Source organism: Oncorhynchus keta, chromosome 22, assembly GCF_023373465.1.
Source record: "Oncorhynchus keta strain PuntledgeMale-10-30-2019 chromosome 22, Oket_V2, whole genome shotgun sequence".
Taxonomy (NCBI): domain Eukaryota; kingdom Metazoa; phylum Chordata; class Actinopteri; order Salmoniformes; family Salmonidae; genus Oncorhynchus; species Oncorhynchus keta.
This window is the reverse complement of record NC_068442.1, coordinates 21957311-22101489: the sequence shown is the minus strand read 5'-3', so window position 1 is coordinate 22101489 and position 144179 is coordinate 21957311. Positions and strand designations below refer to the sequence as shown.

The 144179-nt window shown below is 42.4% G+C and overlaps 1 protein-coding gene and 1 long non-coding RNA gene across 2 annotated transcripts; both read left to right on the top strand.

Moving 5' to 3' along the window:
• The first annotated feature begins 12651 nt into the window (after positions 1 to 12651).
• LOC118401179 (uncharacterized) lies at positions 12652 to 31422 on the top strand. The gene is made up of 3 exons (XR_008075442.1): positions 12652 to 13351; positions 26317 to 26398; positions 26522 to 31422. It is a non-coding gene; the product is annotated as an uncharacterized LOC118401179 (long non-coding RNA).
• Positions 31423 to 43705: 12283 nt separating this feature from the next.
• LOC118401180 (voltage-dependent calcium channel subunit alpha-2/delta-1) lies at positions 43706 to 124462 on the top strand. Its single transcript, XM_035798476.2, is given in 31 exon segments — positions 43706 to 43717; positions 44290 to 44419; positions 62488 to 62646; positions 63224 to 63328; positions 63993 to 64071; positions 64189 to 64238; positions 64356 to 64445; positions 64564 to 64623; positions 64924 to 64998; positions 65207 to 65281; positions 70298 to 70369; positions 70792 to 70863; positions 71070 to 71131; positions 71448 to 71524; positions 75924 to 75984; positions 76223 to 76317; positions 77352 to 77433; positions 79625 to 79687; positions 82807 to 82910; positions 85071 to 85157; positions 85329 to 85396; positions 85506 to 85538; positions 85644 to 85715; positions 105806 to 105976; positions 106140 to 106192; positions 106268 to 106323; positions 108065 to 108197; positions 119741 to 119853; positions 120777 to 120859; positions 121790 to 121828; positions 121830 to 124462. Coding segments are annotated over 30 exon segments (2367 nt in total). The 5' UTR covers positions 43706 to 43717; positions 44290 to 44413; the 3' UTR covers positions 121902 to 124462.
• The last annotated feature ends 19717 nt before the right edge of the window (positions 124463 to 144179 follow it).

Genomic DNA, 144179 nt, shown 5'->3' with positions numbered 1-144179 from the left:
AGTGTGAAACGTAGGGAATTACCTCGGGAAACTGACAGATCATTAAAGTTATATTGCTTTACTGACTTTAATATAAACTCACATTGCGCTGTAAAAAAAAATCAGATGATCGGTTTCACCTTTTGGCCACTTGTTTCATCGTTTGATTCAGGTCTAGTGTGATTGAGGCAAAAATAAAAGCTACAGTTAGTGAGCTAGCTAGTTAGTGAGCTAGCTACAGTGAGTGAGCTAGCTACAGTGAGTGAGCTCCCTAGCTAGCTTTAATGGTAGCTACATAAACTGGCAAAAACTTAATTGTTTAATTTACTTCTGTTGAAATGGGACCAAAAAAAAGGCTACAAAACATTTCCATACACACAATAGCTGTTAAATAGTGCTACCTGACAGATAGCTAGAGGCTAGAGCTGAACTGGCTGTGGTAGCTGATGTTACATGTCAGCTACACTACTAGCTCAGCACTGGAAATAATTTTTTCTCTGTTAAGTAAAACAGCAGTTTCCTTGCCAGCTACATCAGTCGTATAAAGACTAACCAGTTTCTGCTCTGCTTCTTTTAACGACTTGGACAAAAAGCACAACACACAGAGACAACAACTGCCTATTCACATGCTCTGTGGTGTCCATGCGGTCCTAAATCCAGCCAGTTGAAACCGCCAAACAGTCTACCCGACCGCTCTGAGGTGTCCACATGGCCTAAATCCAGCTGGTTGAAATCGCGAAACAGCCTACCTGACCGCTCTGAGGTGTCCACATGGCCTAAATCCAGCTGGTTGAAACCGCCAAACAGCCTACCCAACCGCTCTGAGGTGTCCACATGGCCTAAATCCAGTGTGGTTGAAACCGCCAAACAGCCTACCCGACCTCTCTGAGGTGTCCACATGGCCTAAATCCAGCTGGTTGAAATCGCCAAACAGCCTACCCGACCACTCTGAGGTGTTCGCATGGCCCTGAAGTACACCGTTGACGTTTTTCAGATCACAGTGCAATGATAAAAATGTTGGGGGGGATTTTAGAATGTGGGAAGGTCATGTCCCCAGTGAAAGTTGCGCCCCTGTTTAGGTCCAGTTTTGATGGGCCGGAAGTGCAGGCTAACTGGCATCGTCTTTTTTCTCGCTCATTCACTTGGATAGAGTCAATGATATGTTTTTCACCTACTACAACACAGCATGTTTTCGTTTCCCTTACAATAAATCAAATCAAATCAAATGTATTTATATAGCCCTTCGTACATCAGCTGATATCTCAAAGTGCTGTACAGAAACCCAGCCTAAAACCCCAAACAGCAAGCAATGCAGGTGTAGAAGCACGGTGGCTAGGAAAAACTCCCTAGAAAGGCCAAAACCTAGGAAGAAACCTAGAGAGGAACCAGGCTATGTGGGGTGGCCAGTCCTCTTCTGGCTGTGCCGGGTGGAGATTATAACAGAACATGGCCAAGATGTTCAAATGTTCATAAATGACCAGCATGGTCGAATAATAATAAGGCAGAACAGTTGAAACTGGAGCAGCAGCACGGTCAGGTGGACTGGGGACAGCAAAGAGTCATCATGTAAGGTAGTCCTGGGGCATGGACCTAGGGCTCAGGTCCTCCGAGAGAGAGAGAAAGAAAGAGAGAAGGGGAGAATTAGAGAACGCACACTTAGATTCACACAGGACACCAAATAGGACAGGAGAAGTACTCCAGATATAACAAACTGACCCTAGCCCCCCGACACATAAACTACTGCAGCATAAATACTGGAGGCTGAGACAGGAGGGGTCAGGAGACACTGTGGCCCCATCCGAGGACACCCCCGGACAGGGCCAAACAGGAAGGATATAACCCCACCCACTTTGCCAAAGCACAGCCCCCACACCACTAGAGGGATATCTTCAACCACCAACTTACCATCCTGAGGTAAGGCTGAGTATAGCCCACAAAGATCTCTGCCGCGGCACAACCCAAGGGGGGGTCGCCAACCCAGACAGGATGACCACATCAGTGAATCAACCCACTCAGGTGATGCACCCCTTCCAGGGACAGCATGAGAGAGCCCCAGTAAGCCAGTGACTCAGCCCCTGTAATAGGGTTAGAGGCAGAGAATCCCAGTGGAAAGAGGGGAACCGGCCAGGCAGAGACAGCAAGGGCGGTTGTTGCTCCAGAGCCTTTCCGTTCACCTTCCCGCTCCTGGGCCAGACTACACTCAATCATATGACCCACTGAAGAGATGAGTCTTCAGTAAAAACTTAAAGGTTGAGACCGAGTTTGCGTCTCTGACATGGGTAGGCAGAAAGTTCCATAAAAATGGAGCTCTATAGGAGAAAGCCCTGCCTCCAGCTGTTTGCTTAGAAATTCTAGGGACAATTAGGAGGCCTGAGTCTTGTGACCGTAGCGTATGTGTAGGTATGTACGGCAGGACCAAATCAGAGAGATAGGTAGGAGCAAGCCCATGTAATGCTTTGTAGGTTAGCAGTAAAACCTTGAAATCAGCCCTTGCATTGACAGGAAGCCAGTGTAGAGAGGCTAGCACTGGAGTAATATGATCAATTTTTTTGGTTCTAGTCAGGATTCTAGCAGCTGTATTTAGCACTAACTGAAGTTTATTTAGTGCTTTATCCGGGTTGCCGGAGCATTGCAGTAGTCTAACCTAGAAGTGACAAAAGCATGTATTAATTTTTCTGCATCATTTTTTAACAGAAAGTTTCTGATTTTTGCAATGTTACGTAGATGGAAAAAAGCTGTCCTTGAAATGGTCTTGATATGTTCTTCAAAAGAGAGATCAGGGTCCAGAGTAACGCCAAGGTCCTTCACAGTTTTATTTGAGACGACTGTACAACCATTAAGATTAATTGTCAGATTCAACAGAAGATCTCTTTGTTTCTTGGGACCTAGAACAAGCATCTCTGTTTTGTCCGAGTTTAAAAGTAGAAAGTTTGCAGCCATCCACTTCCTTATGTCTGAAACACATGCTTCTAGCAAGGGCAATTTTGGGGCTTCACCATGTTTCATTGAAATATACAGCTGTGTGTCATCCGCATAGCAGTGAAAGTTAACATTGTGTTTTCGAATAACATCCCCAAGAGGTAAAATATATAGTGAAAACAATAGTGGTCCTAAAACGGAACCTTGAGGAACACCGAAATTTACAGTTGATTTGTCAGAGGACAAACCATTCACAGAGACAAACGGATATCTTTCAGACAGATAAGATCTAAACCAGGCCAGAACTTGTCCGTGTAGACCAATTTGGGTTTCCAATCTCTCCAAAAAAATGTGGTGATCGATGGTATCAAAAGCAGCACTAAGGTCTAGGAGCACGAGGACAGATGCAGAGCCTCGTTCCGATGCCATTAAAATGTCATGATTATTACACTTGAGCGTCTCTCTTGATCCTAGGTCCTGGCAGAGTTGTGCAGACTCAGGACAACTGAGCTTTGAAGGAACACGCAGATTTAAAGAGGAGTCCGTAATTTGCTTTCTAATAATCATAATATTTTCCTCAAAGAAGTTCATGAATTTATCACTGCTAAAGTAAAAGTCATCCTCTCTTGGGGAATGCTGCTTTTTAGTTAGCTTTGCGACAGTATCAAAAAGGAATTTCGGATTGTTCTTATTTTCCTCAATTAAGTTAGAAAAATAGGATGATCAAGCAGCAGTAAGGGCTCTTCGGTACTGCACGGTACTGTCTTTCCAAGCTAGTCGCCATTTCCGTTCCAATTTTCTGGAAGCTTGCTTCAGAGCTCGGGTATTTTCTGTGTACCAGGGAGCTAGTTTCTTATGAGAAATGTTTTTAGTTTTTAGGGGTGCAACTGCATCTAGGGTATTGCACAAGGTTAAATTGAGTTCCTCAGTTAGGTGGTTAACTGATTTTTTTGTCCTCTGGCGTCCTTGGGTAGACAGAGGGAATCTGGAAGGACATCAAGGAATCTTTGTGTTGTCTGTGAATTTATAGCACGACTTTTGATGTTCCTTGGTTGGGGTCTGAGCAGATTATTTGTTGCAATTGCAAACGTAATAAAATGGTGATCCGATAGTCCAGGATTATGAGGAAAAACATTAAGATCCACAACATTTATTCCATGGGACAAAACTAGGTCCAGCGTATGACTGTGACAGTGAGTGGGTCCAGAGACACGTTGGACAAAACCCACTGAGTCGATGATGGCTCCGAAAGGCTTTTGGAGTGGGTCTGTGGACTTTTCCATGTGAATATTAAAGTCACCAAAGATTAGAATATTATCTGCTATGACTACAAGGTCCGATAGGAATTCTGGGAACTCAGTGAGAAACGCTGTATATGGCCCAGGAGGCCTGTAAACAGTAGCTATAAAAAGTGATTGAGTAGGCTGCATAGATTTCATGACTAGAAGCACAAAAGACGAAAACGTCATTTTTTTTTTGTAAATTGAAATTTGCTATCGTAAATGTTAGCAACACCTCCGCCTTTGCGGGATGCACGGGGGATATGGTCACTAGTGTAGCCAGGAGTTGAGGCCTCATTTAACACAGTAAATTCATCAGGCTTAAGCCATGTTTCAGTCAGGCCAATCACATCAAGATTATGATCAGTGATTAGTTCATTGACTATAATTGCCTTTCAAGTAAGGGATCTAACATTAAGTAGCCCTATTTTGAGATGTGAGGTATCATGATCTCTTTCAATAATGACAGGAATGGAGGTTGTCTTTATCCTAGTGAGATTGCTAAGGCGAACACTGCCATGTTTAGTTTTGCCCAACCTAGGTCGAGGCACAGACATGGTCTCAATGGTGATAGCTGAGCTGACTACACCTGACTGTGCTAGTGGCAGACTCCACTATGCTGGCAGGCTGGCTAACAGCCTGCTGCCTGGCCTGCACCCTATTTCATTGTGGAGCTAGAGGAGTTAGAGCCCTGTCTATGTTGGTAGATAAGATGAGAGCACCCCTCCAGCTAGGATGGAGTCCGTCACTCCTCAGCAGGTCAGGCTTAGTCCTGTTTGTGGGTGAGTCCCAGAAAGAGGGCCAATTATCAACAAATTCTATCTTTTGGGAGGGGCAGAAAACAGTTTTCAATCAGCGATTGAGTTGTGAGACTCTGCTGTAGAGCTATTCACTCCCCCTAAGGGGGCCAGAGACAATTACTCGATGACGACACATCTTTCTAGCTGATTTACACGCAGAAGCTATGTTGCGCTTGGTGATCTCTGACTGTTTCATCCTAACATCGTTGGTGCCGACGTGGATAACAATACATTTGATTAGTAATAGAGTTACAGTAAATGAAACAGTCCTTTTACAAAGTAAATCGTTAAAGAGAATGGTATTAATGCGCAAGGCACACAGTCAAATTGTTAACATGAAGGACAACACTGACAAATAGGCATAACACAAACTCATCATTACACTATTGTTGTAAATGAAATCAACCTCTTCATCCTCATCATTCAGTTAGGCCTAATTTAAATTTGATTGTGAAGTAACTTGCACAATTATCGCCCATTACCTGCATTTGTTATTCATTCAGTGGGCTGGCATCGTTTGCTTCGCTGGATAGAGTCAATGATTTGTTTTGCATTATTCTAAAGTGAAATGTAAAAGGAGAATGGTATAAACCCCCAAGGCGTGAGGTCAAATTATTTGCTGCTTACTTAATTTAAAAAAATGTAACCTTTATTTAACTAGGCAAGTCAATTAAGAACAAATTCTTATTTACAACGACAGCCTACCCCGGCCAAACCCTAACCCGGATGACGCTGGGCCAATTGTGCGCCGCCCTATGGGACTCCCAATCATGGCCAGTTGTGATACAGCCTGATAAATAAGCATAACACAAACTCATTACACTATTTTCTTTCTAAATTAAATCAACATCTTCACCCTCTTTATCATTTTTGTTGGGAACAATTTAAATTCAATTGTGAAATAAGGTGCACAATTATCGCCTATTCATCCATTTGTCATTCAGTGAGGAGAGGGATGCATTAATGCCTGACTGGGTACCGCCCGACTGGGTACCGCCCGACTGGGTACCGCCCGACAGGGTACCGCCCGACTGGGTACCACCGTCCTACAGAACATTGTCTTGGTTGGATAAAATGGGAATAGGTGTGAAAACAAAACAGGTAAAATGCTATAAATACTTTTGTAATTTAAAAATTCTGACAAATGAGCAGTGTAAAATATAAACATTGAGGAAAGGTCAGGGAAAAAGCAAGACAGGTTTTTTGGGGGGCTGATTTTTTTTAAATGGACAAAAAAAGTCAGTGGTTGTTGGCCTATGGCGGTTCTAGTGTTAGCTAGATAAACAGCTGATCTTAGCGAACATGTGTTCAGTGTTACTGTTCTAACTAATATGTGACTGACCAGCTCAAATCAGTCTTATGTAGCAAAATCTGAAAATAGCTAGTTTTTACATGGGATAAAAGTAGAGACTCAGAGCTACAAAATGGTACATCATACACTGCAATTGAGGAACAATGGGAAAGTAATTCTGCTACGAAAGTTGATCAACTCACTTTTGAGAAAACTTTGAAAGTTTTGGTACCTACTGGAATGCTTGCCTTTGTCTACACCCATTCAGCATTGTTCATACCCTCTTAAACCAGCCCCATCCAAAACTCTTGAACGTGCCGTCCTTGGCCAGCTCTCCCGCTATCTCTCTCTGAATGACCTTCTTGATCCAAATCAGTCAGGTTTCAAGACTAGTCATTCAACTGAGACTGCTCTTCTCTGTATCACGGAGGCGCTCCGCACCGCTAAAGCTAACTCTCTCTCCTCTGCTCTCATCCTTCTAGACCTATCGGCTGCCTTCGATACTGTGAACCATCAGATCCTCCTCTCCACCCTCTCCGAGTTGGGCATCTCCGGCGCGGCCCACGCTTGGATTGTGTCCTACCTGACAGGTCGCTCCTACCAGGTGGCGTGGCGAGAATCTGTCTCCTCACCACGCGCTCTCACCACTGGTGTCCCCCAGGGCTCTGTTCTAGGCCCTCTCCTATTCTCGCTATACACCAAGTCACTTGGCTCTGTCATAACCTCACATGGTCTCTCCTATCATTGCTATGCAGACGACACACAATTAATCTTCTCCTTTCCCCCTTCTGATGACCAGGTGGCGAATCGCATCTCTGCATGTCTGACAGACATATCAGTGTGGATGACGGATCACCACCTCAAGCTGAACCTCGGCAAGACGGAGCTGCTCTTCCTCCCGGGGAAGGACTGCCCGTTCCATGATCTCGCCATCACGGTTGACAACTCCATTGTGTCCTCCTCCCAGAGCGCTAAGAACCTTGGCGTGATCCTGGACAACACCCTGTCCTTCTCAACTAACATCAAGGCGGTGGCCCGTTCCTGTAGGTTCATGCTCTACAACATCCGCAGAGTACGACCCTGCCTCACACAGGAAGCGGTCCTAATCCAGGCACTTGTCATCTCCCGTCTGGACTACTGCAACTCGCTGTTGGCTGGGCTCCCTGCCTGTGCCATTAAACCCCTACAACTCATCCAGAACGCCGCAGCCCGTCTGGTGTTCAACCTTCCCAAGTTCTCTCACGTCACCCCGCTCCTCCGCTCTCTCCACTGGCTTCCAGTTGAAGCTCGCATCTGCTACAAGACCATGGTGCTTGCCTACGGAGCTGTGAGGGGAACGGCACCTCAGTACCTCCAGGCTCTGATCAGGCCCTACACCCAAACAAGGGCACTGCGTTCATCCACCTCTGGCCTGCTCGCCTCCCTACCACTGAGGAAGTACAGTTCCCGCTCAGCCCAGTCAAAACTGTTCGCTGCTCTGGCCCCCCAATGGTGGAACAAACTCCCTCACGACGCCAGGACAGCGGAGTCAATCACCACCTTCCGGAGACACCTGAAACCCCACCTCTTTAAGGAATACCTAGGATAGGATAAGTAATCCTTCTCACCCCCCACCCCCTTTAAGATTTAGATGCACTATTGTAAAGTGACTATTCTACTGGATGTCATAAGGTGAATGCACCAATTTGTAAGTCGCTCTGGATAAGAGCGTCTGCTAAATGACTTAAATGTAAATGTAATGGTCATGTGCTAAACAGTGAGTAGTGTAGTAAAGATTAAGACTAAAGGTGGTAGTAGCCTACAATAACAATTCCAGGTAAAGTGTCCAGATATTTAAAAAATCTAGAGTAAAAACGTACATTATTTTCTTTACGAATGTAGTGAAGTAAAAGTAGCTAAAAATATAAAATAGTAAAGTAATGTACAGATACCACAAAAAAACTACTTAAGTAGTATTTTTACACCACTGCCCAAATGCCTTCACACTAGTACATTAGCATACTTTATATACTGTCACACATGCCCTTATCACAGTATTCCATACATAAGTTAAGGCCATGCAACCTGAGTGAGGTGCACATGTACAGCGTTTGTAAGTGTCCATGATAATTTATATCAGAACACGAGAAAATACAAAATAACAAAGTGAAGGAAAGAAATGAAAATCAAAACAGTTCTATATGGTGAAAACACAGACACAGAAAACAACTACCCACAAACACCAGGTGGGAACAGGCTACATAAGTATAGTTCTCAATCAGAGACAACGATTGACAGCTGCCTCTGATTGGGAACCATACCAGGCCATAGAATGCCCACCAACTCACGCCCTGACCAAACTAAAATAGAGACATAAAAAAGTAACTAAGGTCAGGACGTGACAATATTTTGCTAAGTGGATGGTCTCTTTAGAATGTGTAAACGATACAGCCAAATGGTTACTTGCATATTAGCAAAAGCAGAAATAAATAGTGTCAATATTAATATTGACGATATCAGTGATGTGCGAGGTCGGTATATGTATACAATCATGGGTAAAGTGGCTGAGTAGCAGGATAACAAAAATAGTATCAGCAACGTATGGCGTGTGTGTTAGGAGAGAGTCATGTGAATAGATGCACTGCAGATAGTGCTGATGACTGGTCCGTCCAAACCATTCGTGAGCAAGGGTATCTATATATTCGGAGAGCCTGTTTCTGTCCTGCCCTTGACTTTGGTACAATGGATGTGATGTCCATAGCCTCTTCGTCACAAAACTCCCTGATCTTGTCAAAAAGATACGTTTGTCTAGCTGTGTCCAGTCCAGGTGGTGCTTTTACAGGCAGACCATCTATGGGAGGAAGGATGCGCAGCAGCTGAAACCTGGTCCCGACAGTCCGAACGCTCCTTGGCGACAACACCAGGCTCCAGATCATCGAAGCTGTAAAACCGGGAATAACAAAATAAATAATCAGAAGACATTACAACCCCGCACAACATCAATTCACCTCCAAAGATTAGATAAGAATAATATATATTTTTTATATTTTTTTTACCTGAAGTGCTGGTACTGCTTGATCTGTAGAAGTGCCCTGAAGTACAGAGTCAGGTGTTGTTGCCAGCCATAGCTTTCCACCAGCACCGTACCATCCTCCAGTCCAACCAGCTGTGGGATGTTGACCCCTGTCACAGTGCTGTCCTTCACAATACCAGCAATCTCAGACAAAGTGTTCACTCTGGTCTCTCTGAAGCGCTGCTTGATGAGGCCAAAGCACCAGTCAGGGGCAAACTTGGTGTGGCCTGTGATCAGGAAGTGAAGGTCCAGATTGTGGTGGAGCTTGTGCATGGTCCACTAGGCACAATACCAGAGCACAAACTTGTTTTTGTTTTGGCCACTACAGTTATCACAATTGCAGGTCCACAGGTGTTTTCCCAACTCTGTAGCTGGTGAAGAAATGGTGCATGTAGTTGATGACTGTGCTGCTACCTTTGCTTGCTTTGGCCAACTCTCTTTTTGATGGTGGATTGGAGTTAGGCAAGGCATGTTCTACTGATTGATGCTGAAAGACAAATTGCAGATACACATACATTTTGGCATTATTATACAATAGATGCAAAATGGCATTCTAACACTACACACAGTTCATACAGGGAATGTTAGCTGCTTGAGCTAGCCTGCCATCTAATGTCAGCTGGTTAGCTAACAGCAAGCTTTAACTAGCGATACAAACCAATTGTCATAGCTAGCTAAAGTTAACCAATAGGTTCAATGTTAGATGGCTAGCTAACATTAGGTTATAACTAGCAATGCGAAATAGCATTCTGAGACAACTACACTAACGTTACACACACATAATTTAATGTTAGCTAGCAAGCCAGCCACCTAACCTCCGCTAACGTTAGCTAGCTAACAGCAAGTTTTAATTTAGGGTCTTTGGTTTGAACATGCCACGTTAACTAGCAAAAATATGAAATATAATCCCAATCCACAGAGTAACATTACTAGCACCACAAACTGATGGTCATAGCAAGCTAAATAACATTAGATTAATTGTTAGTTAGCAAGCCAGCCACCGAATTGCAGCTGGATGGCTAACAGCAAGCTTTAGCTTGCAGTGAAAATAACTTTCTGACCAAATTATAAACATATAATATCTGAATCAGTAGTTAGATTCTTACCTGTATACATGGATGAAGGCTTCAGGCAGACTGCAACCCCTTTTATAAGACATCCTGAGTTGGTTAGGAGATCTACTTTGTGCATGACACAAGTACATTTTTCCATTGTTTACAGACAGATAATTCACTGTATCACAATTCCAGTGGGTCAGAGGCTTACATACACTAAATTGACTGTGCATTTAAACAGCTTGGAAAATTCCATTAAATTATATCATGGCTTTAGAAGCTTCTGATAGGCTAATTGACATAATTTCAGTCAATTGGAGGTGTACCTGTGTATGTATTTCAAGGCCTACCTTCAAACTCAGTGCCTCTTTACTTGACATCATGGGAAATCGAAAGAAATCAGCCAAGACCTCAGAATTTTTTTTGTAGACCTCCACAAGTCTGGTTCATCCTTGGGAGCAATTTCCAAACGCCTGAAGGTACCACGTTCAGCTGTACAAACAATAGTATGCATGTATAACACCATGGGACCACGCAGCCGTCAAACCGCTCAGGAAGGAGATGCGTTCTGTCTCCTAGAGATGAACGTACTTTGGTGTGAAAAGTGCAAATCAATCCCAGAACAACAGCAAAGGACCTTGTGAAGATGCTGGTGGAAACAGATACAAAATTATCTATATCCACAGTAAAAACAAGTCCTATATCGACATAACCTGAAAGGCCACTCAGCAAGGAAGAAGCCACTGCTCCAAAACAGTCAGAAAAAAGCCAGACTATGGTTTGGAACTGCACATGGGGACAAAGCTCAAACCATTTTGAGAAATGTCCTCTGGTCTGATGAAACAAAAATAGAATTCTTTGGCCATAATGACTATCGTTACGTTTGGAAGAAAAAGGATGAGGCTTGCAAGCCGAAGAACACCATCCCAACCGTGAAGCACGGGGGTGGCAGCATCATGTTGTGGGGGTGCTTTGATGCAGGAGGGACTGGTGCACTTCACAAAATAGATGGCATCATGAAGAGGGAACATTTTGTGAATATATTGAAGCAACATCAAGACATCAGTCAGGAAGTTCAAGATTGGTCGCAAATGGGTCTTCCGAATGGACAAAGCCATCACCAAGCATACTTCCAAAGTTGGGCAAAATGTTTTAAGGACAACACAGCCAATGTATTGGAGTGGCCATCACAAAGCCCTAACCTCATCCTATAAAAATGTGTGGGCAGAACTGAAAAAGCATGTGTGAGCAAGGAGGCCTACAAACCTGACTCTGTTACACCAGCTCTGTCAGGAGGAATGAGCCAAAATTCACCCAACGTATTGTGGGAAGCTTGTGGAAGGATACCTGAAACGTTTGACCAAAGTTAAACAATTTAAAGGCAATGCTATCAAATACTAATTGAGTGTATGTCAACTTCTTACCCATTGGGAATGTGATGAAAGAAATAAAAGCTGAAATAAATCATTCTCAACTATTATTCTGACATTTCACATTCTTAAAATAAAGTTGTGATCCTAACTGACCAAGGATAGAACATTTTTACAAGGATAAAATGTCAGGAATTGTGAAAAACTGTTTTTGGCTGAGGTGTATGTGGCTAAAGTGTATGTAAACTTCCGACTTCAGCTGTATATCTTTAGAAAAAACTGCAGTAGAAAGGACTATCTACACATTACAAGCAGCTCATTTTAAACACTGCAGACCAATCCAAACTCATCTCTCGGTATGTCCAGCCCACTCGTTGTCTCAATACAATCAGGACTAGCGGGAAGGTTGCTGTATTTTTCTGTGGCTAAACGAACTAGGCTCGTAATTTAACAATTTTATTCGTATTTACAGATGACATACACATTTGATATTAAGGCACATGAAATTTCACATGTTCGAGAAGGAATTTCTGCCAAACAATGTATTTAGATTTTTAAAAAAGGTTTAAGTTCAAAGGCTCTCTTGTGAAGTCGTGACATACGCCTAGTTTCCTGAATCGGGTTACATATGTTAGAGTTTGCATTTCCTCTTCCAATCATAATGTGGGGAGATCGAAAAACGGAAAAACTATCTACCAAATCTATTAATTTTAAAATGTTGATTCTCCTTTATATTATCAGTCACCTGATGATAAGACAAGAAAGTGTTTTGCTAATGTATGATGGGGGTTCCTTGGTCGGCGGTTTTTCTGGGAGTGGGTCCCTGTGCAAGAAAAGGTTGAAGACCAATGCTATAAATCACTATATCTAAAAGTCTGTTCAATTGCGCGCTCAAATAGCTATCAGTCCACTGGCCTGGCTCCCCAGACTCCCTGTTTCAGCCAAACGCCACGCCCAAGGATGTTTTTTTCTCCGCCATGAGTCTAGAATTAAGTACCCCCATGTCCATTCACCAAACACATTCGGGGCCATCTAATTGGTCCAGAAACCAATGGGTTGAGCCAGAGCCAGAACACATGTGGATAAAGCCGCGGTTTGAAAATCCGTCATTGGTTTTGATACTCTGATTGGTTAGATACGATGCAATTAACTGATGAATTTGTTTTGTACACAAACAACTTCAATTATGGCAGTCTCAGACTAAAGTATGTAGCGAACGACAGAGCAGTGGAATAATTTAGTGTGAGTCATCAGGCTATCAGTCCACTGCTACTTGTCACTCACACTGTCTCTGTCTGTCTGGGTGATTGATGTAGCTTTGAGGTTAGAGGGCTGGGCCGTAAGAAGCCCCCAAATGATTATATTAAAGACTCCCAGATAAATTATTTTACATGAAAACGAGTAAAATCTGGTGTGGTTGAGAAAGAGCGAGCGAGAGAGACGACATAAATAACCAATCCGGTACCTGTTAGAGCGTTGTTGACAGTTGAGTCGATTATTTGTGGCGGGGCTGGGTTATTATTTCCGAGTGTGTGACACAAACTGCTCGGTTGGCGTGGACCATTCTACACAGCTGGAAAGGGAGACGGAGCGGGGGCGCAGCGTGTGAGTGTGCATGTGTGTTTGGTCGGGGAGTTGACGCCTTGGGAATGGACACCTACAGACCACACGCCGTGTTGATTTTACTGTTGTTATCTTCGGATAGTTGTCTGCTGTCGCAGTTTCCAACACAACTCATGTAAGTAGGCTTGCTACAATTCAAATTCCCGCCTAGCTTGTCAAATCCCACTTGTTGGTTGTGTAACTGTTGTAAGTAAAACTGATTAATTATTTGTGTTTGTGTGGCGTGTGTGATTCCTAATGGTGAAGAACTAAAACAATGGTATGTGAAGAAATACTGTAATCTAAGGGGGGTTGGCCAACTAGCAATTCTGGCTAATGCCATATGGGCTGGACTTTAAAAAAACAACAACATTTAATTGTTTTATTTTTATAAGGCAAGCTGCCAATGGGATTGTTAAAATGTATTTTTCCCCCACAATTTCTCTGTTATACTAATCTATAATGAGCATTTGGCTGATCAATAGGCAACGGCCGCCCCTCTATCAAGATGGGCCAGCCAGATTTGCTGAAAGGCTGAGTTTAGGTCACGCACACTCAAAGTTAAATGTGGCATCAGCAAGATCTGCTCCCACTGTCTTCATTTAGAAGATCTTGGATAGTAAAAAACGGAAAGGGTGCATGTAAATGTAGAAAAAACACATTTTACATTGTCACCATAAGGTCAAAAAGTTAATTGCATTGTCCTCATGATTACAGTAATGACATTGTCTGTCCTGTGCCTGCGCCCTAGCTGGGGCCTGCTTTAGTGATCGAGCGAGCAACTCTCCCCTCCCCTCATCTTTTAATTTATTTTATTTTACCTTTATTTAACCAGGCAAGTCAGTTAAGAACAAATTCTTATTTTCATCTCATGCGCTCAAGAGAAAAAGGTGTTCTAGTAAACCGGCGACGTCAACCACGGGAGCAGACATGAAACTATCATGTTTAATCTTGCATTCTCAACACCTATGTTTAAGATGAGAACACTTATTGGCAAATCTAAATGCCTAATGATTAAGTTTTAAGAACTGAAGTTTAGGTTATAAATGTGTTAAGGATGGGCATTTGACCTTTTTTGACTGTTCGAGTACTCATGATTTTTACTAGAAAGTGCTAAGTACTAAGACAAGGTTACTTAAGGCAAAAATGAAAGTAGGGTGGGTGGGTATATAATGCAAACTTTTAGCAGCATAAATAGCAACCCAAAGGTTGTGAGTTTGAATCTCATCATGGACAACTTAAGCATTTTAGCTAATATGCAACTTTTCAACTACTTACTACTTTGTAGCTACTTAGCATGTTCACTAACCCTTCCCCTAACTTTAACCAACCCTTTTAGCTAACCTTAACCCTTTAACCTAACTCCTAAACTTAACCCTAACCTTACACGTAACCCTTAGCCGAGCTTACAACAGGCCTACAAGCCCTCAGTCCAGCCTCTCTCAGCCTATTGCGGACAGTCTGAGCACTGATAGAGGGATTGTGCGTTCGTGGTGTAACTCGGGCAGTTGTTGCTGCCATCCTATGTTGCGAACCTGTGCAGGTGTTGTTACACATGGTCTGCCACTGCGAGGACGTTCTGTCTCCCTGTAGCGCTGTCTTAGGCGTCTCACAGTACGGACATTGCAATTTATTGCCCTGGCCACATCTGCAGTCTTCCTCGCAGCATGCCTGCGGCACGTTCACACAGATGAGCAGGGACCCTGGGCATCTTTCTTTTGGTGTTTTCAGAGTCAGTAGAAAGGCCTATTTAGTGTCCTAAATTTTCATAACTGTGACTTTAATTGCCTACTGTCTGTAAGCTGTTAGTGTCTTAACGACCTTCTACAGGTGCATGTTCATTAATTGTTTATGGTTCATTGAACAAGCATGGGAAACGTAGGGGCGGCAGCGTAGCCTAGTGGTTAGTGTTGGACTAGTAACCGGAAGGTAGCAAGTTCAAACCCCCGAGCTGACAAGGTACAAATCTGTCGTTCTGCCCCTGAACAGGCAGTTCCACTGCAGAACCCACTGTTCCTAGGCCGTCATTGAAAATAAGAATTTGTTCTTAACTGACTTGCCTAGTTAAATAAAGGTAAAATAAAAAAACAGTGTTTAAACACTTTACGATGAAGATCTGTGAAGTTATTTTGATTTTTGCTAATTATATTAACTGTTCCTAGGCCGTCATTGAAAATAAGAATTTGTTCTTAACTGACTTGCCTAGTTAAATAAAGGTAAAATAAAAAATAAAAAAACAGTGTTTAAACACTTTACGATGAAGATCTGAAGTTATTTTGATTTTTGCTAATTATATTTGAAAGACAGGGCCCCGAAAAAAGGACGTTTCTTTTTTTGCTGAGTTTATATCCTAAATAGGTGCCCCACTAGCACCATCTCTGGGTTGGCATTATCCATTATCTTAACTACTTCCTTTTCATATAGAATTAGCTTAAGCACTTCATACCATTTTAATACCACAGTTAAAATACCTATTTAGATTATCAACACCACCTTTTTCTTAAAGATAAAAAAAATATTGTCCATCTCTTAAGGGACATAGTCCCCATACCGCAGGGGTGGTCTTATGTTAACCCTTGTCCTAGTGTGTCGCATTGGTAGCATATTGGACACCTCTGGGACGTTGGGCTCCTCTGGGAGCTTCAGTGCCTCTTCTTCCTCTTCCACAGCCTCCTGAAATTGTGGAGGCAATGTTGGCAGTGATAACTGCACTGGTAGGGGATATTCCAAGTCTTCCCATGTGTCCCTCCTGTGCCCTATGCTCTCCTGAACTAGGAGTATGTCCTTCCGGTTCCTTCAATACTTTCGGATCTTTACTTCTACTTCATATGACATTGCACTGATGTGCCCTATGCATGTGCCAAGACTCCGTGTGGCATCCCTGGCGTGAGGAATGCTCTGACAGCTTGGCCTTGTTTCATTACAGGCAGATTTTTTGGCATGCTGGTCATAGTAATGTTTTGACTTGTCCTGATGTGCACGCTTGTGTGCCTGGACATCCCTAATGTCCTTTGGTGCGAGGAGCTTGGGAGTTGTTGGCAACAGAGAATGGGTGCATCGAGACATTAAGCTCTGTACAGGACTGCTGCCGAAACCCTCTGGGAGTATTTCTCCTTAACAAAATGGCTTGCCACACATCTGTGCCTTCCTGCATTGCCTTTGTGATGAGAGTCTTTGCTATTTTCACTGCTGACTTCGCCTTACCATTACTTTGACTGTGGTACGGTGAAGTGGTCACATAATGGAATTCCCAGGCTTTTGCAAACAGACTCGTGAACTGGGGCCCATTATCCGTAACTACACCACTGTCAGGTATGCCATATCTGCTAAACTGCTGCTTACAATAGGTAGATTAGCATTACATATGCTGTACACAGCCACAAAATGTATTTATTTATTGTTTGGCCAGAATACTGAGTCTCTGGCTTTCCTGAGACTGGCTTCGACCCCTGAGTGCCCATGGATATGAGAGAGAGAGACATTGGGCATAGAGTTTAGATCACTGTTTAGATCACCTCGTCCTCCATTATGAGTTCGTCTCTGTATGTCCAATTGTCCCTCACCAGGATGGTGTCCGGCCAGCCTCTTAGGATTAAAGACTGAAGCATTTGAGAAGTCTTGTCCTCTGCTGAAGGAGCTTTAATAGCATCCCATGTCTGCGAGGAGTTGTTTTGATCAGTAGCATGGTTCACATCTTCAACCTCAGCCTGTAGAGCATATACAGTCGCATTTGTCCGATATTGCGGGTGACTTGTTGTTGGTAGTGTTGCTCTAGTAAGGAAATCTGCAATGTGAAGCTCTCTTCCTTTCTTGTATACTACCTGTAGTTGATAACACTGACGCTTTAACGTCATCCTTTGAAGTTTCTTCGTGGCAGACCAAATAGTTTGTTTTCAGATAACCTCAAGCGGCTTGTGATCAGTGTGCACTGTGATAAAGTCCCTACCATGAAGCTATTGATCAAAACGGTCACAGGCGAACACTATGGCTAGGCACTCCTTTTCAATTTGGGTTTATCCTTGCTCCATGGGTGTCAATGTCCTTGAAGCAAATGCAATGGGCTGCCCCTTCTGCAAGAGCGCTGCCCCTAGGCCTTTGTCACTTGCATCACATCTTCAGAGAGGTCATCATAGTACCTCAGTATTGGTTGGTTGCTTACCAATTTCTTGATTTGCTTCAATACATCATGTTGAGGATGCCCATAGGACATCTTTATCGGTCAGCCGACGCAATGGCTCACAAGGGCAGGCAGAGGTCAGTAATCCAGTGTGGGGTGACAAGGTACAGAATGGCAGGCATGCTCAGGGCAGGCAGAAAGGTCAAAACTAGGAAAACTAGAAACAGACAGGAGCAAGGGGAAAACCGCTTATAGGCTTGACAAACAAAACGAACTGGCAGCAGACAGAGAACACAGGTATAAATACACTGGGGATAATGGGTAAGATGGTGACACCTGAAGGGGGGTGGAGAGAAGCACAAAGACAGGTGAAACAGATCAGGGTGTGACAATGGCTTGTGTATCACTTTAGATATGTTTTTATAGGCATTTATTTCTGTAGGCACAGACATTACGCCTGTGTAGCAGTCGGAACACATTTGAGTGAGTGAGAGACAGAGGGGAAAGGAATTTAGGGAGCAAAACTGTGATACTTGATTTGGTTTATTATTTTGTTGTGTCCTGCAAATTCACACAAATGGAACGTTAGTTAAAGCAAGAAACAATTTCGACCAAATAAGTTTTACAGTATGTGATTGTTCTCTGGTTAAAGATAGAGTTTTCACAGCGGTTTGAGTACTGGAGTATTTGATTACTCATGCCTATCCCTAAAACATGTCACAACTTTCATGGTTTTACAGTGTATAGCCTGTTTATGTAAGTGCGAATGTTAATGAACATGTCTTACTTTTTACTAGCAGATTCCCACGTGCTGGTCGCCTTCATTAGGGTCAGCTATGTGGTCAATGAAGACGTGCGCATGCCAAGGCATGTCGTGTCAACTTGTTGACAAAACTAGTCAGCGCTAAACTAACGCTGATTCTAGAATATATTAAATGATGCTTTTATACTGTCGGCTAATGCAATTCTGTGACTACCAATCCTACAAATTCATACAGTGAAACACAGAATATGTTTCATGGGTTTATTTCAGAGACCAAATATGGTGTATTACTATGCAATACCAGATTATATGACCTAGTCTAGACTTGTAACACACCAAGCGTAGTTTTGGGAAACTAGGAAAAAGAGAGTGATGCTCTGTTCCTTAATGGTCTTCCAGGGTCAAAGGGCTGATAACTGAAGGTAACAGCCAGATATTAAGGTGTGTGATCTGTTAGTTTCCCCCCACACTCAAGGAACCATGCTTCAGCTGTTCCTTTGATTACTCTGGGGGTGTAATAGGATGCGACACAGAGAGAAGTATCTGTGGCAGGTTGGGTAAATGGCAGTCCCAAACATTAAACTGCAATCTGTCTGTTTGGCCTTTTGATCTGGTGACAAAATTGGTATAGTTGTATCTAGAGGTTGTGTTGTTTAAATTGTTGAACTGTCCCCACTGTATTGAATCCCTATCTGTTGTATAAAAGTTAGACTGTGTCTGCCCCTATAGTGATGTGTAATTAGTCCATAGTTCAACACAGCATTCCGCTGAGATACTCATTACACTCCCTCTTTCTCTCTTTCTCGCTCTCTCTCTCTCGCTAACCCAGACTTTAAAAGCCACAGTAGTTCTATCTCTATGAGCAGAGCAGAGCATCCCTGCCAACTCAGACAAACTTCGCTGACTAAACATGAATGGAGCAGAGGTGTGTCTGGATTGGTCAGTTTGACATATCCACTTGTAAATCAAAGGGTCGATTTGTAGATGCGTTGGAGATTACTAACAAATTGTTTTAAAACAAATGCACAATGAGTTTTCAAAGTATCACTTTTTTTGTGTGTTTAAATGTTGAGGTTTTTGGCCACAGAACTGACATATTGGAGGAGTGTGAATGTGGTCTGAATGGAGATGTGTGCCAAACTGGGTGGTTGCCGGCTAGAACAGTGACTAAGCTGCAGGGCAGAGTACTGGGTGGAGGCTGGCTAGTGATGACTGTTTAAAGGTCTGATGGACTGGAGATAGAAGTTGTTTTTCAGTCTCTCGGTCCCAGCTTTGATGCACCTGTACTGTCTCCGCCTTCTAGATGGTAGCGGGGTGAACAGGCCATGGCTTGGGTGGATGAGATCCTTGATGATCTTCTTGGCCTTCCTGTGACACTGGGTAGTGTAGATATCCTTAAGGGCTGACAGTGCGCACCCCCAGTTATGCGTTGGGCTGACCGCACCACCTCCTGGAGAGCTTTGCTGCTGTATACGTTGTAATTCGCTCTGGATAAGAGCGTCTGCTAAATGACTTAAATGTAAATGTAAAATGTAATTGCCATTCCAGGCAGTGATAAAGCCCAATAGGATGCTCTCAATGGTGCATCTGTAGAAGTTTGTGAGGGTCTTAAACCTCTTAAAGATTTTTTTCAACATTTTGTTAAAAACCGCGCAAAATTTCAACGTCCTGCTACTCATGCCAGGAATATAGTATATGCATATGATTAGTATGTGTGCATAGAAAACCCTCTGAAGTTTCTAAAACTGGTTAAATCATGTCTATGACTATAACAGAAAATGTGTAACAGGCAAAACCCCAAGGAAAAAAAGAAATATCCATCTGCCAGTTGGCTGTATTGTCTATGGCAAGGGAAAATAGATAGCTCCCAGTTTACAAGTCCTACACCTTCCACACGATGTCGCCAGTCTTGGCAATTGGGTTGAAGTTGTTCCTTGGTGAAATGAAGAAGAGGCACTTCATGTCATCCGGTACACGAGAGGAAGTTTTGAAAGAGAGAATATCGACCATCGTTTCAAGACCTGCAGCTATTGAATACACATCGCCCCGTGTTCAATTTGATCGATTATTAACGTTTACTAATACCTAAAGTTGGATTAAAAAAGTAGTTTGAAGTGTTTTGTCAAAGTTTATAGGCAACTTTTTTAATAAAAAAAAAATGACCTTGCTGTTGGGAAAGCTGTTTTTTCCTGGATCAGACGGGCTTCATAAATGGACATTTTGGGTATACATGGACGGATTTAATCGAAAAAAATACCCAATTGTGATGTTTATGGGACATATAGGAGTGCCAACAAAGAAGCTCGTCAAAGGTAATGAATGTTTTATATTTTATTTCTGCGTTTTGTGTAGCGCCGGCTACGCTAATTATTTTGTTTACGTCCCCTTCAGGTATTTCAGGGTGTTGCATGCTATCAGATAATAGCTTCTCATGTTTTCACCGAAACCATTTAAAAAATCTGACTTGTTGGCTAGATTCACAACGAGTGTAGCTTTAATTTAGTACCCTGCATGTGTGTTTTAATGAAAGTTTGAGTTTTAGCGAGTACTATTAGCATTTGGCGTTGCGCATTTGCATTCCCTGTTGGCTAAGTGAGACGCAGACGTCTCACTTAGCCTTAAGAGGTTTTAAGGGGCCAAGCCAAATTTCTTAAGTATATTTCAGGTTGTCTTGTCCACAACGAAGAACTTGAAGCTTTTGACCCTCTCCACTGCACCCCTGTAGGGCCTCTGTGTTGAAGATCTATGTGGCAGAGGTGTTGTTGCCTACCTTCACCACTTGGGGTTATCCTGTCAGGAAGTCCAGGACACAGCTGCACAGGAAGGGTTACAGATCCAGGGACCTGAGCTTAGTAATGAGCTCGGAGGGTCTACGGTGTTGAAAGCTGAGCTGTGGTTGACGAACAGCATTCTTACGTATTTACTTTGTCTAGGTGAGATAGGGCAATGTGCAGTGCAATGGCAATTGCGTCGTCCGTGGATCTGTTGGGGCTGTATTCAAATTCTTGAAGCGGGTGAAGAAGGTGTTTAACTCATCTGGGAGTGAGGTGTTTGTGTTTGCGACGTGGCTGGCTTTCCCTTTATAATCCATGATTGTCTGGAGTCCCTGATACATACGTCTGGGTCGTTGAGTCGCAACTCCATTTTGTCCTTGTACTGTCGTTTTGCCTCTTTAATTGCCTTACGGAGGTCGTAGCTGGTCTGTTTGTACACATCGATGTTCCTAATCACCTTTGCCATGGCTGAATGTTGTGTTTTTGCACTTTCAGTTTTGCACGAATGCTGTCATTTGACAGAGGTTTTTGGTTTGGATCAATTCTAATTGTCACAGTGGGAATAACGTCCTCTATGCAATTCCTGATGAACCCAGTCCCTGTATACGTCAATACTGTTCTCAGAGTTGACCCGGAGCATTTCTAGGCTGAGGTATCCAACAACCTTGAACCATAGATTCCTTTTAGTCAGACCAAAGTTAAACTGTCCTTACCATGGGAGCTTCCTATTTAAGTTTCTGCCTATAGGTGGGGAGGAGCAGAATGGAGGCATGATCTGATTTGCCGAAGGGAGGGTGGGGAAGGGCCTTGTAGCCATCCCGGAAGGGATATTAGCAATGATCCATGGTCCGTTTTGCGAGTTGATATTATTTTGGTAATGCTTTCCTCAGATTTCCTTTATTAAAGTCCACCGTTACAGTAAATCTGACTTCAGGATATGGGGTTTCCAGTTTGCACAAAGTCCAGTGTAGTTCCTTGAGAGCTGTCGCGTGTCGGCTTGGGGGTAAATATACACGGCAGTGACTGACCGAGTACATTTTTCTTGGGAGGTCATGCGGTCTTCATTTGATAGCGAGGTATTCTAGATCGGGAGAACAAAGGAATTGAGTTCCTTTACCAATCACACTGTTGTTAGGCATGAAACAAACCCCTCCATCTTTCTATTTCTCTGAGTTCTTTCTTCCTGGACGAAGAAACTGCTGACTTGAATGCACAGGAACAATATACCTGGAAAGAGAGCCATGATTCAGTAAAACAGAGTATGTTACAGTCCCTGATGTCTTTCTGGAAGGAGATCCTCACCCTGAGCTTGTCTACTTTATTGTCCAGGGACTGAACGTCTGAATCTAGGGTCTCACTCATTCCACCTTTAATCTGGCGTCAGTGTTTTGGTGCAGCCCCTGTGATGAATAGAGCTGCCTCGGGAAGTTCAAACAAAGGATCCAGGACAGGGAAGTCTAATTTCAGCTAAAATGTCTGAGCAAGTAAGGAAAAACACTAAACATTTTAAAATACTCCAATGTTGGCTAGGAGAAAAAGGAAGACCGTGTCTGTTTAGTGTTCCAGTAGGGAATATTTACACACACATCTATGCATGGATGGAGGCACGCACACACACAAACACAGACACACTGTCTGCTCAGATCTCGGGGCTTTAAATCTCAGACACTATGGAGAGGAGAGAAGAACCGGATTAGGGACACAATTATTCCTTATACCTAACCTCCTCTCACCCCTCCCCCTATCATTCCCTCTCCCCAGTCACAATCCTCGGGACACATTCAAGTAACCAGCTTTACACTCATTACTCTCAGGGACTGCGTGAATAGCTGCAAATGACACACGGATGTGTGTGTTTGAGTGTGTGTCATGGTCTGTGAGTGACAATGATATCATCTACATCCCACTCCTACCCCCAGCCAACTGCATGCAATATTCCCTCTTCCTGTCTCTATCCCAGTGTGTGTGTGTATGTGTGTGTGTGTGTGTGTGCAATGTTTCTAAAGGTTACAGAATAAATCAAATCAAATCAAATCAAATTTATTTATATAGCCCTTCGTACATCAGCTGATATCTCAAAGTGCTGTACAGAAACCCAGCCTAAAACCCCAAACAGCAAACAATGCAGGTGTAAAAGCACGGTGGCTAGGAAAAACTCCCTACAAAAGGCCAAAACCTAGGAAGAAACCTAGAGAGGAACCGGGCTATGTGGGGTGGCCAGTCCTCTTCTGGCTGTGCCGGGTAGAGATTATAACAGAACATGACCAAGATGTTCAAATGTTCATAAATGACCAGCATGGTCGAATAATAATAAGGCAGAACAGTTGAAACTGGAGCAGCAGCACAGTCAGGTGGACTGGGGACAGCAAGGAGCCTTCATGTCAGGTAGTCCTGGGGCACGGTCCTAGGGCTCAGGTCAGTTGAAACTGGAGCAGGAGCATGGCCAGGTGGACTGGGGACAGCAAGGAGTCCTCATGTCAGGTAGTCCTGGGACATGGTCCTAGGGCTCAGGTCCTCCGAGAGAGAGAAAGAAAGAGAGAAGGAGAGAATTAGAGAACGCACACTTAGATTCACACAGGACACCGAATAGGACAGGAGAAGTACTCCAGATATAACAAACTGACCCTAGCCCCCCGACACATAAACTACTGCAGCATAAATACTGGAGGCTGAGACAGGAGGGGTCAGGAGACACTGTGGCCCCATCCGAGGACACCCCCGGACAGGGCCAAACAGGAAGGATATAACCCCACCCACTTTGCCAAAGCACATCCCCCACACCACTAGAGGGATATCTTCAACCACCAACTTACCATCCTGAGACAAGGCCGAGTATAGCCCACAAAGATCTCCGCCACGGTACAACCCAAGGGGGGGGGGGGGCAACCCAGACAGGCCGACCACAACAGTGAATCAACCCACCCAGGTGACGCACCCCCCAGGGACGGCACGAGAGAGCCCCAGCAAGCCAGTGACTCAGCCCCGTAACAGGGTTAGAGGCAGAGAATCCCAGTGGAAAGAGGGGAACCGGCCAGGCAGAGACAGCAAGGGCGGTTCGTTGCTCCAGAGCCTTTCCGTTCACCTTCCCACTCCTGGGCCAGACTACACTCAATCATATGACCCACTGAAGAGATGAGTCTTCAGTAAAGACTTAAAGGTTGAGACCGAGTTTGCGTCTCTGACATGGGTAGGCAGACCGTTCCATAAAAATGGAGCTCTATAGGAGAAAGCCCTGCCTCCAGCTGTTTGCTTAGAAATTCTAGGGACAATTAGGAGGCCTGCGTCTTGTGACCGTAGCGTACGTGTAGGTATGTACGGCAGGACCAAATCAGAGAGGTAGGTAGGAGCAAGCCCATGTAATGCTTTGTAGGTTAGCAGTAAAACCTTGAAATCAGCCCTTGCTTTGACAGGAAGCCAGTGTAGAGAGGCTAGCACTGGAGTAATATGATCAAATTTTTTGGTTCTAGTCAGGATTCTAGCAGCCGTATTTAGCACTAACTGAAGTTTATTTAGTGCTTTATCCGGTAGCCGGAAAATAGAGCATTGCAGTAGTCTAACCTAGAAGTGACAAAAGCATGGATTAATTTTTTCTGCATCATTTTTGGACAGAAAGTTTCTGATTTTTGCAATGTTACGTAGATGGAAAAAGCTGTCCTCGAAATGGTCTTGATATGTTCTTCAAAAGAGAGATCAGGGTCCAGAGTAACGCCGAGGTCCTTCACAGTTTTATTTGAGACGACTGTACAACCATTAAGATTAATTGTCAGATTCAACAGAAGATCTCTTTGTTTCTTGGGACCTAGAACAAGCATCTCTGTTTTGTCCGAGTTTAATAGTAGAAAGTTTGCAGCCATCCACTTCCTTATGTCTGAAACACATGCTTCTAGCGAGGGCAATTTTGGGGCTTCACCATGTTTCATTGAAATGTACAGCTGTGTGTCATCCGCATAGCAGTGAAAGTTTACATTATGTTTTCGAATAACATCCCCAAGAGGTAAAATATATAGTGAAAACAATAGTGGTCCTAAAACAGAACCTTGAGGAACACCGAAATGTACAGTTGATTTGTCAGAGGACAAACCATTCACAGAGACAAACTGATATCTTTCCGACAGATAAGATCTAAACCAGGCCAGAACTTGTCCGTGTAGACCAATTTGGGTTTCCAATCTCTCCAAAAGAATGTGGTGATCGATGGTATCAAAAGCAGCACTAAGGTCTAGGAGCACGAGGACAGATGCAGAGCCTCGGTCCGATGCCATTAAAATGTCATTTACCACCTTCACAAGTGCCGTCTCAGTGCTATGATGGGGTCTAAAACCAGACTGAAGCATTTCGTATACATTGTTTGTCTTCAGGAAGGCAGTGAGTTGCTGCGCAACAGCCTTCTCTAAAATCTTTGAGAGGAATGGAAGATTCGATATAGGCCGATAGTTTTTTATATTTTCTGGGTCAAGGTTTGGCTTTTTCAAGAGAGGCTTTATTACTGCCACACAATAATAACAATTCTTAGTAGGCAGACCCTGATGTTTTCATCGGAGCTCTTTGTTACTCTAAGCAACACCACAGTGGCTCAGCCCAGGATGTCAGGAGGTATGCCATCAATGTGATCCTGGTGAAATAGAGAGAGCGAGAGGGGGAGGGAGAGAGGCCGTGAGATATAGAGAGAGGCAGAGCTGGAGAGAAAGAGACAGAGACAGACAAAGGTGCTGTATGTCAGTAGTGATATTATCAAGAGCTCAGTGAGTTAACTTTAGGCTCCATTGCACTTGGATATGAAGTGGACCCATTTGGTTATGGTTGCTCTAACAAGGACGCACACATGCACACACACACAGGTAGATTTCTGCAGAGGCCTGTCCACACACATCACTGTCTGAATCTCATTGGTTTGACCCAGCTTGAGACAGCTACCTGTTGACATTGTGTGTGAACCTAGTAATACGTATTTGAATGTTTGACTTTTCCTTTGACCCTGAGAGTATGATCTGATTGGCTCTGGCAGTGTTGATGGCTAGGCCAGTGATCTTATTGGGTGACATTGTATTAGAGTGATTGTTGAGTGATTTGACTGGACAGGTGATGCCATGTTCCATTCTTGTGAGAGTCTTCTGATGTGGTTATATTGGCTTTGAAACCATCTAAAGTTATCTGATTGACAGGGATGTTGGCAGATGATAGGCTGCTACTAGTAATATAAACGCTGGCTAATTTAGGTGAGGAGGGAGTTATTTATATGAAGTACTGGTATGGGATGTTTGATGTCTGTTGTTGTGATCTGATTGGTTGTTTGTGCCTCTCTCTTGTCCTATAGGATAAAGGAATGGGTGGATCAGATACAGATAGAGCTGGTGACACTGGCAGACACCGCCAGTGCCAGGAAGAGCCTCACACAGGTGACCTAACCCTTCATAACATGTTATAACGCATAGTAAGCACTATATAACATAAAACATGGATATTTATCAGGAGACACTATGACAGTATGTGTAACCAGTGTGTATGCTCACTCTCTCTAGATCTTCCTGGACAACCAGAATCTGTACACAGTAGAGTGTAACGATGCAGAGGAACTAGTGGCTAGGGCAGCCAGGAACATAGAACAGCTGTTACTTAAGAGGGCTGGCGCTCTGGAAGTAAGACACAGGGTTTCTATGCTCCTCATATACCTCCAACAGCAAAGGCACAATGACTATTTGAGCTTTTGAAACAAGTATGCTTGAGCGTTGAGGATGCCACTGCTACTATAATGCACCACAATGAAGTGGAGAGGGATTGAAATTAATGACACATTGACTCTTGGGTGTACGTATCTTATGGGGGTAATCACATGAATGTTAGGTTCCACTTGTAGAAAACTGAGGTGATATGTGACAGTACAGGCCAGGACCAGGGGATGGTTAGAAGACCATGGTAATGTGAGGTAGGTGCAGGTTGGTAACAGAGAGGAGTGCTATACTGTATGGCTGTACATGTATTTCTTTGAGCAGAAGTAGATCAGAGACACAACTCTCATCTTCCGCTGGAATATGAAGTATGAATATCTTTTCTATTCGAACCCTTTCTAATATACAGTGGGGTCCGAAATTGACACCCTTGATAAAGGCAAGCAATAACAACAGTATAAAATATAAAATTCAAACACAAAATTCAAAAGCTATATTGTATGCAAAAAAGGTAAATTATATAATTTTATACTAATAGATGTGTTCAGATTAAGAGATTTTAACAAGAAATACCCCAAAAATCTATTTATAAGAAGTAAGGGGAACTAATTATTTTTTATAAATAAAGTAGTCAAAAGTTTAATATTTGGTCCCATATTCGACCCTCTAACTTTCTCACTCATCATTATTCACGATTCGTTCAAGATGAATACGGAATGATTACAGATCATGCAGTCTCATTCAAGGTGAGAAATGCAGCATGTCCTATTGGCAATATATTTGTTCTATGTACTGAGCTGTGACGCAGCTACTCTCTCGTATCTTAGCAGCCAGCTACACAGATTTTTAGCTAGCTAGCTAACGTTATATCCCAACAACATTGACGCTCAATATATTTTTGTTCTCAGCCATATTCAAAATGTAATTATTGAAATTGTATCTGTTTCGTTAGTTGACATTGTAACATCAACCTCTCCACCTGTAATGGTTTTCTTCTGGGGAAAGAGAGGCGGACCAAAATGCAGCGTGGTTAGTTTTGTGCGTCTTTAATAAAGATGAAAGTACAACAATCTACAAAACAAGAAATGTGAAAAAACCAAAACAGTCCTATCTGGTGCAACAAAGACAGGAACAATCACCCACAAAACTCAACACAAAACAGGCTACCTAAATATGGTTCCCAATCAGAGACAATGACTAACACCTGCCTCTGATTGAGAACCATATCAGGCCAAACATAGAAATAGACAAACCAGACACACAACATGGAATGCCCACCCAGCTCACGTCCTGACCAACACTAAAACAAGGAAAACGCACACGAACGATGGTCAGAACGTGACACCACCATAGCTATTCTAGTTACCTACATTGGCTAATCAAACCAATGCTCAAATTACATACAATAGCATAATGGCGTGACAATTTCATCAAACAGAAGTAGTAATATATAGCTATGTCTTACCTTGATCATTGGTATTAGATACTCCTTGGCCATATCTCCAATATAATTTGGAGTCTCATCACAAAGCGTCCAATGTTGTTGCAGCATTTTAGCCTGATTTATTCTCACTTTCTGACAATTGTGTAATTCATAAACAACTTAGCTATTGAAATGGAAACAGCAGGTGATGAGACCAATTACAGAAAATATTACAATACCAAAGCATAAAAAAACGTAACAATGTTTCACTCAAGTCAACCTTACCAACATAATTATAATACATTCATCAGTACTATTCATATCAACCTTAGCTGAAACAAAGATCATTCACTTTTTTAAAGTGATGATGTAATGGTGAATGAATCACACATTGTTAAATGTGGTCGCTGCAAGCTGTCTGTGTTTCCATCCCTCTCAGTCCAATCACCAAAGACAGCTATAGCAGAGGGAGAGAGGTTAAAAACTTCTTCGGGATCGGTGTCCCTTCCACGGGACGGTTGAGCTAATGTAGGCTAATGCGATTAGCATGAGGTTGTAAGTAACAAGAACATTTCCCAGGACATAGACATCTGATCTTAGCAGACAGCTTAAATTCTTGTTAATCTAACTGCACTGTCCAATTTACAGTAGCTATTGCAGTGAAAAAATACCATGCTATTGTTTCAGAAGAGTGCACAGTTTTGAACATGAAAAGTTATTAATAAACAAATTAGGCACATTTGGGCAGTATTTTGAACAAAAATGCAATAGTTCATTTGATCAGTCTAAAACTTTGCACATACACTGCTGCATCCTCCTTCATGCGATACCCTTCCTGCAGGCTCACCCTGACATGACCCTCCAGCATGACAATGCCACCTCCTCATTCTGTGTGTGATTTCCTGCAAGATAGGAATGTCACTGTTCTGCCATGGTCAGCGAAGAGCCCGGATCTCAATCCCATTGAGCATGTCTGGGACTTGTTGGATCGGAGGGTGAGGGCTAGGGCCATTCCCCCCAGAAATGTCTGGGAACTTGCTACCTTGGTGGAATAGTGGGGTAACATCTCACAACAAGAACGGGCAAATCTGGTGGAGTCCATGAGGAGGAGATTCACTGCAGTACTTAATGCAGCTGGTGGCCACACCAGATACTGACTCTACTTTTGATTTTGAACCCCCCTTTGTACAGGGACACATTATTTCATTTCTGTTAGTCACATGTCTGTGGAACTTATTCAGTTTATGTCTCAGTTGTTGAATCTTGTTATGTTCATACAAATATTTACACGTTAAGTTTGCTGAAAATAAATGCAGGTGACGGTTAGAGGATGTTGTTGAGTTTACATATGAGATGAGTAATGCAAGATGTGTAAACATTATTAAAGTGGCATTAAAGTGGCAACCAATCACAAGGGGCAAACTATTTGCCCTCCAGGACACCTACAGCACCCAATGTCATAGGAAGGCCAAAAAGATCATCAAGGACAACAACTACCCAAGCCACTGCCTGTTCACCCCACTACCATCCAGAAGGCGAGGTCAGTACAGGTGCATCAAAGCTGGGACCAAGAGACTGAGAAACAGCTTCTGTCTCAAGGCCATCAGACTGTTAAACAGCCTCTAACACAGAGAGGCTGCTGCCTACATGCGGACTTGAAATCATTGGCCATTTTAATAATGGATCACTAGTCACTTTAATAATGCCACTTTAATGTTTACATATCTTGCATTACTCATCTCATATGTATATACTGTATTCTATACCATCTATTGCATCTTGCCTATGCCGCTCGGCCATCGCTCATCCATATATTTATATGTACATATTATTATTCCATCCCTTAGATTTGTGTGTTTTAGGTAGTTGTTGTGGATTTGTTAGATTACTTGTTAGATATTGCTGCACTGTCGGAACTAGAAGCACAAGCATTTCACTTCACTCGCATCTGCTTTACATGTGTATGTGACCAACACAATTTGATTTGATGCAATGTTAAGCTAGTGGGTTTGATTCCCGGTGGTACTTATATGTAAAATGTATGCATGCATGACTGTATGCCTCCTTGGATAAAAACATCTGCTAAATGACATATGTTTTCTTGTACAGCTCCTATCGCAATTTTGTCCACAGCTCAAGATGCAGCGTGTGTGTAATCTCAGTCCCCACAGTAGGGTGAAAGGTCCTTGCCAATGACTAATGGCCCAGTCCAAAACCTCACCCAGAGTAATACCTCATACACAGACGCAGTGTGTGTGTGTGCTTATGTTCCTCTCTCTGTCATAGAGAAGCTGGACCTCTGAGGTGTGTAGTATATTTTGTACTTTGGTGGCCTGATGTCTGTGTAACGTTGGTTGGTCTGTGCCTGTCTAACTGACTTGGGTTTGTCACAAGAGTATTTTGGGCTGCTGAGTTAAAGGCTTGGCTTCAGTCTCATGGGAGTGAACCACCTGTCTAATCAAATTGTATTTGTCACATGCTTCGTAAACAGCGGGTGTAGACTAACAACAGTGAAATGCTTATCTGCGGGCCCTTCCCAAAATTGCAGAGAGAAAAAAAGAGAAATAATAGAAAAATAACACAAGGAATAAGTCAACAATGAGTACGATAACTTGGCTATATACACAGGGTACCAGTATCAAGTCGATGTGCAGGGTTACGAGGTAATTCAGGCACAGAAGGTTGGTAGCACCTTAATTGCGGAGGACGGGCACGTGGTAATGGCTGGAGCGGATAGGTGGAAAGATACCCAGACATTATTATGAGCCATCTGCCCCGCAGCAACCTCCACTGAGTTGAGGTAAATACAGTGCATTCAGGAAGTATTCAGACCCTTTGACTTTTTCCACATTTTGTTAAGTTAAAATTGATTAAATTGTTTTTCCCCTCATCAATGTACACACAAATACCATAACCTGCAAAAACAGGTTTAGGCATTTTTGTAGATTTATAAAAAATAAATTAAAAAAAGGTAAATATCACATTTACAGTTGAGGTCGTACGTTTACATACACAGTAATACTTGTCTTTCAACCACTCCACACATTTCTTGTTAATTAACAAATTATCCTTTTGGCAAGACGGTTAGGACATCTACTTTGTGCATGACAATTTTTCCAACAATTGTTTACAGACAGATTATTTCACTTATAATTCACTGTATCACAATTCCAGTGAGTCAGAAGTTTACATACACTAAGTTGACTAAGTTAAACAGTTTGGAAAATTATGTCAATTAGCCTGAGTCAATTGGAGGTGTATCTGTGGATGTATTTCAAGTCTTACCTTCAAACTCAGTGCCTCTTTGCTTGACATCATGGGAAAATCAAACGAAATCAGACAAGACTTCAGAAAAACAAAATGGAGACCTCCACAAGTCTAGTTCATCCTTGGGAGCAATTTCCAAAAGCCTGAAGGTACCATTTTCATCTGTACAAACAATAGTATGCAAGTATAAACACCACAGGACCACGCAGCCACCATACCGCTCAGGAAGGAGATGCGTTCTGTCTCCTAGAGATGAACATACTTTGGTGCGAGAAAAGCCTCCATCACACGCCCCATTAGCCAAGAGTTCCTTGGGGCGGTGTCATCGACGATGACCACAAGGTCACCAGGACTGAAGTTTCTCTTAGTTTTGTTCCGCTCCTGCATAAGTGATACTCCCTGATCCATCTCTTCCAGAAGAGGTCGGTGATATATTGTACTTGCTTCCATCTCCTTCGTGAGTATAGGTCGCTTCTCTGGAATAGTCCTGGTGGCAGACTGGCTTAGCTTTCAGATGAAGCAGATGGTTCGGAGTCAGGGGTTCTAGATCATTAGGGTCATTTGTTACAGTAGTGATTGATCTGTCATTTATAATCGCCTCAACTTCACACAAGGCTGTCTGCAAAGCCTCATCATCCAGTACTTTCTCTGTAAGGACTGAATAGAGGATCTTTTTCACTAGTCAGACCAACCTCTCCCATACCCCCCCATGGTGGGCTCCAGAGGGAGGGTTGAATGACCATGTCACTCCTTCCTTCAGTAATAGATTTTGAGTCTTGTTGTGATCCAGCTCTTTCAGAGCTTATCCTAGCTCTCTTGTGTGTTCCAACAAAGTTGGTGCCATTGTCTGTTCTGATACTTGTTACTGGGCCCCTTCGACAGATGAACCTGCGCAGGGCATTGATGCAGGAATCAGTATCCAGATAACTAGCAACTTCTAGATGGACAGCTCGACTCACAAGGCAAGTAAAGATCACACCATACCGCTTCACATGAACTCGGCCTCGCTTCACCTCTATGGGCCGAAGTAATCTATGCCCACATGGGTGAGAAGGCGGGAAATCAGGTGACACCCGATCTTGTGGAAGGTCGGCCATCATCTGTTCTCCAGCTCTAGCTTGCATCCGCCTGCAGAAGACACTGCTCTTAAGGATCTTCCTTGCTAAGGAGTTGGCACAGGGTATCCAATATTGCTGGCGAAGTCTAGAAAGCATGTGACCTCTCTCAGAGTGGCCAACCTGCTCATGGATGTGGAGTAAGATCAGTTTGGAGATGTGGGAGTCTTTGGGGAGGATCACAGGATTCTTTAGTTCCGTAGGCATAGCAGATTTGCTTAACTTTCCTCCCACTCTCAGAATGTCATTGTCAACAATTGGATCAAGCTTACAGATTGATCCAATTGCCTTCTCTTGGCACATTGTTTTCCTTTTAAAACTAGTGCAATTTCTTGTTTAAAGTGCTGTCGTTGCTCAAATCGAATGATGATCTTTTCTGCTTCATCTAGGTCATCCACATACAGACTTTGTTTTCCAAATGTCAGTTTGAACTTGTCAATTTGTTCCTTCGGTGAGTTTGTTAGACTCTGATTTGATCCTGGATCAGTTTGTGTGAGAACTTTCCTTTTCTGGCTTAACTAGAATAAGTCTCTTCAGTTTCAGCATCCAGGCAACTGCTTTCTTCAAGCTGTTCCATGTTGAATAGTACTCAATCAGTTTGCTGGTTGGACTCTTTTCTTCCACACTTGTACTTTTTACAATTACGTCTTTTCTCACCTCTGGATCATCCAGAGGGATGGAGCCAAGCTCCTTGGGGACTTTCAGCCATTGAGTTTCTGTTTTTCCAGGAATTCTGGTCCTTTGCGCCATCGCTTTGAGGTCAGGAAAATTTCAACATGTAATCCAACCTCTTGAGGCATCATCGGCTGGGTTGTGTTTGGACTTCAAATACCTCCACTGTTTTGCTTTCGATAGGTCACGGATCATAGCAACCCTATTAGCCACAAAGGTATGGAATCTCTTGGTATCGTTGCGGATGTATTTTAGCACAGACTGGCTGTCTGTCCAGAAAGTTGACTCCTCAAGTTCAATCTGGAGCTCCAGTCTTAACATCCTGTCCACTCACACTACCAATGTTGCTGCAGCAAGTTCCAGTCTGGGGATTGTCATCTGCTTGAGTGGAGTCAACCTTGATTTCCCCAGTGAACCTACGGTAGTTTGCCGTGCCATAACCTTGTTCACTTGCATCACCGAAGTGATGCAGCTGTGCGGTCTTGACTTGACCAAAGTTCTCAGGCATCATACACCTGTCTATCTGGAATCTGGAGAGCTGGTCCAGCTCTGAGAGCCATCTCTTCTATGAAATAGAGTGTTCTTCAGGGGTGACTTTGTCCCATCCACACTTTAGCTTGCAGAGCACTTTGCCTTTAATACGAATGGGGCGAGGAAACCTAATGGATCATAAATAGAGCTGACAGTTGAGAGAATACCTCTTTGTGTAAGGGGTCTGTTCTTGACAGTGACTCGGAAGGTAAAGGCATCACTTTCAATGTTCCATCGGATTCCAAGTGCTCTTTCAACAGGCAGCTTTTCTCTGTCCAGGTTCTTTTATCTGCTTGACTTTGTTCATCAGGGATAGAAGCCAGCACAGTGAGGCTGTTGCTGACCCACTTGGTCAATTTGACCCCACCCTGAGAGCACACATCCCTGAGGTTTTTTGTGAGAGCTATGGCTTGTTCTTCTGTGGCCACTGACTTGAGGCAGTCATCAACATAGAAGTTGGACTTGACTGTTTCAATCACCTCTTCATCGTACCTCTCACAGTTGTCTTCTGCTGTCGTTCGCAGTGCAAAGTTTGCACAACTTGGAGAGGATATAGCACCGAAAAGATGTACCGTCATTCTGTACTCCTCCAATCTTTTGTTAGTATCACCGTCCGGGCAACATAGGAATCGCAGGAAGTCTATGTATTCTTCATGGTCACGTACTTGATGGAACATTCCTTCGATGTCTGCCATCATGGCAATGTGCTCTTGCCAAAAGAATCCTATAAGTGTGTTTAACAGGTCAGGGCCTTGAAGGAGTTCACTGTTAAGAGATGTACCTTTTATAGGATGATGAACAGTCAAACACCACTCATATCGTTCCTTTGTGCTTATGGTGAATGCCATGGTGTGGTATGTACCGTGCCTTTCTCTCTGAGGAGCTGTTCTTGTGGTACCTTCTCTGCATAACCTTTTGTTATCATCTCTTCCATGAAGCCTTTGTACTCTGCAGCGTAACCTTTGTCCTTCTTGAACTTCCTGATAATATTTAGAGCTGCTTTGCCATGTCACGATTGTTTGGCAGGACTACATCTTTGTTGCGAAAGGGCAACGGGAAGTAGTAGTGATGGCCTTTGAGGGTTATGGAGCTTGATACGATCTCCATCTCACTTCTCTCTTCATACTCTCTTTCAGGGAAGTCATGGTTGAACTGATTTACAAGAAGAACCCCCAGGTCGGCCATTGAGATATGATTGGCCATCACCGTAGGATGCCCAGATTCTTCTGCCATGGTACAACTGTTAAGAGGAACGTTCATCACCCATCCAAAGAGGGTTTTCACTGCATACGGTCCGTTGCCTTGACGATTTATGATTTGCCAGGGTTCCATTGCCTTTGGAGCATTTACGCCAATCAGGAGTTCGACGTCGGCGTCAATTTCCTTCAACTGAACCTGTTTCAGGTATGGCCACCTTTTGAGATCTGTTTGAGTGGGAATATTCTCTCTTGTCACTGGGATCTTATTTTGGGTGTAGACCTTTGGTAATGCAAGAAATGTGTCGCCTTCCACATTGCCAATCTCTAATCCAGATATGTCAAAGCTCCTGGTAGGACTATCCTGCCCCATTGTTTGTAGCAGAATTTCAGTCTCACTGCCTTTAGCTTGCAACTGCCTCATGAGTTTCTCCGTACAAAATGTTGCTGAGCTACCAGAATCGAGAAACGCATAGGTTAACGCAGACTTGCTTCCATTTGCCATCTTTACTTGAACTGGCACAATTGCAAGTGCACAATCTGTACCGGCCCCGTTATCTTCACCAGCTTCCAGTGAAACAAGAGCACTGCTGACAGTCTCCTCCCGCTTTACTGCTACACCCCTCGTATCTGCCTTCAGAGATCTAAATCTCTCTCTTCCTTCAATGTGCAGGATAGTGGGGTGCTTTCTTTTCTGACAGGTCATCCTTCTTTTACATTCTTTGCTTAAGTGTCCTCTCATCAAACAGCCAAAACAAAGGCATTTTGATCTCAGAAACTCAACCTTGGCTTCGTGTGGCTGTGCCTTCACCTGTTGGCAGTCGACCAAGAAATGCTCACCAGCGCAAAGTACACATGAGAAACTGGGAGCATTAGAAGGGTAGGTGCCTGGTTTCTTGACTTTGAATGTTTGTTCTTTTAGAGGTTTTTCAGAGTCGCAATCTACCACTTCAGCTACTGCAGTGGAAAAGCTGCTTCCCCTACTCTTGGATTTGAACTGCAGTTTAAAGTCAGCTTCTGTTTTGGTTTAAAATAACTTTTTGTTGTTCTTGAATAGTACAACGGATCCTGCAGTATTTTGGCCTGTTTTTCCATGAACGTCACAAGGTCACTGAACTGGGCCCTCAGGTGGCTTCTCTCTAAAATATCACATGCCGTAGACCTCCATTTGTCCCTTAGTTTGTAGGGAAGTTTTGACATGATCAACTTTATGTTGGAGGGAAGATTAAGCTCTTCCATGTTCTGTAGGTCTTGAATGGCGTTACAGCATCCTCTAAGAGAGTGCATAGCCACCCAGTCCCTTTCCATCATCTGGTTTGATGTTTATCCAGTTCCAAACTTTTTCCATGTAAGCAGTGGTGACTTTGATTTCATTGCCAAAGTGTTCCTTTAACAACCTCTTAGCCTCTGCATAGCCTCTTCTGGCTTCCATATGCAGACAACTACGGACCAGATCCTTGGGCTGACCAGAGGTGTACTGTTCCAGGTAATAGAGCCTATCCTGGAGACTGCTTGTCTTATCTTCTATACCATGCTCAAATGCACGCATGAATGGCCTAAAGTTTAGAGGATCACCGTCAAACATAGGTATCTCCCTAACAGGGAGTGTGGCCTGTTTGTGCTGTAGTACAAGGAGGTCAGCAATTTCATTCTGCCTTTGCATGACAGTTGAGAGGTTAACAGGGGCGCTAAAATAAGGTCAATTGTACGGACCAAGGCGATGTACAAAAGTGAGTGAGTTTACGTTAGCTAGATAACTAGCAGGAGTTAGCTGTGTATTGTCAGCCAATTTGATGTGTAAAGCGAGAAAATAAACCCTTTTAATTGTCTGCACATGTTTGTGAATTATTGTATTATTCAAGAGTTGGTTGCATTATTCCATAGTGTGATATGTTTTAGAGAGAAAAGTTACTAGGATTGTTAAATAGTTTGTGCTTACTGGCTAGTGACTAATGTGACACTTACGGTCAATTTGAATGTGGTGTTGCCAGACACAACGAAGGGTAAGGGATGGATGTGATGTGAAAAGTAGAAATCTCTTTTGGCGCTCCGCTCCTCGGACTCCTTCATCACCTGTAGTGGGAAGCAAGGAAAGGAAATAATACCCCCATTCTCTGTTTGTCTTTAGTATTGAGATCTCAGTGTGATCTCAGTTTTGTTCCTTTTCACTCATGTAATTACATTTTTCTATCAGTTCAATCAAGTCTGATGATTTGTACAACACACACACACATATATATATATATATGCACACACACACACACACACACACACGTCAGTCTTCACTGATATCTGTTTATGCATGGTAATCTTTCTGTGTTAGGATATTCGTTACATTTGGATTCCCTGTTGCCACTATTGCATTTTAAAACCCTGATAATAAATGAGTTCATGAGGTGTGCAATTGTTTTGATTGATTTAGTAACTTGTTTATGATGGCTGTGATGTTGGTGATATTCTGGTGTAGTGTACTTGTTATTGTATTTTGTTGTATTTTTTTTTCTTTGTGGTCTCAGGGCACCATTGAAAATTAGACCCTGGTCTCAGTTGGGCTCCCCTGATTAACTAAAAGTTAGTACAATTAGATATGCAACCAAGTGATTTTGCAAGCTAGCATATAATGCATATTGCCTTTAAATGGATACTTTGAGATTTATGGCAATGAAACCCTTTAACGACTTCCCCAGAGTCAACTTGTGGATACCATTTTTAGCATTGGCTCACAAAACTATTTCCAACTTCCTTCATACTGGACGCAGAGACATAATATCCACAAGTTCATCTGACATTGTCAAAATTTCTCTTTTTTCAAGTGTATTTTAAGAATGATGCTAATAATGTACAGTAGATGATGATGCCCTTATTGACATTTGAATCCGTCTTGAGGGGAATATCTGTCTAGAGGGTTGTCTATGTACAGGGAGGTCACGAAATTGTTGACATCCTTTGTCATGGTTCCTCCTAACACCAGATGGCGGAAGAGACCGCCACCGAGACTTTTATTGGACTTAGGTGTGTCTTATTATTTCAAAATTGTGTCCCCGTATTAAGAGATGTGTTTTCTGTGGTCCTTTGCAGAAGCTTGAATTGTTTACCGTGTGGTCGTTTCCTGAGTGAGTGGTCGAGAATTAGTGTTTATTGTTTTTTCAAGTGTACTGTGATCCTGCGGCTACTCAGTAAAGTATTATGTTTATCCTTAACCACTGATTCCTTGTCTGGTCTCTTCTCTGCACCTACAACCTTACATCATCACACCATTTATAAAGATGAACAAAAATGTTTGTATAAAATAAATAATTCAAATACCGAGCTATATTGTATGCTCAAAAACCTGGGAAATGATATAATTTTCTACAAGTACCAATTGCTTAGAGAAAGCAACTTTGTTTATTGACAAACCGGTGTTCAATACCTCACCTTGAATAACGACACTGAAGCCTTTTCCTAAAATGTTTTATGAGTTGAAGAACATATTGGGAGGGATCTTAGACCATTCCTCCACACAGAATCCTTCCAGATCCTTGATATCCTTCTGATGCACGCATGGACTGCCCTCTTCAATTCAAACCACAGGTTTTCAATGGGATTCAAGTCTGGAGACTGAGATGGCTGTTGCAAAATGTTGATTTTTGTGGCCAATTAAACATTTACAGTGCAGTAGGGACTCTCCATGTGTTTACTGTTTGGTTATCTGTGTAAAACCGAGCTATGGTCTGGTGTCATTGACCTTATCATTACACATCACATAGACACGTTAATGATGAGATGGTATGGAGGGAAATGGATGGCAGGACTGAATGGACGGAGACATATATCACCCCCTTAAAAGATTTAGATGCACTATTGTAAAGTGGCTGTTCCACTGGATGTCATAAGGTGAATGCACCAATTTGTAAGTCGCTCTGGATAAGAGCGTCTGCTAAATGACTTAAATGTAAATGTAAATATACTGTGTATTCACGTGTGTGTGTGTGTGTGTGTGTGTGTGTGTGTGTGTGTGTGTACGTCAGTATATGTACGCGTGTGTATTTGTGTCGGTGTCTGTATTTATAGCTCCTCACAGCCTTTGCAGAGGAGGTGGAAACAGAACCAGGTCTGGAACACAGCCGAGGTCTTCAGGAACGCACCGGGGAGGTTGTTATAGTCTTACTTTTCTAATCAGGAATGTGACGGAATGTTTCCCCTTTCCTGCCTGTTCATTGTTTTGCAAGACTTTTGGACCATCAAAAGAGGGTTCATGTCTATTCTTGTATTCTAATTCGTAATTCAATGACGCACAAGCACACACACACACACACAACCCTAACACCATGTAATTCCACAAACACATTGTATCCACGGCAACTTACAGTTAGTTACACATGCACCTTGCTGTGTCATGCTAACATACTGTGGCTACTGTGTAGTACCGAGGGTGCTGGACTTCCCGTTAATGACTTGGGGCTGACAGGAGACCCTAGGCCTGTAGTTAAGGCCTGTGGACTTCCTAACATTCCACATGTGATATTTTAAGTTTCACATGTGTGCTTTGTAGCCTGCGGGATTAGAATCCAGGTCTTCCACGGGAGAAGCCAATGTCTTGAACATTAGACAAAGAGGTCTGACACTGGGTTTCTATTCCAATGTATGAATATCTCTCAATCTCAGAGTATTGACTGTTCAATTCAAAATACGTCTGTCAAACTGTAATTGAGAAAATCAAAGAATTTGCTCAAATTGTGTAAGTTAAGACTTATTTTAATATAAAAAGCATTTCAATAATATTGACGTCTTGATTATTTCCAAAGTAAAGGTTACCAAAATCAAATATATTGATAAAAGCACACTTTAACCTCAATGTCAACTTGTTTTGACATTGCATTGTTGATTTTAGCTGTACATATTATGTATTTTGGATGTTTTCACTGTATTTTGACTACTTTCAGACAATACGATTAATCACAATGCACTAAAATGACAAAAAGTGAACTTATTAACTCTGACAGCCGTAAGCCCAAAATCATCACTTTGTAGGAAAGTACAGTAAATACACTCAATTTGAGCCCTTGTTCTGAAAAAACAATGATTAAAGGAAATAAGAAATCATCCGCAACTGCTTCTTGTGCTTATTGACTAGCATATTGTATGTTTTTATAGCGTTTAACTTGTACACTTTAAAATTGTATGATTTGTGTTCATGCGTGGCTCTATTGAAAAAGAGGCCTTGGTCTCAATGAGATTTTCCTGCTAAAATAAAGGTTAAGTAAATAAAATAAATACAAGAATCAGCTACTTAGTTTGGCTACACTCGTGAATGGGAAAATCTCTAAAATGTTTCACTCTGTCACAACAAATTATACATAAAAATAACCAGAAAACTTACACAGTTTAGTTAAACATCTCTAGATACAAGAAAAACATATCAAAAGAAAACAAGGCAACATGGAAAGATTCTCTGTTCTTTTCACGGGGCTTCTTCCAACGGCCACGGACCAATGTCCAAAAAAGAGAATTGCCTCCCCGGTATGCATACATGCTCATTAATGCAACACCATGGAGGACTACAATAATAATGGAGTGGATGGCTCAGAAATAAAAATCTATTATTTTTAACGCACTTGAATTATTACACACAGGTAGATGTTTTCTTAAACCTGATACCTCAAATGTGACTTTCACATGTTCGTGTTTTTCAAACGTGAACTTGCAATTCACATTTGAGATGAAAACATGTTCCTCCTCACGTGTGAAAGGTGGATCTCATACACGTGTTTAGCAGATGTTATTGTGGGTGTAGCGAAATGCTTCTGTTTCTAGTTCCAATAGTGCAGTAACATCTAACAAGTAACATCTAACAATTTCACAACAATACACACAATACTCTCAAATCTAAAGTAAAGGAATGGAGTTAAGAATAAACTCAGCAAAAAAAGAAATGTCCTCTCACTGTCAACTGTTTATTTTCAGCAAGTTAAACGTGTGTAAATATTTGTATAAACATAAGATTCAACAACTGAGGCATAAACTGAACAAGTTCCACAGACATGTGACTAACAGAAATGTAATAATGTGTCCCTGAACAAAGGGGGGGTCAAAATCAACAGTAATAGTCAGTATCTGGTGTGGCAACCAGCTGCATTAAGTGCTGCAGTACATCTCCTCCTCATGGACTGCACCAGATTTGCCAGTTCTTGCTGTGAGATGTTACCCCACTCTTCCACCAATTCACCTGCAAGTTCCCAGACATTTCTGAGTGGAATGGCCCTAGCTCTCACCCTCCGATCCAACAAGTCCCAGATGTGCTCAATGGGATTGAGATCCGGGCTCTTCGCTGGCCATGGCAGAACACTGACATTCTTGTCTGGCAGGAAATCAGGCACAGAACGAGCAGTATATCTAGTGGCATTGTCATGCTGGAGGGTCATGTCAGGATGAGCCTACAGGAAGGGTACCACATGAGGGAGGAGGATGTTTTCCCTGTAATGCACATTTTTGAGATTGCCTGCAATGACAAGTTCAGTTCGATAATGCTGTGACACACCGCCTCAGACCATGACGGACCCTCCACCTCCAAATCAATCCCACTCCGAGTACAGGTCTCGGTGTAGCACTCATTCCTTCGACGATAAACACAAATCCGGCCATCAGCCCTGATGAGACAAAATTGTGACTCGTCAGTGAACAGCACTTTTTGCCAGTCCAGTCTGGTCCAACGACGGTGGGTTTGTGCCCATAGACGACGTTGTTGCCGGTGATGTCTGGTGAGGACCTGCCTTACAACAGGCTTACAAGCCCTCAGTCCAGCATCTCTCAGCCTATTGCAGACAGTCCGAGCACTGATGGAGGGATTGTGCGTTCCTGGTGTAACTGGAGCAGTTGTTGTTGCCATCCTGTACTTGTCCCGCAGGTGTGATGTTTGGATGTATGGATCCTGTGCAGGTGTTGTTACATGGGGTGGCAGGGTAGCCTAGTGGTTAGAGAGTTGGACTAGTAACCGGAAGGTTGCAAGTTCAAACCCCCAAGCTGACAAGGTACAAATCTGTCGTTCTGCCCCTGAACAGGCAGTTACAATTACATTTACATTTAAGTCATTTAGCAGACGCTCTTATCCAGAGCGACTTACAAATTGGTGCATTCACCTTATTAACCCACTGTTCATAGGCTGTCATTGAAAATAAGAATTTGTTCTTAACTGACTTGCCTAGTTAAATAAAGGTAATAAAAAATAAATAAATGTTGTCTGCCACTGCGAGGACGATCAGCTGTCTGTCTCCCTGTAGCGCTGTCTTAGGTGTCTCACAGTACGGACATTGCAATTCATTGCCCTGGCCACATCTGCAGTCTGCATGCCTAAGGCATGCCTAGGCATCTTTCTTTTGGTGTTTTTCAGAGTCAGTAGAAAGGCCTCTGTCCTAAGTTTTCATAACTGTGACCTTAATTGCCTACCGTCTGTAAGCTGTTAGTGTCTTAACGACCGTTCCACAGGTGCATGTTTATTAATTGTTCATGGTTCATTGAACAAGCATGGGAAACCGTGTTTAAACTCTTTACAAGGAAGTTATTTGGATATATACGAATGATCTTTGAAAGACAGGGTCCTGAAAAGGGACGTTTCTTTTTTTTGCTAAGTTTATATAAATATTTGGGTGAGCAATGTCAGAGCGGCATAGACTAAGATACAGTAGAATAGGATCGAATACAGTATATACATATGAGATGAGTAATGCAAAATATATAAACATTATCAAAGTAGTGAGCGATTTCAAGTCTATGTATATAAGGCAGCATCCTCTTGTGTGCTAGTGTTGGCTATTTTAACAGTCTGATTGGCTTGAGATAGAAGCTTTTTTTTCAGTCTCTTGGTCCCAGCTTTGATGCACCTGTACTGACCTCGGCTTCTGGCTGATAGTGGGGTGAACAGGCAGTGGCTCGGGTGGTTGTTGTCCTTGATTATGTTTTTGGCCTTCCTGTGACATCGGGTGCTGTAGGTGTCCTGGAGCGCAGGTAGTTTGCCCTTGGTGATGCGTTGGGCAGACCACACCACCCTCTGGAGAGCCCTGCGGTTGCGGGTGGCGCAGTTCCCATACCATGCATTGATACAACCGGACAGGATGCTCTCAATTGTGCATCTGTAAAAGTTTGTGAAGGTTTTAGGTGCCATACCAAATGTGGATTGACTGGTCTTCAGATAGTAAGTCAAAATTTAGTGGTACCGAGATACTGTATGTAAAGTATGCATTTTTAGCGTGTTACCTTTCTTTTCTAGACTCTGGCCACGGCTGCTGAGAACTTTCAGATGGAACACCAGTGGGAGGATGAGTATGCGGTAAACCTGTGATTGTAATTATAACCAACATTACAGTTACATGATATACTGAAAGTGTAACTTGTCCCTCCCACCATCAATGTGTAATAAGAATGTGGGTAATGTGTGGCATCTGTTTAGTACTGGAACATTCACCACCCATTGGCTGAGAGACGGCAACCTCCGATGACTGTACAGTACATAGTGTCTTATTACTGCTCTCTTTATGTGCTAAAAAGGAGGGAATATAGGGTTTCAATGCACACACACATATTCACTCACACTCACAAACACTGGCACGTTTGAGTTAGTGGCCATATATGTTGCTTAATAATACCAATATGGTTTAATGCTGTTGTCATCAAGAGATTTAACTGTTATTATTCATAACATATGGTGGGCCATTAAACCACTTATCGCTGGAAGATGTATGTGTCCCGTACATACGACTAATAAAACTTGAAACTCTCTCCAACAAACACACACACAAAATGCTCATTTGGATATTTGTGTCATTTGTTACAGGATGGTGACATTGTTTACTACAATGCAAAGGACAGTGTGAGTATTTTATTCCTTTTCTGCCAATGAACAAACACATGGGTCTCACACAGAGCTGTACCTATAATCAACCCATAATCTCACTCAGATTGGTATACCACAGCTCCTGCCTCTCTTTCCAACTCACTCTTTTCACTCTTTGCTCTCCCTCTTTTCTTACCTCCTCATTCCCTTTCTCTCTTCCTCCCTTACACCTCCCTCTCTCCCTCCCTGTCTAAATAGCCCTTGCCCCTCTTCCTCTCTCTTAGGTGAAAAGGTCCCTGGTGTGCTTCCACTTTAATTGACATTTGAGATGTATGAGCTGCTACTGTTGCTTTATCACTACTGTTTATTACGACTGCTACTGTTGTCTCTTCCTACCCCATGTTAATCCACAGAGTATGGGCTAAACATGTTTCGGCTTGAAAATGAGGCAGGTTTAACCCGGCCTTCTCCACACACCATTTATTTCTCTAAACCGGTGTAGTATAATAACTAGACATGTGTCTAATGAGGGACAGTGGATTTGACATGTACACCGACATGTACACGTTATAAATGACGGTCTAATATTCTCCTTTCCTCTCTTCTAGTTGGAGGTGAATCATACAGAGGGTAGGAAGAACCGGATCAGGCCAGCCTTTAAGGAGGACCCGTTGTTTAAACGCTTCACCTCTGATAACGACACTGCTGTACACATCCCTACTGACATCTACGATGGCTGTGAGTACACACCAGATGAGGCTGGTGGGAGGAGCTATAAGAAGATGAGCTCATTGTAATGGCTGGAATATGATAAATGGTACAGAATCAAACATGTGGTTTGATGTGTTTGATACCATTACCAACTATTCTATTACAGCCTTTACAATGAGCCCATCCTCATATAGCTCCTCCCACCAGCCTCCTCTGGTACACACAAACACATACTTGCACTATACACACATGCACGTATGTATGCATGAATGCACACACACACACACACTACACTCCCCTCCACAAACACACATACAGCGTAATCATAGATATGACACAGACTACAAATCCCTAGATAAATGGTTCCTTTATTAACAGCAGAGCAACATTTTTATGTTTATATTCTTTGTGTCTTTAACTGTAAAATGACCTTGGGGTCATGCACAGACAATTTTAGATCAGAACTCTAACACCCAGTGTTAAATGTAACACTTGTGTGTATATGTGACCTATTGAAAAAGTGTTAAACTAATACTTTTCAAAGTGTTGAAAAACATACACCCCTAGAGTGTTGGTTCCCTAACGCCATGGGTTTTGCTGTTTTTTTGTGTTACGGAACAACACGTAGTTCACCAGTATTTGAGTTGGAGGGGTTATAACACTGTAGGGTGTAAAGTCTTATTTTCATATTTCCCAGCATGCCTTGCGAGTGAATGTGACAGATACCCACACATGACTGTGTTTATTATAGTCCAGAAGCATTTACCAAGTGACTGCCTAACTGAATGTTTTTTAATTGAAACTTCATTTTTTAATTGCCCTTCATGACCAATGTATTATACATTTCACAAGGCGTAGTTATTCTCAACATTGTGGTCTGAAAATCCTGACTAATGGGGAACATCAGATGGCTATACTACAAAGCAGGATCAATGAGTTAGCCAGCTAACTTGTCCAAATAAAATAAACATATTTTTTAGAAGGCTAACCTTGAATGGGCATGGTGTAATTAACTCAACAACCCTAAACACTATCTAAGTTTAGCTTAATTAATGAACCAGAATACAGTGGCTTGTGAAAGTATTCACCCCCCTTGGAATTTTTCCTATTTTGTTGCCTTACAACCTGGAATTAAAATGTATTTTTTTACAACATGCCTACCACTTTGAAGATGCAACATATTTTTTCTTGTGAAACACACAATAAATAACACCAAAAAATCCTGAAAACTTGAGCTTGCACAACTATTCAATCCCCAAAGTAAATACTTTGTACAGACACCTTTTGCAGCAATTACAGCTGCAAGTCTCTTAGGGTATGTCTCTATAAGCTTGGCACATCTAGGATTTTTGCCAATTCTTCAAGGCAAAACTGCTCCAGCTCCTTCAAGTTGGATGGGTTCTGTTGGTGTTCAGCAATCTTTAAGTCTTATCACAGATTCTCAATTGGATTGAGGTCTGGGCTTTGACTAGGCCATTCCAAGACATTTAAATATTTCCCCTTAAACCACTCAAGTGTTGCTTTATCAGTATGCTTAGGGTCATTGTCCTGCTGGAAGGTGAACCTCCGTCCCAGTCTCAAATCTCTGGAAGACTGAAACAGGTTTCGCTCGAGAATTTCCCCCGTATTTAGCGCCGTCCATAATTCCTTAAATTCTGACCAGTTTCCCAGTCCCTGCCGATGGAAAAACATCCCCACGCTGTCACCACCATGCTTCACTGTGGGGGTTGGTATTCTCGGGGTGATGAGAGGTGTTGGGTTTGCACCAGACATAGCATTTTCCTTGCTTTTCCAACACTCTTCCGTAATGCACAGCTCTGTGGAGCGTTGCAGCTCCTTCAGGGTTATCTTTGGTCTCTTTGTTGCCTCTCTGATTAATGCCCTCCTTGCCTGGTCCGTGAGTTTTGGTGCCATATTCCGTGTTGTGGTGCCATATTCTTTCAATTTTTTAATAATGGATTTAATGGTGTGCCGCGGGATGTTCAAAGTTTCAGATATTTTTTTATAACCAAACCCTGATCTGTACTTCTCCACAACTTTGTCCCTGACCTGTTTGGAGAGCTCTTTGGTCTTCATGGGGCCGCTTGCTTGGTGGTGCCCCTTGCTTAGTGGTGTTGCAGACTCTGGGGCCTTTCAGAACCGGTGCATATATAGTATACTGAGATCATGTGACAGCTCATGTGACACTTAAATAAAGTCCACCTGTGTGCAATCTAATGATGTGACTTCTGAAGGTAATTGGTTGCACCAGATCTTATTTAGGGGCTTCATAGCAAAGGCGTGAATACATATGTACACACCACTTTACTGTTGCTTTTTTTATACATTTTTTTTCATTTCACGTCAACAAATTGGACTATTTTGTGCATGTCCATTACACGGAATCCAAATTAAAATCCATTTAAAATACAGATTGAAATGCAGCAAAATAGTAAAAACACCAAAGAGGATGAACACTTTCGCAAGGCTTTAGTTAATCTTTAGTTAATTCTGGTTGTTAATCCAAGTTTCCTTTGTGGTATACAGCTCCTACCTGCAAATCATAATATGCTGGTTTGTGAAGTGATTAGTAATTATATCAGAATCCAACCAGAGGGAAGATGTCCAACAATTTGACTATTGTATCACCCACAACCTGCATTCAGAGGACTGCTGTGGTGAAGACCTTGACAAGCAAGACTAACTAAATCATCTAAACTGGAACAACCATCTCAGTAGCAGGGCAATAATTCCAACCGCTTATAGATTGGATTAGTTTAGAAAAATGTAAGTTATTTATATTTGCATAGTGTAAGATCAATTAATGAATCAGTGTGCATTAAGAAACATAGCTATTAAAACAAACTATTCTAAAATTCAACCTGCAACAAAGCTTGCGGGGGAAACATAATAATGAGGCCCCTCCCAGGTCTGATAGAGTTAATGGAAATGAAATCGACACAGTCAAACAACAACACCTTGCGGTGTTGATTCCACTGTGTTTCAGATAACACTTCATTTATTCACAACAGGTGTTAACCCCACTAGAATCAACACTCAGATATAACACTTACAACACTTTTTACCCCGACAACGAGTTTTCAGCACTTGCACATTTGCTGTGTGGAAAGTGTTCTATTGATAAACTGTATTATTGTTCAGGTATACAACATGCTCCTTATAGAGAGAACCTCCACACATGAAAAGACAGCATGTCCTCTCCCTGTTCGCTGCATAATATTAAGGGACAGAATGTGTTAGATTTGGTTTGCTAGTTGGTTGGTGTGGTAATGGGTTGGTTGGTAGCAGTGTGGTTCACTAGTATTTACCTGCTGTCTGAAAGGTGTGTCTCCTGAGTCAGATGACTTCGTCAACCATTTTGAAAAGAAGGTCGACGACATCCGATCCTCGTTTGCTAAGTCAAACGACACCGCTGGTTCTGCTCACACTGCCCTACCCTATGCTCTGACCTCTTTCTCCCCTCTCTCTCCAGATGAAATCTCGCGTCTTGTGACGGCCGGCCGCCCAACAACCTGCCCGCTTGACCCTATCCCCTCCTCTCTTCTCCAGACCATTTCCGGAGACCTTCTCCCTTACCTCACCTCGCTCATCAACTCATCCCTGACCGCTGGCTACGTCCCTCCCGTCTTCAAGAGAGCGAGAGTTGCACCCCTTCTGAAAAACCTACACTCGATCCCTCCGATGTCAACAACTACAGACCAGTATCCCTTCTCTCTTTTCTCTCCAAAACTCTTGAGCGTGCCGTCCTTGGCCAGCTCTACCGCTATCTCTCTCAGAATGACCTTCTTGATCCAAATCAGTCAGGTTTCAAGACTAGTCATTCAACTGAGACTGCTCTTCTCTGTATCACGGAGGCGCTCCGCACTGCTAAAGCTAACTCTCTCTCCTCTGCTCTCATCCTTCTAGACCTATCGGCTGCCTTCGATACTGTGAACCATCAGATCCTCCTCTCCACCCTCTCCGAGTTGGGCATCTCCGGCGCGGCCCACGCTTGGATTGCGTCCTACCTGACAGGTCGCTCCTACCAGGTGGCGTGGCGAGAATCTGTCTCCTCACCACGCGCTCTCACCACTGGTGTCCCCCAGGGCTCTGTTCTAGGCCCTCTCTTATTCTCGCTATACACCAAGTCACTTGGCTCTGTCATAACCTCACATGGTCTCTCCTATCATTGCTATGCAGACGACACACAATTAATCTTCTCCTTTCCCCCTTCTGATGACCAGGTGGCGAATCGCATCTCTGCATGTCTGGCAGACATATCAGTGTGGATGACGGATCACCACCTCAAGCTGAACCTCAGCAAGACGGAGCTCCTCTTCCTCCCGGGGAAGGACTGCCCGTTCCATGATCTCGCCATCACGGTTGACAACTCCATTGTGTCCTCCTCCCAGAGCGCTAAGAACCTTGGCGTGATCCTGGACAACACCCTGTCGTTCTCAACTAACATCAAGGCGGTGTCCCGTTCCTGTAGGTTCATGCTCTACAACATCCGCAGAGTACGACCCTGCCTCACACAGGAAGCGGCGCAGGTCCTAATCCAGGCACTTGTCATCTCCCGTCTTGATTACTGCAACTCGCTGTTGGCTGGGCTCCCTGCCTGTGCCATTAAACCCCTACAACTCATCCAGAACGCCGCAGCCCGTCTGGTGTTCAACCTTCCCAAGTTCTCTCACGTCACCCCGCTCCTCCGCTCTCTCCACTGGCTTCCAGTTGAAGCTCGCATCCGCTACAAGACCATGGTGCTTGCCTACGGAGCTGTGAGGGGAACGGCACCTCAGTACCTCCAGGCTCTGATCAGGCCCTACACCCAAACAAGGGCACTGCGTTCATCCACCTCTGGCCTGCTCGCCTCCCTACCACTGAGGAAGTACAGTTCCCGCTCAGCCCAGTCAAAACTGTTCGCTGCACTGGCCCCCAATGGTGGAACAAACTCCTCACGACGCCAGGACAGCGGAGTCAATCACCACCTTCCGGAGACACCTGAAACCCCACCTCTTCAAGGAATACCTAGGATAGGGTAAGTAATCCTTCTCACCCCCCTAAAAAGATTTAGATGCACTATTGTAAGTGGCTGTTCCACTGGATGTCATAAGGTGTATGCACCAATTTGTAAGTCGCTCTGGATAAGAGCGTCTGCTAAATGACTTAAATGTAAATGTAAATGAGTCCTTCTGACATTAAACCTGGCTGCTTTGTCTAATATTGACCGGTGTGCTGCTTTCTGTGTGTGTTCGTGTGTGTGTGTGATTGGACTTACTTGCGCACGCGTGGGTGTTCTTTACCGAGTCAGTGTGTTTGTGTGTAGGGTCAATAGCATGTGGTGTGTTGCATCAGCCCTCACACGTAGAGGCAGCAGGATGGAGTCACTCCTTCAGCATGCACCTCGGCCTGCTGGGATAGCGTATGGATCCAAGGTTACCCACTACTGACCTCACAGAGAGGGAGAGGGTGCATGTGGGAAATTAGTATGTGTGTGTGTGCAGGTGTCCGTGTAAGCTAGAATGTGTGTGTATCTTGTCCCTTCCCAGACTCTGCTGGCAGGGGTCGGGGCTTGTTGCCATGTTTCCTCCTGCGTTCTCTGGGGGGGAAGATTTGTGATTGGTGGACTGTAATGAGTATGTGTCAGCCCAGTGGCCTACTGGGTAATAGTACAAGCTGTTGCTATTTATAATCCTCATAGAAATCAGTAAAGAGAGAGAGAGAATATATATATCTATATTTATATATACTGTATATATATACAGTTGAAGTCGGAAGTTTACATACACCTTAGCAAAATACATTTAAACTCAGTTTTTCACAATTTCTGACATTTAATCCTTGTAAAAATTCCTGTTTTAGGTCTGTTAGGATCACCACTTTTTTATGAATGTGTAATGACAGAGTAATAGTAGAGAGAATGTTATGTCTTTAGTTTGTATTTCTTTCATCATATTCCCAGTGGGTCAGAAGTGTACATACACTCAATTAGTATTTGGTAGCATTGCCTTTGAAATGTTTAACTTGGGTCAAACCTTTCAGGTAGCTTCCCACAATAAGTTTGGTGAATTTTGGCCCATTCCTCCTGACAGAGCTGGTGTAACTGAATCAAGTTTGTAGGCCTCCTTACTCACACACACTTTTTCAGTTCTGCCCATCCATTTCATATAGGATGAGGTAAGGGCTTTGTGATGGCCACTCCAATACCTTGACTTTGTTGTCCTTAAGCCATTTTGCCACATCTTTGGAAGTATGCTTGGGGTAATTGTCCATTTGGAAGACCCATTTGCGACCAATCTTTAGCTTCCTGACTGATGTCTTGAGATGTTGCTTCAATATATCCACATAATTTTCCTCCCTCATGATGTCATCTATTTTGTGAAGTGCACTAGTCCCTCCTGCAGCAAAGCACCCCCACAACATGATGCTGCCACCCCCGTGCTTCACGGTTGGGAGGGTGTTCTTCGGCTTGCAAGCCTCCCCCTTTTTCCTCCAAACATAATGACGGTCATTATGGCCAAACAGTTCTATTTTTGTTTCATCAGACCAGAGGACATTTCCCCATGTGCAGTTCCAAACCATAGTCTGGCTTTTTTATTGAGGTTTTGATGCAGTGGCTTCTTCCTTGCTGAGCTGCCTTTCAGGTTATGTCGATATAGGACACGTTTTACTGTGGATATAGATACTTTTGTACCCGTTTCCTCCAGCATCTTCTCAAGGTCCTTTGCTGTTGTTCTGGGATTGATTTGCAATTTTTGCACCAATGTATGTTCATCTCTAGGAGACAGAACACGTCTCCTTCCTGAGTTGTATGACGGCTGCTTGGTCCCATGGTGTTATACTTGCGTACTATTGTTTGTACAGATGAAGGTGGTACCTTCAGGCATTTGGAAATTGCTCCCAAGGATGAACCAGGCTTGTGGAGGTCTACATTTTTTTAATGTCATGGATGATTTCTTTTGATTTTCCCATGATGTCAAGCAAAGAGGCACTGAGTTTGAAGGTAGGCCTTCAAATACATCCACAGGTGTACCTCTAAATGACTCAATTATGTCAATTAGCCTATCAGAAGCTTCTAAAGCCATGACTTCATTTTCTGGATTTTTCCCAGCTTTTTAAAGGCACAGTTAACAATTTAGTGTATGTAAACGTCTGACCCACTGGAATTGTGATACAGTGAAATAATCTGTCTGTAAACAATTGTTGGAAAAATTACTTGTGTCATGCACAAAGTAGATGTCCTAACCGGCTTAACATTGTTAACAAGGAATTTGTGTAGTTGAAAAACAAGTTTTAATGACTCCAACCTTAAGTGTATGTAAACTTCCCGACTTCAACTGTATATACGTGAGTGAGGTTCCAACTGTTCAATTGGACCCAGAGTCCATAAAGGTTTCAGGAATAGACCATGGCTGGCCTATCTCTGCTCTGTGCGAGAGGGTTGTGTATGCGGCGTGGGTGGGTGGGCGGGTGTTCATTGTCCTTGGCAGAAGATGTTATAACAGAATGTTATATTATAACAGAAGACTAACAGAGGTGGAAAACCACAGCTCATCTACCTCACAAACAAGAGAGGGGGAGGGAGAGGGTGCATTACATTCACTATTCACAGCCATAGTCAGACCTCCCATTGCTGCCTCAGAAAATGTTAAACAAGCAATCCAATACAGAGAAATCTTCAGGATCCTCCTCTTGATGATATCATCTTTACTAAATTTACAGGAACATGTTCCAGCAGTCTCTTAGTTTCTGCTGCGTTTTTTCCCAATATGCTGCCGACCTGAACATTTTACATTTTGTATTGCTTCATATGAGCTTGATTTGGCTTGTTAGGCACAAGATAACCAATGGAATTGTCCAAGGTGTGACTTAAGTAAGAGACCCAAAGACTACAGTTGTAAAGAATTTCACAGAGAGAGAGACACAGCCACTGCAGCCACCACATTAATTCAGATCACGTCCCCATAATGCAATGTATGAATGTAATGTCTTTATAATGAAGGCCCCCACACACACACACACACACACACACACACACACACACACACACACACACACACACACACACACACACACACACACATTGTCACTCTCCCTTCTTCTCCACTCACCACCTGTGTCCATCCACCTGCCTCTCATATCCTCATGAGTGTGGATCAAAACCTCAAACTGTGTACAAACCCTGAAAAATATATATGCAAAAAATTATAAAAAATGTGCGTGAATTTTTTTGGTGTGAACACATTTGTGATCAAATCACATGTAAAAAATGACTGTGGTTTTCACATGATTTTTTTCACCACTTACAGCCACATCTAGTCTCCCATCCAGGAAGCAACCAGGATCAACCCTGCTCTGCTTCAGAGTAAACCAGCAGTGGGATGCAGGATGTTGCTGGAATGAATGTGCCAAATCTTCAAACTAGAAAAAAGGCAGTGCAATCCAAGGTCAGGGCAACATAACCAAAGATAGGGAGAATTGCAGGAAAGAGGGAGGCGTTTAATTTAATTACGTTATCATTAAAGAAATCAGTGAAAATGTTTTTATTTGCTCTCAAAAAAAAAACCTTCCAATATTTTGTTTCACTATCAATACTTTTGGATTTATGTTTTGCCTTCAATATCACTTTTTTGCAATACTAAGAATTTTGTTCTCGACTTCAGAAGCTTTACTTGATATTAATTACACAAAACTAACTCCCTCACTAGAGGATTGCATTAAATAATAACACTATGACTCTATTAAAGGTGTTTATAGTGGCAATACTTAATTTAAACATTAACTAAGTGTGTTCCAACCACAATTTCAGTAATAGGTGAGGGATGGTGCTGGAGACTACATTACACTGGAATGGTAGATGTGCAGAACATGAATGTGCAAGTAGAGATACTGGGGTGCAAAGGAGCAGGATACATAAATAAATAAATAGAGTATGATATAAGGATGAGGTAGTTGGATGGGCTATATTACAAATGGGCTGTGTACAGGTGCAGTGATCTGTGAGCTACTCTGACAGCTGCTTAAAGCTAGTGACGGAGATATGAGTCTTTAGCTTCAGTGATTTTTTCAGTTTGTTCCAGTCATTGGCAGCAGAGAACTGGAAGGAAAGGCGGCCAAAGGAAGAATTTGCTTTGGGGGTGACCAGTGAGATATACCTGCTGGAGCACGTGCTACTAGTGGGTGCTGCTATGGTGACCAGTGAGCTGAGATAAGGCGGGGCTTTACCTAGCAGAGATGACCTGGAGCCAGTGGGTTTGGCGGCGAGTATGAAGCGAGGGCCAGCCAACGAGAGTGTACAGGTCGCAGTGGTGGGTAGTATATGGGACTTTGGTGACAAAATGGATGGCACTGTGATAGACTGCATCCAATTTGTTGAGTAGAGTGTTTGAGGCTATTTTGTAAATGACATCGCCGAAGTCAAGGATCGGTAGGATGGTCAGTTTTACGAGGGTATGTTTGGCAGCATGAGGGAAGGAGGATTTTCGCGAAATAGAAAGCCGATTTCTAGATTTAATGTTGGATTGGAGATGTTTAATGTGAGTCTGGAAGGAGAGTTTACAGTCTAACCAGACACCTAGGTATTTGTAGTTGTATCATGGCAATTTGCATATACTTCAGAATGTTATGAAGAGAGATCAGATGAAATGCAAGTAATTGCAAAGTCCCTCTTTGCCATGTAAATTGGTCTTGCAGAGGTCTTGAAAAAGAATGGTCAACACTACAAATATTGACTCTTTGCATCAACTTCATGTAATTGTCAATAAAAGCCTTTGACACTTATGAAATGCTTGTAATTATACTTCAGTATTCCATAGTAACATCTGACAAAAATATCTAAAGACACTGAAGCAGCAGACTAACAACAGCACAAAAAATAAATAAATAATTGCATTTTGCAAGTGCCTTTTGACTTTAAACACCAGTTGTGCAGCGATTGCTTTCTATCTGCACTGAACCAAAACAATGACGTGCTGGAGAGAGAAAATGCTTTAGAGTGGTCAAAACCATTCATCTTGAGGCGATGGGAGAGGGGTGCAAATCTGGTAGTTATTACTGTACGTCGTATATAAAATGGACATATCTATTTGAATACAGACTAGCTCAAAGTTTTGCTAATCATTGAAAATGACAAATTACCTAATGGATCATGATCAACAAATATTTGCTCCCCTATTTTGAAAGCCGGGGTGCAGATGCTCCGTTTGCTCCATTGCTCAGGCGCCTACGACTCAATCAATCAATCAATCAAATTTTATTTATATAGCCCTTCGTACATCAGCTGATATCTCAAAGTGCTGTACAGAAACCCAGCCTAAAACCCCAAACAGCAAGCAATGCAGGTGTAGAAGCACGACTGTGTTTATAACCTCTGTATATATTGTGTTTATAATATCTGTGTACTGTGAGTATATTTATAATCTCTGTGTGTATGTGACGTGTGTGTAGGTACATTCAGGGAACTGCCTCTCCCAAGGACATGCTGATCCTAGTGGACGCGTGAGTCACAACATGTAGATCTATATGACATTCCCGCATAGTAACACTATACCCAACTAGCCCAACACACTAGTCCAACATAGTACAGTATACCAGAGTACCTCCCTCTTGTATCTTGCAGTGTAGTTTTGGGGTAGGTTGAATCATATAAATATAACTTCATCATTCTAATTCTTTGTGTTGAATCTAAAGGCCAGTTTATACCTGGTCTAACGACATGTCTGTAGACAATTAGAAGTGTCGCTGGTCAAAATGACATTTAATTTATACTACGGTGGCATTGTCAGCTATACTCTGGTCATTATTTGAACTGGATATCCAGCTAGCTAATGAGCTAGCTAGCAACAAACCAAAATAATGATTAGAAAATAGTTTTTAGTTGCCTGGCTTGCTAGTTTGTCATTTACTGAATACATTTTTAAACGGATGGGTTTATAACTAGAGAAAGTATGCTATTTGGAGCACCGGGCTACTGATGTCATGCAGCCTGTCGTTTTTGTGTATATACTTTATCATAACAACAACGACAATAGAATGTTCATGATGTCACTACGACATTTGTCTACAGACATGTCGATAGACAGATTAAACTGCTTAAATGTCTCTATAGGAGTGGCAGTGTGTCTGGTCTGACTCTGAAGCTGATCAAGACCTCAGTCAGTGAGATGCTGGAGACTCTGTCTGATGATGACTATGTCAACGTAGTTTATGTAAGTATACATACATACAGAACCTTTAAAAGTATTCATACCCCTTGACTTATTCCACATGTTGTTGTGTTACAGCCTGAATTCAAAATGGATAACAAAAAATGTAATTGCTAGACAACCATTTTCAGGTCTTGCCATAGATTTTAAAGTAGATTTAAGTAAAATATTTAGATCTACCACACAGGAACATTCCCCATCTTCTTGGTAAGCAACTCCACTGTAGATTTGGCCTTGTGTTTTAGGTTATTGACCTACTGAAAGAGTAATTAATCTCCCAGAGTCTGGTGGAAAGCAGACTTTCCTCTAGGGTCTTGCCTATGCTTAGCTCCATTCCTTTTCTTTTTTATCCTGAAAAACTCCAAAAGCATACCCATAACATGATGCAGCCACCACTATGCTTGAAAATATGGAGAGTGGTACTCAGTAATGTGTCCCAAACATAACACTTTGTATTCAGGACAAAAAAGTGAATTGCTTTGCCAGTATTACTTTAGTGCCTTGTTGCAAACACAATGCATGTTTTGGAATGTTTTAATTGTGTACAGGCTTCCTTATTTTCACTCTGTTTCATTTAGGTTAGTATTGTGGACTAAATACAATGTTGTTGATCCATCCTCAGTGTTCTCCTATCACAGACATTAAACTCTGTAACTGTTTTAAAAATCACCATTGGTGTCATGGTGAAATCCCTGAGCGGTTTCCTTCCTCTTTGGCAACTTAGTTAGGAAGGACGCCTGTGTCTTTGCAGTGCCTGGGTGTATTGATACACCATCCAAAGTGTAATTAATAACTTCACCATGCTTAAAGGGATATTCAATGTCTGCTTTTTTTTTTTTACCAATCTACCAAAATGTTGATTATCTATAATCCAGGGGTTCCAAAAGGGTTTTTCGGTTGTCCCCATAGGTAGAACCTTTTTTTTCTCATAGTGTACCATCAAGTATTCTCACGGCTTGCAAACACATTGTAAATTGTTGTAGTGTAGTGGTCTGAGCGGTGTGCTTTGCTGCTGAGTATTATGAGTTCACACCCAGTGCTGTGCAATTGATTTTATTTTGTTTTGGTGAGCACCGAGGAAGGTATATACCAATGTTCTCAGGATCTTTTCAAATGTCCAAAATCAAAGTATATTCCTAGTGATCAGGCTGCTACAACAGCCCTAGAGTGCCATTCAGAGAACCATGGGAAATACTTATCCATCACTCTCTTTCTACATCTCCCTCTGTCTTTCTCAGACTACACTCAACTAGAACCAACTAGAAAACCCAGAGGTTGAAAACAACACTAATGCATTAATAAACCCTGATAAAAACCCTGATAAAAACAACTATTTCCATCCCACCTTCCTTCTCACCCTCCTCTCCATTTAATAGATTAGGTGATACAATAGCACATTCTATTATGAGAGTGTATGTACGTGTGTGTGCGAGGTTTGGTTTTACTATCATTGTGGGGACCAGAAGTCCTCACAAAAAAACGAGATTCAGACGAGTGGCGACACTAACTATTGTTAGTGTTAGGGTATAGGTTTAGGGTTATTAGTTAGGTTTAGTTTCAGGGTTAGGGTTTTGGGATTAAGGTTATGGTTAAGGGTTAGGTTTAGGGTTAAGGAAAATAGGATTTTGAATGGGAATATTATTTTTTGGTACCTACAAGTATAGTAAAACATACTTGTGGGTGCATGTGTGTCCATGCTGGCTTCTAAGCTTAGTCTTCATGTCAGGTAGAAACCTTCAAATTATTCTTCCAAGTGGAGTCCGTCACTCAGTTATAAATATCAAGGTTGTCATACAGACGCAGATATCCACGCACACACACCTAGCCAGATTCTGCTAGTCTCCATGGATGCATGTATATCTGCTCTCCCCATTGGCTGATTAACAGTGGCACATTGATTGGTTCAGATCAATGGGTTGCAGCACTGTTTAGAAAGACAGTACAGCCAACTTTTGGCCTAGCCTCTCTGCATCATATAATTACTATGATCACAACATTGTGAGTGTTTTGTCTGTCTTATATCTGTAGCTGTAGGTACAATAGGTCTGTGCAGGTTTTGATGACTGATGACTTGTCTGATGACTGATGACTTGTCTGCCAAGGTGTGTGTGTGCAGGGCGTGGGGATAGCTAGTCAATTGCACAACTGAATGCATTCAACTAATGTGTCTTCCGCATTTAACCCAACCCCTCTGAATCAGAGAGGTACTGGGGGCTGCCTTAATCCATAAGAGTCTTAGCCGGGGAAGGGGTGGGGGTACTACTAACCTATATTGAATTGTTTTAGGAAGGTCATACCAAGGATATTTGGCTATTTGATTAGAAATTTGAAGACCCCTTATAGTACCAAAAAAATAATAATTTAAAAACATATTTGATGAAAAACATGTTGTGGCCTTACTGCTATTAGCCCATACAAACACATTGAATAACAGATTCACTACATGGAACAAAAGAGTGTCCCCAAAACAATATACAAAAAGTTTGTTCTGAAGTGTCTGTCCAATATATGAGACATAAGAAAGACCCCTTATTTTTGTCACTAAACAGTACAGATACAGTACCAGTCAAAACGTTTGGACACAACCTACTAATTCAAGGGATTTTCTTTATTTTTTCTATGTTCTACATTGTAGAATAATGGTGAAGACATCAAAACTATGAAATAACACATGGAATCATGTAGTAACCAAAAAAGTGTAAAACAAATCAAAATATATTTTTTGTTTGATATTCTTCAAATAGCCAACCGTTGCCTTTATGACAGCTTTGCACACTCTTGGCATTCTCTCAATCAGCTTCTTGAGGAATGCTTTTCCAAAAGTCTTGAAGGAGTTCCCACAAATGCTGAGCACTTGTTGTCTGCTTTTCCTTCACTCTGCGGTCCAAATCATGGTCAGGTCAGGTCATCTGATATTTTTTTTTTTTTACATTTAACCTTTTATTTAACTAGGCAAGTCAGTTAAGAACAAATTCTTATTTGCAATGATGGCCTACCCTGGATGACACTGGGCCAATTCTATGCCGCTTTATGGCACTCCCAATCAAGGCCGGATGTGATACAGCCTGGATACGAAACAGGGACTATTGTGACGTCACTTGCACTGAGATGCAGTGCCTTAGACAGCTGCGCCACTTGGGAGCTCTGATGCAGCACTCCATCACTTCCCTTCTTGGTCAAATAGCTCTTACACAGCCTGGAGGTGTGCAGGGTCAATGTCCTGTTAAAAAACATTTGATAGACCTACTAATCAGAAACCAGATGGGATGGCGTATCGCTGCAGAATGCTCATTGTAGCCATGCTGGTTAAGTGTGCTTTGAATTCTAAATAAATCACAGACAGTGCAACCAGCAAAGGACCCCCACACTATCACACCTCCTCCTCCATGCTTCACGATGGGAACCACACATGCAGAGATTGTCACTCTGTTATAAAGGATTTGGAGACAGGCGCAGGTTTCATCTGGGTTTTTAATACACCCAAAACAAACACATATACAAAACACTGGGATGTACCCAAGCAAAAGAGCAAGGGTAAACCTCGTAGAACAACACGGCACGAGACCCGTAATAAACCATTTACAAAACACGCAGCACAGGTTGAGACAACGCATAGGTGCTCACACGAGCAACGGACATGAGAACAATAATCCACAGCCCAATGGGGAAACAAAGGGCAGATTTTTACAAACACAATCAGTGAGGAATTGGAACCAGGTGTGCGTAATGACACAGTTCAGTGCAGCCTAGAAGGCTGGTGACGTCGACCTCCGGAACTGATGAACAGAATGAGCAACAGTACCGGTGGCATCCGTGACAGAGATCATCTGTTCACCAGCTCTGCGTCTCACTACAACATGGTGGTTGGAACCAAAATGCTCAAATTTGAACTCATCAGACCAAATGACAGATTTCCACCGGTCTAATGTCCATTGCTGGTGTTTTATTCTTATTGGTGTCCTTTAGTAGTGGTTCCTTTGCAACAGTTTGACCATGAAGTCCTGATTCAAGCAGTCTCCTCTGAACAGTTGATGTTGAGATGTCTGTTAATTGAACTCTGTGAAATATTTATTTGGGCTGCAATTTCTGAGGCTGGTAAATCTAATTACTCTCTGGAGCAGAGGTAACTCTGGGTCTTCCTTTCCTGTAGCGGTCCTCATGACAGCCAGTTTCATCATAGCGTTTGATAGTTTTTGCGAGTACACTAAAGGAACTTTCAAAGTTCTAGACATTTTCCGCGTGTCTTAAAGTAATGATGGACTGTCGTTTTTTCTTTTCTTATTTGAGCTGTTTTTGCCATAATATGGACTTGGTATTTTACAAATAGTGCTATCTTCTGTATACCACCCCTACCTTGTCACGACACAACTGATTGGCTGAAATGCATTAAGAAGGAAAGAAATTCCACATATTTACTTTTAACAAGACGCACCTGTTAATTGAAATATATTCCAGATGACTACCTTATGAAGCTGGTTGAGAGAATGCCAAGATTGTGCCAAGCTGTCATGAAGGCAAAGGGTGGCTACTTTGAATAATCTCAAATATAAAATATATTTTGATTTGTTTAAAACTTTTTTTGGTTACTACATGATTCCATATGTGTCATTTAATAGTTTTGATGTCTTCACTATTATTCTACAATGCAGAAAATTGTCAAAATAAAGAAAAACCATTGAATGAGTATGTGTAGGAGTAGGTGTGAATAGGAGTAGATAAATAAATAAATACAAATCGTCATCAATCTACACACAATATCCCATAATGACAAAGTGAAAACAGGTTTTTAGAAATTTCTATGAAATGTTTAAAAATACTTATTTCCATAAGTATTCAGACCCTTTGCTATGAGACTCGAAATTGAGCTCAGGTGCATCCTGTTTCCATTGATCATCCGTGAGATGTTTCTACAACATGATTGGAGTCCACATGTGGTAAATTTAATTGATTGGACATGTTTTAGAAAGGCACACACCTGCCTATATAAGGTCCCACAGTAGACAGTGCATGTCAGAGCAAAACCCAAGTCATGAGGTCGAAGGAATTTAAATAAATCAAATCAAAGTTTATTTGTCAGATGCGCTGAATGCAACAGGTGTAGGTGGATCTTACAGTGAAATGCTTACTTACAGGCTCTAACCAATAGTGCAAAAAAGTTATTAGGTGAACAATAGGTAAGTAAAAAAATAAAAACAACAATAATAAGACATTGAAAAATAAGTGGCAAGGCTATATACAGTAGTGAGGCTATAAAAGTAGCGAGGCTACATGCAGACACCGGTTAGTCAGGCTGATTGAGGTAGTATGTAGATATGGTTAAAGTGACTATGCCTATATTATGAACAGAGAGTAGCAGTAGTGTAAAAGAGGGGTTGGCGGGTGGCGGGACACAATGCAGATAGCCCGGTTAGCCAATGTGCGGGAGCACTGGTTGGTCAGGCCAATTGAGGTAGTATGTACATGAATGTATGATGTACTGGGCCGTACACACTACCCTCTGTAGTGCCGAGCAATTGCCGTACCAGGCAGTGATGCAACCAGTCAGGATGCTCCTAGCTCCGAGACAGGATTGTGTCGAGGCACAGATCTGGGGAAGGGTACCAACAAAGTCTGCAGCGTTGAAGGTCCCCAAGAACACAGTGGCTTCCATCATTCTTAAATGGAAGAAATTTAGAACCACAAAGACTCTTCCTAGAGCTGTTCTAGGTCAGGGAGGTGACCAAGAATCTAAAGGTCACTCTGACAGAGATCCAGAGTTCCTCTGTGGAGATGGAAAAACCTTCCAGAAGGACAACCATCTCTGCAGCACTCCATCAATCAGGCCTTTAAGGTAGATTGGCCAGACAGAAGCCACTCCTCAGTAAAGGGCAGTAGACAGCCCGTTTGAAGTTTGCCAAAAGGCACCTTAAGACTCTCAGACAACATTCTCTGGTCAGATGAAACCAAGATTGAGCTCTTTGACCTGAATTCCAAGTGTCATGTCTGGAGGAAATCTGGCACCATCCCTATGGCGAAAACATTACCACATCATCATGCTGTGGTAATGTTTTATAGAGGCAGGGACTGGGAGACTAGTCAAGATCGATGGAAAGATGAACAGAGCAAAGTACACAGCCTAGACAACGTAGTAGTGGGTTCGGGACAAGTCTCTGAATGTCCTTGAGTGGCCCAGCCAGACCCCAGACTTGAACCCAATTGAACATCTCTGGAGAGACCTGAAAATAGCTGTCCAGCGACGCTCCCCATCCAACCTGACAGAGCTTGAGAGGATCTGCAGAGAAGAAAGGGAGAAACTCCCATAATACAGGTGTGCCAAGCATTTAGCGTCATACACAAGAAGACTCGAGACTGTAAATGTTGCCAAAGGTGCTTCAACAAAGTACTGAGTATAGGGGCTGAATACTTATGTAAATGTAATACATATATCTCTAGCTTAAGCTGATCTATTTTTATATGATGCTGAATAGTTTTTCACAGGGGCTAGGTCATCAACCTTAGGGGGTTAATCAATGTCATCAGCGCCTTGGAGCAGTTGGGGGTTAACTGCCTTGCTCATGGGCAAAATGGCATATTTTTCCACATTGCTGGCTTTGGGATTTGAACCAGCAACCTTTAGATTACTTGCTCAATGCTCTTAACCCGCTAGGCTACCTGCCACCGTGTGTGTGCGCGTGTGCGTGTGTGTTTGTGCGTGCGTGGTATTTCCACTCTAATGAGAGTGTGTTGGTAGAGGAAGTCTCGTTTCCATGGTACCAGCTCATGATCCTGATAGAATGCAAAGTAATTAGCAACACTTGATGAATGTGTCTGTTTACCACGCTATGATAATAGTCAAGGCCAGGTGTGTGTGTGTGTGAGTAATCAGTCTGTGTGCGTGCGTTTGTCTAACCCCTATCTGTCTCCCTCTACCAGTTCAACACCAGGGTGAATAACACAGCGTGTTTTGACCACCTGGTCCAGGCCAACGTGAGGAATAAGAAGATCCTGAAGGATGCGATTCAGAACATCTCTGCTAAAGGCATCACCAACTACACCAAGGGATTTGAGTTTGCCTTCGAACAGCTATATGCAGTAAGAGGCACTATGCTCTGTTCATAACGCTGTAGTAATAACAGATGTACAGTATAACGACAGCCCTGCTCCATGTTATTTTACTTTGATACTTCAGGAACATACCGCACTTCATTTAAAATGTACATTCTGTTACCTTTGAGCTCTGCTCTTTCTCGTATGATGGATAATTGTCAGACACTGACCTCTGCTGCAGAACTGAGCCATTACCGCTAGATGGGCATGCTGCAAAGTTAAAATTGTCCATATTGTAAAAATGTATGAAAACTAAAATGTGATTTTTGATCTTAATTTAAGGGTTATCAGTGTGCATAAAGTTAGGTTTAATGTTAGGATTAGGTTTAAAATCTGATTATATGACTTTGTGGCTGTGCCAGCTGGTGACCACTCTGCAGTTATGACTCCAGGGCATGTTTCATAACAATAAACGCCAACCTGTGTGTTCAACCCTCCTCCAGGCTTTTAAAACCCTGATTTTTGTCATCTTCTTAATCCTTGATTACAGGATTTGGTGGTGGTGTGTTAGGATGGGGGATAGCAACCCCTGTTCTCTACCTTGTGTGATTTCTCTGTGCAGATTAACATCACTAGAGCCAATTGTAACAAGATCATCATGCTGTTCACTGACGGAGGAGAGGAGAGAGCATCGGCCATACTTCAGGAATACAACTCTGACAAGAAGGTACAGTTGAAAGCACACACACATTTTAATGTATAATCCACCTAGTCGGTGACCCTTCTAGTAAACACAGAGTGATGGGTTGGATCAAGAGGAAAGTGTCTGATTGCTGAACCTATGGTTTATACAGGTGGAGGGCAGATGATTATTACAAATGCACACACACACACACACACACACACACACACACACACACACACACACACACACACACACACACACACACACACACACACACACACACACACACACACAACCCTAAACCTTAACCCTAGCTCCTAACCCTAAGCCTAACACTATTTCTAACATTAACCCTAAAACCCTAAGCGTTTTGACCTTGCGGGAACTAACAAGCAGATATGAAGTGTGGTGATAACTCTACCAAAGCTAAAGCTGTTCTCGCTGCTCAGCACATAGAAAGGAAATGGGTATGATGGGGGGTAGACAGAGCATGGTAACACCACCCCCAGGTCTTCACAAAACAACCCACGGTGTGCAATGTAACAGTAACCCACCCACGAGCGAGATTTAACATTCTATGGCTCATAATAACCCCACAGTGTCTTGGTTCATACAATACCTAACTATGGTTGATTAACTTCCATCACACACAATATGGTTTAATGTGGATGTTGCTATAACAGATTCATATGTTCCTGTGTTCTAGGTGCGTTTCTTCACCTTCTCAGTAGGTCAGAACAACTATGATCAAGGTCCAGTCCAGTGGATGGCCTGCCTTAATAAAGGTATGTTGTTGTTGTTTGTAATATTGAAGCACTGCTACAGCTGTGTATGATGAGGTCCATTTTGGTCAACTAATATAGTTAATATCCTGATCTTAGCCCATTCTCTCTTTCTCCCAGGATACTTCTATGAGATTCCCTCAATTGGAGCCATACGCATCAACACTCAAGTGAGAAGCAATGTGCATGAACATGTGTGTGTGTTTAATGTTGTCCCAGACGTGTGTCTGTTGTTGACTTTGTCTTAAAGGTGTGTATTTGAAGGAGAGTATGTGTGTGTTTTCTAGGAGTACCTGGATGTACTGGGCAGACCCATGGTTTTAGCTGACCAGCTAGCCAAGCAGGTCCAGTGGACTAATGTCTACCTCGACGCTCTGGTATGACATCACTTCCTCCTATCCCACAACGCACCTCACCAAAATGTACCTCTACGCTGGAGGCTTCTGAAACCCAACAACGATGACTTTATTTTAGCTTTGTCTGTGTGTGTGTTAGGAGCTAGGAACCCTACCTGTCTTCAACAAGACCAAGTATAAAGATGAATTGGGCATAGAGGTAATCCACATACACAACCAGGAAAACAAACTCTTTACATTTACACAGATGCTCTTTCCCAGAATGACTTACAGTAGTGAGTGCATCATTTCTTTTTACTGGTCCCGCATGGGAATCAAACCCACATCCCTACCATTGCAAGCACCATGCTCTACCAACTGGGCCTCACGGGACCATTTTCAGATAATCCCATCCCAGCATTAGACGCCAATATCCTCTAAATCAGCACGACTCTTACTATTCAGACTGTGATTTGACATTTTAATTTTGAACTCCTCTTTCCCTCTCTCTCAGATTCAGAACCAGTTGATCCTAGGGGTGATGGGGATTGACGTGTCACTAGATGACATCAAGAAGCTCACACCGCGCTACACTGTGAGTGACACACACACTAACACACCAGAACACTCCTTATTCTCTTACTTCAGTCTCAGTGTTACCTGTGACAGCCCTACCCTCTCACACATCAACTCAATCCTGTTGATGATACATTAATAATCCAGAACAGTGATGTATTGAGAAGACATGGTGTACAGCCTATGATCAACTGTCTCCTCCAACCCTCTCTGTACCTGTTTCTTAGATCGGACCTAATGGATATTATTTTGCCATCGCCCCCAACGGATATGTGCTGCTACACCCCAACCTCCAACCTAAGGTATGTTCTATTCTTACCTCTTCTATTCTGTTAACATGTTTTACAATCCCAACTCACACAGAGTAGACTGAGGATCCTGAGGTGCTGCTATGACTAGTGTGGATCTTATGCATGTTCATATGAACACACACATGATCGTCGCAGTGTTTCTAGCTACAAAGCCACCATGATGGTCCTGACCCACCTTTAGAGAAACACAACCCACTGCTCCTCCCTACCTCTTCTATTTCTCCTCCCCTTTCTTTTCCTCCTCTCCTGACCTCCTCCTCAACACCCGCAGGCCAGGTCTTGACAGGCTACATATGGCCATGTGGCCCAGGACCAGGCTCTCTTTTGGGGCATGTTGTGTTCAGGGGGGGGCCTCATGGGACACATGTTCACATCTCATCCAGCCACAGCCTATACTATGTTCTGCTATAGTAGAGGCTAATCAAAATGGATACACAGTCATGGATCTAATCTATACATACACACACAGGCACTGACCAACACACAGCACACACATGGTGTGCATGCGTGTGTGTGAAGGCATGCAGCCTCTTTCAAAGGGAACCAGTTCAAAGTGACTGGGGGTCTTGCAGAGTGTTGTATACGTTTCCTATGGAAGAACCATCTGTGTGAGTGTGTCAGTCAGGTTTTGGAGCAGGCTTCACATTACAGAGAGGGGATCAGAGATGAATGCCATCAGAAGGCCTTGGTCTGACTAATGTGATTTGAACCATGCTGATACAGTAGCCAGGTCACCCCATGACACAAGTCATTATTCAACGTCCAACAACGTCTGAGGACGTCAAGCGATGATGTGGAAACCGGCCACGAGGGGCAACAGTGTTCACTGTTACCTTCAAGTAGGTTCCGGTTTTGCCGTAAGAATCTGCCTCTTTTTCCAAAGGTTGCAAATTGAAATCATACGATAGAAAGTTATTTTTGTTTTAAGCCTATCCAAAACCTTAACCCTTACCTTAACCATTTGGAGTTAATGCCTCACCTTAAGATTTCTGAGTTAATGCCTCAACCTTAAACTTAAAAACTTAGAGAAACATGAATGAACATCTAATTCTGATGTGAAACTGAGAGCTAGTTGGATATACACTGAGTATACAAACATTAAGAACACCTGCTCTTTCCATAACAGACTGACCAGTTGAATCCAGGTGAAAGCTATGATCCCTTATTGATGTCACTTGTTACATCCACTTTAATCAGTGTAGATGAAGAGGAGATGACAGGTTAAAGAAGGATTTTAAAGCCTTGAGACAATTGATACATGGATTGTGTATGTCTGCCATTCAGATGGGCAAGACAAAATATTTAAGTGCCTTTGAACAGCGTATATGGTAGTAGGTGCCAGGCACACTGGTTTGTGTCAATAACTGCAATGTTTCTGGGTGTTTCACACTCAACCTTTTCCCATGTGTATCAAGGACAACTGTGGGAAGCATTGGAGTCAACATGGGCCATCATCCCAGTGGAACGCTTTCGACACCTCATTCATGCATCGATGCATGGAAGCTGTTCTGAGGGCAATGTTAGGAAGGTATTCCTATACAAGCGGAGCACATGCAAACCTTTGTTGAAGGTTGCAACAGTCATGGTTTGATTCCTGCCTGGCCACATGATTAAATGTTTATTCTATTTAGATAAAAGAGCCTAGCCTATGAATTCATATTATTATCAAATGGGGAATAATATGTCTCCCACTGAAATACTCCCTGCATCACTCATTTCAGTATGTGTCTGTTAGAAAAGGATCTGTAACTGCAAGACAAGACTCAGTAAGCCATGTGCCATCACTCTCCATGAGGTGACAATAGGACTGAGAGAGAGTAGATTTACTACACAGAAAGTTGGTGGCACCTTAATTGGGGAGGACGGGCTCGTGGTAATGGCTGGAGTGGAATGGTATCAAATATGGTTTCCATGTGTTTAATACCATTCCATTTGCTCTGTTCCAGCCATTATTATAAGCCGACCTCCCCTCAGCAGCCTCCACTGATCTACTATAGTTGAATATAGTACAGACTTAGATTATTAGCCCTGCTGATCTTTAACTGTAAGACCATTGAGTAGAGTGTGTGTGTACAGTAAAATGTGGTCAAGTGTTGGCATTTCCTGATGCTATAGCAACATGCCCCTACATTCCATATATGAATAGTGACTAGTACATATTAGTTAGTTACTAACCTCCAGTAAACTAACGTCACGTAATTAGCTCAATGTTTCACACTGTTTATTTAGACTCAGATTTTCTATGTAACGGTTTCTTTCCTCTAATCCATCTGTCCTGCTGTTATTATGTTATGTAAGTGACTAGAGACGTTTGGGTGTGCGGTTATGTGTGTGTGCGGTTATGTGAGAGGGAGAGGGAGTGGGAGAGAGAGAAGGGTGGGTCCTTGAGGAAATTATAGATGTTGTAGATAAGGCAGTTAGTTTCCTGTGATGAGTTAAGTCATTGGAGCTAGAGCTGTCTGGCAGAGAGAAGCAGTGACTAAACTAACACATGATGACCAGGGTTATAGCGGGTCCTTCCTTTGTACTGCTGCAGGTTTGCCTTTCTCCCTGGATCAATTCTTGAAACTGTATTTCCTATTTATATTCACACCATATGCATGCTTTTTAAATTATGTCCATTATCCAGTGAAAGGGCAGGAGTATTTTCTCATGGACCCCTGTGCTGTCTATTTTTCTCTCCTATGGGGGCCCACCCTGAAACACACACCCTGTCAATCTTACTGTGTATGATGTGTGTGTGTCCGTGCCTGTGTGTGTATCTGTGCAAATGTGTGATCAGAGAAACAGAGGGGTGTGTGAATATTGAGGGTGACCTTTGACTATTTGAACATATTCTTTTCTCTCTTTTTCTTGTGTTTCGGTCTGTATGTGATTATGGTTGTATAGAAAACACATTTCATATTCATCACATAAATCCCTCGCTACATTTGGAGTTGGATTTTGATCTCTCTCCCCCACCCACTCACTTACCCCCTCTCTTTCTTTCTCTGCCATATACTTTCATCCTCCCACAGACTAAACGATTTGACTGTTTATCAATGTGCATGCATTTTCTGTATTATCTAATGGCCTCTAACGCAACTAGCTCTCACAGTCTCACGTCAGAATTAGACATTTTTCAAACGTCAAATTTTGCAGTTGTTGCAAATGTCACATGTTGAAGTGTTTAATGTTAAGTTTACGCATTAACTCCTAATGGTTAAGGTTTGGGATAGGCTTGAAAAAAATCTTTAAAACGACTTTCTTTTGCAGGATTCAAACTTGTAACCTTTGGAATCAGAGGCAGACACTTATGCCCAACCCCGTACACAACACCCTAGCATAACTGTTACCTACTTGAATGTAACAGCACTCACTGTTGCTCCTAGTGGCCTGTTTCCACATCATCTCATGACGTCATCAGACATCGATGGACATCGAATACTGACTTGTATCAGATTTTGTTATTTATTTAATGCTAAGATCCTCTTCATCTTCCTTCTCCACTGTTCAATGTGTATTTTCTCTCCATCTAATGTAAGGATCATTTATTAACCACCATCATCACAGTGTGTGTCTGTAGCTTTTGCAGAAACTAAATCCATATGAACCTTCCATAAAGGGTAAACAGTCTAAAGGTAGAGCAGCGTTGTTTTAGACCAGAGTATCAGGTTCCATCCATTTACTGGTGCTTTAATAGAGTAGATGTGTATTTCTGCTCCTACTTACATTATAACATTATAAAGTCACTGATACGCACAGAGGGTTTCACTGCTGACATTAACACTGTGTACAGTCGGTCTGTATGAAACACACAGACTGTAACAGGCATGCAGACAACACACGCACAGACTAAACCATCATGCACACAAGCAACACACACAAAAATACACACACTCACATTCCAGGAAAAAGTGCATCGAGGGCGTCGTCCCCACAGTGACTGTACGTACATACCCCAACCAGAAGCCATGGATTACAGGCAACATTTGCACTGAGCTAAAGGGTAGAGCTGCCGCTTTCAAGGAGCGGGACTCTAACCCGCTCCTCTGCTACTCTCTGTTTATCATATATGCATTGTCACTTTAACCATATCTACATGTACATACTACCTCAATCAGCCTGACTAACCGGTGCCTGTATATAGCCTTGCTACTGTTATAGCCTTGCTTCTGTATATAGCCTGTCTTTTTACTGTTGTTTTATTTCTTTACTTACCTATTGTTCACCTAATACCTTTTTTGCATTGGTGGTTAGAGCCTGTAAGTAAGCATTTCACTGTAAGGTCTACAGGTCTAATACCTGTTGTATTCGGCGCATGTGACAAATAAACTTTGATTTATATATATATATGTATGTATGTATATATATGCCATTTAGCAGACGCTTTTATCCAAAGCGACTTACAGTCATGTGTGCATACATTCTACGTATGGGTGGTCCCGGGAATCGAACCCACTACCGTGGCGTTACAAGCGCCATGCTCTACCAACTGAGCTACAGAAGGACCACAGGGATTTGAAGTATTCAAGTCAGTGGTAAACCCCTACCTGGCATTGATTCTCAGCTTTATGAACTGTCTGATTGTATGTACAACTATACAGGTTATCCTCTTGTGTCGAACATGAGTCAAAGGGTAAGGAGCAGAGTTTTACAGTTTGGCCTGAAGCCATGCTAAGAACCCAGCACTGAAAAACATACAAACTACTGTGTTTCATTACAACTCACTGTAACAACTCAACATGCTTCAGAGGGGCCGATATAAACAGGGTCATTCTACTGAATTAACCAGCTTTATTTACTTCAATAACCCAGTGTTTCTCTCCATAGTAATGTTGTTTTCACCGGTTTCTTGTAAATATTGAATAAATGTATATATGGGCACTGTGTGTGTGTGTGTGTGTGTGTGTGTGTGTGTGTGTGTGTGTGTGTGTGTGTGTGTGTGTGTGTGTGTGTGTGTGTGTGCGTGTGCGCGTGCGTGCCATGCTAACTCATCCACCAGACTAAACACCGTCCTCTCTTCAGAACCCTAAATTCCAGGAGCCTGTCACTCTGGACTTCCTCGATGCGGAACTGGAGAACAACGTTAAAGTCCAGGTAAACACACACACACAGGTGTTAGTTGTGTCCTGTCTCCTACTAAATCTAATTGAGTGTGATTTACACAGTGACTGGCTGTAAATGAGAGGACATATTTACAGGAGCAGTGACAACCACAACTCTGTCTGTCTCTCTCTCCTTTAATATATACGGTTGGAGTGAAGTTCAACGTATACAGTATGTGCTACAATCTCCTTGTTGTTATTCCGCTCTCCTCTCTCGCTCTCTCGCTCTCTCGCTCTCTCGCTCTCTCTCGCTCTCTGGTGTACAGATGTGCACTGTGTTTTAGATTATACAGAGAATGGTAGAGAGATCAAACCTTGTAACCATTCAGATATCTGACACAGGGTACAGTTGGAGACGAAACATTGTTAGATTTTGTTTTTTTTCTCTCTCTCTCTCTCTCTCTCTCTCTGTAGATCAGGAGAATTATGATAGATGGGAACCCAGGTGAAGAGACCATAGAGACTCTGGTTAAAACTCAGGATGAGGTGAGATCAGCACAAATGACAGATCAATATGTTACTAATACGGACAGCACTGATGTCATCTCCCAGTGAAAACAGTGAAAGGTATGTTGTTTAGGATTAGGACTGTTTAAAAGCTTCTGTTTCTATGTGTATGTGTTTCACGTACATTGTGCATGTGTGTTTGCTTGTGTGTGTGTTTGTGTGCATGTGTGTGTGCTCTCTGACAGAGATACATCGACAGAGGAGTAAGGACGTACACCTGGGCTCAGTTCAATGGAACAGACTATAGGTGAGCAGGAGGACTGACAGATGTTGAATCCAGTTCAGAGAGAACCCTTAACCCCATAGCTGTAGCCCTAGAAACTAGTGGCCATCTGAAAGCATTGGATAGGTTGCTGTAGTATTACAGTTGTCTTAGATATCGCATTCATGAATAATATACGTCTGGCCAGTAGGGGGCACTCTATGTCCCTTTCCATCACAGTAAAACAATCACTCAAATGTGTTTATGCAGATTATCAGTGTTCTGTCACCTTCTGGATGAACATGTTTTTCCAAGCATTGCCATCAGTCTGTCAACAGTGACCATACCTTTATTTCCCCAGCTTGGCCCTAGTCCTGACAATGTACAGTGAACACTACATACAGGCCAAACTGGGAGACACCATCAGACAGGCTATGGGTGAGTACACACACACAAACACACACACACATCAACACAAACAAAACCTTCTTCAACGACTCTGCTCTCAGATCAGCGAGTTTTGCAGATGTCCCTTGTTTATAGAGTGCTTTTGGAACTTCTGTGAGTAATGTTTACTGTTCATTTTTATTGTTTATTTCACTTTTGTATATTATCTACTTCACTTGCTTTGGCAATGTTAACATATGTTTCCCATGCCAATAAAGCCCCTTGAATTGAAATGAAATGAGTGGCCCTCTAGACCAGTCTCCAGTCCTGCTACTCATAGACTTAAACACACATACTTTGATCCTCCCTTTGTCTCTCCCTTTGTCTCGCTCTCTCCTTCCATCCTACCATCCCGCTCTACCTCTCCTGCTCCCTCTCTCTCCTGGGCTCAGGAGTTTCTCTCCTCCCTCCCTGTCTCCCACTTCCCACTTCCTTTGTTCCCTCTCTCTCTCTCTACCTTCATCCTTTCCATTACTCTTTCCTCTGTTCCCTCTCTTGGAATCTGAGGGCAGAGGGGACATATTACCCTCTACAAAGCTTGACTCTGCTCCAGGGCTTTCCTCTGGACTGTAAATCTGTCTGTACCTCTTTCTCTACCCAGACCTGGTTTATAGCTGCTCATAGCGGCTTTATCACATGGACCATGTACCTCTGATGTACAAGATAAATCCACCTCTACATCCAACTCTCTGTTGACTTTAATGTTCCCCTCCTGTCTTCTCTCTATCTGCTCCTTTATTGGATCCATACAGCCCCATGGGGCAAGTACTCAGTGTATTCTCTGGTGTATCTCACTTTTCATTATCTCTCCTCCAGTCTCTGCATGGTCATGTGTCTGTGTTTGCTTGATGAAGTATATTGATTCAGAGGGAAACAAGAGGAAGTGAAAAGAGTCTAAGACAGGAAAATGAATGACTAATCTACGGTGATAAGGAGTAATAGAAAGAGCAGTTAAGGTCCATGTGATCCCTGTCCTGCCAAGTCCTTAGAGGAGATGCCCCAAATCTACCTGTCATGTTTAACATGCTATTGAAATTATGTATTTTGTTATTTGATTTAACCATGCAAGACAGTTAAGAACAAATTGTTATTTACAATGACGGCCTACCCTAACCAGGACAACGCTGGGCCAATTTTGCGCCGCCTTATGGGACTCCCAATCACCGCGGGTTGTGACAGTCTGGACAGCCTGGAATCAAATCAGGGTCTGTCGTGATGACTCTAACACTGAGATGCAGTGCCTTAGACCGCTGCGCCACTCGGGAGCCCATAAGAAATTCCTTGATTATGGACCAGATACTCATGAACCTTTTGATACTGAACCATCAGTAAACGATTTCACAGACTCCTGACATGACTGTATCGAGTTTAATGGAATTGTTTCTCATGATGTCTTCTTTTAAAAGATGGGGTGATGAACATTGATGTCTTTACGAGTGTAGAAACTATAGAGCAAAGTAAAATCCCAAGCCAAGGATTGTCACATATGAAATGATAGGAGAGACAAACACTGTGCTGGAGTAACTGTGGATGTCTGTGAACAAACTATGCTTTATTGCGTGTCTCTGCATGGTAGCACCTCACAGTTTTGATAGTGCTGTTGTTTTAAATCAGTTTTCCTTCCTTTTCTAGAATTTTTAATTGGTGTAATATCAATTTGGCAAGACATCTGAAATCCCAATGGTTCTGTTTTCTCTCTATCTACCTACCCATCTCTCTTTCTCTCTCTCTGGGGTCACTACAGGGCAGAAGGGCAAGTATTCCTCTTCCCCTCTTCTGTTTGTTCGATCACTTCAGTCTCACTCCACACCTTCTCTAACTCTCCACACCACACCACACTTCATCTCTGTCCAAAACTGTGTGCGTGTGTGTGACACACATTAACTTGTCACCACTGTAACCAGTCTGTGGTTGAGATGAAAATATTTGGCATGGGCCATCACATCCTCAACATGTTCTACAGCTGCACCATCGAGAGCATCTTCACTGGCTGCATCACCGCTTTGTATGGCAACTGATTGGCATCTGACTGCAAGGCGCTACAGAAGGTAGTGCATGGGCCGAGCTCCCTGCCATCCAGAACCTTTATACCAGGCGGTGTCAGAGGAAGGCCCAAGCGGTAACAATGCACTCAGTCTGGAACCAACAGGACCCTGAAAATCCACAGGACATCTAAACAAGACCATTAATAGCTAATCAAATGGCTACCCTGACTACCTGCATTAACCCTTTTTTGCAACAACTCTCTTGAACTGACTATGCACAAGCACTGGACTCTACCCACACACTCACACATACTTACACTGACTCCCCAACACACATATACACACACCCACACACACACACACACACACTACATACGCCCACACACCCTTACATCATGCATATGCATACAGACACCACACACACTACATACGCCCACACACCCTTACATCATGCATATGCATACAGACACCACACACACACACAATACATACAGTGCATTTGGAAAGTATTCAGACCACTTTTTCCACATTTTGTTACATTACAGCCTTATTCTAAAACTGATAATTGTTGGTTTAACTCATCAATCTACCCACAATAGCCCATAATGACAAGGCAAAAACAGGTTTTAGAATATATCAATTGAAATGTATATAGAAAAAATTGAAATATCACATTTACGCCAATATTCAGACCTTTTACTCAGTACTTTGTTGAAGCACCTTTGGCAGTGATTCTTGGGTTTGACACTATAAACTTGGCACACCTGTATTCTGGGATTTTCTCCCATTCTTCTCTGCAGATCCTCAAGCTCTGTCGAGTTGGATGGCGAGCGCCGCTGCACAGCTATTTTCAGGTCTCCAAAGATGTTTGATCAGGTTCAAATCCAGAATCTGCCTGGGTCTCTCAAGGACCAGAGAATTTTGTTTCTCTCCTTTAAGTGCCTTTTGACAAACTCCAAGTGGGCTGTCATGTGTCTTTTACTGAGGAGTGGCTTCCATCTGGCCACTCTACCATAAAAGCCTGATTGGTGAAGTGCTGCAGAGATTGCCCTTTTGGAAGGTTCTCCCATCTCTACAGTGGAACTCTGGAGCTCTGTCAGAGTGGCCATCGGGTTCTTGGTCACCTCCCTGATAGCATGTTATTTTGTGCTCCCTGTATATAGCATGTTATTTTGTGCTCCCTGTATATAGCATGTTATTTTCTGCTCCCTGTATATAGCATGTTATTTTCTGCTCCCTGTATATAGCATGTTATTTTCTGCTCCCTGTATATAGCATGTTATTTTCTACTCCCTGTATATAGCATGTTATTTTCTGCTCCCTGTATATAGCATGTTATTTTCTGCTCCCTGTATATAGCATGTTATTTTGTGCTCCCTGTATATAACCATGTTATTTTCTACTCCCTGTATATAGCCATGTTATTTTCTGCTCCCTGTATATAGCATGTTATTTTCTGCTCCCTGTATATAGCATGTTATTTTCTGCTCCCTGTATATAGCATGTTATTTTCTACTCCCTGTATATAACATGTTATTTTCTGCTCCCTGTATATAGCATGTTATTTTCTGCTCCCTGTATATAGCATGTTATTTTCTGCTCCCTGTATATAACATGTTATTTTCTGCTCCCTGTATATAACATGTTATTTTCTGCTCCCTGTATATAACATGTTATTTTCTGCTCCCTGTATATAACATGTTATTTTCTGCTCCCTGTATATAACATGTTATTTTCTGCTCCCTGTATATAACATGTTATTTTCTGCTCCCTGTATATAGCATGTTATTTTCTGCTCCCTGTATATAGCATGTTATTTTCTGCTCCCTGTATATAGCCATGTTATTTTCTGCTCCCTGTATATAGCATGTTATTTTCTGCTCCCTGTATATAGCATGTTATTTTCTGCTCCCTGTATATAGCCATGTTATTTTCTGCTCCCTGTATATAGCATGTTATTTTCTGCTCCCTGTATATAGCATGTTATTTTCTGCTCCCTGTATATAGCATGTTATTCGTTATTCACTGTGTATGTATTCCTTGTGTCACTATTTAAGCATTTGACATACTGTTTTATGCGATTTGATTTTATGAACCAGTATCCGTTGGTTGTCCGTGAGTTTAAGGATTGCCTTGTTCTAGGAAAGGCCTGACCGAGACAGTCAGCAAAGTCTACCCTCCTATCAGCCGTGAAAAGTCATGCTGACAGACTAGTGGTAATACCAAGCTTAAAAGATGGAGTTTAGCTCCATAATCACTTTCTCTCTTTCTGTCATTTCTTGTTACACTCATTCATCTTTTTTTTCAGTTCTTTCTTTTCATAACGATCAGTCTATGTACTGTGTAGGCCATGTGTCCTCCACAGTGTGTGTAAGGTTCTAAGGATGTCTGTCTATTCTCTTCAGCCATGGACACTCTGCAGGTGGAGAGGTTTGATGAGTTGGGACATACCTTCATTGCCCCCAGGTGACTGGCTACAGCAGCATATATGAATCTCCTCCACTTCAGATCATATACAGCCATCGATACACCTGTAGTTTACTTACAGACAAGAGTAGCTAGTTAATCCACAGTTTATGCCAGCATTGAGGAGCACTGAATAGCATTGAGGACAAGTTATAAAAGGGGTTGAGTATGATGTTGTGCAGATGTTGAGTTAGGTTTGAGACTACTGTAATGTATCTAATGTGTCATATTGAAATAGGGAGTACTGCAAAGGCCTGAAGGACAAGGACAACAACACCCAGTTCCTCCTGGACTTCAACCAGTTCATTGACAGGAACACAGTGGAAGAGTCATGTAAGTTGCCATGCCTGTCCCACGCACGCACACACATGACCACACACACACACACACAGATGAAATTCCTCTACACACACACACACACACACACAGATGGAATTCCTCTGCATGCACGCACACACACACACACACACACAGATGGAATTCCTCTGCACACACACACACACACACACACACACACACACACACACACACACACACACACACACACACACACACACAGATGGAATTCCTCTGCACGCACGCACACACACACACACACACACACACAGATGGAATTCCTCTGCACACACACACACACACACAGATGGAATTCCTCTGCACACACACACACACACACACACACACACACACACACACACACACACACACACACACACACACACACACACACACACACACACACACACAGATGGAATTCCTCTGCACGCACACACACACACACACACACACACACACACACAGATGGAATTCCTCTGCACACACACACACACACACACACACAGATGGAATTCCTCTGCACACACACACACACAGATGGAATTCCTCTGCCTGTTTTGTTCGATAGCCAGTCAAGGTTAAAGAAAGAGTAACTTTAGATCAATACAGTCATTAATTGGCAATACGCCCACCCAGGAGGGAGTGGTTAGTGAGTCAGGCCGGTTTCCCGCCACTGTGATATCATGGTGTTCCATAGCCCTGTGACGGTCAGAGGGTAGCATCAGCCTGATCGAATGAGGTATAGGCGTTTGATTAGTCTAGTCTGGCCAGGGGGTGATATCATCCTGATCGACTGAATTTCCTAGAACCTGATGTTGTCATGCTTCTATGTGACTCAAAACCTCTATAGTGGTCATCATCTAATGGGTATCAGCTACTGTAGATCCTACCATCTTCCTCATCGTCAGCTAATGGAGCTCAATGTCCTCTGTGTTGTCTAATCAAGGTCAAGCTATCTTATCCTATGTGTCAAATTTGCAGTTTGCCATGGGGTCTACTGCGGATGGTACTAACAATGTCTTCCTCTCTAGGTAATATGGCTCTGGTCAGTAGGCTGCTGTTGGATGCTGGGTTGACGGCTGATCTGGTCAAACTGTGGAAGGAGCAAACATTGTGAGTGACACACACACACACACACGTCCCGTCATCACTGCATTGCATTACAGTGATCATGTAAACATTGAAAGTCAGTTAAGTGAGTCATATAGAATGTCAGGCTATTCCCTGTTTTATTGATGTCTGGAGAAACACAAAGCAGCTAATACTGCTACAGTCTAATGTATAGGTCTGTTGTTCTTAGAGTCTTGGCCTTGATGAAAGAACATGATGAAAGAAAGACCCAGGACCAGCCATGCCAATAATTAGTGTGTTCTGAAGACACCCCAGTAATTTCAGTTGAAGTCGGAAGTTTACATACACTTAGGTTGGAGTCATTAAAACTAGTTTTTCAACCACTCCACAAATTTCTTGTTAACTATTGTTTTGGCAAGTCGGTTAGGACATATACTTTGTGCATGACATAAGTAATTTTTCCAACAGTTGTTTACAGACAGATTTTTTCACTTATAATTCACTGTATCACAATTCCAGTGGGTAAGAAGTTTACATACACTAAGTTGACTGAGTTAAACAGCTTGGAAAATGCCCAAATATGATGTCATGGCTTTAGAAGCTCCTGATAGGCTAATTGACATAATTTGAGTCAATTGGAGGTGTAACTGTGGATGTATTTCAAACTCAGTGCCTCTTTGCTTGACATCATGGAAAAATCTAAAGAAATCAGCCAAGACATCAGAAAGAAAATGTAGACTTCCACAAGTCTGGTTCATCCTTGGGAGCAATTTCCAAACGCCTGAAGGTACCACGCTCATCTGTACAAACAATAGTATGCAAGTATAAACACCATGGGACCATGCAGCCATTATACCGCTCAGGAAGGAGCCGCATTCTGTCTCCTAGAGATGAACTTACTTTGGTGTGAAAAGTGCAAATCAATCCCAGAACAACAGCAAAGGACCTTGTGAAGACGCTGGAGGAAACAGGTACAAATGTATCAATATCCACAGTTAAACGAGTCCTATATCGACATAACCTGAAAGGCCGCTCAGCAAGGAAGAAGCCACTGCTCCAAAACCGCCATAAAAAAAGCCAGACTACGGTTTGCAACTGCACATGGGGACAAAGATCATATTTTTTTGAGAAATGTCCTCTGGTCTGATGAAACAAAAATAGAACTGTTTGGCCATAGTGACCATTGTAATGTTTGTAGGAAAAAGGAGGAGGCTTGCAAGCCGAAGACCACTATCCCAACCATGAAGCACGGGTGTGGCTGATTCATGTTGTGGGGGTGCTTTGATGCAAGAGGGACTAGTGCACTCCACAAAATAGAAGGCATGAGGGAGGAATATTATGTGGATATATTGAGCAACGTCTCAAGACATCAGTCAGGAAGCTAAAGCTTGGTTGCAAATGGGTCTTCCAAATGAACAATGACCACAAGCATACTTCCAAAGTTATGGCAAAATGGCTTGAGGGCAACAAAGTCAAGGTATTGGAGTGGCCATCACAAATCCCTGACCTCATCCTAGAGACAATTTGTGGGCAGAACTGAAAAAGCGTGTGCGAGCAAGGAGGTCTACAAACCTGACTCAGTTACACCAGCTCTGTCAGGAGGAATGGGCCAAAATTCACCAAAATTATTGTGGGAAGCTTGTGGAAGGCTACCCGAAACGTTTGACCCAGGTTAAACAAATTAAAGGCAATGCTACCAAATACTATTTGAGCGAATTCTATTCAAGTGTATGTAAACTTCTGACCCGTGGGGATGTGAAGAAAGAAATTAAAGCTGAAATATATAATTTCACATTCTTAAAATAAAGTGGTGATCCTAACTGACCTGAGACAGAGAATTTTTACTAGGATTAAATGTCAGGAATTGTGAAAAACTGAGTTTAAATGTATTTGGTTAAGGTGTATGTAAGCTTCCGACTTCAACTGTATATTGAACATATATTGATGCATTCATTATACCATAGACACATGTTTGTCCATTATAATCCACACACACTCAAACAAACCAAATCAATTTACTGAACAAACAACTCTATTCAGAATTAGGACATCATGAGAAGTGACTCTCCGGAAATATAGCAATCTGTTTTTAAAGTTTCTGGACACAGAGGAACAGAAAGAACACGCTCGCTCACTCTCACTCAGTTCATGCCTCTTTCTGAATTGTCTCGATGGTCCCTTAGCCTCTTTTGTTGAACTGTGATTGGTTTCTGTGTGTTCTTTCGGTTCCCAGGCACGGAGTCCTGGCCAGGTTTGTAGCCACTGACGGAGGGATCACTAGAGTCTATCCCAGAAGGTACACTCAGATTTCTCCTTCTCAGTCCTACACTATTAGTTAGTTAGCCTCATGCTCCCATACTATACAGTATGTGCCTTGGCCAACTATTGTATAAAGCCATGAAAACAAATACACTGGCACGATTCGGTGTTATGTAGCAACATTTGAAATGGTTTATTTTTTTAACGTTGGATAAAAGTAGAGACTCAGAGATAGAAAATGTTATATAATACACTACAGTTGAAGAACAATGGGGAAGTAATTCTGCTTTGAAAGTTTATAAACTTTCTTTATAAACCAGAGTTTTGAGAAAATATCCCTTGAATGTTTTCTTACACCTACTGGAGAGCTCTTCTTTGTCTACACCCAGTCGGCATCGTTCACACCTTCTTAAGCCTTTGCCCCACCCATCTCTTTAAGGATTCACATGTGAGGCTACTGTATGTGCTGAACAGAATACAGCAGTGTACTAAATAACCAAAGATTTCAAGACTAAAGGCTTGTTTAACCTACGCAACATTGTCGCAGTGACATCATGAACATTTTATTGTCCTCCGACATAACGACAACTTGTCATTGTCATTATGAAAAAGTATAAACACAAAAACAACAGGCTGCATGAGTAGCCTGGTGGTCCAAAATAGCACAATTGGTGTATTAGTATATGTCAATCTAGCAAACCAGGCAACTAACAGCAACTTTCTAAACAATGTTTTGGTTCGTTTATAGCTTGTTAGCTAGCTAGCTAACGTTAAGTTATCTGGCTGGCCAGTTCAAATAATGACCATATCAGAGTGTGACGAAATAAAAGCAGGGCATTCTACCAGAGACTTTCAGAACTTGGACACTGTCTCTTTGGCCTAACGTTGTATCCTGATTAGACTTTGTTGCAGGTCATGATGTTCATCACATTACTGTCTCTGGTAAACACACGCTATATCAAATAAAATCAACGTTTATTTGTCACATGCACAGGATACAGAAGGTGTAAACAGTACAGTGAAATGGTTACTTAGTGGAGTCTTTTGTTCTGACATGTGACCTAGCGAACCTAACAATGAACCATAATCTCAACTCATAACATTGCTACCATGCATAAATCTGCAGTTATGCAAATGGTTCTGAGATACAAATAATATTACTACACAGATCTTACACGTAACGCAAGCTAGCGAGCCAGCCAGCTAACATTAGCTAGCTAGCTAACAGTACACTTTAACATACAATGAAAAATACTTTCTGAAAAATAAATGTAGCTAGCTAGACTCTCTTACCTGTGTACATGGATGAACGCTTCTCCCTCTCTGTCAAGGATGCCATGGTTTCCCTTAGTTTGAAGATGTAATCTGGAGACAGGTGTTTTATAAATCAAATCAAATTGTATTTGTCACATGTGCAGAATACAACAGGTGTAGACCTTACATTGAAATGCTTACTTACAAGCCCTTAACCAACAATGCAGTTCTGAGAAAATACTAAAAAAAAGTAAAAGATAAGAATAACAAATAATTAAAGAGCAGCAGTAAATAACAATAGCGGGGCTATGTACAAGAGTTACCGGTAAAAGGCAATGTCAATGTGCGGGGCCACCGGTGTTGAGGTAATTGAGGTAATATGTACATGTAGGAAGCGTTATTAAAGTGACTATGCAAAGATAACAACAGCGAGTAGCAGCAGCGTTCGGGGGGGGGTGCAAATAGTCTGGGTAAGTCATTTGATTAGCTGTTCAGGAGTCTTATGGCTTGGGGGTTGAAGCTATTTAGGAGCCTCTTGGAACGAGACTTGTCGCTCCGGTACCGCTTGTCGTGCGGTAAATAGAGAACATGGAGTCTTTGACAATTTTTAGGGCCTTCCTCTGACACCGCCTGGTACAGGTCCTGGATGGCATGAAGCTTAGCCCCGGTGATGTACTGGGCCATACGCAATACCCTTCTGTAGTGCCTTGCGGTCGGAGGCCCATACCCATACCAGGCAGTGATGCAACCCGTCAGAATGCTCTCGATGAACCATGCTACTTTGTAGTACGATTCAACGAACAACGCAAAATAGCATGGTTCATTGAGAGCCGATGAGACGGCAGCCCTCCCCTCCGGTGCCATCTTGATCTTTTACAACAGCCTTCTGTGTGTTCTATTTTCAACTCCCTCCACATATTTGCAATCAAATGCCAGAATTTTCTCCATCTCCTTAGCTATCATGCTCTGCTTCCACCAGGCACACTCCAATGATTTCAAAACTGTCCTTCAGAAAGTGGAGAGTAACATTTTTGCATTTCTTTGTGATATCTTTCCATTAATACGAGTTAGAAAGGATTACCTACTGAGCATGTTATAGACAGAAGCGTGCTACATCGCCGACCAATCCTAACTTATCTCTCGGCACATCCAGCCCATCCATTATCTCAGCCAATCATGACTAGCGGGAACGTTCTTGTCTTTTCCTGTGGCTAAACCAACTATGCTCGTAATTGTTTTATATTTTTTGTATTTACAGTTGGCATACAAGCTTGTTATTAGAGCATAGTTCACATTTTCCAGAAGGCATTTCTAACAAAAAAATGCATTTTGATCTAAAATCTGTGTTTAAAATGCCTCTCTGTGAAATAGCAATGCACGGCATACGCCTAGTTTTCTGAAACGAGTCACAGATAGGAGTTGGCTAAAGCACAAAGCCATTTTAAAGGTTACAGTGTTTTGGATATGGTGGATATGATACTGTTTTACTCCCCAACTTGTTCAGCTGGCTCTGTTCACATTGCATGGACAGTTAGTCCTCCTAAATCACCAGAACATGATTCCCATCCACACATACACTGGAGACATACTCAGTAAATATGGACTCTCTCTTTCCCTTCCTCCCCCCCTCTCCCCCGTCCCCCTCTCTCTTTCTTTCTCTCTGCCTTGGTGATTGTTAGAGTACAGCAGTTAATCACAGAAAAAAACATTGAAATATTTTCATATAAAACATACATATTTTTTTCTTTATCTCTGGGCCAATTCTATTCCATTTCCCCCCATGCTTTGTGCTTTGGGTGTGACTGTTATATTTATCAAAGTTTGGCCTCACATTTGAATAAATCTTTCAGACATCTGTATCTTAAAACGTTCTGTATGTGTGCACGTGCGTGTGTGTTTCAGTGCTGGGGAGGAGTGGACAGAGAATACCTAGACCTATGACTCAAGTTTCTACAAGAGGACTCTGGATAACGACATCTATATTTTCACTGCTCCATATTTCAACAGTATGTACACACACACACACACACACACACACACACACACACACACACACACACACACACACACACACACACACACACACACACACACACACACACACACACACACACACACACACACACACACACACACACACACACACACACACACACACACACACACACTGATCCTCTCTTCAGTGTGGTCTTCCAGCAAATCCCGGATAGCCTGCTCCACTGGACATGATAAGAGATGAGAGGCCTTCTAGTCCTCCTCTATCTTTACTTCCTTTCTCTGCTGCTCCCTCTCATCTCTCTATCTACCCCCCTCTTCTGTCCCACCCCTTTCTCTTCCCTCTCTCTCACTCTCTCTACTCACTATTTTAACTTATCTAATGCTCTCTGCTACTTTCCACTCACCTTCTCTATATGTCCCTGTGGTATTGCAGCAATCTACAGATGAAGTCGGAAGTTTACATACACCTTATCCAAATATATTACATTCAGTTTTTCACAATTCCTGACATTTAATCCTAGCAAAAATGCACTGTTTTAGGACAGTTAGGATCACCATTTAATTTTAAGAAAGTGAAATGTCAGAATAATAGTAGAGAGAATGTATTTATTTCAGCTTTTATTTCTATCATCACATTCCCAGTGGGTCAGAAGTTTACATACATTCAATTAGTATTTGCTAGCATTGCCTTTTAAATTGTTTAACTTGGGTCAAACACTTTGGGTAGCCTTCCACAAGCTTCCCACAATAAGGTGGGTGAATTTTGGCCCATTCCTCCTGACAGAGCTGGTGTAACTGAATCAGGTTTGAAGGCCTCCTTGCTCGCACAAGATTTTTCAGGTCTGCCCGTACATTTTCTATAGGGTTGAGGTCAGGGCTTTGTGATGGCCAATCCAATACCTTGACTTTGTTGTCCTTAAGCCATTTTGCCACAACTTTTGAAGTATGCTTGGGATCATTGTCCATTTGGAAGACCCATTTAACTTCTGGAGATGTTGCTTCAATATATCCACAATTTTCCGCCCTCATGATGCCATCTATTTTGTGAAGTGCACCAGTCCTTCCTGTAGCAAAGCACCCCAACAACATGATGCTGCCACCCCCATGCTTCACAGTTGGGATGGTGGTCTTCGGCTTGCAAGCCTCCCCCTTTTTCCTCCAAACATAATGATGCTCATTATGGCCAAACAGTTCTATTTTTGTTTCATCAGACCAGAGGACATTTCCCCATGTGCAGTTCCAAACCATAGTCTGGCTTTCTATGGAGGTTTTGGAGCAGTGGCTTCTTCCTTACTGAGCGGCCTTTCAGATTATGTCGATATAGGACACGTTTTACTGTGGATATAGATACTTTTGTACCCGTTTCCCCCAGCATCTTCTCAAGGTACTTTGCTGTTGCTCTGGGATTTATTTGCACTTTTTGCACCAATGTATGTTAATCTCTAGGAGACAGAACACTTCTCCTTCCTGAGTTGTATGACGGCTGCGTGGTCCCATGGTGTTATACTTGGGTACTATTGTTTGTACAGATGAACGTGGTACCTTCAGGTGTTTGGAAATTGCTCCCAAGGATGAACCAGACTTGTGGAGGTCTACATTTTTTTTCTGTGGTCTTGGCTGATTTGTTTTGATTTTCCCATGATGTCAAGCAAAGAGGTACTGATTTTGAAGGTAGGCCTTTAAATACATCCACAGGTACACCTCCAATTGACTCAAATTATGTCAATTAGCATTTAGAAGCTTCTAAAGCCATGACATCATTTTCTGGAATTTTCCAAGCTGTTTAAAGGCACAGTCAACTAGTGTATGTTAACTTCTCTGTGCTTTCAGTGTGCTTCATTTAGCTTCACATACAGGGTAGGCAGGCTTTTGCACTTTTGGGACTATTCCATTTGTTTCCCATCTGCAGCTGTTCTGTATGTGCTGCTACTGCATTGCCACAGACACATGACCATTTACCCACTTAAAGACCTAGAGACCAAACAAACAAATATGATATATTCTATCATATTTGTTATGTCATGAAACATGATTTTCACCAAATGGGGTTTTAAAGCCTCACACAATTACTGTCACTGTCATTGTCATGCAAGTGTCACTACATGTGAATGTGTTGACACTCTTACCTCTGCTCTCCCTCACTCTTCCTCCTTCTGTCTCTGCTGCAGAGAGCAGGGAGTCAGGCTATGAGTCAGGTATTCTGGTGAGCAAGGCTGTAGACCTCAACATAGACAGAGTCAACCTCAAACCGGCGGGTGAGTGGACCGCCCCCATCTCCTTAGCTGGGTGCTTAGTTGTTGTGTTGGGTACTTCTGAATTAAACTGACAGCCTAGAGAATTAGATGAAACATCCATAGCTCCTTTTGTACAGGAATATTCAATAACATGTTTTTGAATATCCTTTTTGTTGTTTCAATTTCCTGTAGTGGTGGGAGTGAAACTAAACGTCTCTGCCTGGATGAACAGCTTCATGAACGCCACCATCAAAGTCAACGTAAGAGAAACACTTTCTTTCGTTTAGGATTTCTTATTCACATCACATTATGTTTGCTAAACTTGTGACCATTCATTCATGATGGTGTGTGCTTTTATGGCGTTTGAAGGATGAAATCTGTGGCTGTCTGAAGAATGATAAGGTACAATGGCCTATCTCACCCTTGGAAAATCTTTAGAAATGTTGATTATGTTCTATACTGACTGATGTTCTCTTTCTATCTGTCACTCTCTCTCTCTCTCTGCAGCATGTTGACTGTGTCATCTTGGATGATGGAGGCTTTCTGCTGATGTCCAATCAGGATGAGTATATCACACAGGTGAGTCTCTTGTCACCTAATCAGATTGCTCTGTCACAGACATGTACATTTGTCGTACCAGAGAAGGGTCAACAGTCTGTCTGTTGGTCTGTCTGTCGGTCGGCAGGTTTCCCAGGCCTAGTTCTGGAATAAAAACATGGTACATTTTTGGGACAGGGAAACTAGCCTTTATAAAATGTATTGACCTGATCTGTATTTAGCTAACTACTCTGACTAGCCAGATAATATTTTGTTGCCTGTTTCCACAGACATTTCCTTTGCGTCTCTAAAACTCTTTAATACCAATGTCATATCATGTTTGGCATGACAACAAACAAAACAGAGTTTTTAAAGCACAGATCTAAGCGATAATGGCTCCATCGCATCTACAGTATTCTGAAGTTAGTAGAACATAAACCCATAGTCCCAAAGCCAAGACAGTCCTTTTGGAATGAGAACTGAAAGGTTTTTGTGGTTTGGCTGGCCACCAGATCTCTTCTCCTGCGCCTCTCTCCATCCCTGCATCATCTGATCTTTTTTTATTTTATTGTATTTCAACTTTATTTAACAGCGAAAGACCGTGGGTCTCTTTCGCAGATGAGCCCAGCATGAACACATCAATAAACAACAATGAGATTATTCATACAGTATCTACAGTATATATACATCAGTTACACAATACATGAAAAGCAAACACGATAAGCAAAACACAATCGAATAAAACAAACACATTCTTCAGTAAAAAGGCCCTCTAACGTCTGCATGACTTGCCCTAGAGGCACCAACTCCACCTATTTAAAGCAGATTTACCTAAATCGGTGTAGTTTGACAGGATCTCCAGGGTTAGCCATTCCAGAGTCTTTGTCTTGTAACTTAACAATGAAGTAAGGTATGGCGGAAGTTTATGCAAGAGAGCTTTATTGAGAAAAAATGTGCAATGCATCGATCTATAGCAGGGATGGGCAACTTTGATGGGTGTTGGGTCCTCAAAAAAAAATATTATTTTATCATAGGGGGCCACAGTAGCTCGCGGGTCTGTGTGCCCACATCCATACACGCACATGTCGTCAGAGCCTTAGCCCTTTGGGGACCCTAAGCAAAATATTGTTTCCCCCACCTTGCTATCAAACATTTTAGCGACCCCCCCCCTCCCCCTCTTGACAGCAGAGAGAAACAATTGTTTTAGAGTACATTTTCCGTAACTCTATATATTTTTCCATGGGGCATAGAGAACATGTAACAGTTGTAAAGAAAGTTTGCTACAAATCCATACATTTTGCCATGGGGGTGAGTGAGAGAAAATTGAGATTTTAAATTGTACACATTCTGCAATAGGGTGGGGAGAAATGTTTGCTGTTTTTATATGATATCAGAGTGAGAGTGACCAACAAAATGAATAGGGGCTCACCGGTCGGTAATTTGACCATAATTACTACACATTTGGATAGCTAGCCGCTAGACAAACTTACTGTACCAATAAAGAAATACAAAAAGTTGAGAACCCGACTGAGTATTCTGCCCGCCTCACATTTTGCAATTTTATAACTAATTTCAGCCAATTCTACAAATTTTGCTTAGGGGAAATGTTTCAGTTTTACAGATTTACAGTTCCTTCGGAAAGCCTTCAGATCCCTTGACTTTTTCAACATTTTGTTACATTACAGCCTTATTCTAAAATTGAGTGAATAAAAACATTTCCTCAGTCATCTACACACAATAACCCATAATGATAATGCAAAAAAAGGTTTTTAGAAAAACAGAAATACCTTATTGACGTAAGTATTCAGATTATTTGCTATGAGACTCGAAATTGAGCTCCAGTGCATCCTTTCCATTGATCATCCTTTAGATGTTCCTACAACTTGATTGGATTCCACCTGTGGTAAATTCAATTGATTGGACATGATTTGGAAAGACACACACCAGTCTATATAAGGACCCATAGTTGACAGTGCATGTCAGAGCAAAACTAAGCCATGAGGTAGAAGGAATTGTCTGTAGAGCTCCGAGACAGGATTATGTTTAGTCACATATCTGGGGAAAGGTACCCAAAAATGTTGGCACAGTGGCCTCAATCATTCTTAAATGGAAGATGTTTGGAACCTCCAAGACCCTTTCTGGAGCTGGCCGCCCGGCCAAGCTGAGCAATCAGGGGAGAAAGGTCAGGGTCAGGGAGGTGACCAAGAACCCGATGGTCAGTCTGACAGAGCTCTCGAGTTTTTCGATAGAGATGGCAGAACTTTCCAGAAGGACAACCATCTCTGCAGCATTCCACCAATCAGGCCTTTATGGTAGAGTAATCAGACGTTAGCCACTCTTCAGTGAAAGGCACATGACAGCCCACTTGGAGTTTGCCTAAAGGCACCTAAATACTTTCAGACCATGAGAAACAAGATTCTCTGGTCTGACAAAACCAAGATTGGAGGATACCTGGCACCATCCCTACGGTGAAGCATGGCGGTGGCAGCATCATGCTGTGGGGATGTTTTTCAGCTGCAGGGGCTGGGAGACTAGTCAGGATTGAGGGAAAGAACGGAGCAAAGTACAGAGAGATCCTTTATAAAAACCTGCTCTAATGCTCAGGACCTCAGGCTGGGGCCAAAGTTCACCTTCCAAGAGGACAACGACCCTAAGCACACAGGCAAGACAACACAGGAGTGGCTTCGGGACAAGTCTCTGAATGTCTCTGAGTGGCCCAACCAGAGCCCGGACTTGAACCCGATCAAGGATCTCTGGAGAGACCTGAAAATAGCTTTTCAGCGCTTTCAACGCTCCCCATCCAACCTGACAGAGCTTGAGAGGATCTGCAGAGAAGAATGGGAGAAACTCCCCAAATACAGGTACCCAATAAGACTCAAGCAGACGCAATGCTGTAATCGCTGCCAAATGTGAGTAAATGGTTTCGAAAACGTGTGTTAATGTGATATTTCTGTTTTTTATTTTTAATGTATTGGCAAACATTTCTAAAATACAGTTTTGCTTTGTCATTATGGGGTATTTTGTGTAAATTTATGAGAGATTTTTAATATTTTTTAATAAATTATAGAATAAGGCTGTAACGTAACAAAATGTGGAAAAAGTCATGGGGTCTGAGTACTTTCTGAAGGCAATGTATTTCCTGCAATTCTACACATAGGGTGCGGAATTTTTTTTTCAGTTTTTAATTTGGATATTGATCCGCGGGCCTGCAAAAGGTCGCCAGTTGCCCTTCCCTGATCTACAGTAGACGAGACTTGAAAGAGGGCAAACCTACTTTCTGATACAAAATGCAATGATGTGTATCGGCCAAAGTAAAGTTCAATACACTATGAAAAACTATGTCCAATGGCTTCAGTAAAGTGGCAGCTTCATTCACATAGACGATATCGCCATGGTCAATAACCGGATTGAATGTTGACTGAAAGTTTAGTTTCCTGGTATTTAAAGAAAGACGGGACTTGTTCTTATTACAGAAGCCTACACAAAAAATGTATCTTCAACATGCTTTTTGAAAGACATATTTTTCGGCAATCCAGATGCCCAGATATTTATAAGCGGGGTCACAATGAATGAGAGCACCATGTGGTTTAGCCACAGAAAAAGTCAGGAACCTTCCCGCTGGCCATGATTGGTTGAGATAATGGATTGTCTGTGAGATTAATTCGGATTGGTCTGCGATGTAGCACTCTTCTATCTATAACATGAGCTGCTCAGTGTGTGTAGGTAGACCTTTCTAATGTGGAATTTTTGAAAGATATCACAGACTGAAATGTTTTTGCTAATGCTCTCCACTTTTCTTTTTTCACCTTTATTTATTTAACCAGGTAGGCAAGTTGAGAACAAGTTCTCATTTACAATTGCGACCTGGCCAAAATAAAGCAAAGCAGTTCGACACATACAACGACACAGAGTTACACATGGAGTAAAACAAACATACAGTCAATAATACAGTATAAACAAGTCTATATACGATGTGAGCAAATGAGGTGATATAAGGGAGGTAAAGGCAAAAAAAGGCCATGGTGGCAAAGTAAATACAATATAGCAAGTAAAACACTGGAATGGTAGATTTGCAATGGAAGAATGTGTAGAGTAGAAATAAAAATGATGGGGTGCAAAGGAGCTAAATTAATTAAATACAGTAGTGAAAGAGGTAGTTGTTTGGGCTAAATTATAGGTGGGCTATGTACAGGTGCAGTAATCTGTGAGCTGCTCTGACAGTTGGTGCTTAAAGCTAGTGAGGGAGATAAGTGTTTCCAGTTTTAGAGATTTTTGTAGTTTGTTCCAGTCATTGGCAGCAGAGAACTGGAAGGAGAGGCGGCCAAAGAAAGAATTGGTTTTGGGGGTGACTAGAGAGATATACCTGCTGGAGCATGTGCTACAGGTGGGAGTTTACCTAGCAGGGTCTTGTAGATGACATGGAGCCAGTGGGTTTGGCGACGAGTATGAAGCGAGGGCCAGCCAACAAGAGCGTACAGATCGCAATAGTGGGTAGTATATGGGGCTTTGGTGACAAAATGGATTGCACTGTGATAGACTGCATCCAATTTGTTGAGTAGGGTATTGGAGGCTATTTTGTAAATGACATCGCCAAAGTCGATGATTGGTAGGATGGTCAGTTTTACAAGGCTTATGTTTGGCAGCATGAGTGAAGGATGCTTTGTTGCGAAATAGGAAGCCAATTCTAGATTTAACTTTGGATTGGAGATGTTTGATATGGGTCTGGAAGGAGAGTCTAACCAGACACCTAAGTATTTGTAGTTGTCCACGTATTCTAAGTCAGAGCCGTCCAGAGTAGTGATGTTGGACAGGCGGGAAAGTGCAGGAAGCGATCGGTTGAAGAGCATGCATTTAGTTTTACTTGTATTTAAGAGCAATTGGAGGCCACAGAAGGAGAGTTGTATGGCATTGAAGCTTGCCTGGAGGGTTGTTAACACAGTGTCCAAAGAAGGGCCAGAAGTATGATCTCGCCATCACGGTTGACAACTCCATTGTGTCCTCCTCCCAGAGCGCTAAGAACCTTGGCGTGATCCTGGACAACACCCTGTCGTTCTCAACTAACATCAAGGCGGTGGCCCGTTCCTGTAGGTTCATGCTCTACAACATCCGCAGAGTACGACCCTGCCTCACACAGGAAGCGGCGCAGGTCCTAATCCAGGCACTTGTCATCTCCCGTCTGGATTACTGCAACTCGCTGTTGGCTGGGCTCCCTGCCTGTGCCATTAAACCCCTACAACTCATCCAGAACGCCGCAGCCCGTCTGGTGTTCAACCTTCCCAAGTTCTCTCACGTCACCCCGCTCCTCCACTCTCTCCACTGGCTTCCAGTTGAAGCTCGCATCCGCTACAAGACCATGGTGCTTGCCTACGGAGCTGTGAGGGGAACGGCACCTCAGTACCTCCAGGCTCTGATCAGGCCCTACACCCAAACAAGGGCACTGCGTTCATCCACCTCTGGCCTGCTCGCCTCCCTACCACTGAGGAAGTACAGTTCCCGCTCAGCCCAGTCAAAACTGTTCGCTGCTCTGGCCCCCAATGGTGGAACAAACTCCCTCACGACGCCAGGACAGCGGAGTCAATCACCACCTTCCGGAGACACCTGAAACCCCACCTCTTTAAGGAATACCTAGGATAGGATAAGTAATCCTTCTCACCCCCTTTAAGATTTAGATGCACTATTGTAAAGTGACTGTTCTACTGGATGTCATAAGGTGAATGCACCAATTTGTAAGTCGCTCTGGATAAGAGCGTCTGCTAAATGACTTAAATGTAATGTAAATGTATACAGAATGGTGTCGTCTGCGTAGAGGTGGATCAGAGACTCACCAGCAGCAAGAGCGACCTCATTGATGCATACAGAGAAGAGAGTCGGTCCAGGAATTGAACCCTGTGGCACCCCCATAGAGACTGCCAGAGGAGGACCGTGTTTTGAAATCAGTGGGATGTGGAAGCAGTGTATGATAGCTAAGGAGATTCTTAGCATTTGATTGTAAATATGCGAAGGGAGTCGAAATGAGAACACACAGAAAGAAGGCTGTTGTACAGTACACATGTATTCAGATTACATCTTCAAACTAAGGGTAACCATGGCATCCATGACAGAGAGGGAGAAGCGTTCATCCATGTATACAGGTAAGAGAGTCTAGCTAACTATAGTTTCGGATATCAAATGTTTCTAATTTAGTCAGAAAGTTGTCTTCATTGCATGTTAAAATGTGCTATTAGCTAGCTAGCTAATGTTAGCTGGCGGTCTCGCTAGCTAACTTTACATGTATGATCTGTATAGTAATATTATTTGCATCTCAGAGCCATTTGCATTGCTAGTTATAGCCTAATGTTAGCTAGCTAATATTAAACCTAGTTGGTTAGCGTTAACTACCTGCAGATTACCGCAGGGTAGTAACGTTATGAGTTGGGACTATGGTTCATTGTTTAGTTAGCTAGCCAGCTACGTGTCTAAACACAAGACTCCACTATACAAATAACCATCTCACTGTACCGTTTACACCTTCTGTATCCTGTGCATGTGACAAATAAACTTGGAGTTTTATTTGATATAGTGTGTGTTTCCCAGAGACAGTAATGTGATGAACAACATGACCTGCACCAAAGTCAAATTAGGATATAACGTTAGGCCAACAAGTTATAATATTTTGTAGAATGCCTGCTTTTATGTTGTCACACTCATAACCGTAAGCTATTTTCTGTAATTAGTTCAGCATTAACATGTAAATAATTATCTTGTTTACTTTCCTGTAATAATGAATACAAATTAGATAAAGTTAAAATGTTGTCAGCTTTATGATATGTTCATTATATAAACTGGCTAGCCAGCTAACTTAACGTGAACTAGCTAGCTAATAAGATTGAAACAAACCATAGAATTGTTTAGAAAGTTGCTTTTAGTTTCCTGGTTTGCTAGATTGACATATACAAAAAAAACTATTTTAAAATGATGGGTTTATTGGTGTTAAAATACACCAGTTATGCTATTTTGGAACAATAGGCTGCTGATGTCGGTGGTCCTTCTGTAGCTCAGTTGGTAGAGCATGGCGCTTGTAACGCCAGGGTAGTGGGTTCGATTCCCGGGACCACCCATACGTAAAATGTATGCACACATGACTGTAAGTCGCTTTGGATAAAAGCGTCTGCTAAATGGCATATATTATTATTATTATGTCATGCAGCCTATTGTTTTTGTGTGTATACTTTTTATTTTTCCAAAAGTTGGGTTACAATTATATCAACTTTCAAAGCAGAATTCCTTTCCCATTGTTCCTCAACTGTAGTGTATGATATATAATGTTCTTGCTATGAGTCTGTAGTTTTATATCATGTAAAAAATACCATTTCAAATGTTGCTACTTAAGACTGAGCCGGTGTATTTGTTTGTTTTCATGGTTATATACAATAGGAGTTGGCCAAGGCACATACTGTATAGTATGGGAGCATGAGGCTAACTAACTAATAGTGTAGGATTGAGAAGGAGAAATCTGAGCGTACCTTCTGGGATAGACTCTAGTGATCCCTCCGTCAGTGGCTACAAACCTGGCCAGGACCCCACCTCTGGGAACCAAAAGAACACACAGAAACCAATCACAGTTCAACAAAAGAGGCTAAGGGACCATCGAGACAAATCAGAAAGAGGCATGAACTGAATATTCCAGTGTGTGTGTGTTATTTCTGTTTCACTGTGTCCAGAACCTTTAAAAATAAATTGAGCCTCTACTTTTACCCAATGTAAAAAACACCATTTCAAATGTTGCTTCTAATCAAGCCGGTCGGTCACGTTTGACTAAATATTTAGGAGGAGGTCATAATTTCATGGAGCCTTTGAAGGAAGAACCCACATGGTAAAAGTCTTTTTCAAGTTAGGTCGAAAGAGAACTGATTTTAACCAAGTCAAATGAATTTATTGTGTTAGAGGTTTTATGATGCTTGAACAGTGCATGTGGAAAGCATTCAGACCCCTTGACTTTTTCCCACATTTTGTTACGTTACAGCCTTATTCTAAAATGTGTGTATATATATATATATATATATATATATATATATATATATATATATAAATACAAAACAAATTATCAATTTACACACAATACCTCATAATGACAAAGCAAAAACAGTTTTTTAGATTTCTTTGCAAAAAAGATAATACAAAAAAACTGAAATATATCATTTACGTAAGTATTCAGACACTTTACTCAGTACCTTTTTGAAGCATTTACAGCCTCACGTCTTCTTGGGAGTGACGCTAAAAGGTTGGCACACCTGTATTTGGGGAGCTTCTCAAATTCTTCTCTGCAGATCCTCTCAAGCTCTGTCAGGTTGGATGGGGAGCGTCGCTGCACAGCTATTTTCAGGTCTCTCCAGAGGTGTTCAATCAGGTTCAAGTCCTGGCTCTGGCTGGGCCACGCAAGGACATTCAGAGACTTGTCCCATAGCCACTCCTGCATTGTCTTGACTGTGTGCTTAGGGTCAATTGTCCGGTTGGAAGGTAAACATTCGCCCCAGTTTGAGGTCCTGAGTGCAGGTTTTCATCAAGAATCTCTATGTACTTTGCTCCGTTCATCTTTCTCTCGATCCTGACTAGTCTCCCAGTCCCTGCAGCTGAAAAACATCCCCACAGCATGATGCTGCCACCATCATGCTTCACCGTGGGGATGGTGCTAGGTTTCCTCCAGACGTGATGTTTGGCATTCAGGCCGAAGAGTTCAATCTTTAGGTGCCTTTTGGGAAACTCCATGTGGGCTGTCATGTCCCTTTTACTGAGGAGTGGCTTCTGTCTGGCTACTCTACCATAAAGGCCTAATTGGTGGAGTGCTGCAGAGATGGTTGTCCTTCTGGAAGGTTCTCCCATCTCTACAGAGAAACTCTGGAGATCTGTCAGAGTGACCATTGGGTCCTTGATCACCTCACAGGCCCTTCTCCCTAGATTGCTCAGTTTGGCTGGACGGACAGCTCTAGGAAGAGCCTTTGTTGTTCCAAATTTTTTCTATTTAAGAATGATGGAAACCACTGTGTTCTTGGAGTCCTTCAATGCTGCAGACATTTTTTTAGTACCCTTACCCAGATCTGTGCCTCGACACAATCCTGTCTTGGAGCTCTCCGGACAATTAATTTGACCTCATGACTATTTGCCCTGACATACACTAACAACTGTGGGACCGTATAAAGACAGTTGTGTACCTTTCCAAATCATGTCCAATCAATTGAATTTACCACAGGTGGACTCTAATGAAGTTGTAGAAACATCTCAAGGTTGATTAATGGAAACTCCATTGCTTGTCTCATAGCAAAGGGTCTGAATATGTCTATAAATAAGGTATTTCTGTTTTTGCTTTGTCAGTATGGGGTATTGTGTGTAGATTGATGAGGGAAATAAATAATTTCATTCTTTTTAGAATAAGGCTGTAACGTACCAAAATGTGGAAAAGAGGTCAAGAGGTCTGAATTCTATCCAAATGCACTGCATGTAAACCAAAGTGTTAAATATTGTTCTATATTGTTCTATGCATCAGTTGGGGTGTCTATGAGCTTCAATTTGAGGTACTAAATCTAGCATGAAAGTGCATTCTTGTAGCGGTGAAGGCTAATATTATCAAAATGTTTACCTTGGAGTTAGTTGAGCCAATGGAAAGTTTAACAAATTGAAGTGTTTTCTTCCCAGGTGTAATGCAAGGTGTTATCGCTGGGATATAAGGTAACAACAGGGCCTGTCCAAAGCCTGTCCAAAGCTAAAAGTGTAAAAAATGTAATGTACAAAATGTTTGTTAGGTGTGTTAATATCCGAACGTAATTGGGAGTCCCATAAGGCGGCGCACAATTGGCCCAGCATCGTCCTGGTTTGGCCAGGGTAGCCCGTCAATTTAAATAAGAATTTGTTCTTAACTGACTTGCCTAGTTAAATAAAGGTTCAATTTTTAAAAATAATTTAAAAGATGCTTAAAATGTTTAAAAGACAAAAAGATTATTGTGATGAATTGTTTTAAAAATAAAGTGGTAATATTTAATTCAGTACAGACATTCATTTACCCTGTCACGCGGCTCAATTTATTCCATCCCCGGTTTAAGCGGGGTCAAGGGACCACTTTCTTTGGACAAGCTATGTTTTGAAAACTGAAATGTTTACATGAATTCTGATTATGTCCAGGTATACACAACATCCTGAAATCTATGTAGATATGTTTGTTAGAAATAATATTATATTTCCCTTGATGGTGACTGCCGAGTTGGGAAAGACTAATGGCGTTCGCATGCTTCCCATCCGGAAGAGTTCCGAACAGTTCGTACATACACTACCATTCAAAAGTTTGGGGTCACTTAGAAATGTCCTTGTTTTTTAAATAATTTTTTCTTGTCTACCACAGTGTAGACATCATTTTTTATGAAATATCTACAAAGGCATACAGAGGCCCATTATCAGCAACCATCACTCCTGTGTTCCAATGGCACGTTGTGTTAGCTAATCCAAGTTTATCATTTTAAAAGGCTAATTGATCATTATGGCTAATTGATCATTATCAGCACAGCTGAAAACTGTTGTTCTGATTAAAGAAGCAATAAAACTGGCCTTCTTTAGACTAGTTGAGTATCTGGAGCATCAGCATTAGTGGGTTCGATTACAGGCTCAAAATTGCCAGAATCAAATAACTTTCTTCAGAAACTTGTCAGTCTGTTCTTGTACTGAGAAATGAAGGCTATTCTATGCGAGAAATTGCCAAGGAACTAAAGGGTTTGTTTTCACAGTATTTTACTGTAATTACAAGAGATTGGTGCAAGAAGGTTGACTGCTAAGTGTTTACACATTACAGAACATCAATGGCGAGTTGGCATTTTATATAACTTTCACTTTCACCTTAACAAAGGCTTCCAAACTGGCAGTGACTACAAGCAAAAAACAGACATGCCAAAAAGCTAGCTGTCACATCAATATGTCCTCTATACATCATACCTTGACCAACACTATAACCACAGGGTTTAAATTGGTAAGCATCCCCTCTCACGGGTGCAACAAATAAAGCCTGTTACAAGGCATGCCCCAAAATATGTTAATGAAACAACAAGAACATTCATCCACTAGTAGTCAAAAGGTATTTGGCTCTCCAAAGATATGGTACTGTATTCTGTGGGGTGGAATTACAGTACATTTTTGAAATACAGCAATTTTCCCAAAATGCACACTAATTTACAGTAAGCGGCAATAAGCGTTTCAGCATTTTTGTTTTACTGTTGATAATAACTCAAAATACTCTATAAATGCAAATGTTTTGTTATTGTGGGTCAACGCTTGCCAAAATAAAATAAAAAGGTACATTTCCCCTCAACTGCACCGGTGCTCCCCAATAGACAGGTTAGCTGACAATGTCACAAAAACAATGCACGCGATTCAATGACACAGAAGTCAGTATGTTGTTGTGATTCCAGATGGCTAGATAGCTAGCAACAATGACGAGAAGCTGCCATGTGGGGAATCTTAGGTGGCTCCTTTCAGCTAGTTTTATCTTGTTCTTGACACCATGTCTTGTTTTGAATTGTTTTGAAGGCATATCTATGCAAAATTAGACATTTTGTTTTTTACATTGAATAAAATTGGAGACTCTGAGCTAGAAAATGGTATTTCATACACTGCGGAGGAACTGCAGAGAAAGTAATTCTGCTTTGAAAGTGGATAAACTTGTAAACCCACTTATGGCACGTAAAATGTTTTGGTACACCTACTGGAGAGCTCTTCTTTGTCTAAACCCATTCAACATCGTTCACACCCACTTAAGCCTTAGCCCCACTCATCTCTTTAAGGATTCTCAGTGTAGTAAACAACCAAAGATTTCAAGACTAAAAGTGGTGAAAGTAGTAGCAAAAAGTATTAGTAAAAATGTACTTTATCTACTCCTTTGCCTATATACCATTCTGATTGTGGTGCAGGTCATGTTGTTCTTTACATTACATCTCGGATAAACACATACTATATCACATACAATCTAAGTTAATTTGTCACATGCACAGGATACAGAGGCTGTAAACGGTGCAGTGAAATGGTTACTTGTATAGTGGAGTCTTTTGTTTAGACATCTAGCTAGCAAGCTAAATAATTAACCATAATCCCAACTCTGTCGCATTCAAAACAACTCGGGAACTCTGGCCTCTTTCTAGAGCTCCGACACAGATCATGCACATACCTTTAGCTAGCGAGCCAGCCAACTAACGTAATCTAGCTAGCTAACAGTATGCTTTAAATTCCAATGAAAACAACTTTCTGACAAAATTAGAAACAAATAAATTCAAATCAAATGTCATTAGTTACATGCGCCGAATATAACAGGTAGACCTTACCCTGAAATGCGTACTTACAAGACCTTAACCAACATTGCAGTTCAATAAATAGATTAAGAAAATATGTACTGAATAAACTTAAGTACAAAATAAAAGTAACAACAAAATTACATAACAAGGCTATGTACAGGGGGTAACGATACCGAGTCAATGTGCAGCGGGTACAGGAAAGTCGAGGTAGTTTGTACATATAGGTTGGGGTAAAGTGACTATGCATAGATAATACACAGTGAGTAATAGCAGTGTAAAAAAGGGGCCTTCCTCTGACGGCGCTGAGTCGGTCCTGGATGGCAGGAAGCTTAGCCCCACTGATGTATTGTGCCGTACACACTACCCACTGTAGCACCTTACGGTCAGATGCAGAGCAGTTGCCATACCAGGCGGTGATGCAACCGGTCAGGATGCTCTCGATGGTGCAGTTGTATAACTTTTTGAGGATCTGGGGACCCATGACAAATCTGTTCAGTATCCTGAGGAGGAAAAGGTGTTGTGCCCTCTTCACAACTGTCTTGGCATGGACCATGATAGATTGTTGGTGATGTTGACACCAAGGAACTTCAAACTCTCGACACGCTCCACTACAGCCCCGTTGATGTTAATGGGGGCCTGTTCCGCCCTCCTTTTCCTGTAGTCCACGATCATCTCCTTTTTCTTGCTCACATTGAAGGAGAGATTGTTGTCCTGGTATCACATGGCAAGGTCTCTGACCTCGTTCCTATAGGCTGTCTCATCATTGTCGGTGATCAGGCCTACCAAAAGAAAAAATATTTGTCCAGTTTGAGGTCAGTAATCGCTGTTCTGATATCCAGAAGCGATTTCCGTTCATAATAGATGGTAGCAGCAACTTTTATGTACAAAATAAGTGACAAACAATGCAAAAACAAACAAAATAGTACAGTTGGTTAGGAGCCCGTAAAACGGCAGTTAGACTCTTACCCGTATACATGGATTAATGCTTTTTCCTCTGTTATGAATGCCACTGTTGCCCTTAGTTTGAAGATGTTATCCGGAGACAGGTGTTTTATACAACATTCCTCTTTCAGTGTTCTCTTTTTGGACTCTCCGCATCTGGCAATCATCTCTCTGCTTCCACTAGGAATTCCACTGATTTCAAAACTCAGTCAACTTATTTCATGACAACGACACCATTTATTCCTCAACATTATAATCAGAAAAATGTCTGGTTCAATGGAAATGTTTTTACCTACAGTACCAGTCAAAAGTTTGGACACACCTATTCATTCAAGTGTTTTTCTTTATTTTGACTATTTTCTACATTGTAGAATAATAGTGAAGACATCAAAACTATGAAATAACACATCATGTAGTAACCAAAAAAGTGTTTAACAGCTATCAAAATACATCTGAAATTCTTTAAAGGAGCCACCCCTTCCTTGCCTTGATGACAGCTTGGCACGATCTTGGTGTTCTTTCATCCAGCTTCATGAGGTTTTCACCTGGAATGCATTTCAATTAACAGGTGTGCCTTGTTAAAAGTTAATTTGTGGAATTTCCTTCCTTTTTAATGTGTTTGAGCCAATCAGTTGTGTTGTGACAAGGTAGGGGTGGTATACAAAAGATAGCTCAAATTTGCAAAGAGAAACGGCATATTTCTCTGCAGAACTATTTAAACTCTGTCTGGTTGGACGGAGAGTGTCGCTGCACAGCTATTTTCAGGTCTCTCCAGAGATGTTAGATTGGGTTCAAGTCCGGGCTCTGGCTGGGTCACCCAAGGACATTCAGAGACTTGTGCCGAAGCCACACTTGCGTTGTCTTGGCTGTGTGCTTAGGGTCATTGTCCTGTTGGAAGGTGAATCTTCGCCCCAGTCTGAGGTCCTGAGCACTCTGGAACAGGTTTCGCTTTGTCATTGTGGGTTATTTTGTGTAAATATATGAAGAAAACAAATAATGTAATGCATTTTAGTACAAGGCTGTAACATAACAAAATATGGAAAAAGTCAAGGAGTCTGAATGCTTTCCGAATGCACTGTAAGTAAGCTATGTGGTTAACTATTTAACTAACTATTTAGCAGTCTCATGGTAGAATCTATTCAGGAGCAATTTGGTCCCAGACTTAACGCTCTAGTACAGTTTGCCATGCGGCAGCAGAGAGAACATTCTATGACTTGGGTGGCTGGAGTCTTTGACAATTTCATTTGACACCACCTGGCCTAGAGGTCCTGGATGGCAGGGAGTTCAACCCCAGTGATGTACTGGGCCGTACGTATTACTCTCTGTAGGGTCTTGCGGTTAGAAGCAGTTGTGATACCAAGCGGTGATGCAACCAGTCAAGATGTTCTCAATGGTGCATCTGCAGTACTTGTTGATGATCTGCGGGCCCATGCCAAATATTTTTAGCCCTCTGAGGTGGAAGAGGCGTTGTCGTGCCCTCTTCATTACTGTGTTGGTGTGTTTTGGATTATAATAGATCCTTAGCGAGTGGACACAGAGGCACTTGAAGTTATCGACCCGCTCCACAACAGCCCAATCGATGTGAATGTGTTGCCTACCCTTACCACCTGGAGGCGGCCCATCAGGAAGTCCAGGATCCAGTTGCAGAGGGAGGTGTTCAGTCCCAGGGACCTTAGCTTAGCTTAGGGCTCCTGAGTGGTGCAGCGGTCTAAGGCACTGCATCTCAATGTAAGTACCTGGCTCGAAACCAGGCTGTAACATATCCGGCCGTGACTGGGAGTCCTACAGGGTGGTGCACAATTGGCCCAGCGTCGTCTGGGTTTGGCCAGGGTAGGCCCTCATTGTAAATAAGAATTTGTTCTTAACTGACTTGCCTAGTTAAATAAAGGTTACATTTAAAAAATATACAACAAGTAGTGATGAGCTTGGAGAGCACTATGGTGTTGAATGCTGAGCTGTGGTCTATGAACATTATTCTCACATAGGTGTTCCTTTTGTCCAGGTGGGAAAGGGCAGTGTGGAGTGCAATAGAGATTGTGTTATCTGTGGATCCGTTTCGGTGGTATGCCAGTAACAGTGGGTCCAGTGTTTCTGGGATGATGGTGTTGATGTGAGCCATGACCAGCCTTTCAAAGCTCATACATTGAACACAGCTCGCTGTTCCCTGAACACAGATTGTACCCGAGATGGCATAGCAGTTCAGACGTCTTTTGTCCTCGTCTTGTCGTGTCCTGTATATATATATATTTACAACTTTTTTTCACATACATTTTATTTTTATTTTCCATCATCTCATCTTCAAAACACTCTCCTGCAACCCGCCTCACCAATTTATATTTATAAATAAGTATTATTTACCTCAAATCTGCAATCCTCCAAGAAGCTAGCCAGAAGCTAGCCAGAAACTCCAAGAAGCTAGCCAGAAACTAACCAGAAGCTAGCCAGGAGCTAGCTAGAAGCTAATCAGAAGCTAGTTCAGCAGCTAGTTAGCTTCTTTACTGGCAAATCGTTAGTATTCAGCTAACCACGGTTTGTGGTCATCAGCTATCCTTTAGCTCGAAAATCTATCGCCAGTTTTTGTACGGCGCAGCGCGGCTCGAAACGGAACATACCGGACCAATTTTTCTCTCCATGTCCTTGGATTTCAACTGCTCTCTGGACATTCATTCCCGGATCTCACAGCTGCTATCCGTGTGTCTATCTGCTCTCGTCGATTCCGGAGCAAACATCAATTACTCCGGAGCTAGCCAGCTCCGTCAATCACTTCTGAGCTCCGTCAATCACTCCTGGGCTGCAGTCACCTATCCGGACCCGTTTTACTGCCTACGCGGAGCCCCACCGGGCCTTCACAACTGGACTGCCGACGTTATCTACCCGAAGGAGATCCGGCTGGCTCCTCCGTCGCGGCGTTACCTGAACGCCCATCTGCAGCCTGCTAACCGTTAGCTGTCTTACCGGCTGCTCTCAGAATAGACAATCGGACAATTTATTTATTTTTATTATTATGTTTCTTCTTGGGCCTCTATAACTATATCTATTGTTTTTATTTTATTTTTGTTGTTGTGTGATTTGGACTAATCCCATCTACCACACGGAACCCCACTAATCTACTGACGGAACGCAAGAGGTGGCTAACAACAGACCTCCATCCTATGCTAGCTTGCTACCGATGTCCTGGCTAGCTATCTAAATCGCTGTGACCCCCAAACCAACCACTCCACTCACTGGACTCTTTTGATCACTCGACTAAGGATGCCTCTCCTTAATGTCAATATGTCTTGTCCATTGCTGATCTGGTTAGTGTTTATTGGCTTATTTCACTGTAGAGCCTCTAGTCCTGCTCACTATACCTTATCCAATTTATTAGTTCCACCACCCACACATGCAATGACATCTCCTGGTTTCAATGATGTTTCTAGAGACAATATCTCACTCTTCATCACTCAATACCTAGGTTTACCTCCACTGTATTCACATCCTACCATACCTTTGTCTGTACATTATACCTTGATGCTATTTTATCGCCCCCAGAAACCTCCTTTTACTCTCTGTTCCAGACGTTCTAGACGACCAATTCTTATTGCTTTTAGCCGTACCCTTATTCTTCTCCTCCTATGTTCCTCTGGCGATGTAGAGGTGAATCCAGGCCCTGCAGTGCCTAGCTCCACTCCTATTCCCCAGGCGCTCTCTTTTGATTACTTCTGTAACCGTAATAGCCTTGGTTTCATGCATGTTAACATTAGAAGCCTCCTCCCTAAGTTTGTTCTATTCACTGCTTTAGCACACTCTGCCAACCCGGATGTTCTAGCTGTGTCTGAATCCTGGCTTAGGAAGACCACCAAAAATTCTGACATTTTAATTCCAAATTACAACATTTTCAGACAAGATAGAACTGCCAAAGGGGGCGGTGTTGCAATCTACTGCAAAGCCTGCAGAGTTCTGTCCTACTATCCAGGTCTGTACCCAAACAATTTGAACTTCTACTTTTAAAAATCCACCTCTCTAAAAACAAATCTCTCACCGTTGCCGCCTGCTATAGACCACCCTCTGCCCCCAGCTGTGCTCTGGACACCATATGTGAACTGATTGCCCCCCATCTATCTTCAGAGCTCGTGCTGCTAGGCGACCTAAACTGGAACATGCTTAATACCCCAGCCATCCTACAATCTAAACTTGATGCCCTCAATCTCACTCAAATTATCAATGAACCTACCAGGTACCCCCCCAAAGCCTTAAACACGGGCACCCTCATAGATATTGTCCTAACCAACTTCCCCTCTAAATACACCTCTGCTGTCTTCAACCAATATCTCAGCGATCACTGCCTCATTGCCTGCATCCGTAATGGGTCAGCGGTCAAACGACCTCCACTCATCACCGTAAAACGCTCCCTGAAACACTTCAGCGAGCAGGCCTTTCTGGCCGGGTATCCTGGAAGGATATTGATCTCATCCCGTCAGTAGAGGATGCCTGGATATTTTTTTTAAATGCCTTCCTAACCATCTTAAATAAACATGCCCCATTCAAGAAATTTAGAACCAGGAACAGATATAGCCCTTGGTTTTCCCCAGACCTGACTGCCCTTAACCAACACAAAAACATCCTATGGCGTTCTGCATTAGCATCGAACAGCCCCCGTGATATGCAGCTGTTCAGGGAAGCTAGAAACCGTTATACACAGGCAGTTAGAAAAGCCAAGGCTAGCTTTTTCAAGCAGAAATTTGCTTCCTGCAACACTAACTCAAAAAAGTTCTGGGACACTGTAAAGTCCATGGAGAATAAGAACACCTCCTCCCAGCTGCCCACTGCACTGAAGATAGGAAACACTGTCACCACTGATAAATCCACCATAATTGAGAATTTCAATAAGCATTTTTCTACGGCTGGCCATGCTTTCCACCTGGCTACTCCTACCCCGGTCAACAGCACTGCACCCCCAACAGCAACTCGCCCAAGCCTTCCCCATTTCTCCTTCTCCCAAATCCATTCAGCTGATGTTCTGAAAGAGCTGAAAAATCTGGACCCCTACAAATCAGCCGGGCTAGACAATCTGGACCCTTTCTTTCTAAAATTATCTGCCGAAATTGTTGCCATCCCTATTACTAGCCTGTTCAACCTTTCTTTCGTGTCAACTGAGATTCCCAAAGACTGGAAAGCAGCTGCGGTCATCCCCCTCTTCAAAGGGGGAGACACTCTTGACCCAAACTGCTACAGACCTATATCTATCCTACCATGCCTTTCTAAGGTCTTCGAAAGCCAAGTCAACAAACAGATTACCGACCATTTCGAATCTCACCATACCTTATCTGCTATGCAATCTGGTTTCAGAGCTGGTCATGGGTGCACCTCAGCCACGCTCAAGGTCCTAAACGATATCTTAACCGCTATCGATAAGAAACATTACTGTGCAGCCGTATTCATTGATCTGGCCAAGGCTTTCGACTCTGTCAACCACCACATCCTCATCGGCAGACTCGACAGCCTTGGTTTCTCAAATGATTGCCTGTCCTGGTTCACCAACTACTTCTCTGATAGAGTTCAGTGTGTCAAATCGGAGGGTCTGCTGTCCGGACCTCTGGCAGTCTCTATGGGGGTGCCACAGGGTTCAATTCTTGGACCGACTCTCTTCTCTGTATACATCAATGAGGTCGCTCTTGCTGCTGGTGAGTCCCTGATCCACCTCTACGCAGACGACACCATTCTGTATACTTCCGGCCCTTCTTTGGACACTGTGTTAACAACCCTCCAGACAAGCTTCAATGCCATACAACTCTCCTTCCGTGGCCTCCAATTGCTCTTAAATACAAGTAAAACTAAATGCATGCTCATCAACCGATCGCACCTACCCGCCTGTCCAACATCACTACTCTGGACGGCTCTGACTTAGAATACGTGGACAACTACAAATACTTAGGTGTCTGGTTAGACTGTAAACTCTCCTTCCAGACCCCTATCAAACATCTCCAATCCAAAGTTAAATCTAGAATTGGCTTCCTATTTCGCAACAAAGCATCCTTCACTCATGCTGCCAAACATACCCTTGTAAAACTGACCATCCTACCAATCCTCGACTTTGGCGATGTCATTTACAAAATAGCCTCCAATACCCTACTCAACAAATTGGATGCAGACTATCACAGTGCAATCCGTTTTGTCACCAAAGCCCCATATACTACCCACCATTGCGACCTGTACGCTCTCGTTGGCTGGCCCTCGCTTCATACTCGTCGCCAAACCCACTGGCTCCATGTCATCTACAAGACCCTGCTAGGTAAAGTCCCCCCTTATCTCAGCTCGCTGGTCACCATAGCATCTCCCACCTGTAGCACACGCTCCAGCAGGTATATCTCTCTAGTCACCCCCAAAACCAATTCTTTCTTTGGCCACCTCTCCTTCCAGTTCTCTGCTGCCAATGACTGGAACGAACTACAAAAATCTCTAAAACTGGAAACACTCACTAGCTCACACCTCACTAGCTTTAAGCACCAACTGTCAGAGCATCTTACAGATTACTGCACATAGCCCACCTATAATTTAGCCCAAACAACTACCTCTTTCCCAACTGTATTTAATTTATTTATTTATTTTGCTCCTTTGCACCCCATTATTTTTATTTCTACTTTGCACATTCTTCCATTGCAAAACTACCATTACAGTGTTTTACTTGCTATATTGTCTTTACTTTGCCACCATGGACTTTTTGCCTTTACCTCCCTTCTCACCTAATTTGCTCACATTGTATATAGACTTGTTTATACTGTATTATTGACTGTATGTTTGTTTTACTCCATGTGTCGTTGTATCTGTCGAACTGCTTTGCTTTATCTTGGCCAGGTCGCAATTGTAAATGAGAACTTGTTCTCAACTTGCCTACCTGGTTAAATAAAGGTGAAATAAATAAATAAAATTGGTCAGTTCTTTGGGGAGGTGGACCCAGTCGTGATGATCAGTCTGGTCAACACATCTCTGTACTCCTTCAACAAGACCTACGACTACCAGTCAGTCTGCAACCCTGAGAGAGACTGCAAGGCTGCTGCAGGGCCATGATCTGTCTACATGGTGAGACACACACAGCGCGCACACACAGCACATACCCACATGAATGCATTAATGCATGATCTTGCTTTGGTTACCTTTCATGCTACACATACTGTACTGTATGTGTATATTTTGTTCATATGTTATGAAGTGTGCACTCAGTGTTCTGCTCTCCCCTCTCCAGCCCACTATTGCAGACATGCTGAGTATAGGCTGGTGGGCCTCCACAGGTGCCTGGTGAGTTAACTGGCTGGATACTTTAACTACGGTCGTCCGCTGTTTGGACCAAGCATAATGTGTTTGTCTCTGTAGGTCGATAATGCAGCAGCTCTTCTACAGTCTCATATTCCCAAGGTTCCTAGAGGCAGGTCAGTTGTAGAGGATAATATATTGGATGAAATATGTGTTTCCAAAACGGTGAATTTGTAGTTATAATGGTACAATATGTTTGTTGTGGCTTCAGACCCCTTCACTTTCTCCACATTTTGTCATGTTACAGCCTTATTCTATAATGTTTTAAAGAAAAAATTGTCCTCATCAATCTACACACAATACCCCATAATGACAAATCGAAAACAGTTTTAGAGGTTTTTGCAAATGTATAAAAGGTAATCAGACCCTTTGCTATGAGACTCGAAATTGAGCTCAGGTACACCCTGTTTCCACTGATCATTCTCGAGATGTTTTTACAACTTCATTAGAGTCCACCTGTGGTAAATTCAATTGAATGGACATGATTTGGAAAGGCACACACCTGTCTATATAAGGTCCTACAGTTGACAGTGCATGTTAGAGTAAAAACCTAGCCATGAGGTCAAATGAATTGTCCGTAGAGCTCCGAGACAGGATTGTGTCGAGGCACAGATCTGGGTTTAGGTACAAAATATATATGCAGCATTGAAGGTCCCCAAGAACCCAGTGGCTTCCATCATTCTTAAATGGAAGAAGTTTGGAACCACCAAGATTATTCCTTGAGCTGGCTGCCTGGCCAAACTGAGCAATCAGGGGAGAAGGGCCTTGGTCAGGGAGGTGACCAAGAACCCGATAGTCACTCTGACAGAGCTCCAGAGTTCGTCTTTGTAGATGGGAGAACCTTCCAGAAGGACAACCATCTTTGCAGCACTCCACCAATCAGGCCTTTATGGTAGAGTGGCCAGATGGAAGCCACTCTTCAGTAAAAGGCACATGACAGCTCGCTTAGAGTTTGCCAAAAGGCACCTACAGGACTCTCAGACCATGAGAAATAAGATTCTCTGGTCTGACGAAACCAAGATTGAACTCTCTGGCCTGAATGCCAAGCATCATATCTGGAGGAAAGCAGGCACTACTCATCACCTGGCCAATACCATTCCTATGGTGACGCATGGTGGTGGCAGGATCATGCTGTGGGGATCTTAATCAGCAGCAGGGACTGGGAAACTAGTCATGCTCGAGGGAAAGATGAACGCAGCAAAGTACAGAGAGATCCTTGATGAAAACCTGCTCCAGAGCGCTCAGGACCTTAGACTGGGACGAAGGTTCACCTTCCAACAGGCCAATGACCCAAAGCACACAGACAAGGTGATGCAGGAGAGGCTTCGGGACAAATCTCTGAATGTCCTTGAGTGGCCCAGCCCAGATTTAAACCTGATCAAACATCTCTGGAGAGACCTCAAAATAGCTGTGCAGCGACGCTCCCATCCAACCTGATAGAGCTTGAGAGGGTCTGCAGAGAAGAATGGGAGAAACTCACCAGATACAGGTGTGCCAAGCTTGTAGAGTCATACCTAAGAAGACTTGAGGCTTTAATTGCTGCCAAAGGTGCTTGAACAAAGTACTGAGTAAAGGGTCTGAATACTTATGTAAATGTGGTATTTCAGTTTATTTAATTTTTTATCAAAATTGTACAAAAATATAAAAACCTGTTTTTGCTTCTTCATTGTGGGGTATTGTGTGTATATTGATGAGGTTACTGTTTTAGTAAATCAATTTTAGAATAAGACTGTAACGTAACAAAATGTGAAGGGGCTTTGGACTATTTATTTGGAGGAGATGTAAGCACAGATGTTTTTGTGTTGTGTTTTTGGTTGTGTATGGTAACAGTTATGTAGTCTCTCTCTCTCTCTCTAGTGGACTCAGATGATGACATGTCTGCTAACATGGTTAAGGAGAGTTGTATCACAGAGCAGACTCAGTATTTCTTTGACAACGAAGAGAGATCCTACTCGGGAGTCCTCGACTGTGGAAACTGCTCCAGGAGAGTGTGTGTGTGTGTGTGTGTGTGTGTGTGTGTGTGTGTGTGTGTGATGTAAGGGTCAATTCCAATTTCCTCTTTCCTGGATAATAGCTTGTTGTGGGCAATAATATCTTAAATGTGAATATGCAGTATATGTGATATTTTATACAACGGGTGCGTCTCATCCTGAATGCTGATTGGTTAAAACTGCATTCCAGACGGTGTTTATTCCACAAGTTACCACTAAGATGCTTTAATGCCTATTTACTCTGTTCCATCAAACTGCGCAATCCACTGTCTCATCGGCCCAGCCAGACAATTATATAAACTTGATCTCCACTATAAAAAGCATTTACACTTTATCTCACATTTCCTTTTGACTAACTTTTAGTTTTCAACAGCGAAGATTTCTGTAAACCTTGATTTCTGTCTATCTGAAATTTGCAACAGTGTTTCAATATACAAATTCGATCTCCAGTTGTTTAAAAATAAATGTCTAACTAGGCAAGTCAGTTAAGAACAAATTCCTATTTCCAATGTCGGCCTACCAGGGAACAGTGGGTTAACTGCCTTGTTCAGGGGCAGATCGACAGATTTTTCCTTGTCAGCTCGGGGATTCAATTCAGAAGCCTTTTGGTTACAGGCCCAACGCTCCAACCACTAGGCTATAATGAACATGTCTGGAGTTGGGATGAGACAGACAGGAAGCTTTTCTCAGCTAGCCGAGATCATGAATCAGCATAATTTTTATGGATATATACAAAGAAAGATCAATAGAAAACAGGTCAAACGAAACGAAGTGCAGCTAGTTTGCAGTCTTTCCTGCTTCAGTTTGAAGTGATTGTGTTCGCTGTGTTGTTGGATAGCTCTGAACGACATTGTCTTGACGAGAGAGCACATTTTCTTTGCCAGGTGAAATTGTGCATCATTAGCTTATTGTTATGGATGTATCCAAATAAATGTCACTAGAAAACAGCTTAAACACATGCAAATTAAGCTACTTTGTTGTTATTCTGGCTGCACTGTTTGACGGGACTGTAAATTAGCCATTCGTTGGCTAGCTATCAAGTAAGGGATGATAACGTTGCAAGCCAGTATGGCGATATAACATTTATAATGAACGACTGGATCGCATCCATAGATATAGAACAAAATGACTTAACCACTGGGTAACGTCTCTGGCATCGGAACCGATAGACCGAAAGACCAGCCGGCTTTGGTAGCAACCCTAGATTTGTGTCAGGAGTATATCTTGTGGATTAAATAGTATGAATAAATTCATTAAAATAACGTTTTTAATAAAAAGTACTATACCAGTCAAAAGTTTGGACACACCTACTCATTCCATGGTTTTTCTTTATGTTGGACTATTTTCTACATTGTAGAATAATAGTGAAGACATCAAAACTATGAAATAACACATGAAATCATGTAGTAACCAAAAAATTGTATTTGAGATTCTTCAAAGTAGCCCCCCTTTGCCTTGATGACAGTTTTGCACAATTGTGGCATTCTCTCAACAGCTTCATGAGGTAGTCATCTGGAATGCATTTCAATTAACAGGTGTGCCTTGTTAAAAGTTAATTTGTGGAATTTCTTTCCTTCTTAATGCATTTCAGCCAATCAGTTGTGTTGTGACAAGGTAGGGGTGGTATACAGAAGATAGCACTATTTGGTAAAAGACCAAGTCCATTTTATGGCAAGAACGGCTCCAATAAGCAAAGAGAAATGACAGTCCGTCATTACTTTAAGATATGAAAGTCAGCCAATACAGAAAACTTTAAGATCTGTTAAAGTTTCTTTAAGTGCAGTCGCAAAAACCATCAAGAGCTATGATGAAACTGGCTCTCATGAGGACCGCCACAAGAATGGAACTTTTGACTGCTACTGTAGGTCCCTAAGGTTATCTTACAGGACAAAGCATGAATACAGATATGTGTACTAGACCAGAGGTCTAGAAGCCTAACAAATGAGAATTGATCATACAAAGGCATTTAATTTAATTTATAGCATCTGAAGAAGTAACCTTTCATCCCATAACCAACCAGCATTGACCAATCAAATGATATCAGTAACTTAAACACTCCCAGGCCCAATCTCCACAGGGTGTCACAGCATTTAAATGTTTGTGTGGGGGGTGAGACCAATGGAAATAAGACAGAATTCCTGAGAAGATCATAAAATATTTTTGCATATAGTAATTCAGATTTCACCCTATACAGATACAACTAACCCCCGAGATTATGTACATACATGTAGATAACATCAAAGTTATCCTCAGTGAACAAGTTTCAGATAGATACCATACATGGATACTATACTATTCTTATATCACATTTAATATGCATTGCTCTGAATACTGTAACAGAGATATTTACATGTTGACCCTTCAGAGAGGGAAGGGTTGAGTAGTCTTTTGGCATTGTCCTTTGTTCCTGCACCATTTGCCATGCAGGTGTCAGAGAGCATATAAAATTAGGGCCAAGCCTAAAAGCTCATCCCGATATGTCATCCTCTGGTGGGGTAGCTCCGGAATGAGATCAGTTTCCTGTCCTCCTCTGTGTTTTCCTGCTCTTTCCAGGCAGCTGCTGCCGGCTTGGCTCTGATCAGATGCACATTACCTTGATCTGTTAGGAGCTGGACACAGAGGGAAGCACTGTTTACTGAGAGCTCTCTCCCGTTTACCCCTGTTTATGTACTGCAACTCACACATGATGTGGGGGTTGAATGTAGGTAGAAATGCAGTGGGTATATGAGCCACATGTGCCTGACTTTCTTTCTCTTCAACATTAACAACTAAAGACACTTAAACTTTGAGTGCCATAAAGAAAGAGCCATTCCACAGACGGCGAGTGTTGCTCCATTGCCCTGTAGTATGTGTGTGATTTAGTATTGTCTCTGTGTATGTCTGAACCAGATTTGTATCACCATGGTAAGCACATGTGTGTGATGATGCAAGTGGCAGGAACGGACAGCTTTTTAAACTTCTTATGGCTAGGGGTTCCGCTAGCGGCACCCCTCGACAACATTCCGCTGAAAAGGCAGCGCGTGAAATTCACATTTCTTTTTTTAAATATGTAACTTTCACACATTAACAAGAGCAATACACCAAATGAAAGATAAATGTATTGTTAATCTACCCATCGTGTCCAGTTTCAAAAAGGCTTTACAGCGAAAGCACAACATATGTTAGGTCAGAGCGAAGTCACAAAAACACACACAGCCATTTTTCCAGCCAAAGGGAGCAGTCACACTCATAGGACATCATGTTACACAATACATGTATGTTTTGTTCGATAAAGTACATATTTATATCCAAAAATCTCAGTTAACATTGGCGCGTTACTTTCAGTAATGTTTTGCTTCCAAAACATCTGGTGATTTTGCAGAGAGCCACATAAATTTCCAGAAATAATCATAATAAACATTGATAAAAGATGCAAGTGTTATTCACAGAATTAAAGATGGACTTCTTCTTAATGCAACCGCTGTGTCAGATTTTGGAAAAACAGAAAAAGCACACCATGCAATAATCTGAGTACGGCGCTCAGAGACCAAGCCAGCCAAAGAAATATCCGCCATGTTGTGGAGTCAACATTAGTTAGAAATAGCATTATAAATATTCACTTACCTTTGATGATCTTCGTCAGAACGCACTCCCAGGAATCCCAGTTCCACAATAAATGTTTGATTTGTTCGATAAAGTTAACCATTTATGTCCAAATCCTCCTTTTTGTTAGCGCTTTCAACCCAGTAATCCATCTACATGAGGCACGAGTACTAGGTCCAGACAAATTCCAAAAGTTCCGTAACAGTCCGTAGAAACATGTCAAACGATGTATAGAATCAATCTTTAGGATGTGTTTAACATACATCTTCAATAGTGTTCCAACCGGAGAATTCCTTTGTCTGTAGAAAAGCAATGGAACGCAAGCTACCTCTCACGTGAACGAGCTTCACGAGCTTGTGGCCAGACCACTGACTCAAGGAGCCCTTATGAGCCCCTCCTTTACAGTAGAAGCCTCAAACAAGTTTCTAAAGACTGTTGACATCTAGTGGAAGCCTTGGAAAGTGCAATTTGACCCCATAGACACTCTGTATTCAGTAGGCCAAGCTTTGAAAAACTACAAACCTCATATTTCCCACTTCATGGTTGGATTTTTCTCAGGTTTTCACCTGCCATATGAGTTCTGTTATACTCACAGACATCATTCAAACAGTTTTAGAAATTTCAGAGTGATTTCTATCCAAATCTAGCAGTTCACTCTGGGCACTCTTTTCATCCAAACGTGAAAATGCTGCCCCCTATCTCAAACAGGTTTTAATTTACTCTCATCTGAGGCAGTTGAAGAACATGTCGTGTGAAAGTTTTGGTAGTGTGTTTTCCTATGTGTTTGGGTTGGAATCTGGTAGAGCTGTTTCTCTCCGGCTCTCTCCTGGAATAATAGTGAATTACATTGAAGGAATAATAGGACATTCCATAGAAGGGAAGTGCAGTGGCATGTGTTCACGGATGCCAAGGAAGGCCAAGGTTCTCCATATAAAATCTAATAATTATAAAAATGTATCTTTCGTTTCTCTGTTTCATAATGTTCCTTCAATTGGCAAGTGGCTTTCTCAACTGAGGAATCAGAGTGAGGAATCAGATCCCATGTATCTGATGCTATATGGTCAAAAAAGAGTATGACATGTTGGCATGTTGCTGCCAGTAGCATTGAATTCAATAGCTAGCATTTGGCCTCCCTTGATAATTCCGATAACCAATCAGTGTCGATCTGAGCTGAGTGAGCTCAACTGTGAATGGTCCTGGCACAGCAAAACATATGTAATTTCAAGGAAGGCCATTTTGGATTTGACTTCCTACCAATCAAATCACACCAAAGAAAAATGTAATTGTTAGCTTATGGTGTGTGTCGTTGTCCTTCAGTAGCTAGCTATGGATAGAGATGGGGATGAAGAGTTTCTAGTTTAAAACGATTATGTAGCAGCTGAAAATCAAGGAGAATGGGAGGCCAATTCCAAAATAGGGTATGGTGCAGGGGAGATGAGCATGGGGTGGAACCTAATCTTTTAACACTGAAAATTACAATAGGACCGACTGGCTAGCTGGGAGTGCTAGGCTAAAGAAGCTGTTTTGCTGGCCATGCCTTCTATTAGACAAAATTACATATTTGCTCAACAACCATTGGGACACCACTGATTTTTCTTATCTTGCAAACCTGGGCAGGTCCCTTGCCCGACATAGAAAGAAAAAAAACACATTATGGCAAACCTAAAACTTAATCTCTTTGGTAGAGTTCGGATCAACAAGACTTTGACCAGGCTGCATTGATTCATGTCCAGAGGCACACTGAATGTGTGATGAAAAACAGAGACATTTTAGTAATGACATTATTACAACTTGACCAAACCAGCTGTGAAATTAACTTTGCCATCTAAATTTAACTTGCATTTGCCTATGCTGTGTAGGTCACGTAACTATTTGTTAAATGCAATATTTTCTTTGTACACTTAAACATAACAGATGTTGCTCTCCGGTTTTAACTGTGATGAAACACAAATTTACAGTGCCTTCAGAAAGTATTCACACCCCTTGACTTTTTCCACGTTTGCCCGACCACCTCAAATCAAATCAAATCAAATCAAATTTTATTTGTCACATACACATGGTTAGCAGATGTTAAATGCGAGTGTAGCGAAATGCTTGTGCTTCTAGTTCCGACAATGCAGTGATAACCAACAAGTAATCTAACTAACAATTCCAAAACTACTGTCTTATACACAGTGTAAGGGGATAAGGAATATGTACATAAGGATATATGAATGAGTGATGGTACAGAGCAGCATACAGTAGATGGTATCGAGTACAGTATATACATATGAGATGAGTGTGTAGACAAAGTAAACAAAGTGGCATAGTTAAAGTGGCTAGTGATACATGTGTTACATAAGGATGCAGTCGATGATGTAGAGTACAGTATATACATATGCATATGAGATGAATAATGTAGGGTAAGTAACATTATATAAGGTAGCATTGTTTAAAGTGGCTAGTGATATATTTACATAATTCCCATCAATTCCCATTATTAAAATGGCTGGAGTTGGGTCAGTGTCAATGACAGTGTGTTGGCAGCAGCCACTCACACTGTTAGTGGTGGCTGTTTAACAGTCTGATGGCCTTGAGATAGAAGCTGTTTTTCAGTCTCTCGGTCCCAGCTTTGATGCACCTGTACTGACCTCGCCTTCTGGATGATAGCGGGGTGAACAGGCAGTGGTTCGGGTGGTTGATGTCCTTGATGATCTTTATGGCCTTCCTGTAACAACGGGTGGTGTAGGTGTCCTGGAGGGCAGGTAGTTTGCCCCGGTGATGCGTTGTGCAGTCCTCACTACCCTCTGGAGAGCCTTACGGTTGAGGGCGGAGCAGTTGCCGTACCAGGCGGTGATAAAGCCCGCCAGGATGCTCTCGATTGTGCATCTGTAGAAGTTTGTGAGTGCTTTTGGTGACAAGCCGAATTTCTTCAGCCTCCTGAGGTTGAATAGGCGCTGCTGCGCCTTCTTCACGACGCTGTCAGTGTGAGTGGACCAATTCAGTTTGTCTGTGATGTGTACGCCGAGGAACTTAAAACTAGCTACCCTCTCCACTACTGTTCCATCGATGTGGATAGGGGGTGTTCCCTCTGCTGTTTCCTGAAGTCCACAATCATCTCCTTAGTTTTGTTGACGTTGAGTGTGAGGTTATTTTCCTGACACCACACTCCGAGGGCCCTCACCTCCTCCCTGTAGGCCGTCTCGTCGTTGTTGGTAATCAAGCCTACCACTGTTGTGTCGTCCGCAAACTTGATGATTGAGTTGGAGGCGTGCGTGGCCACGCAGTCGTGGGTGAACAGGGAGTACAGGAGAGGGCTCAGAACGCACCCTTGTGGGGCCCCGTGTTGAGGATCAGCGGGGAGGAGATGTTGTTGCCTACCCTCACCACCTGGGGGCGGCCCGTCAGGAAGTCCAGTACCCAGTTGCACAGGGCGGGGTCGAGACCCAGGGTCTCGAGCTTGATGACGAGCTTGGAGGGTACTATGGTGTTGAATGCCGAGCTGTAGTCGATGAACAGCATTCTCACATAGGTATTCCTCTTGTCCAGGTGGGTTAGGGCAGTGTGCAGTGTGGTTGAGATTGCATCGTCTGTGGACCTATTTGGGCGGTAAGCAAATTGGAGTGGGTCTAGGGTGTCAGGTAGGGTGGAGGTGATATGGTCCTTGACTAGTCTCTCAAAGCACTTCATGATGACGGAAGTGAGTGCTACGGGCGGTAGTCGTTTAGCTCAGTTACCTTAGCTTTCTTGGGAACAGGAACAATGGTGGCCCTCTTGAAGCATGTGGGAACAGCAGACTGGTATAGGGATTGATTGAATATGTCCGTAAACACACCGGCCAGCTGGTCTGCGCATGCTCTGAGGGCGCGGCTGGGGATGCCGTCTGGGCCTGCAGCCTTGCGAGGGTTAACACGTTTAAATGTCTTACTCACCTCGGCTGCAGTGAAGGAGAGACCGCATGTTTCCGTTGCAGGCCGTGTCAGTGGCACTGTATTGTCCTCAAAGCGGGCAAAAAGTTATTTAGTCTGCCTGGGAGCAAGACATCCTGGTCCGTGACTGGGCTGGATTTCATCTTGTAGTCCGTGATTGACTGTAGACCCTGCCACATGCCTCTTGTGTCTGAGCCGTTGAATTGAGATTCCACTTTGTCTCTGTACTGACGCTTAGCTTGTTTAATAGCCTTGCGGAGGGAATAGCTGCACTGTTTGTATTCAGTCATGTTGCCAGACACCTTGCCCTGATTAAAAGCAGTGGTTCGCGCTTTCAGTTTCACGCGAATGCTGCCATCAATCCACGGTTTCTGGTTAGGGAATGTTTTTATCGTTGCTATGGGAACGACATCTTCGACGCACGTTCTAATGAACTCGCACACCGAATCAGCGTATTCGTCAATATTCCCATCTGACGCAATACGAAACATGTCCCAGTCCACGTGATGGAAGCAGTCTTGGAGTGTAGAGTCAGCTTGGTCTGACCAGCGTTGGACAGACCTCAGCGTGGGAGCCTCTTGTTTTAATTTCTGCCTGTAGGCAGGGATCAGCAAAATGGAGTCGTGGTCAGCTTTTCCGAAAGGGGGCGGGGCAGGGCCTTATATGCGTCGCGGAAGTTAGAGTAACAATGATCCAAGGTTTTACCACCCCTGGTTGCGCAATCGATATGCTGATAAAATTTAGGGAGTCTTGTTTTCAGATTGGCTTTGTTAAAATCCCCAGCTACAATGAATGCAGCCTCCGGATAAATGGTTTCCAGTTTGCAAAGAGTTAAATAAAGTTCGTTCAGAGCCATCGATGTGTCTGCTTGGGGGATATATACGGCTGTGATTATAATCGAAGAGAATTCTCTTGGAAGATAATGCGGTCTACATTTGATTGTGAGGAATTCTAAATCAGGTGAACAGAAGGATTTGAGTTCCTGTATGTTTCCTTCATCACACCATGTCCCGTTAGTCATGAGGCATACGCCCCGCCACTCTTCTTACCAGAGAGATGTTTGTTTCTGTCCGCGCGATGCGTGGAGAAACCCGTTGGCTGTACCGCCCTGGATAGCGTCTTCCCAGTAAGCCATGTTTCCGTAAAGCAAAGAACGTTACAGTCTCTGATGTCCCTCTGGAATGCCACCCTTGCTCGGATTTCATCAACCTTGTTGTCGAGAGACTGGACATTGGCAAGAAGAATACTGGGAAGTGGTGCGCGATGTGCCCTTTTTCGGAGTCTGACCAGAACACCGCCGCGTTTCCCTCTTTTTCGTAGTCGTTTCCTTGGGTCGCTGCAAGCGATCCATTCCGTTGTCCTGTTTGTAAGGCAGAACACAGGATCCGCATCGCGGAAAACATATTCTTGGTCGTACTGATGGTGAGTTGACGCTGATCTTATATTCAGTAGTTCTTCTCGACTGTATGTAATGAAACCTAAGATGACCTGGGGTACTAATGTAAGAAATAACACGTAAAAAAACAAAAAACTGCATAGTTTCCTAGGAACGCGAAGCGAGGCGGCCATCTCAGTCGGCGCCGGAAGTAATACTCCTCGATTAATACACCTCGATTCTGTCTTATGTTGCAAAATTTGTAATTGTGTTTTTACATTGTAAAGAAAAGGTATATCATAAACTGCAGTTGAGGAACAATGGGAAAGTAATTCTGCTTTGAAAGATGATAAACTTGTAACCCCACTTTTGAGAAAATGTAGTTCTCACAAGTAGTTAGCAAAACAATGAACCATAATCCCAACAAATACAGTTCAAACGGATTGTCAAAGCTAGCCACCATGCATGAAATGTTGTAGTATGAATCTTCAGGTAGATGAAGCTAACCAACTAGGTTCAATGCTAGCTAACATTACATGAAATCAAATGTTATTGGTCACGTAGACGTGTTTAGCAGATGTTATTGTGGATGTTTTGAAATTATTGTGTTTCTAGCTCCAACAGTGCAGTAATATCAAACAAGTAGTATCTAACAATTTCACAGCAATACACACAATACACACACATCTGAAGTAATGGAATGGAATTAAGAATATATAACTATTTGGACAAGCAATGTCAGAGTGGCATAGACTAAGGTACAATAGAATAGAATACAGTATATACAGTGGGGAGAACAATTATTTGATACACTGGCGATTTTGCAGGTTTTCCTACTTACAAAGCATGTAGAGATCTGTAATTTTTTATCATAGGTACACTTCAACTGTGAGAGACGGAATCTAAAACAAAAATCCAGAAAATCACATTGTATGATTTTTAAGTAATTAATTAGCATTTTATTGCATGACATCGTCAATGCTATTGTCAGAGGCTACCCGGAACATATCCCAGTCCGCGGGATCAAAACAATCTTAGTGTTGATTCTGATTGGTCAGACCAACATTGAATAGTCCTTAGCACTGGTACTTCCTGTTTGAGTTTCTGCCTATAGGAAGGGAGAAGCAAAATGGAGTTGTGATCAGATTTGCAGAAGGGAGGGCGGGGAGTGCCTTGTAGGCATGCCGGAAGTTGGAGTAGCAGTTGTCAACTGTTGTAGCAGCGCGAGTTCTTCAGCCAATGTGTTGACAGAACTTTGGTAGCATTTTCCTCAAATTTGCTTTGTTAATACTCCCAGCTACAATAAATGTTGCCTCAGGAAATGTGTTTTACAGTTTGCATAAAGTCCAGTGAAGTTCTTTGAAGTCCGTTGTGGTATCAGCTTGACTATAACTGAATATAATTGTCTTGGGAGGTAATACGGTCAGCATTTGATTATGAGGTATTCTTGGTTGGGTGAACAAAAGGACTTGAGTTCCTGTATGTTATCACAATAACACCAACTGGCTGTACAGACTCAGACAGTATATCCTGAGAAACAGAGTATGTTACAATCCCTGATCTCTCTGGAAGGAAATCCTTGCCATGAGCTCGTAAACTTTATTATCCAGAGGCTGAACATTAACGAGTAATATACTCGGTGGGTGGTGTACCTCTTCCCCGCCGGCGATGTTTTGGATCAGCCTCTGGAATCAGTTCAATTACACTGGGAGGGTAAGAACAAAGGATCAGATTTGGGAAAGTCTTATTCCTGTTTGTAATCCTAATAATGCTGGTGAGTTACCACCTCTCTGATATCCAAAAGTTATTCCTGGCTATGTGTTATAACACAAAACATTTTCTGGGCTAATACTGTAAGAAATACACACAAAAAAAATCTGCAAATTTGCTTAGGGCCTAGACGCACGGCTGCCATTTCTATTGGCGCCATTTTCTGTGATTATGCTATAACTGGCAATACAATGCAAATACATTTCTGAGAAACCAATAATATAACTACCCAGATCACACGTAACATTAGCTAGCGAGCCAGCAAGCTGACATTCACTAGCTAGCTAACAGTACATTTTAACTTGCAATGAAAACAACTTCCTGGCAGAATTTGACATGTATAATACCTGAAAATGTAGCTAGACTCTTACCCGTATACGCAGATGAACGCTTCACGGTAGACTGCAACCACTTTCACTGAGTAAGACGTCCTGAGTTGTTTTCGTTTTGATTGTAGCGAAAAAAATATAAATTTAATCCATTTTGAATTATGGCTGTAGCACAACAAAATGTGGAATTAGGGGGGTATGAGGGGTATGAATATTTTCTAAATGCACTGTATGTGGTTGAATTTATTCTGCCACTCTGTGACACCTGTATTTTAGAACATTGTCTGTGATATGGCATTATCGGCCTCATTTTGGCTATCACAGTGCCTTAGAAATGCATTTTTTAACAGAGCAAACAACACAATTGTCAAAACATATGTTGGAAAGAAATATATATCAGTTTGGCTTCCCCATTGATTTTGCCCACGCACCGCTACTGGGGAAGTGTTCTCTCATGTGTGTAGTGTTTAGATGGTTACCATTCCTCTCCTCTCATCCTTTTAGTATGTACAGTATAATGTTGAGTAGCTTACTAAGGTGTGTGTGTGTGTGTGTGTGTGTGTGTGTGTGTTTTTCAGGATGTATCGAGCTGAGAAGCTGCCCAACACTAACCTGGTGTTTCTGATCACTGATGCCAAGACCACCTGTCTGTCCTGTGACCCCAGACCACTACGACAGGCAGAGCAACCATGTTTCCTTCCACACACACCCACACACATCCTATTGCAATCATTTTCTAGTCAGTATTACTGCTCGATTAAAACTTTTATTCTCATAGTATAAATTAATATGGAGCTGTGTATCTGAGTGGAACATCTGGAACCCATGTTGGGATCACTTTCAATCAGTGTAAAGTGTAAGTGTGTGCATGTCTACGAGATATATGTGTTTGGGGCTTTAGATTCCTGCTGATGTAAAGTGTCATCATCCCAGGTCAGAGAGAGTTCAAACAAAAGGCCTGCAGTTTACAGCTCAGTTTGAGGACAAACACACACACTCATCCACACACACACAGCATACATTTAAAACATACACACTACACTCTATTGCACACAACTAAGAGGCTGTCCAATCACAGTGTCATGTTCAATCATCGGGGTGATATTTATAATGGAATTGTTAAAGTGTAACACTCTTCCACAGACAGGGTGATACACAGGTTCGTGTTTTTCGTTATAAATCTTGTTCTGGAGGCAGCTCTGCAGAGTGGTCACTAGCTGGCACTACTACAATGTCATACAATCTGATTTTAAACCTACCACTACTCTCAACCCTAACCTTAACCACATTGCTAACCCTAATGCCTAACCTTAAATTAAGATCAAAGCAATTTTTTCCCCCATAAATTTTTACATGAAAGACTATTTTGACTTTGCATCCGGCCCATCTAGTGGAAATCACTCAGTTCTGCCTGCAGGACAAGACTCCCAATAAACATCAACCTGCCGGTGATACGTATGAGCTTGTAAGGGAGTGTGTTAAAGATGTGATTTGGAGATGTATGTTTGACCAAGATGCGTCTGTATTTAAGATCAGAGTGCGTGTGTATATTTTTGAGGTTTGTGTTGCAGATTTGTTTGTGCGTTAGTATTTCCTTAGTGTGTGCATGTGCAGCCCAAGGTCCAGATCGCTGTGAGCTAGCTCAGAACCCCAGATACAGGAAAGGACCTGACGTGTGTTTCGACAACAACGTAGACGTAAGACAAACACGTGCGCACACATATTTTATTTTTCTCTATCTCTCTCTCTCTCTCTCTCTTGTTCTCTCTCCCTCTTGATCTCTCTCTCTTTCCATTGCTTGGTTTGGATGTTCTTCATTGCCTGATTGCATGAATTGGTTTGTGTGTGTCTCTGGCCTGTCCCCTTCCTCATGTTGCTGCAGGAGTTGATGCTGGGCCCAGGAATATTCCCTGTCAATAAAAACTGAACTGAGACCTGTGTCTCTCCACCCTGTGTTACACACAGCAACTACTAACTGACCGGAAATCTACTGATAGGCCTTAAACACAACCACTACTATCTATGTGTTAATAATGATGACCAGGATTCTAGTACTGTAGCTACTTCCTTCAAATAATTAAACACACTTGGATAATCCCAGAGCAAAAGGAAAATAAGGTACCAATACAGTATATCATGTAATTCTCTACCAGGTGAATAGTGTACTGTAGAGTAAAAGAGATCTACCACCTGTTATAGACCTGTCACACACACAGGCCGGTAGTGATGTTTAGGGTGGCCTGGGAATGGAAGGTACGATATTGTACAGCAGATGTAGATCCTCTATGGAGAGTGAAAGTAGGACTCTCTCCCCACAGCTGAACTATGGAAGTTGCGCTGCAGTCTATATTCCCTGTAAATAGAGGAAGTGCCAGATGGGTTTCCTGCCTTTGACGGTGTGCAGTACTGTACGACACGAACACACACACACACGAAGGCCAAGGGCACGCATGGATATCCTGAACACTGGCATCAAACAACAGGAGGCTACACACACACACTGAACATTCTATAATGTTGCACCCTTCTGAACGCAAAAATGTATGTTCTCTATTATTTGCCAGCGTAATCTGAGTTTGAATTGTCTGATTGGTGCTTGTCTGATTAACGGATGTTGTGACCAACAGGAGGATGATTCTGACTGTGGGGGCGGGACCTCTCTAAGCCGCTTCCGCTTGGCCCATGTTGGGACTCCAACTACTGCTGCTGTGGCTCCTCACTGGCCCCCGACACTCATGACCCCTACAGCCACACACATCTCAACCAGACAGTGTTTTACATTGGACCGTTTTCTGACTCTCCATCTCCTGAATGTCATCACTGATCTGTTAACGCACTGCCAATATGGAAGAGAAGTCACTCTCCTGCTCTCCAATCATTCTCCAAAGCCAAAGAGGTGCTCTTTCCTCCCTCTCCTCTCTTCTCCACCATGTTGACTGAGCTATTCTATTATATGGTGTATTCTTTGGAGCTAACCAAACCCTTTAAGTCATCATCATAAATGTACTTGTATATGTTTTGGTTGGAGTAAGAGGGAGGTTGAGTGTCTGTCCTTTATAATTCACTGATACGAATGATTTAGGCTTAGTTTCTGTTGTTTATGATATTTATTATACTGTACAGTACAGAAAAAATATAATTATGAAGACGACAAAACCTGTAACTGAAATGGAAAGCAAAGTTATTGATAATCCAACGGTTTTGATTTACAGTTGAATTCGGAAGTTTACATACACCTTTGCCAAATACATTTAAACTTTTTCACAATTCCTGACATTTAATCCTAGTAAAAGTTCCCTGTCTTAGGTAGTTAGGATCACCACTTTATTTTAAGAATGTGAAATGTCAGAATTATAGTAGAGCTTTTATTTCTTTCATCACATTCCCAGTGGGTCAGAAGTTTACATATACTAAATTAGTATTTGCTAGCATTGCCTTTAAATTGTTTAACTTGGGTCAAACATTTTGGATAGCCTTCCACAAGCTTCCCACAATAAGTTAGGTGAATTTTGGCCCACTCCTCCTGACAGAGTTGGTGTAACTGAGTCAGGTTTGTAGGGCTCCTTGCTCACACACGCTTTTTCAGTTCTGCCCACACATTTTCGATGGGATTGAGGTCAGGTATTTGTGATGGTCACTCCAATACCTTGACTTTGTTGTCCTTAAGCCATTTTGCCACAACTTTGGAAGTATGCTTTGGGTCATTGTCCATTTGGAAGACCCATTTGCGACCAAGCTTTAATTTCCTGACTGATGTCTTGAGATGTTGCTTCAATATATCCACATAATTTTCTTCCCTCATGATGCCATCTATTTTGTGAAGTGCATCAGTCCCTCCTGCAGCAAAGCGCCCCCACAACATGATGTAGATGTCCTAACCGACTTGCCAAAACTATAGTTTGTTAACAAGAAATTTGTGGAGTGGTTGAAAAGAGAGTTTTAATGACTCCAACCTAAGTCTATGTAAATTTCCGACTTCAACTGTATTTATTTATTCATGCAGGTCAAACAGCAGTATGTGAATAGATCCAGTAGACTAGAGTATGGTTCACTCAATAGAGAGCTGAAGAACACTGTCACCATTCCAGGAATGGGGATAGTTGACCCATGATAGATCTTTCTCTGCTAACATTCAGGGTCAAATCGTACTTTCATATCTTTATGGTCACGTTAGCAATCCTTGGGTACCAATCAGTGACCTAGGCCAATTATTTTCTAATACTTTTGGTGTGCTTTGTTTAGCTTCACATACAGGGTAGGCAGGCATTTGCACTTTTGGAACTATTAAATGTGTTCCATTGCACCAGGCAAGCTATATTTAGTGCAACTCAAGTCTTTGAAAGTACAGTATGCATATGACCCAGGTCTGTATAGATACTGTATAGATACTGATACAGTATAACTTCATTTGATGCATCAGATTCCCAGTGCCTATGTAGCTTCAACATACCATTCATTTATCCAAAGTTATTCTTTGATGGATAGTCATTGGAATTATGTCCCAAAGTGTCCGTTGCATGCCGTACTGTATGCTATGTGTATTAGTAGAGTAGGAGCAGTAGCTCAGAGATATGTTTCTTATGTTCCGTAGCTAGCTGGTATCTACCTAGCCTGGGTGGCAGTCTGTTTCAGCTTCAGACTGGCAGATAGGCTTGAACAATATGCTCCTGGAGTTAGTTTCCTACTGTATCCCCAGACTCAGGATTTCAGGAACGTGAAAGACAGAAAAGCTTTCCGAAAGGCTTAAGTTGTTTCACAGACCCTGGTGAGCAGACAACTGGAGAATGATATCAGCATATCTAAAGACTGTTTCTTTCTCATCTTCTTCTTGTTCCTCTTCTGCTTGTTTCTTCTTTGTGTTGCTTTCTAAAATCTGTAAACGAGAGTTAAGTTCTCAGTTACACATTACAAAACCGCAGCACTGTAACCCTAACCCAAAATTAAGTACTTACTGTATGATCTTTGCCAATACTGTCCCCTCTGCCATGGCCATCTAGTGACCACCAGATTTGGAGCGTTCAGGATCATGCCTGTTTATTGGAGTAGCGTGTTGATGTGTGAATAATGCCAACGGCATGATGTAGCCATGGAATGGGCATGTCCCTGGAGTATCTCTGATTGTGCTTTAATACATTACTTACTATTTTGTGGAACTTGACTAGCCTGATACAATTTTGTATATATTTGTACAATAATGACATTTAGTGTATAAAAAAGAAACAGAAAAAAAATGGAAAATAATGTTCATAACATGGTGTTGATTCTTGTGAAAATATATATTCTCAATAAAAGTGTATTATTGTTACATCCAACTTGGCATTATTGGACATCCAACTTGGCATGCAATTACTGCTTACTGTTTGAGGCTCCCCTGTTCTCACAAGCAATAATGAAATCATATTTTTTTTTACATTTTAGTAGACACTCTTATCCAGAGCAACTGGGGTTAAGTGCCTTGCTCAAGGGCACATCAACAGGTTTTTCACACAGTCAGCTCAGGAATTTCAACCAGCGACCTTTTGGTTACTGGCCCATTGCACTTAACCGCTAGACTACCTGTCAGTTAATAATGAAGGTCACTGTATGCAATTATAACCACTAATCTCTGCCATCTAGCAGTGTTTGGTTTAGTATCATATGGTACTGACAGACATGAAATGACCATGGTGGTCTAGTTAACAGACAAAACAAATATGACATGTTCTTGTGCTCTCCAGCACACTGGTAATGCATTTTTCAAAATGCAATGTTCCTCATATTGCTCAGATTATCTGAAAGAGCAATATGTTATTATGTAACCATTAGTTACGGCGAGTCTGCCTATGACATACATACCTTTTGTGTATTATTCTTCAAGGCTTGGGATTCATTATGACAACTTTAATTTCCATACATTTTCTCGGAATGATAATTAGACTGTATAACTACTGGACTCCCTAACTGTTGATACATCATGGTTCTAGTCATAGTATAAGGGTTCTCACTGTGAATAACCTGGTTCCAATGGGACATTATTGAACCACAAAGTGACCCACACTCTAAAAGGCCTGCAAACTCTCATATTACCATTACATAATGGGATATTATGGATGCAAATTTTGTCTATAATGTGCTATTGGAGAAAGATAGTGTATATGCCTTCTTTCTTTAAGCAGAATGATTTTCCTAATATCTAAGTATATTGTGATGTGAGTGCTGCTTTCTGTGCCACACATACATACAGTACACAGCATTACAGAGGACAGGCAAGCTTGCAGACGAAAGCCAGGGAGGTGTGTAGTGACAGAGCATGTCCCCTGTACCAGACTGTGTCTCCACTCTCCTGACAGGGGGATTCACAGAGACAGGCCTGGCCTGGCCACTTTTCTGATCTGGTCTTTCTTACAGACCAGATGTCAGCATCACAGCTCTGACAGGACACAGTGTTGTTAGGTTTATGTTGTTGTTTATCTGATGTTATCTTTGGATGAATGCAACCACAGCTCATTTTAAGAGCTTTGTGTTTGTTATACTGGGCAACAAAACCTCAAAAGGATCACGTTGGGCTGTACTGGGGGGTCTTGTTGTTTTGTCTATGTGTGAAGGGATGGTTACACTGTAAAACCATGAAGCACTGTAAACGTCAGTGTTTAAAACTTAATCATTAGGCATTTAGATTTGCCAATAAGTGTTCTCATCTTAAACACAGGTGTTGAGAATGCAAGATTAAACATGATAGTCATATTTTTCCAGTCAGTTTAAAAACAGGAAAACACACAGTTGAAGTCGGAAGTTTACATACACCTTAGTCAAATACATTTAAACTCAGTTTTTCACAGTTCCTGACATTTAATCTAAGTAACAATTCCCTGTCTAAGGTCAGTTAGGATCACCACTTTATTTTAAGAATGTTAAATGTCAGAATAATAGTAGAGAATGATTTATGTCAGCTTTAATTTATTTCATCACATTCCCAGTGGGTCAGTAGTTTACATTCTACTAAATACTAATTAAGTGTATTGCCTCAATTGTTTAAATTGGGTCAATCGTTTCGGGTAACCTTCCACAAGCTTCCCACAATAAGTTGAGTGAATTTGTCCCATTCCTCCTGGCAAAAATGATGTAACTGAGTCAGGTTTGTAGGCCTCCTTGCTCGCACATGCTTTATCAGTTCTGCCCACAAATTTTCTATAGGAAAATATTTTCTATAGGGCTTTGTGATGGCCACTCCAATAAATTGACTTTGTTGACCTTAAGCCATTTTGCCACAACTTTGGAAGTATGCTTGGGGTCATTGTTCATTTGGAAGACCTATTTGCGACCAAGCTTTAACAAGACTGATGTCTTGAGATGTTGCTTCAATATATCCACGTAATTTTCCTCCCTCATGATGCCACCTATTTTGTGAAGTGCACCAGTCTCTCCTACAGCAAAGCACCCCCACAACATGATGCTGCCACCCCCGTGCTTCAGAGTTGGGATGGTGTTCTTCGGCTTGCAAGCTTCCCCCTTTTTCCTCCAAACATAATGATGGTCATGATGGCCAAACAGTTCTATTTTTGTTTCATCAGATCAGAGGACATTTCTCCAAAAAGTACGATCTTTGTCCCCATGTGCAGTTGCAAACCGCATTCTGGCTTTTTTATGGCGGTTTTGATGCAGTGGCTTCTTCCTTGCTGAGTGGCCTTTCAGGTTATGTCAATATAGGACTCATTTTACTGTGGATATAGATTTTTTTGTACCTGTTTCCTCCAGGATCTTCACAAGGTCCTTTGCTGTTGTTCTGGGATTGATTTGCACTTTTCGCACCAAAGTACGCTCATCTCTAGGAGACAGAACGTGTCTCCTTCCTGAGCGGTATGACGGCTGCGTAGTCCCATGGTGTTTATACTTGCATACTATTGTTTGTACAGATGAATGTGGTACCTTCAGGCGGTCTACAATTGCGGTCTACAATTTTTTTCTGAGGTCTTGGCTGATATCTTTTGATTTTCCCATCATGTCAAGCAAAGAGGCACTGAGTTTGAAGGTAGGTCTTGAAATACATCCACTGGTACGCCTCCAATTGATTCAAATTATGTAAATTAGCCTATCAGAAGCTTGGAAAGCCATGACATAATTTTCTGGAATTTTCCAAGCTGTTGAAAGGCACAATCAACTTAGTGTGTGTAAACGTCTGACCTACTGGAATTGTGATACAGAGAATTATAAGTGAAATAATCTGTCTGTAAACAACTGTTGGAAAAATGACTTGTGTCATGCACAAAGTAGATGTCCTAACCAACCTAAGTGTATGTAAACTTCCTACTTCAACTGTATATCTGCTAGGTGTTTAGATTTTAAATGCTAGTGTTAACTTTCCCATCGTCCTATTTAGAGTGCATTTAGTCATACAAATGTCACTTCCCATGCCTTTTATTCAGATTAGAGTTAGTAATGTCTGTCACCTTACCTACATTTCTGCACAACTGAACAGGACATTTGATTCAATAAATATTTTCAATTGCATGGTGTTGTTGTTACTCTGCTGAGTTAATTTCCAATAACTCAGAGTGAAAAAGATGTGGTAGGGGTGCTATTATCATATTTCCCAGCATGCTTTGCAGCAGGTAGATTTTTCAATATTTTGTTTTAATATCTATAGTTTTTCATGCATATTGATTGATTAATTTATACTATACAAAGATAAATAAATCACGTTTTTCTAACGCTAATTTAATCTGTAAGGGGTTGGATTTATTGCACTTGATACTGAGATGGTTGTTCCAGTTTATATGATTTTGGTAGTCTTTATAATTAATTATTTTACAACAGCAGTCATGCCTAGTGCAAGTTATAGGTGATAACATATTAAAATGGTTGAATACTCTCCTTCTTGCTGGATTCTGATGGGAACTATTAATCACTTCACGGACCTGTCACTTGAAGGTCTGTTGTTGCACATGAGCCAGTGATTTCAGCCCACATTGTAGAGGATAACTAGGCTGTAACTGAAGGCCTTGTGAAATGTGTAATATGTTTTCATAAAGGGTTTACTTTTAATTGAAACACATTCACTTAGGCAGTCACTTGGTGAAAACTAAATTTACAGAAAGTTATTAAATGCAATAATCATAAGTCTGTCACTAACAAACACAGCTGATCATATTTATGAATATTTTACCCTATCATGGAGAGATGTACTGCTTGGATTCTCTACCAACAATATAAATATTTTTTTATATAATTAATTTCATTATAATTTTGGACAAATTTAACATTATTTGAAGACAATAATAAAAAAAGATTTTAGAAATGTGAAATCTTATTTAATCTATTCATATACACCCCCAAGAGAAATGTGTCACCTAATTTTTTATTATTATCTGCGAGCACTTAAATATGGTAATGTTCACATTTTCATAATTTTTTGAGATATGTAATTCTCAAACATTCTAAGGCATTTGTGAGAATTCTATAGGAATATAGAAAGGGAAAGCGACCGTGTGTTTGTACAATTAATAAACACTGCAGTAAATGACTTAAATGTAATGTAATGTAATAAAACCTAATAAAAACATCTGTCTCATCCAGGACCAGAGTCTACGCAGACCGTTGCGCCATAGTCAATCAGAGCTACAGTAGGCCTTTATGCCAATGAGCCTTTAGCCACACGGTAACTTTGTGATGAAACGTAGAAGCAACAGTAACTTTTCATACTTTGGTCATCATACTTTTATCAGGTTTCACCCATATATCATCCAATTACATGACAAACATGTTTTTGACTGTTTATTACCTCTCAAACCTAAAAAAACATGTTAATAATGTGTTTAAAAAGTGTTACAGCGTATAAACATGTTATGGTGTTTACAATCTAAACACTGACACATTTTCATTGACATTCTAAATGCCTTGACAAGTTTTACCTCAAAAGTTTAAGCCTTTTGGGAAAAGTGTTTAGTTATGTGTTCAGATCCTAAACACTTGGTTTTACAGTGTAGCCTGGGGGGGAGGTCTGTGTGTAATGTGATATCCTTGTCTGTAGTGATGGGGGTCTTAGCTGTTGCCATGGCTGCCATCTTCTCACATGCCAGTGCTAAGCATTAACACAGAATGAGAATAAGGGATAAAGAGAGAGGGGGGGGTGAAGGAATGACCTCATCAACTTCACAAATGGTCACAGTAAAAAACACTTATTTTCTGAATGAAGTAACATTACCCAAAATAAAAAGTTTCCACATAAAGAGTCAGCACACTGCTATGTGTATCTGAGTTGTGATATACTGAATGTAGGAACTACGATGTTCAACTGAGAGAAAGACAAGCTCAATCTCTGCACTAAGTATTGACCATTGATATTGTAATTTGATCCTCATTAGTAAAACAGGCCACAACCACCCTAAGGCCAAAACTAACATGAACCTAACTGTAACCATACGGCCATTAGACCTAGCCTGTATAAACATCTCTTATCAAGTGGCCCTAATTTAGTTGACCTCTGACCTTCATTCAAATTGGTTGTAGATTAGCTCTTCCAGTCAGAGCAAAGGGAGGGGTGGGGGGAGTTGTTCCCGTAAGCAGGGTCCAGAACAAGATAGAATAGAAAATAATAGAATAGCATGGAACACCACTTATTGAATATTGTTAACATTAAATGTAAGGATATTTTGCCCTCTACTTTAATCAGAGGGCTCCCTTCACATTGCTACGTGTGAGGTGAGCATATTGGACGCAGCGTATGAGCTGTCTCCATCTATTATCCCTAACACCATCCCTTTAGGAATTTATGGTTCAGCTTAAGCCTCTGCACACATTCAGAGACCACAGGCTTTGCCAAAACCTTAAACCTGACCACATAATCACTTGCTCTTACTCTCTTTTGCTTCGTCCTTGCTTTCTTCTCACCCTCTTCCTCCCTCTCCCAACCCAGAATTTAGCCACATCCTGGATGTCCCAGCATGAATTTACAATCAGTCAACAATAAATCCCAACATTCCCCAGTATTCCTAGTATCCTTCTGTGAGGGCTGGAATTACAGTCAACATTCCCAACTTGACTTACAGGACCAGCGGTCAGTGGAAAACGGAGAACTCTCTCCAGGTGAGTATTCTCAGTGGCACAATGAGTGGAGTTGATCTCTGCATTTCCAATCTGTTTGGAATGGGGCCCAAGCACTCTCTGTACTACATGATGACTAGCTGTAAGTTTGGCCATTACTGTACAAAAACACACGTACTGTGATCTGTTGGCGGTTTAAGGTACATGGCAGTCATCATAGTTTAGTGGTCTGCCTCTGGCTGTAAAGGCCAATTAGATTCCCACCGAACACAGACAAACATGAGACTGAACAATGCTTGTGTAGAGGGGCGTGCAAGTGTATGTAGTAGCTAGATCTTTCCCAGCTTCTACATGCTTCATCAAATGGTAATATCACACACACAGACACACACACAGGGACATAAGAGAGGGGTGCACAACCAAAAGCAGGTGTGTGTGAGACCCCAGCTGCACCTTGTCTGCTAAATACACATATCAGCTCTGACACAAGCAAAACCACAAACACACACATGGTGAGAAAACTGCCTGACCAGATAGAGCTATTTCTCTCTCTCTCCCTCCACAGCAGTGTCCACCAGACAACATAGGCTGATTGTTACCTCATAAGAACAGGCCATTGTGAAATAGAAGTAAGGAAGTATTATAGTGGTAGAAATGATCCCAGTTATTAGTCACCAAAGTCACATTTTGAGGAGACTGTAGGTATAGACACACCCATTTGGAATGTTATAACAATCTTTATCAGCTAGCAAAACAATAGTGGAAAAAAAAATGTCTTTCCTCTTCAAGTGTAATGGTCTTTTATGTCAAATGGGACCTATTCTGTGTGTGTGTGTGTGACGTGTATGTATTGTACGTTGAAGGATGTGTGTCTTAAACAGTTATGGTTAGTGTGATATACAAAAGGACATGGTTTTCTACTCGGGGATTGTTTCACATCAACACCCATAAACACAGGAGATGAAGGACAAACACTAGTCTGAAAGAGAGATAAGGTGTGTCATTGGGTGTGTATGCTTGCGTGCATGTATGTGTGTATCTGGCAGATTGAAAAGGAGCTGCTGTATTTCATTGGGGAGTGTGCACCTAAGGTCGATGTCCGCACATTGGCTGCGTCTCAATCCAAAGGCTAGACTATTATGACCACGTTCCTGTTTTGCTCTAGGATGCCCACAGTACCAGTCAAAAGTTCGGACACTTACTCATTCCAGGGTTTTTCTTTATTTTGACTATTATTTACATTGTAGAATAATAGTGAAGACATCAAAACTATGAAATAACACATATGGAATCATGTAATGTGTGACTTGATAAAAGTTTATTTGTGGAATTTCTTTCTTTCTTAATTTGTGTTTGAGCCAATAAGTTGTGTTGTGACAAGGTAGAGGTGGTATACAGAAGATAGCACTATTTGGTAAAAGACCAAGTCCAGATTATGGCAAGAACAGCTCAAATAAGCAAAGTGAAATGACAGTCCATCATTACTTTAAGACATGAAGGTCAGTCAATGCAGAACATTTTAAGACATTTTCTTCAATTGCAGTCGCAAAAACCATCAAGCGCTATTATGAAACTGGCTCTCATGAGGACCGCCACAGGAAATGATGACCCAGAGTTACCTCTGCTGCAGAGGAGTTACAAGCCTCAGAAATTGCAGCCGAAATAAATGCTTCACAGACTTCAAGTAACAGACACATCTCAGCATCAACTGTTCACAGGAGACTGCGTGGATCAGGCCTTCATGGTCAAATTGCTACAAAGAAATGACTACCAAAGGACATCCAATAAGAAGAGGAGACTTTCTTGGACCAAGAAACATGAGCAATGGACATTAGACCACTGGAAATCTGTCCTTTGGTCTGATGAGTCAAAATTTAGATTTTCGGTTTCAACCACTGTCTTTGTGAGATATTTTGATTTGTTTAACACTGTTTTGGTTAATGCATGATTCCATGTGTTATTTCATAGTTTTGATGTCATAACTAACTATTCTACAATGTAGAAAATAGTAAAAATAAAGAAAAACCCTGGAATTAGTAGGCGTGTCCAAACTTTTGACTGGTACTGTATATATGGAGACTGTTTAGTGCTAACATCTTTTTTATCCTTTATTTAACAAGGTAAGTCAGTTAAAGCTACACTCGTTGTGAATCCAGGCAACAAGTCAGATTTTTAAAATGCTTTTCGGCGAAAGCATGAGAAGCTATTATCTGATAGCATGTAACATCCCAAAAGACCCGCAGGGGACGTAAACAAAATAATTTGCATAGTCGGCGCTACACAAAACGCACAAATAAAATATAAAACATTCATTACCTTTGACCATCTTCTTTGTTGGCACTCCTAGATGTCCCATAAACATCACTATTGGGTCTTTTTTTCGATTAAATCGGTCCATATATAGCCTAGATATCGATCTATGAAGACTGTGTGATCAACCGAAAAAATAGTGTTTTATAACGTAACGTCATTTTTTTAAATTAAAAAAGTCGATGATAAAGTTTCACAAAACACATCGAAATACTTTTGTAATGCAACTTTAGGTATTAGTAAACGTTAATTAAAATACCCTGCATGTGTATTTTAATGAACTTTTGAGTTTTAACGAGTGCTATTAGCATTTAGCGTAGCGCATTTGCATTTCCAGATGTCTAGATGGGACGCCTACGTGTCAGGTAGGAGCAAGGGGTTAATGCAACCGCTGTGTCAGATTTCAAAAGGCTTTACGGTGAAAGCACACTTTGCGATTATGTTAGGTCAGAGCCTAGCCACAGAAACCCATACAGACATTTTCCAAACAAGGAGACGTGCCTTGTGCATTCAGGTTACTGGAAATAACAAATTAAAGGTTTTTAATCACTTAAAGAGGGATCTTATCGAACAAAACAAACATTCATTGTTAACAATGAATGTTTGTTTTGCCACCAGATGAAGATCTTTATGACCAAAAACCTGATTAATTTTTTGTTATTTCCAGTAACTTTTGAATGACACTAAGCTAAGTCCAGACAAAAAGTCAAAAAAGTCCAATAAAAGTTAGTAGAAACATGCCAAACGATGTTTAAAGTCAATCCTCCGGTTGTTTTTGTCATACATAATCAATAATATTTCAACCGGACAAAAGCTTCGTCAATAGGAAAGGAGAAACAAGAAAGGCGCGTTCCCGATCAGGCGCATGGCTGATGTCTGGAAAGAGCTGTATCTCCTTCATTTTTCAGAATAAAAGCCTGAAACAATGCCTAAAGAATGGCCACATGTAGAGGAAGCCACAGAGCTCGTGAACTGGGTCCTAAGTCTTTCAATGGAAAAACAGCATTTCAAAATAATAGTGCCATATCAGTTCTGTTATACTCACAGACATGATTTTAAACAGTTTTGGAAACATTAGAGTGTTTTCTATCCAAATATATTAATTATATGCATATCCTAGCTTCTGGGCCTAAGTAGCAGGCAGTTTAATTTGAGCAGGCTTTTCATACGAAATTGCAATTGTTCCGGAATGAGTGAGCGTTCATGTGCAAAGAATAACATTTCAATTGTAATAATTATCAACTCTGTAGTGACTTATCAGCTGACCCCCACTCCCCTTTTGTCTAACAAGCCGCCATGCCGGTTTAGCCCACTAGGGCACATCTGCTATCATTTCTTTGTAAACATATCTATTTTGTTTGTTTGTGTTATGCATTTCTGTGAATTACTTAGTTAGTAATTACATGTTTTAAGACAATTGATGTATGGATGACTCATAGTGAAGACTGGGTTCGTGCAGATAACCAACCATTTATGAAGTCTATTGATCAGATATGAAAATATCTGAAAGTTATATTAGGAAAATTATAACTTTATAATCGGAATATTTTCCTTGGTGCCCCGACTTCCTAGTTAATTACAATTACATGATTAATCAGTTTAATCGCGTAATAGTAATTACAGAGAGTTATTTGATAAAGATTAATCTTCAGTTTAATGATGCCAAAGACACGACAGTAGCTACCAATATACTTTTAAACAACAAACTTTGCACACAAACAAAACCGAGCTCTTCCTCATTCTGCGTTGAATCTTTTTTTCATCAGACCAGGGAATCAAGGTTGCCTGCTGCTAGCAAGGCATAATGCTATGCTAGGCTAGGATAAACTTACACAAATGCTTGTCTAGCTTTGGCTGTAAAGCATATTTTGAACATCTGAGATGACAGGGTGATTAACAAAAGGCTAAGCTGTGTTCCAATATATTTCCCTTGTGATTTCATGAATAGAAATATTTTCTAGTAATATTTATGTCCGTTGCGTTATGCTAATTAGTGTCAGTTGATGACCACGCTCCCGGACCCGGGATGGGTAGTATCAAGATTAAGGTGCCTTTTGGCAAACTCCAATTGGGTTGAGGAGTGACTTTGGTCTGGCCACTCTACCATAAATGCCTGATTGATAGAGTGCTGTAGAGATACTGTAGTTGTCCTTCTGGAAAGCTTTCCCATCTCCACAGAGGAACTCTGGAGCTCTGTTAGAGTGACCATCAGGTTCTTGGTAACTTTCCGGACCAAGGCCCTTCTCCCCTGATTGCTCAGTTTGGCCGGGTGGCCAGATCTAGGAAGAGTCTTGGTGGTTCCAAACTTCTTTCATTTAAGAATGATGGAGGTCACTGTGTTCTTGGGGACCTTTAATATTGCAGAAATGTTTTGGTACCCTTCCCCAGATCTGTTCTTTGACATAATCATGTCTCGGTGCTCTACAGACAATTCCTTTGATCTCATTGCTTGGTTTTTGCTCTGACATGCACTGTTAACTGTGGGACCTTATATAGAAAGGTGTGTGCCTTTACAAATCATGTCCAATCAATTGAATTTGCCACAGGTGGTAGAAACATCTCAAGGATGATCAATGGAAACAGGATGTACCTGAGCTGAATTTGGAGTCTCACAGGGTCTATATATTTATGTAAATAAGGTATTTCTGTTTTTTTTATTTTAATAAATTAGCAAAAATGTAAATAACCAGTTATTCCTTTGCCATTATGGGGTATAGTGTATAGATTGCTGAGGATTCTTTCTTTTAAAATACATTTTTGAATAAGGCTGTAACGTAACAAAATGTTGAAAAAGTCAAGGTGTCTGAATACTTTGCAAAATTAAATTCACTTCAATCATTGTAGATGAAGGGTAGGAGACAGGTAAAAACAATGTTTAAACCTTTCAGAGGGTGAATGCAAGACAAGACGTGCCTTTGAACGAGGTATGGTAATAGGTGCCAGGTTCACCGGTTTGAGTGTGTCAAGAACTGCAACGCTGCTGGGTTTTTAATGCTCAACAGTTTTGCGTGTTTGTCAAGAATTGTCCACCACCTAAAGGAAATCCAGCAAACTTGACACAACTGTGGGATGCATTGGAGTCAACATGAGGGAGGAATGCTTTTGACACCTTGTAGAGTCTATGCCCCATCAAATTGAGGCTGTTCTCAGGACAAAAGCTGGTGCAACTTAACATAAGGAACACTTTCTAATGTGTTGTACATTCAGTAGCAGCATCGTATATGATTATTTTATGTAAGTTGGTCTGCATGTGTCTAGAATCAGAAAAAATGCATATTTTGTGTGTGTGACATTATGGCGTGAGCGTTTGTGTGTGTGTGTGTGTGTGTGTGTGTGTGTGTGTGTGTGTGTGTGTGTGTGTGTGTGTGTGTGTGTGTGTGTGTGTGTGTGTGTGTGTGTGTGTGTGTGTGTGTGTGTAGGGCCCTGTCAGTGTGCAAAAGTGAAAATAAAATAGAAGGGTCAACTCACATAGTCCGTGTAGAAATGTTGTTATTTATTCAGTTAGCTATTTAGCAGTCTTATTGCCTGGGGATAGAAGCTGTTCAGGATCCTGTGGTTGTCAGACTTTATGCACTGGTGCCGCTTGCCATGCGAAGGCAGAGAGAACAGTCTATGACTTGGGTGGCTGGAGTCGTTAACAATTTTCCAGGCTTTTCATTCACACCACCTGATATAGAGGTCCTGGGTGGCAGGGAGCTCAGCACCAGTGATGGACTCGGCTTTCCGCACTACTCTCTGTAGCACCATGCGATCAAGTGTGGTGCTATTGCCATACCATGCAGTGATGCAGCCAGTCAAGATGCTTTCAATGGTACAGCTGTATAACCTTTTGAGGTTTTGAGGTTGTTGTTCCGGCACCACACTGCCAGGTCACTGATATCCTCCCTGTAGGCTATCTCATTGTCGACGGTGATAAGGCCTACCACCGTTGTGACGTCAGAAAACATATTGATGGTGTTGGAGTTGTGCGATGTTGCCTACCCTCTCCACCTGGGGTTGGCCCTTTACCTCTAGTGATACCCCATCCCGTGAACGGGACCGTTGTCATCATCTGACACTAATTAGCATAACGCAACGGACATAAATCTTCCTAGAAAATATTCCTATTCATGAAAATCACAAGTGAAATATATTGGAACACAGCTTAGCCTTTTGTTAATCACGCTGTCATCTCAGATTTGTCAGCCAAAGCTAGACAAGCATTTGTGTAAGTTTATCGATAGCCTAGCATAGCATTATGCCTTGCTAGCAGCAGGCAACCTTGTCACGAAAATCAGAAAAGCAATCAAATGAAATCGTTTACCTTTGATGAACTTCGGATGTTTTCACTCACGAGACTCCCAGGTAGATAGCCAAAGTTCATTTTTGTCCCCAAATATTATTTTTGTAGGTGAAATAGCTCCGTTTGTTCTTCACGTTTGGCTGAGAAATCGACCGGAAATTGCGGTCATGACAACGCCAAAAAATATTCCAAATTAGCTCCATAATATGGACAGAAACATGGCAAACATTGTTTATAATCAATCCTCAAGGTGTTTTTCAAATATCTATTCGATAATATATCAACCGGGACAATTGGTTTCTCAGTAGAAGCTATTGGAATAATGGCTACCTCTGTATTTTACGCGATAATTTCTCTGGGAGCATCAGGTGACCACTTGCGCAATGAAGCCGCCTACGGGTATTCTTCAACATAAATGTGTAAAACTAGATCACAATGCTGTAGACACCTTGGGGAATACGTAGAAAGCGTAATCTGGTTGATAGGGCATTCACAGCTCAATAGGGACGCATCAGAACGCAGGGCTTTCAAAAGATGAGTCACTTCCGGATTGGATTTTTCTCATGCTTTCGCCTGTAACATCAGTTCTGTTATACTCACAGACAATATTTTTACAGTTTTGGAAACGTTCGAGTGTTTTCTATCCTAAGCTGTCAATTAGATGCATATTCTAGCATCTTGTCCTGACAAAATATCCTGTTTAATTTGGGAACGTTATTTTTCCAAAAATGAAAATACTGCCCCCTAGTACCAACAGGTTTTAAGGAAGTCCATGACCCAGTTGCAGAGGGACCCTGGTGTTAAACGCTGAGCTGTAGTCAATGAACAGCATTCTCATGTCGAAATGTATTTTATCTAGGTCGGTGAGTGCAATGTGGAGTGCAATTGAGATTGTGTCGTCTATGGATCTGTTGGGCCAGTATGCAATTTGGAGTGGGTCTAGCATGTCTGGGATGATGTTACCAGCCGCTCAAAGCACTTCATTCCAACAGATGTTAGTGCTACAGAGCGGTTGTAATTGTGGTATGAAACCTTAGAGTTATTGGGAAAAGGAATGATGGTGTCACACCCTGATCTGTTTCACCTGTCTTTGTGATTGTCTCCACCCCCTTCCAGGTGTCACCCATCTTCCCCATTATACCTTGTGTATTTATACCTGTGTTCTCTGTTTGTCTGTTGCCACTTCATTTTGTTTGTCAACCAGCGTTTTGTGTCTCAGCTCTTGTTTTTTCCAGTCTCTCTTTTTTTTTTCTCCCCCTTCCAGGTTTTGACCCTTGCCTGTCCTGACTCTGAGCCCGCCTGCCTGACCACTCTGCCGGCCCCTGACCCTGCCGTCCGGTACAGTTGCCCCACCTCTGGTTTTCTGACCCCTGCCTGCCTTGACCTGTCTATTGCCTGCCCCTGTTTGATTATTAAACCATTGTTAATTCGACGAGTACTCCGGTGGGAGCGAGTACTCTGGTGGGCCATATGGAGACCTTTTCTGCTTCCTTTACTCCCACCCCTTTCATATCATTCTGCTGTGGGGAAACCAGTCCAAATCTCTCCGGGTCCTCATTGAGTCTGAGGCCGATGAGAGCTTTTTGTACGTCACACTGGCTTCCGAGCTGAACATCCCCACTCAGCCCCTCTCTGTTCCCATGCATGTTAGAGTGCTGGACGTGCGCTCTATACGTCAGGTCACCCTTAAACACCACTCCCACCAACCTACGTGTGTCAGGGAATCACAGCAAGACCATTCAATTCCTGCTCATCAAGTCCCCCCCAGATTCCTGTGTTTTTGGGATTCTCCTGGCTCCAGCGACACAATCCCCTCATCAACTAGTGTACAGGTGCTATCATGGGCTGTCGTCCGTTCTGCCACGCCCATTGTCTGAAGTCGGCGCAACCTGCCCCGGGACGTTTTACTGGGGGATCGGATGATGTTCCAGGACCTCCGGGAGGTGTTCAGCAAGTCCAGGGCATCTCTCCTTCCTCTGCACCGCCCCTATGACTGCGGGATTGACAGTATCCCTAGCACCACCCTGCGGACGTCTGTACTCTCTGTCAGGAATGGAGACCTACATTGGGGACTCCCTAGCTACATGATTTATCTGTCCTTCTTCCTTTCCCGCAGGTTTCTTCTGCAGAGAAAAAGGACAAGACCCTGTTCCCCTACCACCTGGTGCGGATACGAGAGGGGGACGAGTTGAAAATCACCTTCAATGTTGCCAGCAGCCACCATGATTAACTCGTCATGCCTTTTGGACTCACCAACGCCCCTACTGTGTTCCAGGCTCTGGTGAATGATGTTCTCCATGACATGCTCAACCTGTTTGTCTTCCTCTACATTGATGACATCCTCATCTTCTCCCGCTCCCCCCAAAAACACGTGCTCCACATCCGACAGGTTCTCCAGCGCCTTCTGGAGAACCAGTTGTTTGTTAAGGCGGAAAAGTGTGAGATCCATCGCTCCACCATTCCCTTTCTGGGCTACATAATCTTTGCTGGGAGTGTCCAGATGGATCCCGAGAAGGTGAGAGCAGTGGTGGGTTGGCCTTAGCCTACGTCCAGGGTGCAGCTGCAACGCTTCCTGGGGTTTGCCAAATTTTATCGCCACTTTATCCGGGGTTACAGCACCCTGGCCTTCCCTCTGTCTGCACTCACCTCTACCAAGGTTCTTTTCACGGGGTCCTCTGCCGTAGACCGTGTGTTCCGGGACCTTAAACACTAATTCACCACGGCTCCTATCCTGATTCATCCTGACACTTCCTGTCAGTTCATGGTGGAGGTTGATGCTTCAGATGTCGGAGTGGGGGCTGTTCTGTCCCAACGTTCTGTCCTGGATCTTAAGCTGCATCCCTGCGCCTTCCTCTTCCACCGCCTCAACGCCACAGAGAGGAACTACGATGTCAGGAATTAGGAGCTTCTCACGGTGAAGATGGCATTGGAGGAATGAGGACAACTGGCTAGAAGGGGTGGAACATCTGTTCATTGTGTGGACCGACCACAAAAACCTGGAGTATTTCTGCACCGCTAAGCGCCCCCAACTCCAGGCAAGCGAGATGGACCCTGTTTTTTAAGAATGTCAAGCTGGATGCCCTGTCTCACAGCTATAACCCCACGGTTACCACCCCAGAGCCCAAGACCATCCTTTCCACCTCGTGCCTGGCGACAGCACTCAGCTGGGGTATAGGGAAACAGGTCCGAGAAGCACAGTGGTCCCAGCCGAACCCTGGGGGGACCATATAACCGGATGTTTGTGCTTGACGCTGTCTGCTCTGCGGTCCTGGAGTGGGCCCATTCCTCCAGGCTTGCCTGTCACCCGGGCTCTCGTCGGACCCTGGCCTCTGTGCGACAACGCTTTTGGTGGCCTACTATGGTTCCAGAGGTTGCCATGTTTGTCGCCACCTGCACAGTCTGCGCACAGAACACGACTACTCGGCAAGCTCTGAATGGTCTTCTCCAACCACTGCCTGTCCCTCATCGTTCCTGGTCCCATATATCCCTGGATTTTGTCCCGGATCTCCCCCTGTCTGAGGGCAACACACCATCCTGACTTTGGTCGACCGATTTTCCAAAGCGGCCCATTTCATTCCTCTCACCAAAATACCCTCAGCCAAGGAGATGGCCCAGCTTATGGGGCAGTACGTCTTCCTGATCCACAGACTCCCAGTGAACAATGTCTCCGGCCCAGGGTCCCCAGTTCTCGTCCCAGTTCTGCAAGGCGTTCTGTATGCTCATTGCGTCATTGGCCAGCTTGTCCTCCAGATACCACCTCCTTGTCCAACGGCCAGTCGGAACCAACCAACCAGGACTCTTCGCTACCTTGTCTCTGCCAACCCTACTACCTAGAGTCAGCAACTGGTATGGGTTGAGTGCGCTCACAACACCCTTCCTTTCTCTGCCACATGTCTCTTGCCCTTCGAGTGTTCCTTGGGATATCAGCCTCCACTCTTCCCTGATCAGGAGGAGGAAGTCAGCAATCTCTCTGCCCAGATGTTCATCTGCCGCTGTCGCCGTACCTGGAAGAAATCCCGGGCCACTCCGTTGAAGACCACTTCCAAGTATAGGTGACAAGCGGATCGCCACAGGACCCCTGCTCTACGCGATCGGCTCAGGAAGAGGGTAAGTCTCTCCTCCCAGGACCTGCCCCTCCGGGTGTAGTCCCGTAAACATTTCATCGGCCCGTTCCCCATCTCTTGGGTCCTCCGTATTCATCCTACTTTCCTTGTGTCTAGGATTAACCCCATGTCTCACAGCCCTTTGTCTTCAGTTTCCAGGCCCTGATGGCCATCCAGGGTACACGGTGAGAAGCCTTCTGAGTGTTCGACCACAGGGCAGGAGTTTCGAGTACCTGGTTGACTGGGAAGGTTATGGCCCAGAGGAGAGGTGTTGGGTCCCCGCTAGAAACATCCTGGACCCAGCCCTCATCGCTGACCTCCACCACCGGCACCCCGGTCAACCAGGTAGGATGCCAGGTGGCACCCCTAGAGGGAGGGGTACTGTCACACCCTGATCTGTTTCACCTGTCTTTGTGATTGTTTCCAGCCCTCTCCAGGTGTCGCCCCACTTTCCCATTATCCACTGTGTATTTATACCTGTGTTCTCTGTTTGTCTGTTGCCAGTTCGTCTTGTCAAGTCAACCAGCGTTTTTGTGTCTCAGCTCTTACTTTTTCCAGTCTCTTTTTTTCTCGCCCTCCTGTTTTTGACCCTTGCCTGTCCTTACTCTGAGCCCGCCTGCCTGAACACTCTGCCTGACCCTGACCCTGCCGACCTGCACCTTTGCCCCACCTCTGGATTATTGACCTCTGCCTACCCTGACCCTGAGCCTGCCTGCCGTCCGGTACTGTTGCCCCACCTCTGTTGCCCCACCTTCTGGCCCCTGCCTGCCTTGACCTGTCTATTGCCTGCCCCTGTTGGATTATTAAACCATTGTTAATTCGACGTTGTCTGCATCTGAGTCTTACCTTCATACCTGATAGATGGTGGTCATTTTCTGTTCTGCGCATGGTGATGACCTGATAAATGACTTTACTCACATAAGCTCAGACATCGAGATCACCCAATCCTCTGGGTCGGTGGCGGCCCTAACACCAGGCGTGATGTTGTTATTGTTGAAGTATGCATAACATGCATTGAGTTCATATGGTAGGGACGCATCGTGGGGCAGCTAAAGGCTATGTCTTCTTTTGTAATCCATAATGGATGGTAGTCCCTGCCACATATGGCGGGCATCGGAGCCTGTGTAATATGATTCCACCTTATTCCTATTTTGTCCTTTTGCTCATTTGATGACTCTGCTGAGGTCATAGTGGGACTTCTTGCACTTGTTCCTGTCCTCAGCTGTAGCCTCACGGTTGTCTGCTATAGTCCTGTGTGCAGTAGCCATGTCCTTAAATTTAGCACCAACCTCTGTGTTAATCCAGGGCTTTTGATTTGGAAAGCAGCGAACCTTCACTATGGGGACAAAGTTGCTGATGCATTTCCTAATGAAGCCGATGAAGGAGGTGGTTAGCTCGTCAATGTTATCGGTAGAGTATTAAAACATATTCCTATCAGCGATAGCAAAGCAGTCCTGTAGCATAATCTCTGATTCTGGTGACCATTTCTCGATGGAGTGAGTCATAAGTACTTCCTGTTTGAGCTTCTGCTTGTAAACAGGAAGCAGGAGTACAGAGTCATGATCTGTTTTGCCAAATGGCAGACGACAGAGGGCCTTGTATGCTTGTTTGTTGGTAGAGTAACAGTGGTCTAGGACTTTATCGCCCATAGTGACAAGGGAGATGTGTTGAATTAAAATCGCTGGCAACCAGAAAAGCAGCCTCTGTATGTAAGGTTTCCTGCTTTTTTATAGCCTCCTACAGTTCGTTAAGTGCTAGTTTGTTATTTTTATTGTCCTGAGGTGGAATGTATACAACTGTCAATAACAGCTGAAAACTCCCTCTGGAGGTAGAAGGGTCGGCATTTGACCATCAGGTATTCCAAGGTGGGTGAACAATGGGTTGTTGACACTTGCAAGAGGCAAACCCCTCCCCCTCTAGGTATCCCTGACTCCACTGTCCTGTCCGTGTGTGTGTGTATAGAGTCGACTGTCCCTGTCAGCACGTCTTAATTAGCAGTAGAGGTCTGACAACAGGATCTGTGTGTTTGTTTACAGGATGATCTTCTAACACTGTGTCTGTGATTACACCCTCTACACACACGTACACACATTGTATTTGTTTGAGGAAGAACCCCTCATCCTCCAGAATCTCGCCATCTCACTCCCCTCTTCTCTTGCTCCCTCATTTCTCATCTGCCTTCCTTTCTCCTCAGGCCTGGTGGGTCACTCCAGGTCTGACGAGAGAGAAGAGAAAAAAGGGAGAGAAGAAGAGAAAAAGAGGGAGCAAGGAAGAGAGTGAAAGAAACAGAAAGGGATGGAGGGTAAGGGTCAGCTTGAGGTCCAGATAATTTATAGCAGATGAAACATGACCTTTGTGTGCATGCGCACACACACACACACACACACACACACACACACACACACACACACACACACACACACACACACACACACACACACACACACACACACACACACACACACACACACACACACACACACACACACACACACACACACACACACACACTGCCCTGGTGCCTGCAAATCTGGAGGAAATCAAATGGACCCCTCTGCCCTAGTACCCAGCACCCCTTCTCCGCAAATGATGCCCAGTTCCAAACCAACCTTTTAAGAATCAAATAAACTTTTATTTGTCACATGCTTCGTAAACAACAGGTGTAGAGTAACAGTGAAATACTTACATGCAGGTCCAACAACGCATAGTAAAGATGACGATACAAAATAAATGACATAGAATGTGCTTGCACCTTTATTAACTCCTAAATGTGGCAGGATGAACTGGGTGGTTACAGAGTGCATGTGGAGGAGCTGTTAAGTGGACATTCTTAGCCATATCTTACAGAAACAAAACAAACCAAGGTGCTGAACACTAAATCGTGCAGTCTTAAATGGTTCCAGTGGTATGTAACAGAGCGCTACCAGAGCTCTAATCTCAGTCTAATATCTGAAAGCACACACACACACATGCTTCTATCAGATCGTTAGATTGAACTAATGGAGTTTTACTCAACCCAAAGCATGTGAGTGATCTGTACACATCTGCTTCTAGTTACGAGGGTATGAGGGCGTGTGTGTGTGTGTGTGTGTGTGTGTGTGTGTGTGTGTGTGTGTGTGTGTGTGTGTGTGTGTGTGTGTGTGTGTGTGTGTGTGTGTGTGTGTGTGAGAGTGAAAGTCCCTGATTCATTGGCAGGGATTGTTTATTATCATGGAGAGTGACTCTGCGGTTTCTTTCTGAGTAACAAAAAACCTCCTATTAGTCATCTACAAAAAGAGAGAGATAAAAATGAAGATGCATAGT